The sequence below is a fragment of the Myxine glutinosa genome, chromosome 9 (genome assembly GCF_964187855.1).
Source record: "Myxine glutinosa chromosome 9, kmMyxGlut1.1, whole genome shotgun sequence".
In the NCBI taxonomy this organism is placed as follows: Eukaryota; Metazoa; Chordata; class Myxini; order Myxiniformes; family Myxinidae; genus Myxine; species Myxine glutinosa.
In genome coordinates this window covers 30,646,440-30,783,939 of record NC_136269.1, presented here as the reverse complement: position 1 = coordinate 30,783,939, position 137,500 = coordinate 30,646,440, and the positions used below count along the sequence as shown (strand labels likewise).

Sequence of the window (137,500 nt, the reverse complement as noted above, 5' to 3'; positions counted from 1 at the left end):
CACGGAGGGCCAAGGTTTAATCCAGTAAATGGGAGTTTTATGTTGTGGCAAGTGTGCGAGGGGGCACATTGGAGCACGCGAGTGGGGGTATTTGCGGGAGTGCACACCCGTGGTGAGTGTTATGGGGAAAGACATATGGGAACTTTTTATTTTCAATAAACAGACTAGGTTATTTTCTTGTTTATTTGTTTATTTACGAAAAATAAATAAATAACAGGGGGAGGTAGGTTAATGGTGGTTTGTTGGTGGTAAAATTGGTTGAAAGTCGAGTTGAAACAATTTATATTGGGATATTGGGATTCATAATAGCTATTGGGCAGGTGGGATTGAATTTAACATTGGCTATTGGATAAATATTGAAATCCATGCCGGGAATGTCGATTTTAACGTCCATCCGAAGGATGTAGCACATTGTGAAGCTGCACATTGCTTGACAGGACATGGGAGCTAATGAGCTGTGTAATGAGAAGGATTAAAATTATGTCATGGTGTGAAATGCTGTAGAGGTGTGAAATACACACCTTTGGCCTGGAGGGGAGTTCTTTTGGTAACTTACTTCCATGATTTACGTTCCATTGGAAGGGGAATAGGAAAATATGGGAATAATATGGAACAAATTGACAAGACAAATTGGGGTTACAAACTCACCATGGAAGGAGAATGGAGGTTATAGTTTCATTGTTGTGTCTGTCTGGCTGTCTAGCAGGCCATGGAGTTATATTTCTGAAACATGGATTTCGACAGTAAAGACAGGTGTGTACCCTGAGAAAATTGTGGGTTGTGGAGTGGGCACTTTTGATGGGCAATGGGGGACAGATGTTGTGTGCAACAAAGGTAAATAGATTGGATTTTGGCAAGGTTGAGTGAGATATGTGGTTGGTGGGGGTGTGAAGGTCACGGCGTGCTGGGATATCTTTGTGTGCAGTTGCTGGCTTGGACTGGCTTGCGTGCGGGGAAAAAGAAAACAATTGGAGCTGTATCAGAGAAACGGTGGCTGGGTTGGAGGTTGGAATCCAGTATTATGTTAGGAGCACGCAACCCTGAGCAGAATGGATTGCCATTGGACATGTTAATAATTTTAACAGAATGGTGGCTCCTGAGCAGGGGAATGAGTTCTGGGGAAATGAATTCACTTATTGGATGTTGTTGAATCTGTTGTTTAAGAGCATTGGGAAGCTGGCCAATGCCAAAAGGGGTTCGGGAGGAAGTTGGAAGTGCAAAGTGATAAAGGGCTCGTGTGGTTGAAGGTTACAGTTCCATAGAAGGAGAGCAAACAAGGATGGTGGCTGGGCTGTTGATAAAACCGCTGGGTTTTACGTTGATTTAAGTTGTTGTGGATTTATGTTCAATTTTAATTTTAATTCCTATAGTCTAGTGCATATGGGACGGGGAAAATGGGAGATGACGTCAGTGTGCTCCGAGTTGAAGTTGAGGTTGATGTTGTTGTGTAAATATGTGTTGTAGATGGAGCGAGTATCAATGTCGGAGTGTCAGTGTCGCTTCCAGTGGCCATGGGTGGCTGTGGGGCTGAGTGGTGGCATGATGCCTGTGGTGGGGCACGTTGGTGGATTGTAGTGATGGGGGAGCGCAATAATATAAGGGGCGACTGCAAAGCGCAAGTTTCAGAAGGGAGTAGTTAGATCAAATGATGCTGTGTGTGTGTGTAGAAGAGTATTGTCTATTGAGCAGAGTATTGTGAGTGTGGGTGAGTGCATTGTATTGAATGAAGAAGCCTGGAGTCAGTGTGTGGGCACAGGTGTGCAAACCCAGGTGTATGGAGAATGGATGTTTTATAACTTGTATGGAATGGATGGCTCGCTCGCTGACAGCTACAATCCATGTGGATTGTGACCGACGCTAACATTTCTATGAATGTATAAATGGAAAATAGTTATTTAAATAGGAACGTGCGATTCCAGGAATGAGCAAGTATTTTGATATAAGCTGATGTTTCAAGTGACGATTTGAAATGTTGGAAGCTTAGATCAATCTTAAAGATACAAGCTTTTCATCTGTGAGCCGCTAGTCGACCATTTGTTTAATTTTAGATACTATACCTAATATTTACATGTAAATGCATGACTGGTCTGGATTTGGACTGCTCTGTGAGTTTTTGGGAAAACGGTATGTGCAGCTGGATTAAGTTTGAGTGGTTGTTACATATACTCTGGGTATATGTTGTGGCTTGATGGATGAATTGGACTTGCTGTGAACAGTGTAGATGCAAGAAGAGATAGACAGGGACACAATGAGCTGCTAGGTGAGCCATTGAGGTGGATTGGATGTTTTGTTGTTGTTGTTTTGGGAGTTTGGTTGTTGCATTGCCAAGGGTTTCTGTGTAGTGTGGTATCTGTTGAAAGTGGATCACCTGTCATCTTGTGTGGCGTGAGCAGGGATGTATGTAACTGCCTGGGTTCAGGAAAGCAACTTCAGTTGCAATTTGGTTTAAATTAAAGGTTAACGTTAGCTGGAAATTGGACAAAGTCAAAAGTTTGACCAAAACCAAAAGTGGTGGTTGGACCAAAAGTCCAAAGTGGAAATTGTCAAAAGTGCTTTAAAAAGCTACGTCCAATTTCATTTTGCCATTTTTAGAAGAAAATTCACTGCATTTAAAATGCGTTTCCTTTAATCTAATAAACAGGCTTGTTCGGGCCAGCAGACATTTCAGCCAAAGTCTTATCTGGTTCACTCCCACACCAGGCCCGACTCGTGCTGCGACCTTGGGTTGAACTGTCGGTTTAATTTGCACAGGGAATGAAATAAGGGGATTGTAATGGGAGAAAGTGAACATTTGTGGATCTGGGGACAAGCTGGTTTGAATGTGTACCTGGGGTTTTCGGTGTGTTACAGTGTCTGTGTCTGTCTGTCTGTCACACTGGACTCTTGGATGGGTTTTCATGAGACGAATTTCAGACAAAACCCTCTTTGTTATTTCAGAATTGATCTGCACCCCACCTCACTGTGAAATGGACAGGTTGTGTGTGTGTCTCAGAGGTTTATGGACAACGTGGAGTGGCTGGTGCGAAGGGAGTGGTTGGGAAAGATGGACCCCCTTCACGAATACCCGTGGATAGTAGTTTAAAATAGGTAGAGGGTACAGGTAAATTGTGGTGGATATGGACTGTGGTGCGCATGGTAGGAGTGGAAGGGCTACTCCAAAGCATTTTGCTTCCCCGCGCTATTGCGGTGATCAAATGTCGCGGCCATCAAAGGGCGGACACTGACGTTGCTCGGGGCAATGCAAGGGCGGACGAGGCAGCAGAAAAAGCCGCCAACCAAAGGATAGGACACAACATGCCGATGGTAACACGGACCAGGGGGGCCCTTTGCTTAGAAGGAAAGGGCCAAATAATGGTAGGCAAATCCGTGTGTAGAGATACCCTCCTCGCGGACCCTAGGGAAGGGAAACACAGGCTGTTAGTGAATGTTACAAGTTCGCCCCTACATAACCTCACACACCTCCAGTTGGCATGGGAAGGGGAAAACGGAACAAACACTACCCCAGGCCTTCTCACTTGCATGACCACCCATTTAGTGGCTCCGCACGGGACCATGTTTGTATGCGGGAATAAAGCTTACCCGTATTTACCTGATAATTGGGGAGGAATTTGCTATTTAGGATCAGTTTTCCCAGAGATGGAAATGCGACAACACTTGCATAATACCACTGCACTCATAAGGACACAACGAAGCACCTATTGGCACGACGACGACACCACCACCTTACACGGCGCTGATTGGGAGAAAGCCGTTAGTTTCTTCTTCCCATGGGCTGGGACGGTCATGAGCAGTTACCGCATTGACAAAATTGCGTTAATCTTAGAAAGTGTGGCCAACGCCACCGCTACAGCACATGACGAAATGTTGAACACGGTTGTCCACCTGCGTACAATGGTTATGCAAAATAGGGTTGCGTTAGATATGCTACTGGCAGAACGAGGAGGGGTATGTGGGATAATTGAGGGTAGATGTTGTACTTTTATTCCTGATCCTTCACAGGGGGTCAGTGCTGCTATTATAAGGTTAAGGGAAAGTGCTCATATATTGACAAGGGATCGAATGGATCGGGAAGCCTCCCACCAGTGGCTTACTGACTGGTTCAAAGGATGGACAGGTACGATAGTAAAGTGGGTATTGACCGCCTTGGCAATAGTCCTTGGAATCGTGGTTTGTTGTGTACTAATCAAGGCTTTAGTCCTTGCGTGTGTGAGAAAGTTTACCACAGGATGGACACTGAAGACGACACCAGAAAAGGCCATGGTGATGACCGACAAGCTGACCATGGGTCCAGATGACACTCCGGCCGTCGACGTGACTGCAGATCGCGGATCCTGGAACGACGACCCGAACGAGGCACTGGGCCGCGACAATGAGATCTCCGCTTCCGAAGATTGTTCTTCCATTGTTGATATTACCGATAATGATTTTGATTACACAGTTGCGGACCTCAGAGCATTTCAGGCTGCCAGGAGGCCGATTACTCTGGACCCCAACATGTCGCATGCAGACGCCAACGAGTTCCTAAGGGATTCCTCGCATTTTTTCTCGATGTGTAAGGCTATGACTGTTGCTGGCCGCCGACGCCGCAGGCCTACGCCACCTGAGAATAATGTTGATGATGTTACCAATGATGATGTGGGCCACTTGCAAGGGTCCCTGACTGATGTTTATGTCTCAATGCAGGCCTTGCCTCTTTATGTTTCACGAGCTCACCTTTATGTCTCACAAGCTCACAGTGAGTCAAACGTCACTGAGCCAGTCCGGGATTTGGATCCAACTGCAAACCCAAGCCCGGATGGAGAGGAACTCAATCGTGGAGATACTCTGAGTTCCGAATCTGATTGTTTTACGGATTCGTCCATGGATAACAGCAGTGGAAGCAGCATCGCCTCGGACGATCTTGACTTTGACCCAAAGGAAGTTGCTCTCCCTCCTTTGGATCGTTATGCTTTGTTTTATGGCCATAGGTTTATGCCACCTGATACTGATGATGTTGTGTCTTCCCCAGATCACCAGCATGTAAGAGACCTCATGAACATGAATATCGATTGAGCGCCGAAGATCTACAAGGATTTCACCTGGGGAAGCTTGGGCGAGCTCCCGTCGGGGAGGAGTCCTGGCCGCACCTCTGTGCTCCAAGGGTGGGTCGGGAGATCTTCCTGGGTGTGGACCCCGGCGGAACCAGAGGTCTTCGTTGTGGATCTGACACGCTATTCGATCTTCATGCCTCTACGGTCTCACCTCATACACCCATTTACACCTGACTTACATCATACACCCACTTACACCCCCATACCCGCGGATCATCCTGCTGAGTGCGATGTGTGGTACTTTGGGTGCGGGACATGCTCACTGGGCTGTATTCGCGTGGTATGTTTAGTGACACTGCCTATTTCAATACTCTCGGAGGATTTTACATGCCATTTTATCACCCTGTCTTTACGGACTTACATTGCTACTCACATACAGACGCGAATCATCCTGCTGGGTGCGATGTGGAGTGCTTTGGGCACTACATGCTCACGGGGCTGCCTTCCCGTGATATGTTGAATGACTTTCCTGATTTGTTTTGTTTCTGCTTTGTTTGAAATAAAGGCCTTTGATTGGCGTAGATAACGTTGTATCTTAGATCCAAAAGGGCGGTATGTAGGGAGCTGTTATGCCCCTCCCCCTTTGTTAATTCTTGCTGCTCTACCAATTATCAAGTATAACCAATTATATGTTTTGTTTTGACTGATTGCTGTATTCTTTTATAATACTTAGTCCTTTCTTGTGCATTGAGGATGTGTAATACCCTAATAAGGAGTTCTGTGCTTGTGAGCTCTTGCCCCGTGTTGGCATAATCTCTTAGTTCCCCTTCCTGGCCTTGGTTGCAGCTGTTATCTCTCAGCCTCCCTCATGACTTTGCCAATATCCTGTAGGCTGACACATTTATGAGTGCCCACTCCCTTTGTACTTTCCCAACCAAGGTCTCTATACAGAAAGTTGTAAACATGTTGCCACATATTGCTGACCATCTCCTTATCTGAGCTAACCCATGAGTGGCCTTGGATGAGCTTCCTCTAACTAACTGAACAACAGGATGGGACTATGGTGGGAGGACCAATGAGCCCATTCTGTCTCTGTATCTTGTGAGCTAAAACCACACCCGATATTCCTTATATAAAGCAAGTTTTAATCGCATTATTTCAGAGCATCTTGTTGTAGTGTTGGTCATTTCATGTGAGCTTCCTGCGACTTCCTGCTTCTCCGCAAGCTTGTGTATCGAGTTCTAATAAATATATCCGTTGCTCCTTTCTCTGAGTCTTCTGAGTCCCAAGTTCTAAGTCCCAAATTCCAACATATATATATATATATATATATATATATATATATATACATATATATATTGTTACGGACCGCGGATTAGATGTTATATTTGCAGAGCGGAGGCTCCGCGACCGAACAGTTATTCCCCGACTAAAACCCGATTCAACCCAAACGTTGGCCGTATCGCACCGCAGCTGCTCAATCTGGAAAACTCTAAAGCGACCGAATGCAAAGAGGAAGAAGACGTACAGAAGAGTAACTGGGTTTATTATTATTTACACATATAAGCAAAAAGAAAGCAGTCACGTTTATTTACAGGGACATGAGACGCAGGTGACACAGTGAAATCTTTAGCTTATCTAACAGGCTTAACTTATTCCCAGGGACAAGACAAAAGACAGACTACGAACACACTTACATGGGGAATGATGATAGGGATGGCAGGTGGATGGCTGGCGGGATAGGGAGGTCCAACTGGTCCTGCAGCACGATCGGCTCGTTGGGCAGCCGCCGTTCCTTCGCGGCCCTGCTCCAAACTGCCATCCAGGCCCACGCTGCTGTGGCTGCAGTTTCGGTGGCTCGAGCTGCTGTAGAGGCAGTTTCTGTGGCTCAAGCTGCTGTAGATGCAGTTTCGGTGGCTCGAGCTGCTGTAGATGCAGTTTCGGTGGCTCAAGCACGCAGTTCAGCTCTGACGACCCAGCTCTTGTCTCCTCCCTCCTTGTCTCAACTCTGTCAAAGCTCATCTCTTGGACTCAACTGCTTGGGGAACGCCCCGCCGGCGGGTTATATAGGCCCCGCCCCTCAACCTTTGCGAACCTCCCCCAAACGTTCTCTCTCCGCCCTCTCAAGCCAAACCCCTTGTTCATGGTTGGTCGAGTGGGGCTGGCTCACTCCTCCCCTCTATGATGAGGTGGAGACACGCCTTTCTTCCCCAACCCTGCCTCGTGGCCAATGGTGGTTGAAGAGAAAACCGCCCAAAATGCAGTTGGCCATCGAAATGAAATGAAAGGGGACCTATTCTTATTTCACTTGGTACAATGGAGTATTTAAGTTAATGGGAGACACAGCCTTACCCTAAGACACATAATAAGATATAAGCTATCGAACAGGGGTATTCTATGATTGGCTGACGTGGATGCTTTATGGACTAATTACCGAGACGCCCTTTTTACCTTTACACAACTCCGGAGGCAGGAGGCGCAGAATAAACAATAATAATAATAAAGCACACAATAAAAAAAACACAATCCTCATATCTGCAACACTGCACCCTCCTCCTCTTAGGCACGACCCGGGCCTACAACTTTAATTTAGTGTGACACGTAGGTGTAGTTCCCTCTACTTTTAACCTGACCCTGAGTGCGACAGTTTTAAAACATAAATAAATGTGTCCCGCTGCTCCATTGCACCCTGCCTAACAGACTTACGCCCACAGTTAACCGAATTGCGGAATGGTCTTCAAACTATACATTGACGGTGGGGAGCATTATTTACAATTGACGCTACTTTTATTTACAAAACTAACCCAGGACCTGTAATTGTTCTTTCTGGGGGGGGGGGAGACAGTCTGCTCTGCATCAATGCACCATGAAAGCACCCATAAAACGCACCAAAGCACCCTCAAGCACCAATCGGTGCAGTCACCACAGTTCATCAGTGTTCAATAAAAATAACATCAACAACCCCTAACCCTGCAGGTGGTCTCTTGCTCTTCGGCTCCCTCTGCTGGCTATTATTATCTCTTCCAGTTGTCATTTTCTTTGCTTTTCTTACTGGCGGCCTATTTGAACTGAAAAATGCACCCAAGGTGTCCTTTTTATTTATTTATGGCCCACCAGGCCGACTACGTGTGGTTCACCTGTGGGGCATCGGTGCCCTGTGGCCAAGGTCTGCCAGCAAGATTTCGGGCCCTCATGGCCGGTTCCAGCAGAGGGGCCATGCCCCAACCCATGGGGTCCATAAGTGGCGCTCGGCCACAGACATGTGGTCCATAATGTGGTGCATCGATGCAGACAGCTGGTTCTGAGAGTTCCGGGCGCACAATGGCCGACTCACGCACGCTCCCCTCGGCGCCCAATGGCGCACAGGTCATGTGGGAGACAAAAGGGGGAAGACAAATGAGCGAGGGGTAAGGTCACAAGGGTACACATCAATAAGGCAATGCAAGGCGAAATGCGTACGGAGGGCGAAGTGAGAAAGCTCATCCCTACAGTACGTCACCCCCCCCTGTCACCTACACTACCCTTGCCCTGACCCCATTTTTACAAAATCTACACATTTACAAATTCGTCGCTACTGTCACGTCTCCCCATATTTCCATTATACCAAATTCGTCTCCACAATCCCTCTACTTCAAAATTTGCCATCACCCAATTCGTCATCAATCCTCAAAAGGAGGAAGAGGTGGAACAACAAAGCACAATGTCACACCCACGTCATGATGCGTCTCACATTCCAAACATCTGCACAATAAAAAATAATCAAAACATGGCATGGTGTGGAGTTCCTGTCACCTCAGGTGAGTGGATGCAGATGGTGCGAGGAGACTCCAATCCTAACTATCCTCTAAATGACATTAACACACTTTACACTACCCGGGGTCTTGCCCTGCCAATTCATTGGCCACTTACACTATGGGTTCTAAAAACCAATTCCCATTGACCAAACTGTGGTGCTGCTCAATTTGGGGTCACACTCCCCCGATTCATCTCCCGGTGCCCTTGCACAATTTCTGGGCTGTGACGTGTAGCTCTCCCAGCAGGTCTACCCACCTGCACACCTCCACCACTGCAGTTGCCACCCGAGCTTACCTAGCTCCTCACCCTAACCTATCTAACTGGGGAAGGCCCGTCCTGGCTCTGTCACCCCCTGGTGCCCTCTGGCACTGGGCTACCCGGGTCCGTCCTCCGGATCCTCGGGCCCCATCCACAACTACCGGCTCCCAGAACCCACCTGCGGCCTCACCTGGCCGACATCCTCACAGTGGTGGAGTGCCCAAACCAACTACACACACTAACAGGCTACACGCCCAGCCATTTCCACAACGCTAATGCACCCATCCAAACATCATTCTTCCACCCGCACCACAGATGCCAATATCCAACCACAATTTACCTGTACCCTCTACATAACACTTACACTACCCGCCCCGGGTATTCGTGATGGGGGTCCATTCTTCCCCCATTCACACCTTCGCACCATCCACTCCACTCCACAATTTCCATCATACTCACTCCACGACCATCCATTCCAATACTCCATATACTCCACACTCCATGGATTCCACACAACCATTCTCCATTCACCTATTGTTGCACACCTGTGCAATCACACCTGGTGCCACCTGCACCCTCCTTCTCTTCCTGGACCATTTGGTCAGCACAATACCCATTACTATCACTCACTCATACACTGCTCCATTCACCTGTTCAGTTGCACACCTGTGCAATCACACCTGTTCAATCTCACCTGTTCAATCCTCAAACACACGGCATCATCTCATCTAACTACTCCCCTCTGAAACTTGCGCTTCCCAGTCGCCCCTTTAAACTATTGCGCTCCCACGTCATTATCATCCACACTAATCTACCTGCGTCCCCACTACAGGTATCATTGTCACTACCTAACCTTAACGTCACCTAAGGTCATCTTCTAGGTCCCTACACACAATATCCTAACCCACCCGGGCTAGTTTTCACTGCCATCAACCCCATAAACTAGTGCTCCTTTGCCCCCCATTGTGAGGGATGGGAGAGTTGCCATCCCACCACATCGGGGATCTCTCACTATAAATTTTGCTCGTCCAAATCCAACAAATCAAAAATTTGCCAATCACTGTACCAATCCTCTGCCAATCATCACTCTGCCAATCATCAAATTTTGCTTTTTTTTCTAATTTTGGGTCCAAAACACTAACCTCATCACCCGTCTACTTATTAGATCCTCTCGGTGCGCCAATTCACGTCTACAGCCCGGCTTCGTACAGCCGAGCAATGAATGCGGGTTGTTTGGTGCCGGCGGCTGGATGCGTCCGGCACTCGGTGCAGGGAAGGACGCTTACCCGGGCCGAGATCCCACGCACCACCTCGGCGTGGAGCCATCCAATTGCCCGATCTCGACCTGCCGGAACGCCTTAACAAAAAGGGGTCGCCATGACGACCCTTCCTATCGGGCTGCCCGTTCCGCCTAACGGAGCACGGACGCGGCCGTTCCAAGCGCGGCCCAGCGTGGATCACGTACGGTGGTCCTTTCGAATGCGCCGTGGTTCGGATCCCCGCTGGTTCTCGCGGCACGCGAAGCCCGGCACGCACCGAGGGCCCGATTCGGCTATGTCGCTCTAACCGCTAACCCGGTTACCGTCGATGCCTCACCTGCATGCTTACACGCATACGCTACCCCTTTCTTGCTCATACATCCAGCTATTCCCATGCTCCTCGTCATTGCACCTTCTCTTCCACACCCAGGTACACTCATTCCGCTCACAGACTTGGTCACACACCTGACCACCGAACACCTTTGCACACACTCGTCGCTCGCACACCTCACCAACACACCTCTTCACGCCCCCTCCTCGGTCACCTCCTCTGTGACAATCACAGGTGTGCTCTCACTCGCACACACAACCACGTGCCTCACGACCAACTCAACTGTGCATGCCCACACACGCTCTACCATTCCAAGTGTGCATCCTTCCATTCCAGGTGTACATCCTCGCTCACCTGTCACAACCAACTCACGCTCCGTGTCACTCTCACTACTTTCACCTCCATTCTTGACAGCGCACTCTTTCCTCATGCACCCGTCCGTTACACACCTTTCTCGCGCACACTCTTTCGTTACTTCCTCCGTAACACTCACCACAGGCGTGCATGCTTCCGTTACATCCTCTGTAACACTCCTCACTACGCGCTTCCATGTGCTCCCTCGCACACGCGCTACAACAGACTCACTCTCGACAGCACACTCACTCCTCGGCGCGCACTTTTTCCTCACACACCCCATGGTCGGACATTCTCGCACACCTCTTTTTTTGCACACCAGACCTGTCGCACACTTCACCAACGGCCTCTCACGAACACCCGGGTCCACAACAACCCCCAAGCCGACTGAAGCTCCCCTCACATCATGTACATTTCCGATTATATCGCCACTCACCTTGGCACCTCGTCTTCGCACCTCCTTCGCCACCTGCAAACTCTTTATTTGGTTAGTGAGCACACAATTATGAGTCGAGCACCGACCTTGTACTAATTCCATCACCTCCTCCTGTATTTCTCTCTTAGTTTCTGTCCGTCTCTTCTTAATTTCACTCACCTCTTCTTCCACTTACTCTAATTTTTGCTTCACCTCTTTTATTTCCCGGTGCGTCTCCTCAAGTTCGTCCTCTGAGGCTACCTTGACCGTCTCTATGTGCGTCCTCACCTCTCGGTCCTTCGTTTCCATTACTTCTGTCACCTCTTCCAACCTCGTCATCAACCCCTCATGTACCATCTGACATTCCTTTTGTGTCGCTATTAATTCGTTCTTAATGTCTTTTTGTGTCGCTTTTAACCCCCCGATTATTGCCGTGTTCTTTTCCACTTGGTCCACTAGTTCCTTTTGTCCCACTGTCAGCTGTTCTACTCCCTTCGTCAGACCCTCTATGCCCCCCTGTAACCTAGCCGTATTATTCCTCACCTCTTTCTCTATACGCTTTTCGCCTCGCTTTACCTCCTCGCGTACCCCCGAGACCTCCTCACTCACACCTCGTCGTATCTCCTCTTTCATCTCCTCCATCTCTTTTGTAGATGCCACCCTCATCTGTCCCAATTCATCCCTCTGAGCATCCAATTTACTTTCTAACCCGATTTTCACCTCCTCTATCTGGTTCCCCATCTGTTCGATTTCCCGGGCGGATTGCTCCCCTATTTCCCGCAATTTGTCTACCATCCTATTTTCTAACCCCATTAACCCATTTTTCACCCCCTCTAACTGATTCTCCAGGGCAGCCATTCTATTTTCCACCCCCGTTAACCCATGTTTCACCCCTTCGATCCCATTGTCTAACCCCTCAAATTTCTTGTCTAATCCCTCAAATTTAGCTTCTAGCCGTTCCCCCATTTCTCCCATTTTGCCCCCCATTTCTCCCATTTTGCCCCCCATTTCTCCCATTTTGCCCCCCATTTCTCCCCCCAATCGCTCACTATCTGCCCTCGCTTCGTCCCTTATCCGCTCACCCTGAGCATCCATCCGGTTCCCCAAGTCCTTCCTCAGGTCTTCACTTGTCTGGACCATGAGCGCCCTTATTTGTATCCTAAAGAGGTCCCAATTCACCGGTGCTGCTACGGTCACGGGCGCCACCAGATTTGGTGCCGCTGTAACCGCGTGCGCCAAGGCGCCATTTTGCGCGCCCGTAACCTCGTGCGCGAGAGCGCCATTTTGCGCGTCTGAAACCTCCGCAACCACATTGCCATTTTTCTCCTCCTCTCCTTCCTCCACATACATTTCCCTGAGGTCCTGGGTCGATTCCACCCCGTCTATCTCTCCCACCGGCATCCCGTCGCCTTGACCAGCCATGGCGCGATTTCAAAATTCGGGTTTTGCTTTAAAACACAAATTTCCAACAGCTTGTAATTTTGAGCGCGTTAAGCGTGCTTCGGGCCTCGTATCTCACTCCCCGACACCAATTTGTTACGGACCGCGGATTAGATGTTATATTTGCTGAGCGGAGGCTCGGCGACCGAACAGTTATTCCCCGACTAAAACCCGATTCAACCCAAACGTTGGCCGTATCGCACCGCAGCTGCTCAATCTGGAAAACTCTAAAGCGACCGAATGCAAAGAGGAAGAAGACGTACAGAAGAGTAACTGGGTTTATTATTATTTACACATATAAGCAAAAAGAAAGCAGTCACGTTTATTTACAGGGACATGAGACGCAGGTGACACAGTGAAATCTTTAGCTTATCTAACAGGCTTAACTTATTCCCAGGGACAAGACAAAAGACAGACTACGAACACACTTACACGGGGAATGATGATAGGGATGGCAGGTGGATGGCTGGCGGGATAGGGAGGTCCAACTGGTCCTGCAGCACGATCGGCTCGTTGGGCAGCCGCCGTTCCTTCGCGGCCCTGCTCCAAACTGCCGTCCAGGCCCACGCTGCTGTGGCTGCAGCTTCGTTGGCTCGAGCTGCTGTAGAGGCCGTTTCTGTGGCTCAAGCTGCTGTAGATGCAGTTTCGGTGGCTCGAGCTGCTGTAGATGCAGTTTCGGTGGCTCAAGCACGCAGCTCAGCTTTGACGACCCAGCTCTTGTCTCCTCCCTCCTTGTCTCAACTCCGTCAAAGCTCATCTCTTGGACTCAACTGCTTGGGGAATGCCCCGCCGGCGGGTTATATAGGCCCCGCCCCTCAACCTTTGCGAACCTCCCCCAAACGTTCTCTCTCCGCCCTCTCAAGCCAAACCCCTTGTTCATGGTTGGTCGAGTGGGGCTGGCTCACTCCTCCCCTCTATGACGAGGTGGAGACATGCCTTTCTTCCCCAACCCTGCCTCGTGGCCAATGGTGGTTGAAGAGAAAACCGCCCAAAATGCAGTTGGCCATCGAAATGAAATGAAAGGGGACCTATTCTTATTTCACTTGGTACAATGGAGTATTTAAGTTAATGGGAGACACAGCCTTACCCTAAGACACATAATAAGATATAAGCTATCGAACAGGGGTATTCTATGATTGGCTGACGTGGATGCTTTATGGACTAATTACCGAGACGCCCTTTTTACCTTTACACAACTCCGGAGGCAGGAGGCGCAGAATAAACAATAATAATAATAAAGCACACAATAAAAAAAACACAATCCTCATATCCGCAACAATATATATATATATATATATATATATATATATATATATATATATATATATATATATATATATATATATATACATACATACATATACTGTATATAATTATATATATATAAATATATATATATATATATATATATATATATATATATATATATATATATAGATAGATATATATATATATATATATATATATATATATATATATATATATATATATATATATATATATATATATATATGTATATACAGACTTGGCATTTAATATGGAATATTTTTTTTGTGGGGGTGAACTTACTTTTCAAGATGTCTTAGAACCAAAAGTTCATTGGAATTATGTTGAAATTATTCTCGATTTTATTAATGTGACCTTTAAAAGAAACAAAAACCACATTTGACATTTCGAAAAAATAAATTCATCCTTGAAAGTGATGTAAACTGATATCGAACTCAATTCATGGACAGTACTGTGTTAAACTTCTGTACGTTTTCCAGAAGTATCTCTTTATTTTGCACATTAGCCAAAAATTTTTTTTACAAAAACAAAAGTGAAATTACGACTGGGATTACGGACAGTAAAATTACAGTTCAGTACTTCATGTAACCCCCACGAGCATTCAGGAGAGCACGTACACGTTGAGGCAAGCTGTTCACGAGATTTGCCAAGGTTTGGACAGGAATCGCTTGCCATGCAGTGACAATAGCCTGCTGCAATTCACGCACAGAGGTCGGCTGCTGGTCCAAGTTGTCGATTTGACGCGTTAATTCTGCCCACAATTTCTCTATCGGATTCATATCCGGGGACATGGCAGGCCACTCCATATGCTCCACACCACGGTCAGCAAGAAAGTGTTGGATCATGCGAGCACGATGAGGCCGTGCATTGTCATCTTGGAAGACAAAGTTTCCACGAAAGGCTGCATGAGCAAATGGAAGCAATGTTTCTTCCAGAATGGCCCTGTACTTGAACTGGTTCAGGTTTCCATTCAGAACAACCAGGTCAGTTTTGCCCCCTGCATGAAAAGCAGCCCAAACGGTCACCCCACCACCTCCAGCTTGGACTCTTGGCACTATACAATCTTTTTTGTAGGCTTCATGCACTTGTCTGCGCACTCGGACGCGGCCATCTTGATGATAGACCAGAAATCTAGACTCGTCACTGAAGATCACGTGATTCCAGTGTCCTGGCTGCCATTGACGGTGCTCTCTGGCCCACTGCAATCGGCGCTGGCGGTGTTGTCTGGTCAGGCGTGGCTTTCTCAGGGGATGCCTGGCATGATAGCCTGCTTGAACCAGTCGTTGGTTGACTAGCCTTCTGGATACAGGCACATTTGTCAGTTGCTGCCATTCAGCCCTAAGCTGATTAGCTGACTTGGTACGGCCATTGCGGACTCACCGGTGCAGCTGGCGATCATCCATCCTTGTGGTTCTGCGGGGACGTCCTGGCCTCGGTATTGAAGTAGGGACACCCCTCTGAGCATTTCGTTTCAGGATCTTTGACACCTGACCTTGAGTGATGCCATACTGCCGAGCAATAGCATGCTCTTTCATGCCGTAATTTCGTAGAGCCACCACTCCATGACAAACAGCATTGTCGAGTTGACGGACCATCTCCAGAGGAAGCGGCAATAACTTTTGTAGATGTGCAGCAGTTGTTTTCCACTAATACAGAACGCAACAACTCTTGTATACTCGACTGCGAAGCCAATCGTCAAATGCACCTGTCCGTACATTTTGCCACGCCACGTGTGATATAATCCTGTTGTTGACTTCTTGCTGCGACAGACAATCAGTGACATGGTTCTTTTAACAAATAAATCACCAAAGTGTAAAAGAAACTCACCAGATTGATATCCTGAGTTAAGAAAGTAAACCCAAGTCAAGAAAAAAAAAATTCCATATTAAATGCCAAGTCTGTATATATATTGTTATGAATTTGCGTAGAGCAATATCTAGAGCCAGATAGATCTGTATAGGTAGGTATCCAACTGTCGTGATAGGGAATCTGCCTGGAATAAGTTCTATGTTTAGTCCGGTTTGTCGGTATAAGCTGTATTGATGTCCCCGCTACAGGGGAGCAGGGCATGCTAAATAGTACAGGGATTATGGATAAGTTCCCTCGTTCATCGTTTCCCCCCTGTCGCGAAACCTTTGTCCCTTATGGCAACGCATTCTCATATAAACACTTAGATAGGTCCTTAGTGCACAACAGTCATTAAATTCCCCTCCCTTACAATAAGACTGTGGAAGACAAGCAGGCAGCGGCCGCGTACAACACCGGCGTGAGCAACGAGCCTCGAGCAAGGCTGGGAGCCACGCCCAGGAGGACTGTTTATTGGCCAGGGGGAGGGGCGAGCAACACCACAGTGCGGGAGGCACCCGGCCAATGACAGGGCACCAGCGAAACAGAACATTCGAGAGGTCGAAGTACGAGGCTCCGATTGGGAATGCGCGAGATTGACGTCACACGCGAGGTGACAAAAGGACGCGCTGCACGACATTTTGTCTCTTGGCGCTCTTGGCTTCTTCTTGTCTCTGCCATTTCCCTCTCGGTGCGTTCCTGGCGTTATTCGTGCTCGCTCGTGCTTGATGCTCGTTCTTTTCGCTTCTGCACTGGTGGTCGTTGGTTCGCCATCTTCGTAGTGCTTGGAGCGGTGCTCGGTCCGTCGTGATGCTTTTGGTGCAGGAGCAAGGTTCGGTGCTGTGAGCGGGCGGGACCTCATGTGCGGTCGACGAGGAGCCTGGAGTGGGGCGGGTCGCTCGGGGCCTAGGGGAGCGCGTGGGCAAAGCGGACGGAGGGTTTCTTAGCGCCGTAGCTTGGAGCCGCGTTGGACGGCGGACACAACTACAGACAAAGAGAAGACACACCACATTTCACAAGTACACGACGAGACCGTTATTTTATTAATTCATTTTCCTTTGTCTCGTATCCTAAGTGTGAGTGGGGACGTCCCGATCTAGGAACATTATTTACTTACCGTTGCGTTCCCTTGCTGCGGGTTCCGTCAAATAAATCATTATTTTTGTACATTTTAACCTGGATTTTCGGTTGAGTTCATTCTGCATTACAGATATGTGCTTCCGCTTCTTCTTCTTCTTCCCTTCTTTCTCCCGTGCTTTTGTAGCAAAATCCGTATTTGGTCGTTGCCTCCATTAAAGCTGTTTGAGCCATCCGCGAGCCCTGGTATTAACCGGAGGGTATTCGCACGACAATATATATATATATATATATATATATTATATATATATATATATATATATATATATATATATATATATATATATATATATATATATATATATATATATATATATTGTTGCGGTTTTGCAATAAAGGCAAACCCCGTATAGTTAATCGCATGACAGACAACATGTAGCCTGCAGTAGTTAGTTATTTCTTATTAAATGTAAAGATTAGCTCCCCTTCCAATGTTTAGTAATCCACACCAATATGCGTTGAGTTAGGCAGGATTCCAACCCCCTCGTGCTGGTGAACAAAGACGTTGGTTCGTGTGCAGGGAGGCGTGGCTAAACATACAGTCCACGTGATCAACCACGGCTGTGGTGGGCGTGGCTAACAGAAAAGCCCACGTCACCAGCAGGCGAGCAATCAAGTCGAGCTCACGTCACCAGCGAGCGACAAATGAGGGGTCGTGGACACGTCACCGGCAGGCGACCAATGGTGGGTTGTAAAACCTCACCGAATGAAAGAGGGAAGAAAGAATGAAACCTTCCTAGAGGGAGGCAGGGCTGAATGACCGCACGTGACCTACCTCGGCCAATGGGAGGCCGTGGAAGCTCCTAGAAGAACATTCCACCCGATAAAGGTCCGTGCCCATTGTCATTCTCGCTCTCTCTTGGCGTTCATCTCTCTCAGCGTTCATCTCTCTCAGCGTTCATCTCTCTCAGCGTTCATCTCTCTCAGCGTTCATCTCTCTCGGCGTTCATCTCTCTCGGCGTTCATCTTGAAGCTGGCTGTTCGACGTGCTGGTTCGTCCTTCCTGCGCTGAAATACATCCTGGATCATCGTTCGCGCAGACCTTCAAGCTGCGTGTCCTGAACGGCCATGAGCTGCGCACGGGAACTGCCAGACCAGGTCATCGTCTACACGTTTCCTGGTACAAAAATAACAGGTGTACTTCATTCCGTGTGTGTGTGTGTGTGTGTGTGTGTGTGCAAGGCACCTATCGGGATCTAGTCTAGGTAAGAATTGATAAGCCTGCCTCCCGTCTCTTTTTCTGTGCCTTGTAAATAAAAGGCTGTACATTTTGTTCTTTTCAAACCTGTTCGTATCGTCTTTTCCTTCATTGGCCTAGCATCGTCCGAAACCGAATTCAACTAGTCAATCAGGCCCATCAATCATGGAAGATAACACACCGTGCAATCCGCTTGGCACACCATAAGGTGTGGGAACGCGAGGATTCAACACCCAGACTTTCTGGCCGCGTGTCTCAAAGCAACCCTTCGGCGTGTGGCTGGGAGACTGGCGTTTGAAGTTGCTTCGCAACCCGTCGACCACGAGTTAAGTCGCGGCCGGCGGCCTGTGGACTCAGGGTCTGAGGGGAAACGGGGTCATAAACCCCCCCTTAGTAAGTCAACAGACCCGGGATCCACAACAATATATATGGGCCAATATATATATGTCGATTTTTTTTATTTTTTAAATAAATTTATTTCCTCAGTTTTATTTTAGAACCCTTGGGATATCTCTGTGCCATGTTGTTCTCATCCACACTCCTCCCCTCATTCCCCCAATGAAATTGCGTAGTTTTGACAGATGTATTTGGTCTGGTGTTGGTGTGGTGCAGGCCTGATGGGCTAAATGGCCTCCTCCTGCATCTAGTTCCCTTGTTATTCCTTGTTGCAATGTATAAACTATCTTTATCCCGTCCCCTGCACAGCAGGAGACTGGGTTTTGCAATCACTTCTGTATGTCTGTCTCTCTGTCTGTGTGTGTATCTCTCCAGGCTGTAACATTTTTTACCATTTGAGTTTTGTCATCAAATTTTCAACAAAGCTTTATTATGATAATATGGAGAAGACAAATTAATAATTTTGTCGAAAGGTCAAAGGTCAGTGTCACATAAAATCATTAATATTCATCCAATTGACCTGAAATTTCAATTTACCTTTGAGTTTTATCATCACATTTTCAACAAAGCTTTATTATGTGAACATGGAGAAGAAATTAATAATTTGGTCAAAAGGTCAAAGGTCAGCATCACACAAAATTGTCAATTTTCAACCGAATGACCTGAAATTTTAAGAATTTGCATATTGGGTCAATGAATTGGTTCACCAATCAAAAACGAGAAGCTGATTGTTTTTAGATCAAAAGATCAAGGTTGCATAAAAGTGCCAATTTCCAGCAAATTGACCTGAAATTAAAAATAAAATTGCATATCCGGACACATAAATAGTTCCCCAATCAAAAGCTGGAAGGCCGACTAACGTGATTATTAGCCCCCATTGGACCTAGTCCAAAACAAGGGCTTATGTATTGGGTATCGTCTGTCTGTGCATCCACAACCATATCTCGAAGATGTATGGACCGGTTTTGCTCAAACTTGGCAGACAGATAAAGAATGAAGGCTTGCATATGCACTCCATTTTGTTTCGAGATGAGATCCAACATGGCCGACTAGTGGTGATTTTTTTTTACTTAAAAATGTCCCCAATCATTCCTCTGACATGCATGGACCAATTTTGTTCAAACTTGGCACAAAGACAATACATGAGAGTAAACAAATGCAGAAGAAGTTGTTTTGTAATCCGACCAAAGATGGCCGACTGGCGGCTTTTAACTCCGGACAGCAAAATTATTAAAACCATGGGGGCTATGACATTTTATGCCTTTTTCTCCTTGTTTATTTTAGATCAAAAGCTCAAAGGTCAAGGCTGCATAAAATCGTAGGTTTTCATTTTGAAATTTTTAAAAACTGTTTTCGTGATCAATGTTTAGCTTATGGAAGAAGAAAACAGCTGAATACAAACGGATGCGGACGGCCTTCACATTTTCAGATGCTTTGTCGTTGCTTTTGTTTTTAATAGCCTGAAAAGGAAAATCATAGTCACTCATGATCGATATGGTGCCCAAATACTTGGGAAGAGTAAAACAGCGAATACCTCAACTGATTACTCAAAATAATGAAAAGCATTGATTTTCTGTTTTTATCGTTTAAAAAAATCAATCACTTCTGATCACAATCTTGAACATTCAGTTGCAGATTAGGCAAGAGAGAAATGTAGTCATAATCACATTCAAAATCTGAACAAGTTCGCTTATTTGAGAATGCAAGGCTTAATGATGGAAGGGGGAAAACAGTAAAACAAATTTGCTTGCATTAAAAAGTTTTTAAAAATCTAATTCCTATTTTCTTCAACAACTTGTGTATTCCAGGTTGTTGCGAATGGTCACAGTGATCTTCCCCAGATTGTTGCCATAATGTGCTCGACCAGTCCTCCTTTTGCAACGAATTCCTGCGATTGCATTTGTCCTCTTTGTTGCCGAACATCAATACATTAACCAACATCAGAAGCTCAAACTTGGATGATCAGGCCTTTTATATTTCAAATTGATGATCATTCACCAATCGATAGTGATCAATGTATGTTACGGCTTCTTTTCTACCACCACCCAGGATGTGGTTTCCTCCAAGAAACAGGAAGGACAATGTTTAGCATCCTAGAGTTTGATTGGAAGAAAGTTCACAGGACATTCAGACAGCCCAATCAGTCCATCTTGTTATACTATAAGAGAGCCGTTTGTCTCTGTGTGTCTCCATTTTTCTCGGAGATGGCAGAACAGATCTTCGTAAAACTCTCAGAGGTTCATCAGTAAGTGCCGGGGAGTGTTTTGGGGGGAAAAAAAAAAAAATTCAATCGCTCCATGGTGCCTGAGCCTTTGTCGCGATGTGAAAGATAATATTAAATTATCCCCGATGAGTGTGTGTGTTTGTATGTGTTGTTTTAATATTATATATGAGTTTTCCATAGTGGGAGGGTAGGGATGTGTTTTAGGCACCCACAAAAAAATTTTTAAAAACCAAATTGATTTCTTCAAAATGCCAACAGGATTAGAACATCACCGGGTAATGCCGGATACTCCTGCTAGTACAATATAAATGGTTGGGTGGGAAGGGGGAAAAGAGGGGGAAGGGATACATGGTATATTACGAACATCCGAAACATCCAAGAAATTGCCTCTTTGGGTTCAATAGCAGAAGAGATGCATGAAAGTGCTGAAGAATCCACGTCTACTCCTCAAAACGGCGAATGATGCGTGAGCACCATGGTGTGCACTGCAAATCAAACTTGCTTTCGTAGATGGTGGGACAAAGCCCCCATTGGTTCCTACGGTATATTCCGAGGTACGTGTACACATCAGGTTTGTACAACATGGGGCACTTGATGCCAGCAGCCCGAATGGCACCATCCACTGCAAAAACGTCCTCTTCGTTGGTGAAGTCCTGGCTATAAATGCACATTACGTGCTTCTGGTCGGATCCTTTGACAGATGGACTAACTTTGGCGGAGCGCAGGCGTCCGTCCACCACTGCACGTGATATACATGCCCATGCGTGGTCCACCTGCACCCAGGATTAACACACAGGTATACACAAAAAGAAGATGTTTAAATAACTTTCCTTCATATTGATTAGAAAGTCAATACGTGGAAGACACACTCAGTCCTGCTTGTAAAAGCATAATGTTACAAAATGTGGTTAGAAAAAAATCCTTCAAACCCCTATTGTTTTTTTGTTTTGTTTTTATGGGATTTTGCCCGCCACAAAGCCTACAAGGCCACTCGAGGCGGGGGCTACACAAAGGAAAGAAAAAAGTAGAACAACCAGCCCCTTGCGCTGAAGCAAGACAAATGTAGAAAGTTGTCTCTTCACATTTAAAAGCATCTCTTTACATTAATCCCTTTGCGCTCAGTGTTTTTTTTTGTATACAAGATAGAGGCTCGTGAAAGAGCTAACATTAATCACACAAAAAAATCAAACAGACACATAAAACATATTGTTACAGTTTCGAGAACGCACACTAGTAAAAAATAACATCATTTAATAAAGGTTAAAGGTAACACCCCATAGTTGGGTCACAAGCAACACGTAGGTCCATATAGAACATTAGTTATGTCTAAGTATGTGTTTGGGATAAGGCCATTTCCCCGAGCAAAATCATCTGCGTTGTGTAAATCAAATAAGAATTAGGTCCCTATCATTTTCCAGCCTCCACCCCCAAATTCCACCTCGGCGGAGAGTTCTCCTTTCATCCTCTGTTTTGGCTACTACACCATCCATCTTGGGCCTAGCATTTTCGGCTGCCACTAGTCAAGGAAAACGAGGTAGGCCTGAAAGGGGGGGGGGGGGTGGAGAGGCGTTGAGGTCGAGGATCACAGCATTGGGGGACGGTAAGGGCCACCAGCCAATCAGGGCTGAGATGGGATCGCCTGACAGGGCGTGGCTGGAGGTTCCAGAGGGTTCGCCGGGTGTGGCAATAAAACCCTTTGCGTGAGGCCCCCACCTCAGTTATGAGAAGGGAGAGGCAGGCGTTCGAGTCTTGGAGAGAGTTATGAGAAGGGAGAGGCAGGCGCTCGAGTCTTGGACAGAGTTATGAGAAGGGAGAGGCACGCGCTGAGTTATGAGAAGGGAGAGGCAAGCGTTCGAGTCTTGGAGAGAGTTATGAGAAGGGAGAGGCAGGACGTGAGTTATGAGCAGAGGTTTGAAGAACTGCGTTGAAAGGACTGCCTCTAAGGACTTGGTTGGAGAGAGCGCATTGTGAGGACTCGGGGAGAAAGGCGCCCGGTAAAGAAGGACTTGTTGGGGATCGCGGGTTGGGAATTTGGCTTGGGCTTGCGGCGAGTGAACATCAAGCGCCAGCATTCCTATCACGCACGCGGCCGTGAACCAACGTAACCGCTTACCGATCCCCCGATATATAATTGTCCGTTCGCGCCTACGCCACGCAGAGAGCTTGCCTGCCATCTTCCATCGCCTGCACGGTACGAGTCGGGGACCGGACGAGCTGTGGACGCCATCTTCGGACCCTCGACCCGACCATCTACATCCCCGTGTGAGTGAGTCTGAGAGTGTGACTGAGAGTGAACGGGCCCGTGTCCAGGGAATAAGAATAAGACTGTGTAAGGCTGCCCTGTGTATCTGCTTCTTCCTCTTCACTGTACATTGCTTTTCTTCCTCTTCCTCTTACTTGTACAAATAGTGATAAATTTCCTTGTTATTCCTTTTCCTCTTGGTCCGACCGTTTTAGTCATTTCCTCCATTGGGTAACCGTGGCACGATCCCAACCGCTATAATCGGGTCTAGTTATTGTTAACAGCTCGGATCGTGGATCGCTATCCGCTCGGCATATTCCATCAATATCCATGATTCGGGCGGGAGTTATTTCCTCGTTTCCGGTCAGCGTTAGTACTTAGGTAATAGCGAATCCCTAGTCCTAAAAACCCTACCTAACGCTGCCCGGGAAGGACGTCATAGCCCCCGGATCCCGTCGGTCAGTAAAAGACAAGTGGATTAACCCCCTCTTGGTAAAGGGGAAGGCCGACGAGGAGATCCGCAACAATATAATAAGGGGAGCGGTAGACAAGATGGGGAGGGAGGGGGAAGCACACAAACACAACATTTGAGAGCAGGGACATCGGGAGATCTGTGGGAGGGAGAGGGCTTAGGGGGAGGAGGCGTGTGAAGGGGGGCGGGTGGGAGGGAGAAGTATAAAACACAAGGACACTGCAAGGACTTAAGGACTTCCAGGAAAGAAGTTGGTATTTCAAAAAAGTGGATCTGGGGTGAATTAACGGGGGTAGGAGAGATCAAGGTTTAGGATGGGGGAAGATAAAAGATGGTGGTGAACAGCTGTTTTAAAGACCTGGAGGGAGGAGTGCGATTGAATAGAGTGAGGGAGTTTGTTCCAGAGGCGGGAGATGTTCCAGAGTGGTATCAACCAAACTATATAATTCACACCCTCCCGACCCACGCTACCCCTCCAAATGTTCAATAGAACTTTGAATTCTCATAAGATGGTGCAGAGAGGATGAAGCTGAACACCCACTCCATCATTTTTCCCCCACACATGAAGTGCAAAGCAGGGTTAAGCAATTGGTTGGCTCTGTCCGACATACGTCAGTCTATGATCGAGGAACGACTTAATTTCAATTGAATTGTCACTTTTGAACACCGTAGAACATGAATCGGAACAAAAGCCTGCAGTTTAGCAGTACTTTGGTTCTGAATTTCACAAATTGTACGGAATATCGTCCGGATCGCACATGCGCACAGAGGAGTAAGGTATTTCTTTTCAGTATGTCTGCCTTTCAGGTAGTCAAACATAATTGAAAATCATTCCAAATAGGAAACCTACTGTTTTTAAGGATGTCATAATGGACACAAACAATAGGCACAAATAAATTAAGTGTGCCAGTGAATTAAGCATGGCAGATGGGGAATCGTGCATGCACCAGCACGGTGGTTAATTATTTGTCGAGCAAACCAATGCCACGTGCCGCATTATGTGGGCTACCATTGCCATCGTGAACTCGGACCAATTGCCCACCAGGAACGCTATCTCGGACCAACCACAAACAGGATGAATGAAGACAAGTATCAACACTGTTATGAATTTATTACAGACATGGACAATGAGGCGAAAGAGCAGAGAATGATGAGAGGAATGACATAGGGATGATAAGAGGAGAGAAAATGTTGGGGAACTTCAAATACAAAAATGCAGCAAAAACGAATAGCACAATTGACATGTATATCAGCACATTTGAAACACAAACATTCGCCCTCGCCCCTATGTGGACATACCCGACCCCGAAGCACTTCTGAAACATTACTTGGCACAGAGTACACTACTGGATCCACGAAGAATGACACTGAGAGATTGGGTTGAGGGGGAAAGAAAACGTAGAGGTTGAAGGCAGAGGAAAGAGTGGGACTTTTGACGTGCCCTGATCGACCCTGGGGTCGCTCTGATTGGAGCGACCTCACCACATCCTGAACTCATGTCGCGCACCCCCTTTTGTGGCAGAGCTCCGATAGTCTGGAGTCTGCACCGCGAACTGGGTTTGGGGAGTTTGCGTTCGGAAGCAGCACTGTCTCAGCTATGGTGCTGAAATGGCACTCCTAGTGGGGTCTGGTTGAAGCCACCACAGAGAAAAACGAACAGAAGCCAAAGTATGAAGAGAAGGAAAAAGAAAATGTTTGTACAAAATGTGTGAAAAGCGGGAGGTTAAACTATAGTGTGAACTCCAAGTTGTGACAACGAGCTGCAAGGGAGAAAATCTTTGGAAGGGACGAATAACTCTCTCGTGTTTGTATCATGTCCTTACTGTGAGAGAGAGAGAGAGCGATATACCTCAGGTCTGGTTCTTTTATACTCTTTTTGCTCTGGGTAAACCTGACCTTCCTCCCAGCTATAGTCCTCCTGTGGCGTCTCGTGATTGGCCCAACTGTGTCAGGCTGTGCTCGTGAAGGGGTAGCTGGGGGCAGGGGGTGGAAGTAGCCAGTGCCTTCTAGAAATTTCGCTCCCTGCAGCCCCAGGGTCACCACCTTCCACTCTGCGGCAGCTAGTACCAGCCTGAATCATGCTGTGTGTACTCTGGTGCAGGGAATTCCTTTAAATGAGGCGATGTTTGTGAATGTGTGTGGATGGCATTGAATGGTGCGAGGTGCGGGAGAATGTTAGAAGAGAAAGAGATAGAGAAATGACATGCACAATACTTAAAGATCACATGAATACAATTTACCTAACCTCTAAAGAGAATACTAAAGGAATAACTGACTAATATTTACGCGTCTGTGTTTTGACCTGCAAGTGGGGTGCATGAAGTCCACCCCGTGCTCACAACCATCACAAGATCACGTGAATTGGTTGAAAATTGAGATGTGACCTTGAACTTTTGACCTATTGCCATCAAAACCGATAGGCTTCGGTTTAAAAGGATGGGACCGAGTGAAGACCCTCGACCGACCCTGTGCCCTCCTAACGAAGGTTTTCGCGCCAATTCCCAACGGCCAAGACTGTACTCAAGCCGTGACTTCCTGTTCCCAATTCCAGGCCACAAACCAAATCAACACCTCAATGGTGAAAAGGATGGTTTATTAAAGAGGGGCAAGGGAGGACAAAAAAGCAACACAACTATAAATGGAGAATTACGTTCAGACTATATCTGCCGTGCCTACAAATAATCCTGTCAACTTATCCAATAATGTAAGGTCCTCGCACTCACAAATAGGAGACAGAAATAGGGGTGCAAGACCGAAAATTAAAAAAAACCTCACCACATGCTAATGCTCGCACATGGTGGAAGTAGTCACAATGAGAGGGTTGGGCTCATTGCATACGAGACGCAGCACGTCTTGGTCCGGACCCCTGATCTGCGTTTTCTGGGTCATGCTGCATTCTCCCCTGCGCTAGTCCAGCGACAAGAATGTGACCCGATACTCTACGCCTCGCTCCAGTCTGTTTCCGCCCAACAGCGCTAATGCTTCCTCTTTGGCACTGCCAAACCCACCAACATGCCCTCCAAGTACTTCTCCAACTCAATACACCATCACTGGTTCGATATTATTATTGAATATGGAAAAGACTAATTCATAATTGGGTCAAAATGTCAAAGTGTAAAGTCACTAAGTACAAATAGGCCTCATTAGCTCATCTGCCGCTATGCAGTGCGAGAGAGCCGGGTTTTGTAATCACTTCCGCATTTCCTTATTAATTTCCCATTGAGCTTCAGTGTATGTCCAGGCCATAACCTTTTTACCATTTGAGCTTTTGGAATGCTAATTAGTCTAATCGGACATGCGACACCGATTAGCGTATTGCCTGATTGGCTCGGGTGTTCCAGTGGAGCAAGGTATCATAGCAAACAGGTCTGTAATCCGGCCCAGAGCACCCGAATCAGTTGGCCGACACGACCGCTTTGACGTGATGCATCTGATTTGAACCAGACAACTGGGATGAACCCAGCCAAACAATATCGAAGGGACTACCATGTCCCAGAAAAGAGCATGAATTTGTCCTACATTTCCAGACAAATCCTTATTGCACACATCCACACCCATGTTACAAGTTAAGTTCAGAAAAAAGTCAGAGGTTACAATTTCATAGAAAGAAAATTTTCAAGTGAAAAGGTGGGTTTAATACTGAAAAATGATTAAAAGTGGATAATAAAAAGTGCATTCCAAAAATTGCACATCGATCTCACCTTGAAACCTGAATCAAGGAAAATCAACCAGCTGCCAGTGAGATATTCATAGTCTAGTGCGAGCCTCTTGATAACAGAGAAGGTTAGAGGCACTCCAGCCTGCTGCAGTTTCTCCCACGAATCCTGCAGCCCATCAACGTCTGCAGAATCGCCCGGCTCTTGATCATCGGTTTTGCTACCATACACCACGATCGAACCAACAGGTTCCAGGCCCTGGTCGGGATCGCCGTACCTGAACACCGATGAAGGCCTGTGAGCTTCAAGCCATGGCTGGAGCTCGGAGTGTGGTGTATCACGGCTGTCAAACTCCAACCAGGGGGGATCCATGAGAGCAGCCATGAGAGCAGCACACTTTTCTGCAGTCATCTTGTCAATTTTTTTCACTGCTCTTTCACAGTCCATGGTGAAAGATTTAGCTCTGGGGGGAATGGAAGAATGGTAGGGGGGAAAAAGACACCCATGCATCAACTCATCTCCAAAGGATGACTAATAGGGTGTACCACTGACCCAATGGTTTTCATGCATTTTAAAAATTAAAGGGTGGGAGAAACAAAGACCTTTGGAGAAAAAATAATAAATTTATACTATTAAAGACTTGATGATCAATATAACAAAACATTGTTCAACCTATTGTTACGGATCTCTGAACGTCGGCCTTCCCCTTACCAAGAGGGGGTTAATCCCCTTGTCTTTTTACTAGCCGACGCGATCCTGGGGGGTTATGACATCCTTCCCGGGCAGCGTTAGTTAGGATTTTAGGACTAGAGATTCGCTATTACCTAAGTACTAACGCTGACCGGAAACGACGAAATAACTCCCGCTTGAACCACGGATTTGATGGAATATGCCGAGCGGATAGCAAGCCGCGATCCGAGCTGTTAACCAATGACTAGACCCGATTATAGTGGTTCCTAATCGTGCCACGTGTACCCAATGGAGAAATGACTACGACGGTCGGATTAAGAGGAAACTGGAAGAACAAAGGATTTATTCACAATTTGTACAAGAAGAGGAAAAGAAAGAATGTACAAGGAAAGAGGAAGAAAAAGGACACAGGACAGCCTTATTACAATCTTAACTTATCCCTTGGACTCGGGCCCGTTCGCTCTCAGACTCGGTCTCAGACTGACTCACACGGGGATGCAGATGGTCAGGTTGAGGGTCTGGCGATGGCGTTCACAGCTCGTCCGGTCCCCGACTCGTACCGAGCAGATGGTAGGAAAACGGCAGCAGCCCTCCGCGTGGCGTTGGCGCGAGCGGACAATTATACAAGGGAAGGTCGGTAAGTTGGCGGTTATACGAAGCGCTTTTCACACCAGTCCTTTTGCACAGGGCGCTCTCCCAACGAGTCTTCGAGTCCGCTCTCTCTCCCCGACAAGTTCTTTCAACAACACGCTCGCCCCCTCAAGTCCTCTCAAGGCAACCCGCTCCCAACAAGTCCTTTCACAACGCGCCTTCTGGTTCATAACTCCGGTTCATAACTGAACTGAGGGCTTTGCGTGCGTGCTTTTATCAGACAAGCCAGCTAACGCTCTGGAAGCCCAAACTACGCCCTGCCAGGCAATCTCAACTTAGCCCTGATTGGCTGGTGTGGGCTTACCGGCTCCGCCTTGATGGCTGCTTGACATGGCCACACCCCCACCTCGCGCTCCTCCCTCTCTCTCAGGCCTACCTTGTGTCATCTTGGCTAGTTCCAAACAACCAAGGAACAGCGGCGCTGCTGGTGGCCAAAGTGCAACTGCGGCTAAACAAACCATTAGGAGCAGCAGTGCTGCTGGTGGCCAAAGTGCAACTCCGGCTAAAGAAACCAAGCACGGAGCAGCAAACGCTGCTGGTAGCCAAATGTAACAAAGAGAGGGATGCCAAATGGGGCACGGGATGGATTCCCCCATTGAAATGGATTTGAGGGATTGAAAGGGGCCCTACTCTTATTTGTTTGACACAACGCAGATGATAACTAGGGAAATGGCCTTATCCTAAACACATACTAATGAGATAACTAATGTTCTATATGGGCCTACGTGTTTGCTTGTGGCCTAACTATGGGGTGTTACCTTTACCTTTATTAAATGATGTTATTTACAAGTGTGGGTTCTCAAAACCACAACAATATACTGTTACGGCCCACGGATAAGATGTTGTGTTTGCCGAGCGGATGGCCCCGCGGTCGTACAGTTACCCCGACTAACCCGATTCCCGAACGTTGGCTGGATCGCGCCAGATATTCAATAGGGAAAAGACTAAGGCGACATGGATGTGAAGAAGAAGCAGACAAAAAGGTTGGAAATACGAATATAATTTATTTGCTATTTACAGGCTCAAAATAAACCAAGGAGAAGGAAAGATAAGAAAATAATATACAGAAGATATTAGAGACACAGTGAAAATCGCTAGCTTATCTAAACAGGCTTAATTAATACCCAGGACAGAACAAACAAAACAAACTCACGTACACAAGAGGATGGAAAGGCAGGAATCGTTTGGATGGCTGGAGGGAGAGGAAGGTCCAATGGTACTGCAGCACGATCGGCGCGTTTGACAGCCGCCGTTCCTTCGCGGCCTCGCTCAAAACTGCCGTCGAGGCCCCATGCTGCTGTCGTTGCTGCTGTGGCTGCGGCTGCTCTGGGGACGTCGCGTGCTTTGCCAGGACTCGTCTGGTCCCACCACACAACGTGCTTGCTTCTTGCCCAACTCTCTTGCTTGGTCCAACTTTGGCGAGCAAGGCGACGAATAGCAGGCTTTGTGCTTCCCTGGACGATCTCCTCTTTTATTGTTCTCTATGTTCTCTTTCTTGGTCCAACCACTCTTTCTCTCTCTTGGTCCAATCACTCCTCACCACCGACAACTCAACGCAACCCTGCTTCTTGCGCACGCGCCTTTATAGCGCCTCCGGCGATCAAGCCGCCGGCCTTCAGGCCACGCCCATCGGTGTGCTCACCTCGGCCCTGGTTGGTCGCGCGACCCTCTGGCTCCGCCCTTGATGACGACGGGCGGGCACGCCTTTCTTCCCCGACCCGAGCACATGTTCAATGGTGGTTTTGGAGGGGATGTAATTGGCAATCAAGGCTTGGCAATGATGAAAGGGGGAAAGTGAAAGGAATCTACTCTATTTCACTTGGTGCAATGGAGTGTCATCTTAATGGAAGACAAGGCCTTACCCTAATACACATAATAAAGATATAACTATCAACCAGGGGGAAATCTATGATTGGCTGACGTGTATGCTTTATGGACTAATTATGGGACGCCCTTTGACCTTTACACAACACTGGAGGCAGGAGGGTCCAGAACCAAGCAATATTAATAAAACACACAATAAAAAAAATATAATCCTCATATCCGCAACACTGCACCCTCCTCCTCTTAGGCACATCCCGGGCCTATAACTTTAACTTAGTGTGACACGTAGGTGTAGTTCCCTCTACTTTTAACCTGACTCTGAGTGCAACAGTTTTAAAACATAAATAAATATGTCCCGCTGCTCCATTGCACCCTACCTAACAGACTCACGCCCACAGCTAACCGAATTGCAATATGGTCTTCAAACTATACACTGACGGTGGGGAGCATTATTTACAATGACTCTGCTTTTATTTACAAAACTAACCCAGGACCTGTGATTGTTCTTTTGGGGGGGAGAGTCAGTCTGCTCTGCATCAATGCACCATGAAAGCACCCAAAACGCACCAACACACCCTCAAGCACCAATCGGTGCCCAGTCATCATAGTTCATAAATAAAAATAAAAACAACAACCCCTAACCCTGCAGGTGGTCTCTTGCTCTTCGGCTCCCTCTGCTGGCTATTATTATTTTCCAGTTGTTGTCATCTTCCTTTGCTGGCGGCCTATTTGCAATAAAATGCACCTAACGTGTCCGTTTTTATTTTCTTTATTTATGGCCCACAGGGCCGACTATGTGTGGTTCACCTGTGGGGCATCGGTGCCCTGTGGCCAAGGTCCGCCATCAAGATTTCGGGCCTTCATGGCCGGTTCCAGCAGAGGGGCCATGCCCCAACCCATGGGGTCCATCAGTGGTGCTCAGCCACAGACATGTGGTCCATAATGTGGTGCATCGAGCAGACAGCTGGTTCTGGGAGTTCCGGGCGCACAATGGCGGACTCACGCACGCTCCCCTCGGCGCCCAGTGGCGCACAGGTCCTCATGTGGGAGACAAAAGGGGGGACAGACAGATGAGCGAGGGGTAAGGTCACAAGGGTACACATCAATAAGGCAATGCAAGGTGAAGTGCGTACGGAGAGCGAAGTGAGAAAGCTCGTCCCTACCGTACGTCACCCCCCCCTGTCACCTACACTACCCTTGCCCTTACCCCATATGTACAAAATCTACACATTACAAATTCGTTGCTACTGTCACGTCTTCCCCATATTTCTTCTATTCCAAATTCGTTCCCACAATCCCTCTAACCAAAATTTGCCATCACCCAATTCATCATCAATCCTCATAAGGAGGAAGAGATGGAACAACAAGCACAATGTCACACCCACGTCATGATGCATCTCACATTCCAAACATTTGCATCAAAAATAATAAAACAACCTGGCATGGTGTGGAGGTACGTCATCTCAGGTGAGTGGATGTAGATGGTGCAAGGAGATTTTCATCCTAACTACTTTCTAAATGACATTAACACACTTTACACTACCCGGGGTCTTTCCCTGCCAATCCATTGGCCAACTTACACTATGGGTTCTAAAAACCAATTCCCATTGACCAAACTGTGGTGCCTCCTCAATTTGGGGTCTCACTCCCCCGATTCATCTTCCTGTGCCCTTGCACAATTTCTGGGCTGGGTCATGTAGCTCTCCCAGCAGGTCTACCCACCTGCACACCTCCACCACTGCAGTTGCCACCCGAGCTTACCTAGCTCCTCACCCTAACCTATCTAACTGGGGAAGGCCCCTCCTGGCTCTGTCACCCCTCGGTGCCCTCTGGCACTGGGCTACCCGGGTCCGTCCTCCGGATCCTCGGGCCCCATCCACAACAACTCTACCGGCTCCCAGAGCCCACCTGCGGCCTCACCTGGCCGACATCCTCACAGTGGTGGAGTGCCCAAACCAACTACGCACACTAACAGGCTACACGCCCAGCCATTTCCACAACACTAATGCACCCATCCAAACACCATTCTTTCACCTGCACCACAGATGCCAATATCCAACCACAATTTACCTATACCCTCTACCTAACACTTACACTACCCTCCCCGGGTATTCGTGATGGGGGTCCATCCTTCCCCCATTCACACCTTCGCACCATCCACTCCACTCCATAGTTCCCACCATACTCACTCCATGACCATCCATTCCAATACTCCATATATTCCACACTCCATGTATTCCACACAACCATTCTCCATACACCTGTTGTTGCATACCTGTGCAATCTTACCTGGTGCCACCTGCACCCTCCTTCCTTCCTGGACCATTTGGTCAGCACAATACTCATCACCATCACTCACTCAAACACTGCTCCATACACCTGTTCAGTTGCACACCTGTGCCTCACACACTTTTCACAATACACTTCTAAATACACCTCCAACACTCACACGGCATCATCTAAACTACCTGTTGCCCTGCTAACTTAGTGCTCCCCGTCTTCCCTTTATACTAAGCACATACCACGTCATTATCATCCACACTAATCTACCTGCATCCCCACTACAGGTATCATTGTCACTAACTAATCTTACCGTTACCTATTGTCAATCTCCTTTAGATCCCTATCATTATATTCTAACCCTCCCGGGCTAGTTTTCACTGCCATAAACCCCATAAGTCTAGTGCTCCTTTGCCCCCTCGTGAGAGATGGCAGAGTTGCCATCCCACCACATCGGGGCATTTCCCACTACCAATTTTGCTCGTCCAAATGCAACAAATCAAAAATTTGCCAATCATCTGCCAATCGTCTGCCAATCCTCACTCTGCCAATCATAAAATTTTGTTTTTCTAATTTCGGGGCCAAAACACTATCCTCATCATCATCATCACAGTCCGCTTTATCTGAGCCTCGGTGCGTCGTCACATCATTAAAACCCGGCTTCGCAAAGCCGAGCAATGAATTCGGGTGGTTTGGTCGCCTTGGTTGGATCCGTCCGGCATTCACGACTCTGGGGAGGAGGCATGCTCGGGCCGAGGTTCCGCGCATCATCGCGGCTCGGTACCTTGCGGTCCCGGGCCCGATGGCTGAGGCTCGCCCGGTCGGAACCCCGTCCCCGCCAGGGGGCACCGTTCCGCTTCCTCCCACTCGCGCTTAAACCGGACCAGTCGCCTCGCCCGACAAGGCCCGGACTCGACCGTGCGGGGCGGGGCCAAGCCCGAATCGGCAACGACGCTTCGAAGAGAAGCGACGCAGTATCGATCCGCGCCGGGCCTGGTATCCGACAAAGCACACCGCGCCCCGAGTGCTCGCATCGGCTATCCGTCGCCCTAAACGCTAACCCGTTCAATGTCGATGCTTCACTTGCATGCCCACACGCACACGCGACCCGTTTCACACTCACAAAACCTGGCGTTCCAACGCCGTCCGTACATTCCACCAACGCACTCCCTGTTACACACCACACCTCTCGCGCACACTCTTGCGCACACTCGCCGTTCGCACACTTCGGTCCACACCTCTCCTCCGTTACGTCCTCTGTAACACTCACCATGGGCGTGCACTCTTGCATCCACCCACTACCGCACTCCGATGTGCTCCCTCGCACTCGCGCTACTACCAACTCAGGTGTGCTTCCTCGCACACGTTCCACCACCACCTTACTCTCCGTGTCACACTCACCCTCGCACGTATACTCCGTATTGCTCTCACTCGCTGTGTCACACTCCGTACACCCCGACGTGCATTCTCGCTCGCACTCGGTATCACTCTCACGCTTCGTAACACGCTCACCCCTTGACACACACTTTTTTTTCACACGCGTGCCATTTCCACTCACACGGGACCCTTCACCAACGCCCGGGTGCCATATTGACCCCAATCGCGTGACAATTCTTTTGTCGCCAAACATCCTTCTACAAAATCTACCCGCACAATATACAGCACGACTCACCTGGGGGATCCTTTTCTCCAAGCGCACCTGCAAACTTCCATTTGGATTAGCAAGTACATCATCATGATTTGAGCAGGGACTTTGTACATATTCCATCTTTTCCTCCCGCCGCGAGTGGTTTTCTAAGTCCCCGGTCTCTTCAATTTCAATGCCCACTACCACTTTTTCTTTACTCACCTCGACGACCGTTGGCTTTAATAAAATTCCCTCTACCTCATCGGTCGCCGGCTTTTCCAAACCCCGTGTCGCGATTTCTACCCCCGTCATTGTACCCGCGCTTTTCTCCGCTTCGCTCAACCAGCGCTTTTCGACCCGCGTTACCTCCTCGTGCACCCGTGGGACCCTCTCGCCCACCATGCGATCCATGGTCTCCCCACATTTTTGCATGCGGTCACCCATTCTGTCCCCAATTTTGCCGATTCGCTCCATTTTGCTTCCTAGCCTCTCAAATTTATTTCCCATATCGTTTAACCCGGCTCTTAATTGCTCACTAGTACCCCTTGCTTCGTCCCTCATTTGGCCCCTCAATTGCTCACCCTGAGCATCCATCTGGTTCCCCAATTGCTGACTATTAGCCCTCATCTCGTCCTTCTGCAGGTTGAGGGACGCCTGCATTTGTGCCATAAATTGCTCCATGAGGGCCTGCATTTGGGCCATCCCTCCCACTTGTACAGCGGGCGCGGCCGCCGTAGCCATGTGCGAGGCGCCATTTTGCGCGCCCGTAACCTCGTGCGCGAGAGCGCCATCTTGCGCGCCTGAAACCTCCTCAACCACCTCCTCATTGTCCTCCTCCACATACATTTCCCCCAGGTCCTGGGTCGATTCTACCCCGTCTATCTCTCCCACCGACATCCCGTCGCCTTGACCAGCCATGGCGCGATTTCAAAATTCGGGTTTTGTAAAACAAAACAAATTTCAGTAGCTCGTAATTTTGAGCGCGTTAAGCGCGCTTCGGGTCCGTTCCCGCTCCCGACACCAATTGTTACTGCCAATAGTACAATTGGTGTTCCAAAATTAGGGCTAAATAAATTTAGTCCCAGGTCCGAATCCGACACTCCTGACACCAATTGTTACGCCAATAGTACAATTGGTGTTCCAAAATTTGGGCTAAATAAATTTAGTCCCAGGTCCGAATCCGACACTCCTGACACCAATTGTTACGCCAATAGTACAATTGGTGTTCCAGAATTTGGGCTAAATAAATTTAGTCCCAGGTCCGAATCCGACACTCCTGACACCAATTGTTACGGCCCGCGGATAAGATGTTGTGTTTGCCGAGCGGATGGCCCCGCGGTCATACAGTTACCCCGACTAACCCGATTCCCGAACGTTGGCCGGATCGCGCCAGATATTCAATAGGGAAAAGACTAAGGCGACACGGATGTGAAGAAGAAGCAGACAAAGGTTGAAAATACGAATATAATTTATTTGCTATTTACAGGCTCAAAAAAAACCAAGGAGAAGGAAAGATAAGAAAATAATATACAGAAGATATTAGAGACACAGTGAAAATCGCTAGCTTATCTAAACAGGCTTAATTAATACCCAGGACAGAACAAACAAAACAAACTCACGTACACAAGAGGATGGAAAGGCAGGAATCATTTGGATGGCTGGAGGGAGAGGAAGGTCCAATGGTACTGCAGCATGATCGGCGCATTTGACAGCCGCCGTTCCTTCGCGGCCTCACTCAAAACTGCCGTCCAGGCCCCACGCTGCTGTCGTTGCTGCTGTGGCTGCGGCTGCTCTGGGGACGTCGCGTGCTTTGCCAGGACTTGTCTGGTCCCACCACACAACATGCTTGCTTCTTGCCCAACTCTCTTGCTTGGTCCAACTTTGGCGAGCAAGGCGACGAATAGCAGGCTTTGTGCTTCCCTGGACGATCTCCCCTTTTATTGTTCTCTATGTTCTCTTTCTTGGTCCAACCACTCTTTCTCTCTCTTGGTCCAATCACTCCTCACCACCGACAACTCAACGCAACCCTGCTTCTTGCGCGCGCGCCTTTATAGCGCCTCCGGCGATCAAGCCACCGGCCTTCAGGCCACGCCCATCGGTGTGCTCACCTCGGCCCTGGTTGGTCGCGCGACCCTCTGGCTCCGCCCTTGATGACGACGGGCGGGCACGCCTTTCTTCCCCGACCCGAGCACATGTTCAATGGTGGTTTTGGAGGGGATGTAATTGGCAATCGAGGCTTGGCAATGATGAAAGGGGGAAAGTGAAAGGAATCTACTCTGTTTCACTTGGTGCAATGGAGTGTCATCTTAATGGAAGACAAGGCCTTACCCTAATACACATAATAAAGATATAACTATCAACCAGGGGGAAATCTATGATTGGCTGACGTGTATGCTTTATGGACTAATTATGGGACGCCCTTTGACCTTTACACGACACTGGAGGCAGGAGGGTCCAGAACCAAGCAATCTATCTATAATTCCAGTAATCTCTGTATGTGTGTCTGTGTGTTTGTCTGTGTGTTTGTCTGTGACCGCTGTTTCTCGACAACCACGGGTCCGATATACTTGAAACTTGCCAGGTATATTGCTGGGGACCCGAGGATGTGCCTTTTCAAGGTTTGAAATTAATCGGACAAGTGGTTCCCAAGGTATGGTCACCGTACTCGCAAGCCGTTCGCTTTGGCTTTGCGAATGGACCAAACCATTTCATGTAAATAGAGGGGGGGGTTCTACCGTACTCGCAAGCCGTTCGCTTTGGCTTTGCGAATGGACCAAACCATTTCATGTAAATAGAGGGGGGGGTTCTGTGGTCGTTACTGCCACGTGGTTTCAAAGTTTTTTTTTGTTGTTGTTGTTTGCACGCATGTTTTTTTGCACCCACGTACGGGCACGCCCTAGTATTAATAAAACACACAATAAAAAAAAATACAATCCTCATATCCGCAACAATACATATGTAGCAGGTATGTTTGTAGGTGCATACATATACCCACACATTACACGCAGACCATGTGCACACACGCATGTGTGACTCAAAAGACAAACGCAAACAACTTAAAAAACGCACCAAGTACGCTCACAAGACACACAATGTAGAAAGAAATAATAATATTTGCATAACTGTAATTGTTACCCTCGCCTGAGGAGAGGATATTGCATTTGAGTCCGTTTGTCTGTTTGTTTGATTGTCTGCACAGAATCTATATAATAATAGCGTAAGGACTCGACTTTGTTATCCCTTTTACGCCACACCCAGTGACCCGATGCCCACGGCACTAATGGATTTACAATCTACGAACCGCGCTCTTTGTTTATCACGTACAGGCATACTCGAACAATCTGAATTAGCCGACGTTGGGGCCAAAAAGCATCCGATTAACTGCCGATACGACGCCATCTTACGACGCCATCGTATGGCGTCTGCTGGGCAAAGGCGAAGCAAGCCGTCCACTGATTGGACAGGCGAAGGCGAAAGCAAGCCGTCCACTGAGTGGACAATCCAGAGCATGCATTTGTGCCGGTGTCGGTGATCGTTGTTCATATACGCACTCTTCATTCTCATCTTTCTTCCTAACTCTTACTCGGACAAGCAAATCCCCTATGCCATCCATAATGGTACACTCTATCCATACACCACATCCTCCCTTCCGTGGATGTTCCACGGGTTTCAGCTAGTAAATATGATTTTCTCTGCAACCGTTGGTCCGATTGACAGGAAATTTTCACCACAGGTGCAACTCCACCTTTTGCAAAAAAAATTATGATAATTATGACGTCATAGGTCACGTGGTTCGGCCGCCATCTTGGAAAAATCGAAAAACTTTGCACCTCTATATCTCTGAAAGTGCTGAATACAAAAAATTGAGACATGCTCATTGTAAAGAACTCTCCATGGGGAATAAAATATGTTAATGATGATGTCATAGGTACCTCCATTATGACGTCATAATTCGACAAGTACAAAACTTCATCCTATCAAGATGAAATTTATTGAGCGCCATGTCGGCATAAACTTGAGGAGAAAAAAAATAATGACGTCATCGGTCACATGGTTCGGCCGCCATCTTGGAAAAACCGAAAAACTTTGCACCTCTATATCTTCAAAAGCGCTGAATAGAAAAATTGAGACATGGCTCATTGTAAAGAACTCTCCATGGGTAATAAAATATGTTAATGATGATGTCATAGGTGCCTCCATTATGACGTCATAATTCGACGAGTACAAAACTTCATCCGATCAAGATGAAATTTCTTGAGCATAATCTAGGAATAAATTCGTTTAAAACAAGTAATGATGACGTCATCGGTCAGGTGGTTCGGCCGCCATATTTGTTTTAATGCAAAAGACTGAAACCATTGAAAATACATCCTGGCGAGGGCTTTTTTGTTGTTTTTTTGTATGCAAGATCGAGGCTTGTGAAAGAGCTAATATTAATCGCACAAAAAGTCAAACCGACACATAAAACATATAATAAGGGGAGCAGTAGACGAGATGGGGAGAGAGGGGGAAGGACACAAACACAACATTTGAGAGCAGGGACATCGAGAGATCTGTGGGAGGGAGAGGGCTTGGTGGGAGGTGGGAGAAGTATAAAACATATGGACACCGCAAGGACTTCCAGGAAAGAAGTTGGAATTTCAAAAAAGTGGATCTGGGGTGAATTTGCGGGGGTAGAAAAGATCAAGGTTTTGGATGGGGGAAGATAAGAGATGGTGGTGAACAGCTGTTTTAAAGACCTGGAGGGAGGAGTGGGATTGAAGGGAGTGGGGGAGTTTGTTCCAGAGGTAGGAGAAAAGAGGAATTAAAGAGTGAAGGTGAGCAGAGAGCCTAGATTTTGGCAGTTCAACCATAAGAGGGTTGCTGGCAGATCTTGTGCGACCTGTAGGAATATTTGGAGGACAGAGCACAGAGAGAGCTGGGGGAGCAAGGCCGGAGAGGAGTCGGTAGGCCCTCGGAGTTAGCTTCATCGCGGGAGATTCCAATGATTCTGAATGCTTTGGTTTCAACAGCGTGAAGCTGAGCTAGGTGTGAGGCAGGAGCACCGGCCCAGAGGCAAGAACAGTATTCCACTGAGCTGCAGATGAAAGCCTTGTATTTGGTGAGGAGCTCAGGTGTGTCATGGAAGGACTTCGCACGACGAAGGATGCCTAGTCGGCGACTGGCTTTGGAGGCCGGCTTGGAAATGTGGTTTTCCCATGAAAGATCATGGCAGATAGTGAGACCCAAAAGCTTGAGCGATGGAACTTCTTGGAGAGGATTGTTGAGAAAGTAGATGGGAGGGTTGTCCAGTCGGTCTTTTCGGAGAGACATAGTAAGATTTGTGTGAGATTTGTCAGGATTGAAAGACATGTTCCACTTGTTTGACCAGTCTGTGATTTTGTCCAGGTCTGCAGAGAGTGAGGAGGCTGCAGACTGCCGATCTGAGGGATGAGGAATGGAGCGGCAGTGAGTGGAGTCATCAGCAAAAAGATAGAGAGGATTTTCCAGAGAATCGAAGAGATCTTTGATGAAGACCAGAAAAAGCTCAGGACCCAGAACACTGCCTTGGGGAACTCCAGCCTGTACAGGAAGGGGAGATGAGAGAATTCCATTCAGGGCCACAAGTTGACTACGACCAGAGAGGAAGTCTGCAAGCCATGCGTGGAGATTTCCATGGATGCCATAGGAGGAGAGTTTGGTGAGCAGAGCTGGGTGCCAGACCGTATCGAAGGCACGTGATATATCAAGGGAGACAGCTCTGATTTCCTGTTTGGCATTAAGGACCTCCATCCATTGTTGAGACAGCAGAAGCAGAATGTCCAGAGTAGAGTGACCTGGTCTGAATCCAAATTGATGATCGGAGATCAAGCCATTGGAGAAGAGGAAGGATGTGATATCCGAAGCAATGATAGATTCCATGACTTTGCTGATAATTGGGAGCAGGCTGATTGGTCTGTCTTTAAAAGGATCTGTTTTTGCACCTTTTTGTGTAAAGCGGTAATGTTTGCTGATTTACAAGATGCTGGCAGATGACCTTGAGCAAAAGAGAGGGTGAAAAGAACAGAGAGAGGGTGAGATAGAGCGGCAGAGCAGGATTTTTGGACCTGTGGGCTGATGCCGTCTGGTCCAGTTGCAGAATCAGAGTCGAGGTTTGACAAAAACTTCTCCACCTTGTCAGGAGAGAAGGACAAGTAGTGTATATATGTTGCTTCTGGGACACTCTCATTTTCCCATTGACTTACATGTTAATTTTCCTCTAAACCTCATTGCCCATTAACACCTCTATTTCTCCCACCCTAATCTTTATGAACCTTTTGTCTATAGTACCTATCCTTAATGTTGTTCATTAGACCACTCAAACACTACAAATATTTGTTTTCCCTTATAGACCTATAATCCTTCTTCTACATATCATCTGGACATCATCTCGGGATATGCTCCGCAGGTTGGTCGAAGCGATGAAGAGAAGGACAAGTTCTGGTGTGCGATAGAGAAGCTGATGGAAAACGTGAAAGATGAGGAAGTTGTTGTGGTGGGAGGAGACCTGAATGGACATGTGGGAAGGAGTATGGATGGTTTTGAGGGAGTTCATGGGGGTTACGGATATGGTGTGAGAAATGGAGAAGGTGAAAGGATTTTGGAGTTTGCTGATGGAGCTGATTTGTTGATTTGTAATACTCAGTTCCAGAAAGAGGACAATAAGCTTGTTACAAACACGTCAGGTGGGTCGACGACAACCGTTGACTACCTGATGGTGCGTCGGCGAGATAGGGGGCACCTCCGGGACACAAAGTAGTCTAGTAGGAAGACTAGGTCCCACTGCACCCCCCGGAGATATACTTCTAATCAGTGTTTCTAGATTGGAAAAAATGTGTAGAAAATGACTAGCTATGGCCCCAAGCTGAAAAAATGTCCCACATACCATTTTTATGCAAATTACTGCTGCAAATTTTATGCAAAATTATGCAAATTTTATGCAAATTTTTGATGAGGAGTAGAGTTGAGGGGTCTTTGAGGGCTTCATCGAGGTGCTCTCGGTTGCAAGACTGGGTCATTCTGAGAAGCACAGCAGGGTCAGAGATCATGATGTTCTCCTCCTCAGTGAATCTCTCCATCAACAGCCTCTCCATTGCCTCACACACTGTTTTGAGGCAAAAGAGGGACTTTGCGTAGGCCTTTCCACTGAGAACACCTTTGAGAGATCCACTTGTTACTAGTTGTGCCTCAAAGAGAATCTCTGCATATCCAGAACCACACATCTTGTGTCCAGTGAGCATCCCGATGTAGTTCATGGATGTGTGGAAGGGTCCAATCGTTACTACATGACTAGCAAATTCATTTGGCCAGCGCCAGATGATGGGAAGGGCTTTCATGCAGACACCCAGATCAAATGTATTCAGGACCCATCTCTGACCCACCTCAGCAGTTGCTGCCTCGGAACGCTTCAGTAGCTCACGAACAACTGCGTTGTCTGTGATCGGTTGGTGGATAGGTGTGCAGTAGTCGACTGTTGATTTGCTGGGTGGGGGAGAACCAGTTGCAGAGGTGAAACCCCCTAGCCCAGGCACAGGCTGCAGGCCATTGCCATGCCATGCAGGCACCAGGCACAGACCGATCACAGACAACGCAGTTGTTCGTGAGCTACTGAAGCGTTCCGAGGCAGCAACTGCTGAGGTGGGTCAGAGATGGGTCCTGAATACATTTGATCTGGGTGTCTGCATGAAAGCCCTTCCCATCATCTGGCGCTGGCCAAATGAATTTGCTAGTCATGTAGTAACGATTGGACCCTTCCACACATCCATGAACTACATCGGGATGCTCACTGGACACAAGATGCGTGGTTCTGGATATGCAGAGATTCTCTTTGAGGCACAACTAGTAACAAGTGGATCTCTCAAAGGTGTTCTCAGTGGAAAGGCCTACGCAAAGTCCCTCTTTTGCCTCAAAACAGTGTGTGAGGCAATGGAGAGGCTGTTGATGGAGAGATTCACTGAGGAGGAGAACATCATGATCTCTGACCCTGCTGTGCTTCTCAGAATGACCCAGTCTTGCAACCGAGAGCACCTCGATGAAGCCCTCAAAGACCCCTCAACTCTACTCCTCATCAAAAATTTGCATAAAATTTGCATAATTTTGCATAAAATTTGCAGCAGTAATTTGCATAAAAATGGTATGTGGGACATTTTTTCAGCTTGGGGCCATAGCTAGTCATTTTCTACACATTTTTTCCAATCTAGAAACACTGATTAGAAGTATATCTCCGGGGGGTGCAGGGGGACCTAGTCTTCCTACTAGACTAAAGGTGATCCCGGGGGAGGAGGCTGTTTCACAGCACCACTTGGTTGTCTGCGACATAAGGGTGAAAGGTGCGAGGAGAGCTCGGCGGGTGAAGTACCAACCGAGAATGAAGGTGTGGAGGTTGAAAGAGGTGACAGTAAGGGAGGCATTAAAAGAGAGGCTGAGTAGGGTAGAGGATGATGTGGTTGAGCTTGAAAGTGGTTGGATGTCAATGAAAGCTAGTCTGTTGGGAGCCGTTGGTGAGGTATGTGGATGGACAAAAGGACCACCGAGGCACTCGGAAACATGGTGGTGGGATGTTGAGGTTGGAAAGAGGATTGACGAGAAGAGGAAGAAGTTCAAAGAGTGGCAGAAGGCGAAGGGTACGGGAGCAGAAACAGCAGAGCATGAAAGTTATAAGGCAGCCAGGAAGGCTGCAAAGAAAGAGGTAGCAAAGGCGCAGGAGGCATGTAGGAAAATGTTCGGAGAACGCTTGGATTCGGAAGAGGGTCAGAAAGCAGTATTCAGGATTGCAAAGCAGATAGCGAAAGAGAGGTGTGATGTGATGGGGGTGAGTTGCTTGAAGGATGAAGTGGGACAAATCGTTGTCGACCCAGATGGAATTAAAGGAAGATGGAAAAGACATATGGAAATGCTGTTGAATACAGAGAATGAATGGAATGGCAACATAGAGAGTAACCCAGTTTTAGGACCAGCAGAGAAGATAACTGAGAAGGAAGTTGAGGAAGCGATAAAAGCAATGAAGAGTGGAAAAGCGGGAGGGCCGACGGGAGTTGTGGGAGATATGTTGAAGGCAGCAGGAAGTTGGGGTGTGAAGAGAATGACAGAGATCTGTAATCTGGTGGTGAAAGAAGGCCGCATTCCAGTGGATTGGGAACTGAGTACCCTCGTCCCTCTATACAAGGGGAAAGGTGACCCTCTGGAGTGTGGCTCGTACCGAGCGATAAAGTTATTGGAGCATGGAATGAAGATATTGAAAAGGGTGTTGGAGAGGAGGATAAGGAAGAAAGTGAAGATCGACGAAATGCAGTTTGGATTTATGCCAGGAAGAGGAACGACAGATGCGCTTTTCATTGTGAGGCAGTTGCAGGAGAAGTACATGGATAAGAGGAAGAAGTTGTTTTTTGGGTTTGTTGATCTGGAGAAAGCATTCGATAGGGTTCCACACAAAGTATTGACATGGGCATTGAGGAAGTTAGGAGTGGAGGAATGGTTGATCAGAGTAGTGATGGCAATGTACAAAAGAGCACGCACAGCTGTAAGGACGAAGGACGGGAACAGTGGTGAGTTTGAGGTGAAGGTGGGAGTGCATCAGGGGTCGGTACTAAGTCCACTACTATTTGTAGCTGTGATGGAGGTGCTGGCCCAGACCGTAAAGGAGGGTTTACCGTGGGAATTGTTGTATGCAGATGATCTGGTGTTGATTGCGGAAAGTATGGATGGACTGAAGGAAAAGATGAACAAGTGGAAGGAATGTATGGAGACAAAAGGTCTGAAGGTGAATATCGGAAAGACAAAGGTGATGGCAAGTGGTAAAGCATGTGGTGAGATGGAAAGAACTGGGAAGTGGCCGTGTGCTGTGTGCAGGAAGGGTGTCGGAGTGAACTCCATTCAATGTACAATGTGTGCTGAGTGGGTTCATCAAAAATGTAGTGGTCTGAGAGGGTCATTAACCAGTGTGGCAGCTACATTCAAATGTAAGGTGTGCACAGAGGGAACTGCAGATGGAGGAAATGTTGAGTTGGATCTTGGAGACGGCGTGAAGCTGGAAGGTGTGAAAACATTTTGCTACCTCGGAGACATGCTGAATGGAGAAGGTGGATCAGACTCGGCAACGGTTGCTCGAGTGAGATGTGCATGGAAGAAGTTTCGGGAACTGAGTGGCGTGCTGATGAGGAGGAGAGTGTCGCTGAAGCTGAAGGGAAAGGTGTATGCTGCATGTGTGAGAAGTGTTATGATTTATGGGAGCGAGACATGGGTAATGAACGTAGAGCAGCAACGAAGGCTGGAAAGGGTGGAAATGCGAATGGTTCGATGGATGTGCGGAGTATCGTTGAGAGAGAGGAAGACAAATGATGAATTGCGAAAGATGATGGGAATATTGCCTGTGATTGATGCTGTGAAGAGGAACAGATTGAGATGGTTTGGTCATGTATTGAGGAAGGATGAAAGTGACTGGTTGAGAAGAGTGATGGAAGTTAATGTAGAAGGAAGTAGAGGACGGGGAAGACCGAGAAAGACTTGGCTAAAGATGGTGGAAGAAGAAATGCGGGCAAGGGGGTTAACAAGGAGAGATGCAGAAAATAGGGCAAAATGGAGAAGATTGTCATGGGGACCGCAAGGCTAACCCCTGCTCTAGCAGGGAACATGGCCTTAAAATGCATGTTGTGTTGTTGTTGTACATATCATCTGGCAGATTATCTTTGACCCACTCAAACATCGACCCATTCACTTACTGTTAATTTTCTTCTCACCTCTTTATGAACCTTTTAGTCTGGTTGGTACTTGGTTCTATCATTTATATAATAGTAAAAAGGCGGCGGTAGCCCGTTAAAATCCCTAACCCCCCTTTTTAACTTATCACTTATATACTTATATAACCATAAGGGAGACTATCAATTCCATTTTCTAAAATAAACCTCTTATCATCAAAAGCCCCCAATGCTTTCTTATTCACCTCTTCTGAATATAATTTATGTTTATAACTTCTTATTCCATTAATCTTTCTAAACTCTTCTTTCTTTGTTGTTAAACAGTTATAATAATCCTTAAAGTTTATTGTTTCTTTAATAACATTTTTCTTTACACCTTTTAACTTCTTATCAGTCTTTTCGACGTTATTCACAATGTATTTATAAGCATAAGCCTTAGACCTCAATCCCACAAATTCACTCATGACATTTCCTCCTAATTCATCCTTAAACTTTCCAATCACCTTTTTATTTTTAGAAGAGAACAACTCACTCTCTGGACTGTAATTACTCGTGTCATAGATATTAACGTCCTTTTTCATGTCTGAATAAACATCATCAGTATTAATTTGCAAAATAAAACTATCTGTATCCATATAAAGTAGATTAACATCATTTTGATATTTCTTCCTCAAGTTATTATAAAAGTAATCATACATTAATGACTTTGATAAATCAAGAATTGATGTTCCAATATAAATAGGTTTGTCCATTTCAATACTCTCTTTAATCAAATGGATCGCACAAAAGTTCTCAGTAAAGACCTCAGCTCTAGTAAAACTCGGTCTATTAATTAATTTTGATGCTTGTTTCCAAGATGTTGATAGTCTGATATTTTGTCTTTTCCTCACATTTTTCATGGTCTTACCAAAGACCGCATTATTCATCAATTTATAAAAGTCTTTCTCAAAATCAGTTTTTGACTCTGTTCTTCTTTGTGTATTAAAATCAATGTACCCCTTTAACCAATGACTTTGATTGAACTTTAGAACCCTATGGATCTTCTCTACTCTTAGACCTTTTGATAAATATTGTCGCAAATTTCTTTGGTGTAGAACATAATTTTTCTTGTTATATAATGTAGTAAGTAATTTTTCTGTTGATTCACCTATATTAAATGATTGTTGATAATCACTTAACCACTCCTTCTTTGGACTTTCCTTTTCACAAGCAAATGGGAGATCTTTGTGTAGGTTATGAAGTTCCTCTGGATATTTCAAATCAACTTCAAAATAATAACCAACTTTTTCTTTACCCAATTCTTTTTGTGTAGAGATACATACATCTTGTAAAACCTTTTTGTAGTCTTTTTCCTTTACCCATCTAAGTTTTCCATAAGGAAGAGCCTGAGACATTGCCCAGCCATACAGGTTGTTCGTGTCATAGTACATCAAGTAAGAACTCTCTTTCGTTGAATCATAATTTGGAAGATATTTGTTATTTGCTTTTGCGTATATACTCGAGCAGACTTGTGAAATTCCACCTCTTTTTGCCTTTTCAATCATCAAAAGCATATCAACATCGGTTATCAAATCCAAATCTTGTTTTGTCATTTTCAACATCGCACTCCAAGCCAATCCAGGTGCTGTGTAGTAGTGAGCAGGATCCAATCCATATCCAGTGCGACAAACAGATCTAAAGGCTTCAAATACATTGGCCAATAAAAGCACATCCGTTTTGAGATACAAATCGTGATACTCACCAAGATTCTTGATGTTATATTTTTCCCAAACATTTTGTGCCTGTACATAATCTTTATCAGATATATGACTGTTGTTTAATTTGTTATAGAAATTTTCTTTTAAAGGAAGTTGTGTTTCATTGAATCTCTCAAATGAGTCCATATAGTCATAGGGGTAAATTCCCTTTTGTGTTAGTAAATCTTTATCTGAAAAATACTCTGAAAGACATGGAAACTCTTTTAGATTTTGAACCAAGTTAGCCAATGGACTTGCCATGAATTTAAATGTATCAAGAAATCTGATATGAGTTATAGGAGATGTGTGAATTGTTTTTGTGAATGAAATGTATTTCTGATCCGTGTTAGGAATTGCTGAAATGTGTCCAGATGTCTTTGAAAGTTCATTAATAAATAGATGTGTATCATAATGAGCGTTGTTATGAAGAAAGACAGGAATGAAAGAGGGGAGTTTGTAATTAATATTACAACTTTGATGAGCCGGACCTCTATATTTACCAGTGAGATGACAATGATCTCTAACCTTTAGACCTTCACCAATTTTTTCCTCACAAATATGACAGGCAACCTTTGGCTGTCTAAATTCTCTTTTTTCTTTACTTGTTAAGGACATTGGTTTATTGGTTTCTCTCATTATCTTGGTTAATCGAACACAGTCTTTTTCTAGTCGTTTCACAAACTCCTCTGGGGTATTTGAGCCTCTTATACTCCTCTAACTTGTTATATTTATCACCAACGGATGATTTGATATAATAACAAAAACCGCAAGGAGTATGTTTTTGATATTTATTTGTGTATGATTCTTTTGAATCTGGAGAAGCAGTATCTATTTTTTCTAGAATACTTTCAAAATCAGCATATATAACAAATGGATGTTTGATCTTTTTATTTTCATCTTTGAATGTGATCTTTGAGCCTTCTTTAGGCATATTGATTACCGTTGATTTATGTTCGCCACAATAATTTGAATGTTTATCTAATCTTTCTTGTGAATTGAAGAAGTTAAGACAACGCAAACAAATATATATTTTATTTGTTCTCTTACAGACTTGTGGTTTTATTAATTTAGCAATATCTTTGATGTATGTATAATGTGAATTTTCGTCTGAATTAAAATATAGAAGATTAATATGAGTTTGTTTACAATTGTCAGAAAGCTTTAAAACCTGAATGTTGTTTGTTTCTGTTAGACCATAAACATTAACTGATAAATTATTCATCTTTTCAAATTTAGGAATATCATTTAAAGTCATCGGAAACTTTAGATCTTTCGTATTTAATGTATTCTCATATTTTTTATAATGAGATACTCTTTCATCATGAAAATGTGGAGGATGTAAGTGTGCTAAAATAGACCAGAGAAAACATTTATTGTCTTTATTTTTGATATTGATAACTGCTTTTCTATTTTTGATAACACTGGGTAAATCAATGTAAGAAGAAGCTTTTAGAGGATCTGATTTAAGAATATGAATGTCTATGTAAATAATTTTTCCTATATTGAATCCACTTCCTACGATTGAATTATCCACATCTTGCTCTTGTTTAATAAGTTCATCATAGACTCCTGATGTTTTAAAATCTTGATATGAAGATATAAAGTGTGGCTCAGTTCTCATGTATGGTGTATCTATAACTCCTTTATCCTTTGTCATTTCTAATTTTACTCCCATATAAAATTTAAGTGGTTTCATTTCTTTTAGTGTTTTTTCAATCAATGTTTGAACAGCAGGTTTGACTATTTCTACAGCATCAACTATAGACTTTGGTTTGGGAGGTTTGAAGTTAAAGATTCGAATCCTGATATGTCTTTTGAAAGCACCATCAGTATTTTTAATAGTAAACAATTTTGACAAGTGTTTGTTAGTTTTAAGATGGGCTTTAAATCCCTTCTTGAGGATGGTTGTTTTACAGACCTTACAATGTTTTGTTTTAGGTGGAAGAGGGGAAAGTTTGTTAAGAATGTTATATGTATGTTTTGCGGTGAGAATATGTTGTTTATAATATTTTACTTCCTTCTCGCAAGTATCACAATAAACCATATTTATAGCGTGAGAAAACGTGGTGTTTTATATATATCACTGTGCTTAAAATAAAACACTTTTGAGCTTTACAGCTCCGTTTTATATATATCGCTGTGCTTAAAATAAAACACTTTTGAGCTTTACAGCTCCGTTTTATATATACCACTGTGCTTAAACTAAAACACTTTTTTACTCATAATCATCTAAGTCATAACTATCACATGAATACTCAGAATCATACTCAGAGTCATCAATAAAGCTACTCTCATAACTATCATTTGAGCACAAACTATTAGTATCATAACTATCATCTGTGTTCAATGAAATACTATCATCACCATCGTCCGAGTTCAATGAAATACTATCATCACTATCGTCCGAGTTCAATAAAATAGTAAAATCTTCACTGCTGTAATGACTCATATTTAATTAGCAGGAAAAATATTCCCATCAATATCTATATACTTTCTTTCATTAACAGATTTAATCTTTACATTTTTAATATCAAAAGTTATCTTTAAATAATCTCTAACGATCATAGAACAAAATGACATTTCACCAGAAATATTAACATCATTCATTTTACTTAGATCTACACCCTTTGGATTATTAAAGTAAATACAAATTTCTCCACGAGTATTGTTGATGGTCTTATCATTCTTTTTCAAAGTATCGCGATCGATCACTTTTTCAAGCTTTGAATAAATTGCCAGGAGTAGAGGAGAAACTTTTGTTAGATTTACTTTAATAGAGTTATTAATTAACATAGCTTGTCCCGTAAATTTAATAAAAGGACACATGTTATTCTCTATTATGGGTTTAATCCAAAAATTTCCATATTTATCTTTGTTCAATTTAACATCTTTGACATATTTTTCTATATCTTCCACCGAAGTAGAGATTGATTGAAATTTGTCTTTTGTGCTTTGAAACATTGTATTTATTAATGAATAAACTTGCGTTTAGTTTAAGTAAAAATTTACTATATAAATATGATAAGTTCTGAAGGATATTTAGAATTTACAGACTCTCCATATGATAAATTAGAGAATTGTCCGGCTTGTGATAGAATAGGGCTTAATAATGAGGGTTCATATAAACAATGTATTTTCTGTGATTTAATTTTAATTAATGATAATAAAAAAAAAAATATATATATAACTCTTTTAAATTAGAACCAAAAATGAATTACTTTACAAGATTAATAAGAGAGATGAATGTTAAGTATTGTGATGATAATACACCATTTCTTTCAAGGGAAGAGACTATTTGTATTGAGGAAATGTATAAGGGTTTAATGATATTTATTATTCAAAATAATTTTAATGGAAATGTTAATACAAGATACTATATAAATAAAATAATGAATTATTTTGAAATTAAACCCGAACTCAGGATAAAATATAGAGTTTCTAAAATAGCTCAAAAAAAGTTAGATGACTTGTTTTCCAAATATATAAATGAATGATTTTTTACCCGTTTGGGAAAATAAGATAAAATTTAATAACCATAAAAACATTCCAAATTCATTGAGATGTCTAATAGTTGGTTCAAGCGGATGTGGAAAAACCTGTTTACTTTTAAAGATGCTCCTTGGTCCTAATTTTTTAGATTATGATAATTTAATAATTTTTACGAAGTCAAGTTTTCAACCCGAGTATCAACTACTATCACAAGGTTTTAATGCGGGTCTTAAAAAGGAAGACATTATCGGTTTATTTAAACTTCAAAACAAACTAAATGATTATAATATTGAAGATATAATACAATTATTTTGTGATACACAGAAATCAAAATCGAAACCAAAACCCATAACTTGTATTCTCAGTGATAATATGGATGATATACCTTCACCTCAAGATTTAGATAAATCAAAAAAGAACCTCCTCATCTTTGATGATTGTGTTAATGAGAGAAACCAAACAGTAATGGACAGCTACTATACAAAAGGGAGACATTCTTCTTGTAATTGTATTTATCTTAGTCAGTCATATTTTCAACTCCCTCGACGCTCAATAAGAAACAATGCCAATACTTTTATTTTATTTAAGTTAAATTCAATAGATGTAAATAATTTTTGGAGAGATAATTGCTCTACGTTATGTAGTAAAAAAGAATTTGAAAATTATATGAAACACACGATTGGAAAATATAAATATATTGTTGTGAAACAAGATGAGATATTAAAGGATGTATTTTTATTTTAAACATAATTACATATATAAATGATAACTATTATTATTAATCTTGTGGGTAAATCTGCTTCAGGAAAGAACTTTCATAAATCTAAACTCTTGAATAGTAAAAATGAAAAGATTGTAAGTTTTTTTTAAAAACACCCTATGATTCGTTTTGTGAGTACTACAACCAGAGCAAAGCGACCAGGAGAAGTAGAAGGGAAAGATTATTACTACATTTCAATGGAGGAACATATGCGTTTGAGGAACGAAGGTCAAATATTTGAGGAGGTCTCTCTTGGTTCTACAAAATATTCACATTGTAAGAGTGAGTTAAATAAAGTAAAATCTAATGGTCTTGGGATTTTAGAAACTAATCCTGAAGGAATGAGACAAATTATTTAACAATTGTGTGGTGATGGAGTTAAGATTTTATCATTCGGTTTTGATATTGATGAGGAGACTCAACGCAAACGTATGAAAAGCAGAGATACAAGTATTAGTGAAGAAGAAATAACAACTCGTATTAATACCAATAAAGAATTTGATGAAATATTTAAAGAAAAGGATTTATTTCAACACATTTACTATAATGATGAAGAAAAGGAAAATTTTCCCATTGACCTTTACAATTCATTAAATGATATTTTTCAATACTAAATGAATGCCGAAGAAAGAGCAAGAAAGTTTAAGGAACATCAACAATTAGTTTCAAAAGTTGTTAAACAACAGGAAGGGATAAAGAAGAAACGGAGACAAAAACTGACTGGCGAAGAAGTCTTTGAAAGAAAACAAGAGAAATTCTTTAAACCACTTTTGAAAACTCAACACTCACCTACAGTTCCCACAGTAGAATTTACTCCAAAAAAACTTCAAATGATCAAAGATTTTAGTCAAATGACAGAGCAAGAACTTGGAGAATTACAATATGATGATGAAGGATTATTTCGGAAACTTGAGGAGGTAAATCAACCACCTAATTATGTTGTGGAAGCTCTTCAAAACAATGAATATTCGGCGGGTTCAAAAACCAGAGCAGGTCTCATTCCAACAGAAGAACCAGCACAGTTCCATCTTGTGAAAGAAAAGTTATTGATATTTAATGATAAATTGGTGTTCTTAAGTTCTGCTCAACCAAATGTTGAATTAACTCCAAGATTAATGTTTCTTCTAACAAACTCCGGATTCAGCGGTTCAAAATATTTTGAGGAACCACTTGATATGGAAAGAGAGGAAGATAGGGTATATATTGATTTACTAAATGCACTTGATTATAGAGTTTCTGTTGCTGGTAAAAGTAAGAAGAATGAGAAGGAGAAACATATTATTGATGCTTTAAGTAAGCTTGGTTCGGGTGTTAGCTTTCTTCCAAATGACCCATCACAATTAGTTAATAGGCTATTATTGTTGTTAGGTAGTAAGAAGGCTGGAAACAACAATTGTTTTAATGAAACATCCGCCATTTTAGACCAGTTGATGAATATGAAAATAATTAATAAATGTCAATACAAAGATATTTTATTAGATATTAAATAAGATGAGAAGCACAATTCTTAGTTTTAATTTTACAACGAGTGATTACACAGCATCATTCCCTTACCCACTACAACTTGACCCCCTTACCTCATATGAGGCATCTTTATTGTCGATGGAAACTTATAATACCTTGTTTAATATCACAGAGAAAAACAACAAGTTTAGTTATAATCCAGGAAGTGGATATAAAACTATAACCGTTTCACCCGGAGCTTACGAGATTTCTCAAATATCTTCAGAAGTCTCTCGCCTTATGAAAGAAAAAGGTGATGAACCAAAAAATATGGTAATAGATATTCAAAAACACACTTCAAAATCAACGATTAAACTTAAAAATAATTATAAAGTTGATTTCACGATTGAAAATTCGTTCAGAGAGCTATTGGGTTTCTCTTCAAAAAAGATTGAAACTAACGGGACGTCTTACAGTGATAATGTCATTCAAATATCCTCCGGTATAAATTCAGTATTAATTCATTGTGATTTGATTGATGGTGCTTATAACGATGGAATAAGAACAAATACAATATTTTCATTCAGCGCATACTCAACACCGATTGGTTATAAATTCAATATGGAACCAAAAAATCTTGTCTATTTACCTGTGTCAGGAAAAACCATATACAGAGTAAATTTTAGGATAACCGATCAAGATAATTGTATGATCTCCTTTAATGAAGAAATTATATCCATCAGAATTCACCTTCGTGAAGTTTTTTTGATAAATAAATAATGGTTATTGTGAGAAAACACGAGTTGGGAAAATATAAAATAATTACAGGGGATGGGATGTTCCTTTCACCATACTATAAGGGTGAAGGTATGTTTCTTGGTAGAGGATACTATAAACCAAAGAGACAACGGGGTGTGGGACATCAATTTCGAAATAAAGGAGATGGGATAATTGATACTCTAATGGGTATTGGTTCAACCATCCTTAAACATAAAGACCTAATTGGTTCAACTGCTTCTGCCATGGGCTCCGTTGCAGGTGCTATAAAGAGTATAAAAGATGCTCAAAAGGAGTCTCATAAATTACAAGCAATCAAAGAAATAAAAAAAGGTAAAACTCAACTATCTTCACAAGAACGACAAAAAATCAGTAAAATACTTGGGTCAGGGTTTCAACGATTTTAATACTATATAAATACAAGTATGGAAGCGATTGATAGTATCTATGATTTGGATGATACAATTATCATTTCAAACTCCACGAAAAAGGAAGACTATTTTAAGGTAAATGCTATAACAGGAACAGACTGGAATTCAAACGGAACAAAAAGTTTTGAAATAAATAATCAACAAACTTACTTGAATATAGCTGATAGTTTCTTGCTGTGTAAATTTAAATTCACTAAGGCTGCGAATAATACTAATGCTACACTCGTAAATGATTTCTTCTGGAAAATGTTTGATAGTGTTCGCCTGTATATTGGAACACAAGAGGTTGAAGCGGTTGATTATGTCTCTGCTACATCTGAAATGATGAAATTTACACTATATTCGTTTGGTGATAGAATGGGTAAGGGAGCTGTTGAAGGTTTTATTCCTGATATGTCAACGGGTACAAACACAGACCCTGGTTATAGTCAAAGGAAGGCAATGTATCATGATGACACAAAACCAGAGAATAGTTTTACCGTAGCAGTACCTCTGAAAGGTATATTTGGATTTTGTGATTATGACAAAGTTTTGTATGGTCTTAAAATTAGATTTCAACTACAAAGGAATGATAATGTAAATAGGTTGCTTTTTGGGGTTGAAAATGCTTTTGGAGACAACAATAAATTTGTTATTAATGATTTGTGTTGGTATATCAGTGAATATACTCCTAATCTTAAAACAGAAGAGATGTTAAATAGAAGACTTAACTCAAAGAAACCGCTAAATGTATCATACCTTAAAAGAAGATGTCAACACGTTAAACTGGAACACACTACCTACACTTGGAATTTGGGTGTTCTTCAAGGAAAGCCACGATACCTCTGGCTCATTTTTTAAAAACCAGATGGAGAGGACGGTACTAATAAGAATAATGCGCTGAGTGATAATGCTAAGGTAAAACAACTTCGGGTTTCTCTTGATGGCACATTTTATCCGCGAGATAGATTGGAAATTGATTGGGAAAAAAATGATTATGCGGAAGCCTACAAGTCCTACCAAAAGGTGTGTGAAAGTAATGGTAATAATGATCCTATTTTGGATATGGTTGCGTTTCAAAAACTTTATACAATCTACGCAATTGACCTGAGTTCTCAAAAGGAAACTATAAAGTCTAATCGAGTGGATACTTCTCTATACATTGAAAGAGGGGAGAGTGAAGAGGTTAATGCATATTGTTTGCTTTTGGAGGAAACAGAATTACAGATTAATACAGATAATGGTGTTATGATTAATATCACATAGGTTTTTTCTCATAAATAAATGGTTGGGGTATATGTTAATCAAATCAATCTTAATAAATTAACATCTTGTATTCAAAATCAAAAGCCTTGTATTATTAATGTTAATACAATTCAAAGAAAAGGAGCAGTAAGAATTGATGTTTTACTCACAAGAGAGCAGGTAAAAACACTAAATGATGTTGGATCACTTAAAATTTAAATGACGAAACCTATGTTAAAGAAATATTCAATAGACGAGTCAAGAGGAGGATTTCTCCCGTTTCTAATTCCTTTATTTGCTGGTTTAAGTGCGGCGGGAGCATTGACTGGTGGTATTTCAGCAGCGGTAAAAACTGCTAACGAAAGGAAGGCACAACTAAAAGCTCAAAAAGAATTGGAAAGACATAACAAGGAGTTGGAGAAACAAATTAGTGGAAGTGGTGTAATTGTAGATTTTGCTCAAAAACTTGAAAGTCTACCTGATAAAGCTAGATTGTTGGTTGGAGATATGCTTTCCTCTATCGCTCAAGCGGGTGTTAAACTAACTAAACGGGGTAATGGATTGTATCTTTCTCATAAATAAATGGATAAATGGTTTAAACAATTTGGAAAGAATACAACGTCAAATATAGAACTAGCTAAGTATTGTAAAACACAAAAAATTGATAATGTGGTTATTTGTATGAGAGATAAATTAATACATATAAATAAGAATACAAAGAACATTATTATGAATTTAGACACACAGAATGGTTCTCATTGGGTTTGTATTCATAATAGTCAGGATAAATATTATTTTGATAGTTATGGTATGCCACCACCTGTTGAAGTAATACAATTCTTACAGAATGGTGTTTATCAAACATTTCAAGTTCAAGAAATTAATTCTAAATGTTGTGGTCAATTATGTTTATATGTATTATTTCAACTCAACAATAATGAAAATTTTTATGATATCATTTTAAATCTAATATAAATGACTTATGTTGGAAAAGATGGTTCTATCTTTGGAAAATCTTCTCAGGATATTGATTTATCAAATTATTATAGAAAGGCACAGGCTGAACGACAAAAATATAGTGTAAGTAAAAATATTAATATGAAGAATACTTATAAACTAATCAATTATCCAAACCCTACTGATGCAAATGACTTAATTAGATTGAGTGATTTATCACAATATATATATTTAAAGAAAACAGCATGTTTTGTTAAACAAGTAAAAGTTACAACCACAACACCACAATACTGACCATACACCTTTCCTCATTGAATTTAACTACCTGCTTACAATTGAATTTTATAAAGGACATATAGTTAATATGCGAATTAATAAATGGGGGTATGATATGCCTGATTTAGGGTATAATTGGTCTTTTTCAATAAACATAGAAGACCTACATGATTTAAATCAGTCTCGTAAAGAAGAATATTATCCACTTGGTGAGGATAAGGATTTATGTGGAAGTACAATTAATAAACAACAAATACATGGTTTTAAGAAAAGAAAAATATATGATAGTATAGCGATGGTTAGCATGACAAAGAAGGAAGGTCATGAGATAAGGATAGAAAGCCGAGGAATACAAACCGATTTGGTAGTGGGAAGATGGGGTGGTATTACCTGTCATAATATTAATCTCACATATATTTCTGATACATAAATGGCAGGAAGAAGACTACAAGAGAATTATAATTTTTGTATTCAGGGATACCTACAAGAAAAGGGTGCTCGGTATTACATACCTTATGATTTGGAGCATATACATGGGAATTTTGTCATTAAAAACTGGCCTTATACTGATATTGTTAAACCCACAAATAGAGACTTGTTTAAAATATTAAATAAAAATGAACTTCTCAAAGTTATGAAATATAAAACTATTTTAGAAATCGTCAACAAATCTTATTGGTATCCTATTATGAGAAAAATAATTATAGATACAAGAATATCTCAAAATCCAGATGAGTATATGTATAATATTCTTTGGGGCTCAAGCTCAAGGGTAGCAAGGGATGAGGAAGGAGTTGAAGAAGAGAAGGAGGAAAGAGAGAAGGAGGAGAAGGAGGAAAGGGAGAAAAAGAAGAAGGAGGAAAGGGAGAAAAAGGAGAAGGAGGAAAGGGAGAAAAAGGAGAGGGAGGAGAGGGAGAAAAAGGAGAAGGAGGAGAGGGAGAAAAAGGAGAGGGAGGAAAGGGAGAAAAGAGAGAAGGAAGAGAGGGAGAAAAAGGAGAAGGAGGAGAGGGAGAAAAAGGAGAGGGAGGAAAAATATAAAAAGATGGAAATCAGTGAGATTAATAAAAGATTGAAGGTATTACAGCAAATAAATCAAACTCAACGCACTGAGGAGGAAAATAAAGAAATGAGAAGTCTAATGAAAATATTATTTTCAAGAATAACGACGTCAATGTCTTCACTTTCAGGGAGGAGATTTAAACGAGAAAGTGTGGATAAAGAAGAAGAAGAAGGAAAAGATTATGTGGTTGATGATGTTGGTGTTATTGACTTTAGTTAGTTTTATTTGTAAATAAATGGAGGAGAGAGTGAAGGCATTCCTTAGGATTCTTTATGTTTTAAAAATAAAGATTGAAATGTATATGTTAAAAACCAAAAAGGTTTTGATACTCTGTCGGAATTTTTCTGATAAATAAATATGAGTTATTGTCTCAAATGTAAAAAGAAAACTAAATCTAAAAATATCTCTTATGTTAAAGCTAAAAATAATAGAGTTTATCAAAAAGGAATATGTCAAGTGTGTGGCTCTAAAAAGTGCCAATTCATCTCTCCTAAAAGTGGAGGAGACATACAAAAGTTTCTCTCAGGAAGTAAATTTACAACAACTGGAATTCCAGGGGAATTACACCTTCCAGGGTATTCTTTCTGTGGTCCAGGAACAAACCTGGATAAAAGATTAGATGAGGCTGACAATCCTAAACCTTGGTCTAAACCTACAAATAGGGTTGACGAAGTGTGTATGAAGCATGATATTGCTTATGGGAAAACCACTACGTTGACTGAAAAACATAAAGCCGACAGAGAAATGTTGTATAATTTGTCTTTGATACAAAATCCAACGTTGAGAGAAAGTTGATAGGTTTATTGTGAGAAATTTGATAAATGCTAAATTGAAAGTTGGTCTTGGTTATTCACCCTCAAAAAACTATTAGGCTCTAATGATGTCATCAAGACTGAGGAGCTTTTGGCTAATGAATTACACAAACCTATAATCACCAAGTTTAAAAGAAGGAAGGTTTATTCCAAAGACACTGTCCACATATGGTCTGCTGATTTAATCGAACTAAATAATGATAAGGGATACAGGTATGCTTTAACCGTTATTGATTTGAGGAGTAGATTTGCTTGGGTTGTTCCCTTAAAAAATAAAAAGGGTGATACTTTAATCTCAGCCTTCCAACAAATATTTAATAAAAGTCATAGAAAACCAAAGAAGTTATGGACTGAAGAGGGAACAGAGTTCTATAACAAAATATTTATGAAATTTCTTAAGGGGGAGGATATTAAATTATACAGCACCTTTAATGAAGGAAAGGCAGTTGTTGTTGAGCGTTTTAATCGTACTTTAAAAGAAAAATTATATTAAAAATTCACACAACTCGGTTCTCAACAATGGGTGTATTTAATCCAGAATATTGTTGATAATTACAATAATACAGTTCATTCATCAACAAAATCAAAACCATCAGAAACATTTACAAAATTAGAATATGAAAAGCAGATTAATTTGAGAAAGCCCAAGTTCAAAGTTGGTGATATGGTAAGAATATACAAATGGAAAAGCCATTTTGAAAAAGGTTATACACAAAAATGGACTCGTGAATTATTTAAAATCATTGATGTAATGGATACAGTTCCTTGGACTTACAAATTAAATGTACAAATTAAATGATATGAATGGGGAAGAAATATTAGGGGCATTTTATTCACAAGAATTACAAAAAACAAAGCTAATAATTCATTAAACAACATTTCTATTCACCCCACCCAGATTAGCTAATTTAATTAGTGGCAATAAAATAAAATAAAATAAAATAAATAAAAAATCATAAGCCACGCCCACACAGACCCCGCCCACACAGACCCCGCCCACACAGACCACACCCATCATCCCCCACCCTCCGTGCACCCCCACCCTTGACCCTTCACCCCCCTCATCCCACCCCCACCTTCCCCACACACAAGGGGAGGGGAGGGGTGGGATGAGGGGGGTGAAGGGTCTTTGGCAGGGGTGCACCTCCCCATTCCCTCCTCCTTTATTCTCTTTTTGTAATTAATAATTAAATAATTGTAAACAAAACAAATATATATAAATAATAGTGAAAACATTAAAATCTTCATATTATTAAAACATTTTCCTTGAGGTATTACACATTCAACTTCTTCCCAGTAGTGTAGCAGCATAGCAAACCTGTTGTGCATTTTGTGATACAAGCACCAAATTTGGCACAAATGTACATTAATATGTTGCGAACATTTTCAGATATTGGGCCACTTGAAATTCTCTCTTTATGTCCGCCATATTGGATTTCAAAATGGCCACCACTTGAAATCTACATTTGCTATTATCTCTGGACGTAATGCATCTATTGACTTGATTCTGGTATCTAAATGTATGTTTTTGGGGGCAAGGAATCCAATGGTACCAATTTCAACTTAATATTATCTATCACAGTCTGTTATATAATTTTATTTGGAAATTATCTAGGCAAATATTGGATTCAACACAATACTTTGAAAAGAATGTCTTAGTTCTGTAAATGTCTTAGGTATAATACTGACATGCTACATGGTCTAGTATTTGAGGCTAGGTGTACTGGTATCTGAGGCTAGGTATATACCGGTACTGAAGATACGTGTACATAAACAGTGTCATGTTAACAAGTTCAGCATTGCCACAAGTACATGTATGTTGTTGACTCATCGTCATGTGCAGTCCCCTTCACACACACAGAGGGCTGTGCACTGAAGGGCAGCCTTTTTGCACTTGCAGCGCCTCACACACCCTTTCTTGCACTTGCAAGAAACCAGCTCAATGCAGCTGTGAGCTGCCTCAGTTAGCCTGGTCCAGTAAGGTGTGTACTGTCCTTCTCCAGTCCTTGACCAACCCCAGTTGGTTGGTGGAGGAAGCTCTGGTGCTGGCAGCAGTATCTGACCCCACACATGTCCACCTTGATACACTGCCCTCTTGACATGTTCCTCCAGAGCTGCCTTCGTTGGAGGGATGAGCTGCACAAATGCAGCCCAAGATGTGTTGTCATTGTCCACTGTACCAGTGTTGTCTTCCAGGACTCGCTTTGCATTGCCTAGCCATTGGTATTCTTCATCAGTCTGCTGTTTGAAGTCTCCTCTGGTCAATGACGCCACTTTAGCAGCTGGGACAGGCGACTTCTTGATGCTGCTAGTGACAGGGGGTACATCAGTGTAGTAGTGCGGCAAGGGGGCGACTGTCTTGGACCGTGCATCCCCAGATCCTCCAACAATGACGATACTCCGATCCACTCCTTCACCAGTGTAAGAAGGATGTTGTATGAGGGAGATAGCGGTACCATGGAAGGAGTCCTTTGATGTTGTTGCACTGGGGTTGTGATCTATGTTGTCTACAGCGGCAGTTGTAAACACTTTGCCACGCATCTTCGGAGGGCAGACCACTCGTTCTCTGTGAAACTGTTGGCAGACACTGTTGCCCATCTGTGCTGAGAGCTGGAGCACTCTATCATAGGAGATGCTCAGGCCAAGGTGTGACAGTCTGTCGACCAATTCCTTCTTGCGTGTATGAGCATGCAGCATCATCCCTATGTATATTGGAAGTGGGGTCTCCTGTGCAACACTGTGCCTGACACTGGTGGATGATGTGGTGCCACGTGTTCGCTTGTGTTTGATGCTGTTGAACTTCAGTATCTGAGCTGTGGCAATTGCTGCAGGGTTAGTGTCTGCCATCTGTTCCTTGATGCCGGGTCCCTCTAGGATCATACTGACTAGGGCAAGCAGCAACGGTGGCACAGATTCTTCTTGACATACTTCAGGGAATCCTGTGAAGGGCTTGGCTTCTCCAAACATGTGACGGCGAACAATCTGTGCAGCATGGGCAAGATGGACTGCATCACTATCACTGTCCAGCTCGCAGGCTTTGGCAAGAGCAGCACCGACATCTTCTTCAAATGCCATCAGGATGTCTCTCCCCTTGGTGTGTGCCCGCATGTCAGGAAACTGAGCCAACAGTCTCTGTTTCAGTCGTGTGGAGTGGACTCTCATGTCGAGCTGGACTCCTAGCTGTTCCATTCTGGACTGATAGAGCTGGACAAGGTCAGCCAATCTGAATACTGGTGCCGTCTCCTCATCTTGTCTGGTTTCTTCAATGTAGAGGACGAGTTCAGCGAAGACAACTGCCGACATTGCTCGCTCTTGTTTTGTGTCCTGTGATCCTGTTGACTGGGCCTTTCTTGTGCGATTGTAAAGTCCTATCAAGCACCGTGGGTGATACTGGGCGTCCAACGCTATCATGTCCCCACCACTGAGACGGCCCAGCAGTTCTGTATCACCAAGAAGGGTTGCACAGGCACGCACTCGTTTGTCCATTTGGAATGTTGCAGCTTTCCAAAGACTGTCAGCCCCAGCAGGTTGTTCACAGAAGAAACAATTTTCTGGGACCTTCTTCTCTGTACTCGATGAGCGTGAATGTAACCTGGTGCGTTTGCATGCAGCTTGTTCCTCATCGCTCTCACATTCTTTCTTGAGTGCTCTCTTTTGTGCTCTCTGCAGTTTGGTGTTGTTGTACTGGAGCCTGCATGTCTGATGATATTTTGCACCGTGTGCAACCATCGCAGCTTCAATGCCATGACCATCATCGAGTCTTTCCAGGTGAAATGATCCTGGAAGCTCTCCAAGTTCACTGAATTTGACCAAGTTCTCTGCAAGTGAACTGTACCCACTCCCAATGTCTTTTCTCTTTGATTGGTCAGGTTTGGTCAGTGTCTCCGTCTTGTCCTCTTGACATATAAGGCATAACTTCCAGTCAGTTGTGGTGAGGTGCTGTGATGTTTATGGTGAAGTTCGCTCAACATCAGCTCGTCTGAAGCTCTTGGACATGGTGGAACTGTCTTCTGAATCTGCAACGATACAATGATATAATGTTAACATTTTGTTATATATATAATAGAGGGGTTTCCTCCACCATACTAATGGAGAGGAGGATAATTCCTCTATATCGTAGAGCATTTAGCTTGGCACACTTAGGGAATTAGTTTTGTGAGATTATGCCGGAATTAAATTTTCACCCATACCGGAGGCAAGAAGAGAAATAAAATCACATGAGATTCTTTAGTTAAAAAATATTCCCAGATTTATTGAATATTTACAAAACATTTGAATTCATAAATTCTTACAATATTTACACAGCCAAGATTTAAATATAAATCAGTCTAAACTCTTATTAGGTTGGACAGTACATTTTCCAGACATACCCCGTTCTGTTAATTACAGCCTTCGTGTTAAATTCAGAACATGTCAAAACTGTCAGTGTGGAATACACACTTCACTCAAAATACTACTTTATATAAAACATTTCTAATTTAAAGCCTTATAGTAAGAATTTCAGATAAACCCCAAAAAAGTAAGACCAGGTTGGCTATTAGACAACCTGCCTCTGTCGTGCCCACCAGACAAGTGGTTTTAGCCAGCACACATGTGTATCAGGTAAGCTTGTGCTGAGTACATCATACCTGAACAACTCAGTGAGGCAGAACACAGCAGTGCACACCAGGGTGACCCCTTCAGTGCATAAACCAATTAACCTGTCCACTGCAGGGCATATAGAAATGAAGTTATTTTCTGCATATAATAATAATATAAGTTCAGTTCTATATAACAATTTCTGTTATCACCACTACCACTACAACTACCACTACTACAAGCTTTGTCTGGAATTTTGTGGACTAACAGACAAACAGACATACAGACAAGCTGGGATCAAAACATTACCTCCTTCCACCATTGAGTGTAGAGGTAAACATCATGGAAATTATATCATGCCCTAGATTTAATTCATGCTTACCCGTGTATTTGCTTCACTGGTTCACAAGGTCTTTTGCATACATGTAATTCAGACTCTCGTCTTCATTGCTGACCACACAATGTTGTCTAGCTGAGCCCAGATTGTATGTAATTAACTCATTTATGTGGAGTCACAAGGTGATTTAAACACAGCCACACACAAAGAACACAGTTGATGTGGGTCAACACACATGCAGCCTCTCTACTCTTTTATTTGGGTCAGGGCTGTGATTAAAGACATGTAGTGGAGTCATGTTTGCAAACATTGTTAAAGACATGCTACAGTGCATTGTTAAGGAAACAAGACAGATGGAAGCCTATACAAGAAATTTCTGTACTCTAGAAACACAAAAGATGGCTTAAAGGGTCTAGGAAAAGGGGATTATGCATGTTTGGTATTTATTGACAATATGAATGTAATGTTACATAAAATATGCATATGAAAAACACAAATGAATGGGTCACTTTGTTTCCTAATGGGATATGAATTTATATTTTAGACTGCCAGTATATATGAGCTTGTCTGAGTTGTTACTAGTGATTTAGTATAGTTTTTTATTTTATTTATATTTACAGAACTAAGACATTCTTTTCAAAGTATTGTGTTGAATCCAATATTTGCCTAGATAATTTCCAAATAAAATTATATAACAGACTGTGATAGATAATATTAAGTTGAAATTGGTACCATTGGATTCCTTGCCCCCAAAAACATACATTTAGATACCAGAATCAAGTCAATAGCTGCATTACGTCCAGAGATAATAGCAAATGTTGATTTCAAGTGGCGGCCATTTTGAAATCCAATATGGCGGACATAAAGAGAGAATTTCAAGTGGCCCAATATCTGAAAATGTTCGCAACATATTAATGTACATTTGTGCCAAATTTGGTGCTTGTATCACAAAATGCACAATTCTTTTGAATATTTGGGCTAAGCCGCCCCACTACAGCACAATTCATCAATTTCTCCCTCACTCAATTCAAAGGTAATTTTTCCAGATGTCTTCTTTAGGTCTTGTATTTCTTTCTGTTTGAGACAAGGGGGGAGAGAAAAATATGAATGATATATTTATGGTGTACTCATTCTAAATGGTGTACCCCACACACATACACATACATACACACACACATACATACATACACACACACATACATACATACATACATACACACATACACACATACACATACATACACACATACACACCCATACATACATACACACATACACACATACACACATACACACACATACACACATACACACATATATACATACATACACACACACACACATACATACATACATACATACACACATACACACACATACACACATACACATACATACACACATACATACATACACACACATACATACATACACACATACATACACACACACATACATACATACATACACACATACACATACATACACATACATACATACACACATACACACATACATACATACACACACATACATACACACATACACACATACACACATACATACATACACACATACACACATACATACACACACACACATACACACATACACACATACACACATACACATACCTCTAAAAAGTTGAGTTTGGAGTCAATCCTGTCGAGATGATACTAGATGCTCATGTTCTTCGGTTTGTAATGATAAAAACAGCACGGCAACACGACTTTTATAATGTCCAAAATGTATTTTCGGGAACAGAACTCAGCTTTAACATTTCGAGGAAACAGGAAATAAGACAATGAGAAATTCCCAACGCGTCATTTCTTGTAAAGTTAAGCAACATGTCATTTCTTTCATTAATTAAAAAAAGGTTCGAGGTTTAAGAATTACAAAGTTTGTGAATGGGTCGATGTTTGAGTGGGTCAAAGATAATCTGCCAGATGATATGTAGAAGAAGGATTATAGGTCTATAAGGGAAAACAAATATTTGTAGTGTTTGAGTGGTCTAATGAACAACATTAAGGATAGGTACTATAGACAAAAGGTTCATAAAGATTAGGGTGGGAGAAATAGAGGTGTTAATGGGCAATGAGGTTTAGAGGAAAATTAACATGTAAGTCAATGGGAAAATGAGTGTCCCAGAAGCAACATATATACACTACTAGGACACAGAGTCCAGGAGCAGATGGGTTTGACTGGGTAAGGTGGGAACAGAGAGAGATGGGTTCGAGCCACAAGACTTTGAGGCAAACACAGAGTTGAGGCATTCGGCTTTGTCACATGCGGTGTCAACTGTGTCGCCATTTGAGGTAAGGGAGGGGATGGAGGGGGAACAAACACCAGAAACGGATTTGACCAGACGCAACCAGGATTTGGAGGAAGGAGACAGGTTTGAGAGTTCATTCTGGAGTGTGGAGAGATAGTGCTTCCTGGCACTCCTGAGGGTAGACACACACTTGTTCAGAGCTTGGTGGAAGGAACTGAGATTTCCTTCAGTTGGATTAGCCTTCCAAGAGGCAAAGGCAAGATGTTTCAGAGCAACTGCCTCACGACAAGATTCAGTGTACCATGGATGGGAGGAAGGGTAAGACAACTGAAGATGAGATGGGATAAATCTGTGCATGACAGAGAACAGTTTGCTTTGGAAGAATTCCCAGAAATAATTGATGTCAGAGGCAGTGGAGATGGGAGACCAGTCCAGATGATTGATGGCTGCCTGAAGACCGTGCCAGTCAGCCTGAGTGAAATGCCAGACTCGTCGACGCTGAGGAGGCTCTCTGAGAATGGCCAAAGAGATGTCCACTTTAACAAGCACATGATCAGAAGAACCGATTGGAGCAGAAGAAGAGCAGCAGACATTTGGAGAGAGGGCAATGCAAGGAGAGTGACGAAGAGAGTTTTTGATAAAGATAGCCGTCTGGTGCTTCTTTGGGCTTTTTGAAAAGCGCTATATAAAATAAATGTATTATTATTATTATTATTATTATTATAGCAACCCCACCACCAGGACGAGGCTCAGGTCTATCATTCCGGAGGAGGGAGTAACCAGGAAGAGATATTAAGGAATCAGAGACATCTTGAAGGAGGAAAGTTTCTGTTAAGCAGATCAAGTCTGAAATGTCAGAAGCAACCTGAATGAAGAGATCAATCAGGTTTGAGCGTAGGCCCCGGATGTTTGAGGTCCATACCATTAATGAAGAGAGAGGAGGGCATCGGGTGCAGGACAGGACAGGGGAGGGTTGGGTCAGAAGAAGGATGAGAGAGGGAGGTAGGGAGCAAGGGGAGAGAATTGAAAGGGAGGGGGGAGGAGGGAGTTTAGGAGGGGAGGTGTGAGGGCCGAGGGGGAGTTTAGAAAGTGGATGATTAATGAGAGACGAACATTTATAACAAATTGGGTTTATTGTGATTTTCAAGTTAGAGATCCGTTTAAGAATGATAGAGGAGGGGTGGAATGAAGGTGTGTTTAGAGCATGTAGTGAGGAAGAATTGTAAGAGATTGATTTTTTTTTTGAAGTGGAATGAGTTGAAGAGGAAATTTAAACAAGCGTTACGCCTAGGTCCCCTGTCGGTGAAGTGATGCGAGTGGAGAAAGTGGCAGATGCAAGGCGGCCATCTTGGATTTTGACGTGGCGACCCAATTTCCAAAAGCGTTCTCCCTTATGCATAGGTACACCCACACACCAGATTAAAAGTTAGTAGTTCGTTTATTTTTCAAGATATTTCGCTCACAAGGTTCAGACATATATCTGGTGGCGGCCATCTCGGATTTTGATGTGGGGACCCAATTTTCAATAGCTTTCTTCCTTATGCCTAGATACACCCACACACCAGATTAGAAGTTGGTACTTCGCTTATTTTTCAAGATATTCCGCTCACAAGGTTCAGACATACATGGCGGCGCCCATCTTAGATTTTGACGTGGCGACCCAATTTTCAAGAGCGTTCTTCCTTATGCGTAGATACACCCACACACCAGATCAGACGTTAGTAGTTCGTTTATTTTTCAAGATATTTTGCTCACAAGGTTCAGACATATACGTATATGGTGGCGGCCATCTTGTATTTTGACGTGGCGACCCAATTTTCAATAGTGTTCTTCCTTATGCGTAGATACACCCACACACCAGATTAGACATTAGTCGTTCGTTTATTTTTCAAGATATTTCGCTCACAAGGTTCAGACATATATATGGTGGCGGCCATCTTGGATTTTGACGTGGCGACCCAATTTTCAATAGCGTTCTTCCTTATGCCTAGATACACCCACACACCAGATTAGACGTTGGTACTTTGCTTATTTTTCAAGTAATTCAGCTCACATGGTTCAGACATACATGGCGGGGCCATCTTGGATTTTGACGTGGGGACCCAATTTTCAATAGGGTTCTTCCTTATGCCTAGGTACACCCAAACACCAGATTAGAAGTTGGTACTTGGCTTATTTTTCAAGATATTCCTCTCACAAGGTTCAGACATATATATGGTGGTGGCCATCTTGGATTTTGAAGTGGCGACCCAATTTTCAATAGCGTTCTTCCTTATGCCTAGATACACCCTCACATCAGATTACAAGTTGGTACTTCGCTTATTTTTCAAGATTTTCAGCACACAAGGTTCAGACATACATGGCGGCGGCCATCTTGGATTTTGAAGTGGTGACCCAATTTTCAATAGGGTTCTTCCTTATGCCTAGATACACCCACACACCAGATTAGAAGTTGGTACTTCGCTTATTTTTCAAGATATTCCTCTCACAAGGTTCAGACATACATGGCGTCAGACATACATGGTGTCAGACATACATGGCGGCGGCCATCTTGGATTTTGACGTGGGTTGCACCCACACACCAAATTCGAATGCCGTCCTTCGCTTATGCACGCACGCACGCTCGCTCGCACGCATGCACGGACGGACACACGGGCGGAGGGGAAACCAAAACCTTTCGCTCCGCGGTGCGACGGGGGACAAAAAGCCTTTTAAATAGGAAGAAAAACAGCGTGTTGTGACATACCACTGAATAAAACACTGCAGGGGAAAGTTTAAACATATTTAAATAATATTTAAACAGAACCGTGAAAAACCATCTTATATTCACAAAATACCGACGGGGAGAGGGCCTAGACCTAGAGGGACAACCACGAGTCACGTGAACAGGGCAAAAGGTGGAGGTCAAGGAGATAATGGGGGCAGGGCGAGACAGCGCACGTGGACAGAAGCACACGATGAGACACAGCACACGTGGAGAAAAGGAAATAAATGTTTTTTTGTTTGTTTTTTGGGGTGGGGGGGGGGGGGGGGATTAAAACGTTAGACAAAGAGTGGATGTTCAGGGAAGTTCGGGGGAGAAGGGAAAATCTAAGAACCAAGCAATACAGCGAAGTAAGGAACTTAAGTTAACAAACACCGACGGGGGAAGCCTCAGGTTGCAAGGCCGCGCACACGGAGCAAACAGAAAACGATTAATTAATTACGAGTTACAGGAAATTCAAACCAAAACGAACTAGAAACAAACAATAACGCATAGACGATAAAATAACGAGTGGAAATTTGACAAACACACGAATGGAAAAATAACAACTTTTGATGCCCAGAGAGAACAAAAGTCGCCACCTCGATCGAGAAAACCAGAAGCGAAAGTTTTCAATCTCTGATTGCTCTTTCTTGTTATTGTTGTTGTTGAAATATGTGTACAGCATGCCCTGGGGTGTGTACTATTACCAAGCAGCTTACTATCGCTTGCCAAGCCTGCCGTTCCTTATCAACCGTTTCTTTGGAGTGCTTTCTTGGAATTTGTAATGACAGAAACCCTTGACGCCTGAAGAAGTATTGATGTCAGAATGTTCCTGATATGGGACAGCGGATAACAGAGCAACAGATGGAAACGCAGGAGATGGGGGCACAGAGACTGATGTGGAAGCTGAACTACCCACCAGAATTCCCACAGGTGGATACGGCAGGTAAACCTCGAGATCCAGAGGTATCGCCAGATCAACAAACAAGGCAAAATCAGAAGGATGATAATCAAGAACCTCGGAAATAGCTTCAGCACCTCAGAAAACCATGTTATAGACACCAAGATCATCAAAATGGGCTCATTAGTTATTGACATGACACAGCGTTTTAATGGGTGCGGATGGCAGCCATCTTGGAAATATGCTAATTAGGACCCCGTGGGACATTTTTTCCCGCTGGCAACATTAAAATTATTTAAGTAGATGTCCTCGGGGTGCTAAAAAATCATTTGGGAATTTAGTTTTAGGTGGGGTGCATGGGAACCTATATCTCCTGCCAAACTATTTGTACAAAGGAGTCCTCCATTCACAATTGTTTGTCAGATTAATGAGGAATAACTTCCATAATGATGTAAATTCGTTGCTACATTTTCCTCCAAACAACGTGTTATGGAATGCGGAATATTTAAACAGTTGTGGTACCGACACAACCTCACGATTGTTACATAAAGTTGTTACATTTTAATAGTTTAAGTAATATTTATGAGCTAGCGGGGTCACCCGTGGGAATCCCACGGGCATGGATGTGTGTGACATTTCGACATATTGAGTTAGATGCTGCACATTCATTTTTACAAAATGGTTACTGGCAAGTCATCAGATCCAGAAATGGTGTGATGAACACAATTTATTTATTTCACATAATATGTGACCCCTCACTCCTCTCCACCTGACACTCTCCTGTCTCCACATGACACTCACCTCTCTCCACCTAGCACTCCTCTCCTCTCCAATCCCTCACATTCCTCTCCTCTCCAATCCCTCACACGCCTCTCCAATCGCGCCTCACACTCCTCTCCAATCGCGCCTCACACTCCTCTCCAATCGCACCTCACACTCCTCTCCAATCACGCCTCACCCTCCTCGCCAATCGCGCCTCACACTCCCCTCCAATCACTCCTCTCCAATCGCGCCTCACACTCCTCTCCAATCGCGCCTCACACTCCTCTCCAATCGCGCCTCACACTCCTCTCCAATCGCGCCTCACACTCCTCTCCAATCGCGCCTCACACTCCTCTCCAATCGTGCCTCACACACCTCTCCAATCGCGCCTCACACTCCTCTCCAATCGTCCCTCACACTCCTCTCCAATCGCGCCTCACACTCCTCTCCAATCGCGCCTCACACTCCCCTCCAATCACTCCTCACTCCCCTCTCCAATCGCTCCTCACTCGCCTCTCCAATCGCTCCTCACTCGCCTCTCCAATCGGCTTTCCCCGTCTCGTTTCTCTCGTTTTTCTCCCGTCTCGTTCTTTTTCTTGCTCCAAATCGGCCCGTCTCGCCCGTCGGAATCGGAAATCGGCCCGTCTTGCTTTCTTGCTTGCGCGTAAATAAATTGTGTTCATTACACCATTTCTGGATCTGATGACTTGCCAGTAACCATTTTGTAAAAATGAATGTGCAGCATCTAACTCAATATGTCGAAATGTCACACACGTCCATGCCCGTGGGATTCCCACGGGTGACCCCGCAAGGTTGCATTGATGTTCGTCGATGGACTCGTTCGCCCGTCTCATTCGTTTTCTTGCTGCATCCTGTTCAAGTCTGCGTTCTTCATCGAGCGTCTCATTCATTTTGGAAATAGAAGTTTCCACGCAGCGCATGAATTGTCACGATCCTCAAGAGGAATTTGTCTCGTAATCATCAAATGATAAATGGCAAGTAAATTATATTGTGGAAAATTAAAGATTTCAAATAAACCTATTTAAAGTGTATGCGCACATAACTAATTTTAAAAAACGAAGAAATATCTCTCGGTAATTTCCTGAAACATATTTTACTTCCGGCTAATAATGTTGAATGAAATAAAAACGAAGAAATATATGTCGGCATCATTGTTGACGTTTTTGTGACGACTGTCATCAAACGAAAAAGTAATATATCTTAACGGAAAAGCAAAAGCGAATTTTTAATATATATCGACACGTTGCCGTCGGTGTCATGTTGGGCGGTGTATGATACACCATCACACGATTTTTAAAAATATATCTCTGCATTTTCCCACGTGTGTGGAATGTTCTCAATTATTGCTGACACCGAGTCCAAAACCATCGATAAAAATGAAATCATATGGTGAGTTAGATTGGAGATAAAGGCGTGAGAGAGACTCAATGGCCTTGAAGTTACAGGCCTTTGAGAATTCATTTCGTTCTATAAACGGCAACTTTCATCAGATTTTCTTCCCGTTTTTTTTCAACCGAGTCGAAAACTATGTTAGTGACTGTGAAAAATGAAATGATATATCGAATTTTTAATATGTATCGACACGTTGCCGTCGGTGTCATGTTGGGCGGTGTATGATACACCATGACGAGATTTTTAAAAATATATCTCTGCATTTTCCCGCGTGTGTGGAATGTTCTCAATTATTGCTGACACCGAGTCTAAAACCATCGATAAAAATGAAATCATATGGTGAGTTAGATTGGAGATAAAGGCGTGAGAGAGACTCAATGGCCTTGAAGTTACAGGCGTTTGAGAATTCATTTCGTTCTATAAACGGCAACTTTCATTGGATTTTCTTCCCGTTTTTTTTCAACCGAGTCTAAAACTATGTTAGCGACTATGAAAAATGAAATGATATATCGAATTTGATTTGAAATAAAACTGGGAGAGAGCGCAAGACACCACGGGCCTACAAAACAGGCCTCAAAGCTATGCGAGTTAATAAAATGGTGGATATTTTTTGTTTATAATTATATGAAGCCACTCCCAGAATGGGTGGAGCTATGAGTGGAGCTACTCTACAAACCGAGTAAGCCACACCCCGGACAGACGCCCAACAGACAGACAGACAGACAGACAGAATCATCTACGGCTATTATAATATAGATTGCTGTTGCATTTTATAATTACACACAAATGCACCAGAATTTATCTCCCCCAAAATGCCTGATTAATGCCCCATTTGCCCCCACCAAACCTTTATTTATTTTCTCTGTGATTTATTTATTTATTTTCTCTGTGATTTACTTATAGGTGAGGGCGAGACTACCGGAAGTAAGCTGTAACACGTGCCCTTTTGTGGTTTGTTTTCAACGTATCCAATCACGTGACTGTTGTCGCGAAGGGTTCACTAACCGGAAGTTACGTAGTTCCGCGGGCGCCTATTGATTTATTTTCTCTGTGATTTACTTATTTATTTATGTTCTCTGTGATTTATTTATTTATTTTCTCTGCGTTTTATTCATTTATTTATTTTCTCTGTGATTTATTTATTTATTTATTTTCTCTGTGATTTATTCGTTCCTCTCTCAATGGTGAAGATCAAATACTTTTTTTTTTTAATTATCGTATCCGGATTCGGATCTTCACCAAAAGCGAATCGATTCGTCCTTGTCACACCCAATCTGTCGACCAGTCCGAATCCTTCCATAACTTTTTGAGATATCCTGCTCACAGACAAACAGGTGAAAACAACCTCCATCCACCTTCGGTGGCAGAAGTAACAAAATAATACAGGTAGCCTACACAAGGTGAAGGTACAGCGACACTACGTCCCTTCCTCGTGCGTTAATCAAACAAAATACAATATGGAGCTGGAGAACAGATGTAAACTGTCCATGTAAATAAATAAAAGTCACAGCAAATGGAAATGGTTGAACAAGCAAAACGTACTCATACATTTTGTGCTGGGAAGTGTACAGGATGCCCAGGGGGACTCGTGTCCGACGGTAACGGTGTTGTTGTAGTCGGTGTTGACCCGTTGTTCAGTGGGAGGGTCGGCTCTGGTGCTGCGTCAAAAAAAATCTGGCTTCAAACGATCTATGAAGACCGTCTGACGACCATCATTAATATCGAGGGACGTTGTCGTTGTGAAGCGTGGCTCGTGAACGCCTGTTGTGAATTGTGAAGTGGGCGTGGTTCATAAAGTAGGCGTGGCTCGTGAAGTGGGCATGGTTCGTAAAGTCGATGTTGTTCACGATGAGCGTTATTCTTGAAGTGGGTGTGGTTCAAGAAGTGGGCGTGGTTCAAGAAGTGGGCGTGGTTCGTGAAATGCACGTCGATGGTGAAAATGCGACTATCCTGAAGTCAAATCCCCACCCTAACCCATCTAAAAACCCTTCCTTCAGTTCATGCATACATAATAAATACATGATACAAATACTCAAATGGATTTGTCAACGTTGGCTTTTCCTTTGCCGTTTTCCTGCTGCGTGACCATTGCATAATTATAATGCCGTTTGAGCAATGACCCACGGTCTGACTGATAAGATGGTCAAGAATCCCTTTACTTGGCCAATGAGGTATTACTTTCCCGAGGTTTTGTCACGTTGAAAAGCAAAATGAGGCACAAAATGAGGGACCACCATAACTCGTATTTACACATCACACGCCTCGCCCTCCCCCTCCCCGCCATTGTTTTTAGGATGGTATTGCTCTTTGTCCCTGGGGCAGTGTGTTGGCCTCCAGGGCATCACAAAACATAAAAACTAGGGAGGTGGGATGAAAGGTACACCGAAATCATGTGAAACATGACCTAAGCTACTCAATTATAACCATTCATTACATTTGATGTTTTTGCACAACTTAAAACTTGGGGATACTTCGAACGGCACTTGTAGTGATTAGTCTCGCGAGATTCTGAACAAAACATCGTTTACTGAACAGAACACTACGATTATGGTCCATATACCCGTATGCCGTATCATCCACGCACCCTATCATGTCGCAATTTCTTGGCATGGGTGATGAACGTCATAAACTTTTATTATTCACTCACGTCGGGTCATAGATAAGATATATAGTGCTTCAGAAAGTATTCACACCTCTTGACTTTTTCACATTTTGTTGTGTTAAAGCCTGGACGGTGGGAGGGATTTTCGAAGCTCCACACGGTCTCCACGTTTTTCGAAGTTAAGTCTGTTCACAATTGTATTTTGTCGAAACTGTATTTATCTTTCGGTGTGTGAAGTTATTGTGTGCAACTTTGGTTGTTTCTCGGTGTTTATCTTTCATAAATTGATCGTCTGTTTGCCGTGTCGTGTCTTGAGGCCTTGTACAGTGTGCACTGTACAACCTTGAGGCTTTGTTTTTCTCTCAGCGGTCCGTCGTTTGTGATCCAATAACTTTCGTTCTCTGTATTCCCAGGCTTTTCACCCATAGCCTACTTCCTTGTGTAAATCTCAACTCAAAAAAAAAAAAAAAAAAAAAAAAAAAAACAATTTCCTTCTCTGTTCTCATTCGTTTATTCATTCTTATTCGTTCGTTCGTTCTTCGACCACGTGTTTCTCCCCCATTTCCCCAGATAGTTTTCACTCATTAACCTTCAATGTTTACACTTTCCCCTCAAGTTATGTATTCCGTCATATTTTATAACACCTTTTTCTTCTTCTTCTTTAAAAGGCTGCTTTCGACTTGCTCACCAAATCAATTCATCCCAAAAAAAATATCCATCTCCTATAGTGCCTTTTTTCTACATTCCCTAAACTCTCCTGCACTCTATCCTCCATCCAGCGTCCTTAAACGTATTTTTAACTCGAAGGTCACAAGAAACTCATTTTGCAATAAATGTTCGTTTCCCATAAATCGTACACTTTCAAAAATCCAATCTCACCCCTCCCCTCCAAATCTTCCCCATAACCCCTCCCCTCCAAATCTTCCCCATCACCCCTCCCCTCCAAATCTTCCCCATCACCCATCCCTTTCAAAACTCCCCCCTTGCCCCCTCCCTCCTAAACTACCCCCTCACCCCTCCCCGCCAAGACGCCCCCTCGCCCCTCCCCTCCTAGACTCCTGCCTCACCCCTCCCCTCCAAATCTCCCCCATATCCCATCCCTTTCAAATCCCTCCCCTTGTCCCTTCCCTCCCAAACTCCCCCCTCACCCCTCCCCTTCAAATCTCCCCACCCTCATTGCTTCTCAATTTCCCCCCTCTCACTCCCCCTCCTCAAAGCGTCCTCCCCGCTTCTTCCCCCTTCAAACTCTCACCTCCATCTCCCCCAACCTTCTGCCTCGCTCTTCCCCCTCCTCAAATAACACCTCATTGTGGCTCACCCAATCACCATCAAACCTTTTGTCCGCCCCATCCTTCCCTTTCTCCGAGCTATTCTGAAATCTCTGACACACCTTCAACAGCTCTCCCTATCTCTTCCACCTCTTCCACATCTTACCCTACCCCTCCTCCCCCCTGTTCTGTATCTGATGCTCCCCCTTCCTCTTCATTAACGGTATGGACCTCAAACATCCGGGGCCTTCGTTCAAACTTAACTGATCTCTCCATACAGGTTGCTTCTGTCAAACCAGACGTGATCTGCTTAACAGAAACTTTCCTCCTTTATGATGTCTCTGATTCCATAGTATCTCTCCCGGGCTACTCCCTCCTCCGGTATGATAGACCTGAGCCTCGTCCTGGAGGCGGGGTTGCTATCTTTATCAAAAACTCTCTTCCTCACTCGCCCTGCACTGCACTCTCTCCACCTCACCCCCAGGAATACCTCTGGCTACGGCTTCCCCTTCGCTCCCACCTCTTGTTCATATGTGTGTTGTACCGTCCACCAAACAGTGATGACTCCATCTACATCTCGCTGTCTGATGATATGGACCAACTTCTATCTACTCATCCCAACTCTCTCTTCCTCATATGTGGTGATTTCAATTGTCACCATGCCAGTTGGCTGGGTGTGTGCCTGAATTTAAAATGGATTAAATTGAGATAAATTTTTTTTTTTGTCATGTATCTACACATAATATTCCATAATGACAAAGTGGGGGAAAAAAAAAGAGAATTTTTTACAAAATAATTGAAAATGAAAGCTCAAATGACGAGTCAATAAGTATTCAACCCCTTTGCTCTGACATTCCAAATTGAGTTCAAGTGCATCCAATTTCCTTTGATCATTGTTGAGATGTCTCCACAACTTGATTGGAGTCCACTTGTGGCCAATTCAATTGATTGGACATGATTTAGAAAGAAACACACCTCTCTCGATAAGGTCCCACAGTTGACAGTGCAAGTAAGAGCAGAAACTCGAACATGAAGTCCAAGGAACCGTCCGTAGAACTCCGAGATAGAAATGTGAGGAGGCATAGATCTGGGAAAGGGTATAAAATAATTTCTAGTGTTGAAAGTTCCCAAGAGCACAGTGAGCTCTGCCATGAGGAAATGGAAAGAATATGAAACTACCCAGACTCTTTCTAGAACTTGTCGTGTGAACAAACTGAGTAACCGGGCAAGAAGGACCTTGGTCAAGGGAGGTGACCAAGAACCCAACGACCAGTCAAACAGAACTACAGAGTTCCTTGGCTGAGATGGAAGAACCTGACGGAAGGACAACAGTTGCTGCAGCACTTCCCAAATTGAGGCTTTATGGGAGAATGGCCAGACAGAAGCCATTCCTGAGAAAAAGGCACATGACAACACACCTGGAGTTTGCAAAACAGCACATGAAAGACTCTGGGAGCATGAGGCAAAATATTCTGTGGTCTGTTGAGACAAAAATTGAACTCTTTGACCTGAAGGTAAAGCACCACGTCTAGTAGAAACCGAGCCCAGCTCTTCACCCATCTGACACTATCCCTACCATGAAGCATGCTGGTGGCAGAATCATGCTATGGTGATACTTTTCAGTGGCAGTGACTGAAAGACTTGTAAGGATAGAGGGAACAATGAATGGAGCCAAATACAGGCAAATCCTTGAGGAGAACCTGGTTCCGAGTGCAAAAGACCTTCGACTGTGGCGAAGATTTACATTTCAACAGGTCAATGACCCAAAGCATACAGCATACAGCAACACTGGAATGGCTTCAGAACAAGAACGTGAAAGTCCTTGAGTGGCCCAACTAACGGCCAGACTTGAATCCCATTGAGAATCTCTGGAAATACTTGAAGATTGCTGTTCACCGATGCTCCCCATCCAACTTGACAGAGCTTGTGCAAATCTGCAAGGAAGAATGGGAGAAACTCCCCAAATCCAGATGTACAAATCTGATACAGACACATACAAGAAGACTCGAAGCTGTAATCGTTGCCAAAGGCACTTCTACGAAGTATTTACTCAAGAGGTTGAATACTTATTTAAATTAGATATTTCTGCATTTCATTTTTAATAAATTTCTATTTTAAAAAATCCAATTTGTCATTATGGGGTATTATGTGTAGATGAGGGGGGAGGGGAAAACTTAATTTAACCCACTTTAAATTTAGGCCGTAACACAACAAAATGTGAAAAATTCATGGGGTGTGAATACTATCTGAAGGCACTGTATGAAGTTTCAGATTTTTGGGATGACGATTTCAATTCAACCAATTATGGCTGGAATACCACTTCACCAATGACGTCATCATTATCACTCTCTCTACATACCCCATCGAGAGTTGAAGACAAATGCCAAGTTAAAAAAAAAATTGTTCAGCAGTTTTGAAGATGATGTCCAAATATTTCCCTTAAATCCAATATGGCTCTCAGTTAGCAATATCATATTGTCCATGAGGAGTCATTCCTATGTTTTCCTATGTTTAAAGTTTCCCATCGATCGGACGAGTGGTTGCAGAGAAAATCATTTTTTAAAGCGAAAATATACAGACACGGACACACACAGACAAACACACACATGCACACACACACAGAGGGGGAATTGCAATAGTTTCACATCCTCTTCGGGCAGTCAGTAAAGAAATGAGCCGAACTGCACACCTTAAGAGAAATAGGAGGATACTTGAATGGATCAATCTTCGCAGTAAGCTGGTACTCATTTTGCTGACATCAGAAGGACAACAGGCTGAGTGAACCTACCTGGTGTTCATTCAATGACATGATAGGGGCTTGAACTCAAGACTTAGATCTCAAGCCAGCCCTTAAAGAATCATGCTTTATGCAATAGCTTATGTAATTTTATCTAGCTTATCTAAATAGCTTACCTTAAAAAATCATGCAATAGCTTATCGTCAGTTAAACATTAATGTTTCTTGGTTTTTTAAAATAGCTCGAAAAACAAAATTAAAGAAAAGGTGCTCAAACAATTGGGAAGAGTAAAACAGTGAATGTCTCAACTGATTACTCAAAATAATGAAAGAGAGCATTGATTTCCTCCTTTCACAGTTTAAAAAAATCAATCACTTCTGATAACAATCTTGAACATTTAGTTGCAGATTTGGCAAGAAAGAAATGTAGTCAAAATCAAATCTGAACAAGTTCGCTCATCGGAGAATGCAAGGCTTAATGATAGAAGGGGGGGGGGGGGGGGGGGGGAAACAGTAAAAAGAAATTTGCTTGCATTAAAAAAGTTTTTAAAAATCAAATTGCTATATTCTTCAACAACATGTGTATTCCAGGTTGTTGCGAATGGTCACAGTGATCTTCCCCAGATTGTTGCCATAAAGTGCTCGACCAGTCCTCCTTTTGCAACGAATTCCTGCGATTGCATTTGTCCTCTTTGTTGCCGAACATCAATACATTAACCAACATCAGAAGCTCAAACTTGGATGTTCAGGCCTTTTATATTTGAATTTGATTGGTTTCCTCCAATTAACAGGAAGAAGAGTGTTTAGCAACCTATAGTTTGATTGGAAGAATGTTCATAGTGCACTCAGACAGCCAAATCAGTCCATACAATATAAATGGTTGTGTTGGAAGGGGGTAAAGATGGGGAAGGGGTGCATTAAATATTATGAACACTGAAATATCCAAGCAATTGCCTGTTTGGGTTCAATAGAAAAAGAGATGCATGAAAGTGCTGAAGAATCCACGTCTACTCCTCAAAACGGCGAATGATGCGTGAGCACCATGGTGTGCACTGCAAATCAAACTTGCTTTCATAGATGGTGGGACAAAGCCCCCATTGGTTCCTACGGTATATTCCGAGGTACGTGTACACATCAGGTTTGTACAACATGGGGCACTTGATGCCAGCAGCCCGAATGGCACCATCCACTGCAAAAACGTCCTCTTCGTTGGTGAAGTCCTGGCTATAAATGCACATTACGTGCTTCTGGTCGGATCCTTTGACAGATGGACTAACTTTGGCGGAGCGCAGGCGTCCGTCCACCACTGCACGTGATATACATGCCCATGCGTGGTCCACCTGCACCCAGGATTAACACAGAGGTATACACATAAAGAAGATGTTTAAGGAACTTTGCTTCATATTGATTAAAAAGTCCTGAACCATGATCTTTTCTACACTAATTAAACCACCTCCTCCAACCCCCAATTTTACTCAAGTTTCCATCTAGTCCACCACTGCCCCTCACCTTATCCACCTCCGTTGTTTGTCCCTCTCCCTATATTTTCTCCCTCGGCCTGCTTTTGGCATTTCCCTATTATCTTTCCGCTGTTGCTTTTCTTATGTTGCATCCTGAAACATTCTGTGTTCGAGCTCTTCCAAGAGCCTCGATTCTGTATGCAAAGAAAAAAAGAAAAGTTCATACGTGGAAGGTGCATGCGTACGCACGCACGCACGCACACACACACGCACACACACACACACACACACACACACACACACACACACACACACACACAGAAATGAGAATAAGAAAACTTCACAAACTGTTCCATGAATCATGATCCCTTACTGAAACAGAGGTGTATATTTTGAGACCTGGGAGGCCTCCATTCCACCTTCTGAAACCCACATTTGGAGATAACAACCAACGACATACAATATTTGTTGTGACAACGACACACAATCTCAATCAATCCGCCCCTCTCGATGTTGTCTTGGCCAAGGGTGTCGACTCGACTATGAGGCAGATCCTCGGTTCCCCTCAGATTTACTGGGCTTGAGGCCACCGATCACAAATAACTTGGTGTTACTGCTGCGGGTTGCAAGGTAAACGCGAACACCAATTAGTCTACCAAGTTACCCTAGGGTTATCCGTCTGACAACCATTTACCTGATTCAAGTGGCTTTCCAATCAGAGGACACACCCTCGTTTATGCACTTAATTCGATCTTAGTTAAAGCGACCGAGCTTACCGCAGGTGCGTACCGGATTTGGATACAAGCCAATGAAGTAGGGGATTATAACCTCCCAGTGTAACCTAGATGCAAACAGTGCTGGACCAATGGGGAAAAGACGAACACGGATTGGAAATGAAGTACAACAGGAGGGGATTTATTATGTACAGGAACCAATGGTGTAAAATGTGGAATGCAGCATCATGCGGGGAGGGGGACTCAAGGATGTTAATGTTCAAACAGACAATCAAACAAACGTAAAAAGGTGGAATGAAATAAAAATGTACAAAGCAATCGCAAGCAATATAGAGTAGAGCGATATGTACAGCAAAGAAAATGGACAAGAGCAGAACTTAACCAATGTCTTACTTACTGGCTATACACAACATGGGTACCCAATCGGACCATCCACGGAGGGAGATAAGAACAGAAGAAAGAGAAAGTATGAGGGTTACCGGCCTCTTAGCTCACCGGGCGGAAGATTTTGTGGTCCAACAACCTAAATGCTAAAAGGAGGGATCAAAGGGGGAGGAGTACTGTGGTATCTAGGGTATGTGGTTTGTAAAGGTGCAGGGTGGGTGTGTGTAATACATGTAGTGCATTAGGTGTGATAGGAACCCATGAAGGTGCATTTCTATAGGGTTGCCCTCAAAAGGAGTGTTCCTTGTTGAGGTCGTGAGTTCAGTATAACCACCTTTAGAGGCCATTTTTCTTCTTCGTGAGTTCAGTATAACGATAATAATAATAATAATAATAATAATAATAATAATAATAATAATAAAGCCAAGAAAAGAATGTGCGAGAGAAATAGCATACTGTGTGATAATATAAAGGGAGTGTGTATGCGTGCCTTGGCTTCGGCCCTAATCCGTGTGCTCGCTCAGTCCACCCCAAAGCTTTGGCTCCCAAGTTAGGCTTGTACCAGACGTAATGCTTTGAATTTAGACCAAACAGTTCAATTTTTCTCCACATGCCTGGAGTATCATTAAGATGCTCTTTCAAAAACTCCATATGAGCTTTAAGATGCATCTTTTGCAGTAATGGCTTCTTTCTTGTGTTGTGGAAGAAAATCAATTGCGTACGTAATTTGTGCAATTAAATGGATTTTCTTGAGTCTCCGCCTGTTGTGACAGACACTAAAGTTTAATTGCTTACTTAAGCTTCATATATACATATATTAATGCATGTAGTGATCAGCTTTAATTGTGTTCTATAGAACTTACTAGCCTAGCAACTATTTACTCAGTGCTTTTCATTGACAGGTCATAAATTAGGCTAAAGGCAAACTGGAGGAACCTGCCTGCTCGGAAAAGCTTCCGCCGTTTGTAACTCTTGAAAACTTTATTATCTTGGAGAAGTGAAGGCCAAATCCATGTTGCATGACGTGCTCCACACCTGGTGAGCCGATAATTAAAATTACAAAGCATACTTTGTTTTCCAAAAGGACTGTCGATGAGTTCGTAAAACTTTAACTGTATACTCAAAAGGTTTAAACTATAGAGTAAAACACTTTTATTGTTTGTACGTTTGTACAAATATATAGTGTAGTTCTGAAGTTACATTAAAAGTGTTAACATTTGTATGAGATTAAGCAGTCGTCCTCCCACTGGAGAAGAGATAGTTGCCTAGCAACTGGGCTGGGGAATCAAATGAATTGCACACTTTCTTTCAAGCCAACACAACTGTGGGTTATGGGAATGTTCTGAGACAAAATGGGAAATGTATTATGTTATAACTGTATGCTTCACAATAACTGAGAATTGTACTTTCTATAACCCAAAATCTCTCCCAAGATGAAAGGAATGGACAAATCCAGTTTGCCTTCATCACGCTTGAATCTCTTGCAACTTTTCTTATCTCGTTCCCCCATTCCCCCCGATCTCAGTTCCTCCCTCTCTCTCTCTCCTCCCCACAGCCCCCACCCTATTGTCCTTGTTCTTCACAAAAGTATAAAGAAAACTGTGCTGCACCAATGTTTTAGGATTTTGCTTAGGAATTGGTGTGTGTGTGTGTGTGTGTGTGTGTGTGTGTGTGTGTGTGTGTGTGTGTGTGTGTGTGTGTGTGTGTGTGTGTGTGTGTTCTTTTTGGATTTGGATTCGTGCCAAGTGGTTTTCTGTATTCCTTTGATGTATATCTTCCTTGTAACATAAGCAAAGTCCTCCACGTTTCATTAAAAATCAGTCGATCGTCTTCTGAACAAGTTTGGACATTAATTTTTGAGTTTGTCTATCATTCAAGGCTAAATTAATTAGTTCCACATCAAATGGCGACCGTGACAGGATGCTGACGCTGGAGCGATCTGGAGTGACAGGGGAGCAGGGAAGTGGGCGAAGGTGAATGCAAAGAGATTGAGCCTAAATTTGAAGGTAAGGGACAAATTTTGTACCCTGTTAAAGCTGTCTTCACCTCACGTACTACAATCTCTCTCTTCTCGCTCCACGTCGTCTGGTAACGTATCAAATAACCAATTGCTGATTTTTCATGACCGTGTATCATGTTCATTGGATGTGTCATCTGTCTGCTTGTTCTTGCATTTGTTTTTGTTATGTATAAGTGTAAAACCCTCCCGCAGGTTGAAATCTCGGTTGGATGTGTAAATGCTCAGTGAATTGTGATAGATATCTGATTCGGTTATGGGGCACCGGACTCTGAACGAGTGGGAAACCCTGGTTTGTGTTATCTGGTGTGTGTTATCTGGTTCTGGCCATTAAAGATTCGGTTTGGGGCACCGGACGTTGATCACATGAAAACCATAGAGTGTGTTTGATAGTTAGGACAGTATCTGATCTGATCTGGTTTTGGCTGTTAAGCACAAATCTACTCTTACTGCAGAAGAGGGGTTGTGAAAACAGTGATTTGTTGTGTGGTTTGTTTATTTGTCACAGTTGGTGACAGTTGTGTGCTTACAAGTTTGGTTACTGATATCCAGCCAGATCTGGTATCAGTGTCGAGTGAATTGCTTACAGTATTCAAGTGTGTTGTGCGTGGTGGGAAGGTTGTGTGCGTGGTGAATTGCATTTTTCCTGATTTGATTTTGACCTGGGTTGATTTGATCTGTTGTAGGTACACTAGTGTTGAATTGTTGCTTTGATTGACTGTTGTTGATTGATTGTTGTTGGTTGTTCCTTCCTCTGATTGTTTTCGATTTCTGATTTGATCTGATTGATTGTGGTTGTCTGTTGTCTTGATTTTACTCTTTCTTTGAGGGTGATTTAATGATTTGGATGTCTTTGATGTTGATTCTTTCCTTTTTGCTTGTGCTCACTTTTGATTTGTTGGAGTTGAATTCTGATTTGATTTCCTTGATTTGATTTGATTTGATTTGTGCTGGTTGGAAAAGTGATTTGTGATTGCTGATTTGATCTGTTTGATTTTGAATTGTTTGATTTAATTTGTGATTTCAATTTGATTGATTGCTAATAGGGATCTGTGTTGATTGTCCCTCTTGATGATTTGGGTTGATCTGGATATGTACAAATTCTGGTTGGTTTTATAGTTGGCGTTTTGGTTATTCAATTTACTGGTTCTGGTATGTGTATTATTGGTCACAGATCTGTGATTCGTGGAATTGTGTGTACGGCATTGGTTGCATTGTTGAAAGTAATTGTGTGCGTATGTTGAATTGTCATAGGAAGAGTGGTTTCAAGAGTGAAATGGTGTGCTTTGAAAATGGTGTGTTAGAGTTATGGGTGAATGAGAATGTGTCGTGTGATAGATAGATTTAAATATTTTTGGTTTGAAAAGGCTGCTTGCCTGTTTAAATTCAGCCAGGCATGAGGTGACAGGTGACGACTCGTAAACATTTGTGCTTGATCGGTTTATGAGAATTGCGAGTCCTCTTGTGAGATGTACATGTTGGCCTCTTGTTGGTTTTATATATTATACCTTATATGTACATGTACATGCATGACTTGTATGAGATTGGGACTGCCCTGTGAGCTTTTGGGAAATCGAATAAGTAACATCTGGATGTATCTAGTTTGATTAAGTAGTTGTTACATATACTCTGGGTATATGTTGTGGCTTGATGGATGAATTGGAATTGTGGTGAACAGTGTAGCTGCAAGAAGAGATTTGGATGTATTATTGTTGTCCTAGAAGGAGTTTTGGTTGTTGCCAAAAGTTTCTGTGTAGTGTGGTGTCTGTTGATAGTGGATCACCTGTCATCTTGTGTGGCATGAGCAGGGATGTATGTAACTGTACGTAACTGCCTGGGTTCAGGAAAACAACTTCAGTTGCAATTTGGTTTAAATTAAAGGTTAACATTAGCTGGAAATTGTCAAAAGTGCTTTAAAAAGCTATGTCCAATTTCAATTTTGGCATTTTTAGAAGAAAATTCACTGCATTTAAAATGCGCTTCCTTTAATCTGATAAACAGGCTTGGTCGGGCCAGCAGAAAAATAATACATTTCAGCCAAAGTCTTATCTGGTCCACTCCCACACCAGGCCCGACTCGTGCTGCGACCTTGGGTTGAACTGTCAGTTTAATTTGCACAGGGAATGAAATAAGGGGATTGTAATGGGAGAAAGTGGACATTTGTGGATCTGGGAACCAGCTGGTTTGAATGTGTACCTGGGGTTTTCTGTGTGTCTATGTGTCTGTGTTACGGGGTCCTCCCCTATCCCCTGGTCTCGGTAAACCTCCGAACCCCGAGAGGTTCCCCGGCAGAAAGATATGTTATCCTTGGTTGAAATCAATCAAATCAAGAATGAAACCACACCAAGGGTTATGAACAAACAATAATATATTATAAATCACACCGGAATCACGACACAAATAATAATAACAATTCGCCCTACAATCACTATTTTTAAGATGGTACCACCTTTTCTCGTCCTTTAACCCAAACTCACAATACTCCCCCAATGTCTCTGTACCCCTCCAAGGCGAGGTCGATTCGCTCCAGCGATGGTTGGATCAATGTCCGATCACAATCAATTGAGGCGTGGACGATCGAAGCAACCCACAGGTCACGTGATCCACACCCAGCACAATAGCGGTGGAATGGGAAACCTCCCAAAGACGCGCTCCGACGTACACATTTGCTGTTCAATCAACGAGTCTCCGTATAATCCTCAAAAGCCCCTTTCTTGCACAGCCGTCCCCGGCAACCCACCAGCGAATAAGGCCTGGCCGACGCGACAGAAACCTGTTCGCTGCAGGTTGCGCGCGTGGCGAAGATGGCGGACAGCTTTCACTCGAACCCGGGCTTTCAGGCAAGGATACTCCGGAACCTCAATGAGGATACCCGACTACACAGGCTCCACAGCACTCCGGCGATATCTCCTATCGCCCGAACTTCCTTTCAAGGACGCAGGGTCCACTCGCCCTGTACGCTCCACCAATCGGTCCGGAGCTTCAACCAAAACGTCTTTTCACGATCTCTTCCCGCCTCTTCTTCCTCGCTCCACCTCTTCCGGTCACGATCCGGATTTCCGGCCACATTTTACCAAGAGCGCTTTTAAACCTTTTAACCACAATAACCCTGTCCCTTAAGCCACAATAAGCATAATATCTAGAACCAATAATGATAACAATAACAACCATAATTAGGGCCGAATCCGTAACAGTCTGTCTGTCTGTCACACTGGTCTCTTGGATGGGTTTTAATGAGACAAATTCCAGACAAAACCCTCTGTTTTCCTTCTGTATTTCAGAATTGATTTGCACCCCACCTCACATCACTGTGAAATTTGGTAGACAGGTTGTGTGTGTCTCAGAGATTTATGGATGGATTTGGATTCAGTGTCCCAATTCTGGTAAATTTGGAGTTGGTGGTCGTACAAATATTGGTGCATTTTGTAGGACACTCCGATGTAAAGTGTCAGAGGATGTGACTTGTTAAGGGTCATTTTGGGCAAGTTAAACATTGAACATTTTGATATTGGAGAAATAAATTCTTGAAATATTGAGTTACTAGTTTTAATTGGTGACCAAATTCTGTTACCGCATTGTAAATAATATGAAGATTGTAACAAGATTGTAAATTCTATGAGACAAAGTGTAGACAAATTTTTATTTCACTTCTAAATTTGTTGTGGACGTGGTCCTTAGGGTGGTCCAAAAAACATCGATCTCTCCGATTTTGATGCTCTACTGGATTATTGTTAGAAATGGTCTAAAACATTCACCCACCAAATATTTTCGCTCAATTCCATCTAGAAACGCATACACACTTCAATTGAAATATGGCGTTTTTCACCAAATTTGGCTAAATGAATCCAATAGCAACCTAGGTGGAAAACGTACATGCACTATTGTACTAAGCCATTTTGTGGTTCATGACTTTTTGCATGCGCTTGCGCCTGTGAGTGTGAAATCATCATGGTCGAAACATGTTTGACAATGCTTGAAACATGTTTGAAACATGTTCATACATGTCTGACTCATGTTTCGACCATGAGGACTTCACAGGGGTATGTACCATCAATGACATTATTTAGGAAAAAAATATTTCTAAAGTCTTTGTAAGTCATTAAAATTGACCAAAATGACAAATTTATATGTTGAGTGTGTATGAGTTTATAGATGACTCAGATGCAAAATATTTTTTGGGTGAATGATTTAGACCATTTCTAACAATAATCCAATAGAGCATCAAAATCCAGATAAAAAAGTGATTTTTTTTTGCATTTTTGGACCACCCTAGTGGTCCTATGTGTCTTAAGGTTGTGGACAAGATTAGATAAAATTGTTGTGGACAAACGGAGTGTGTGAGACAAGTTGATTTAATTTTAGTAAGAATAGTAATGCTAAATTGGGATATGTGTTTATTATTAAATATTAAATATTGAGTGATATTCAACATGGGGAGGGTGACAAGTGCCATGGGATTGTAAAGGGTTGAGTGGACGTCTGGACGAGTAATTGGGAAACGGTGCTTAAATCCATGTTTTCCCCACCACAATGCAATTCACACATACACAAGATGGACGAGTTAATTTGTGAGCGCACCAGTGTTGCAGGAGGCGTTGGTAAATGAGACCAGCTGCATACCTATCCTCTCTGCACCCTTTCATTTCCTGCTCACTTTCCACGATGAACTTGATCTGAATTAATAGTTAACCGAGTATCACATCAAGTCTGTATGCAACTTTACTTACGAAGCCCAGAGATTTTGTGGACATTCAACTTTGAAAGAAGAAAGTGCTTACAAAATGGATCCGTGCAAATGCTAATAACATGTGCTGCCAAAGGCAGGACTGATTGCGTGAACTCTAAAGTTCATTCCAAGGAATGGTGTTGAATTTGAGTTACGAGTCTGACGGATGAACAGTGAGCTGAGCCGATGGCAGCGCTGACGAGAAATGATCTGGTTTTCTGCTAATTTTCTATGCTGATTGATTTATGTGAATTGAAAATGGTTGATGATTGATCTGCCTTTGATTTCCCCTTACTTCTGAGTTCCCTGTCTTTCAGACACTGCATGTCTTTCAACACGTAGTGTGCTTGACACCTATTGGCTAGAAACAGCAATATTGATTTTCCTCCATGGAGCACACATCCATGCACTCCTTTCTCCAATACCTACATTTACACCACTAGGGCGTGCCCGTACGTGGGTGCAAAAAAACATGCGTGCAAACAACAACAACAAAAAAAAACTTTGAAACCACGTGGCAGTAACGACCACAGAACCCCCCCCCCCTCTATTTACATGAAATGGTTTGGTCCATTCGCAAAGCCAAAGCGAACGGCTTGCGAGTACGGTAGAACCCCCCCCTCTATTTACATGAAATGGTTTGGTCCATTCGCAAAGCCAAAGCGAACGGCTTGCGAGTACGGGTAAATAAATCGCCATAGCTCGGTAACTACTTCTCCGATTAATATGAAACCTTGAAAAGGCACATCCTCAGGTCCCCAGCAATATACCTGGCAAGTTTCAAGTATATCGGACCCGTGGTTGTCGAGAAACAGCGGTCACAGACAAACAAACAAACACACAGACACACACACAGAGATTACTGGAATTATAGATAGATGTTAAGATGTTGCCGTGGGCCAAGTTTCTACCTTTGCATTAGAGAAATTAAAACGATAAGAACATTGCTTTCTACAGGAAAAAGGGGTTTTAAATAATTTCTGTTGGATTACCCCCAAGGGAATAACAATTAATCGAGGATTTGTGGAATTTTGAAACTTGAACAAGGTTGTTGATGGAAACTCACATTGTTTTAATTAAAATTGAGAGGAATAAAATAAAATACAGATCTTGGAGAAAGACTCTTGCTCCCAACTTAAATAATGGAAAATTAAGTAAGGGAATGGAAAATTCTGTGAGAAAAATGTTAAGATTGGTAAATATGACTTTTCTATTTTGTAAATAAATATTCTAGTTGATTAATGGACTACGGTTTTATATAAAGTATAAAATTGTGGGAGGAGAAGTATCTCTAGGGAAAAAGTTTCTTTAAGGATGAGTTGAAATGATAAAACTGAAGTAAATATGGGGGTGGAGTTAATATACTGTACAGGCAGTTTTATTTTGGGAAAAATGATTATTATGAGGAAAATTTTGTTGGAAATATTGTGAAACCTACATAGATATATGGAGGGAAGATAAGGGATAATGTGGTATATGAACTTTTGTCAAATACCCACCAACAATATTTATTTTGTATGCAGTTACAGGGCATACGCTTCGCTAATACCTGAGATTGAATGGGACACTAAATATGATATTACAGTAACAGAGGATGTAAAATAAACTGACTTTTCTAATAAATACAGTCCCGTTGCGAGTGCCATGTGAGTTCACCATATTTACCATTAACAACCCCCCAGAAGGATTATTCTGTTTAAGATAGGACTGGGGGGGGGGGGGTGCGTTGCGACTTGGCATGTGATATTCCATACTTACGTCTAATAAATGGTTCCCAGTTGAGTGACACCCACTCTGATATGGTAAATAATGGTACAGACACAAACAAGTGTATATAAAGCATGGGTTTGTGTATTTTTCAAGAGATTGCTGAAAATGGCAGTATAGCTGTCTCACAATAAGATAATATGTTTAATAAACAAAGACAGATGTGATAATGGGCAAGAACTCACTAAGATGAGCCAGATGACTTGTGAAAGGAGATTTTATAAATACTCCCTGAATATGAAATGAATGAATGATCGTTTTAAGGCCATTTTCCCCGCTAGAGCGGGGGTTAGCCTTGCGAGCCCCATGACAATCATGGTTCCCTGTTTGAGGCAATGTTTTTATTGCCGGATGCCCTTCCTGACGCCATCCCTTGGTCACGCTCTTACAATGCGCAGGGATACGGTGTACCTATTCTAAATCGGGGTAAACACCGTGATCATTCATCCCAGCAAGCTGGTACTCAATTTGCCGACCTCGGAAGGATAACAGGCTGAGTCAACCCCCCTGGCGTTAATTCATTGATCGACCGGGATTCGAACCGAGGATCCTAGGATCCCAAGCCGGCACCCTAACCGCTAAGCCAACACCAGGCTTATAAAATACTCCCTGATAATATTTTGATAAGTACCAGGGAGTGGGTTCTGGGTAAAGATTTGTTGAATTAATAACACAAGAAATGATAATGGTAGACTTGAAGGTATCTTGATTTATGGAAGTAGAATGATATGATGATTGAATAATTTTAGGATGCTGGTTAAATTTAGTGAGATATTTTGAAACCAATATTACAGTTATGACTCTTCCTTATGGAAGTTGGAAGACAGCTCCAAAACAAGGAATCTATAATCGACTAAAGTAGGGATGACATCTTTTGTTTGTGCTACGAAAAATTAATAATAATTATAATAGAACTAGCAGAAGTACCCGGCATTGCCGGGCGGGGGAGGGGAGGGGGAGGGGGATGGGGAGGGGAACGGGGGGAGAGCGAGCCCCTTGGTAAAGCGAGCGATTTTTTTTTTTCATAGCGTCATAGCGTCATAGCGTTCATTGCGTCATAGCGTTCATAGCGTTTCATAGCGTCATAGCTATTTTTTTTTTCATAGCGTCATATCGTTCATAGCGTTCATAGCGTCATAGCGTTTCATAGCATCATAGCGTCCATAGCGTTTCATAGCGTCATAGCGATTTTTTTTTTTTCAAAGCGTCATAGCGTTCATAGCGTCATAGCGTCATCACGTGATCGCTCTGAGCGAATCAGCGCCCACCTGCCCTGATTCCGTGCGCTGAAATGCGCTGAGGTAAATATGAATAAAAAATATGGATCGTCAAATATTTTGAGTTCGGCCATGTTCGTCCCACGCTCAATGGCCATGTCTATGCCAAATATCAAGCACGTAAGCCTCTCCGTTTAGGAGTCTATTGGTAACATTACACACACACACACACACACACACACACACACACACACACACACACACACACACACACACAGTGTTTTATATATATAGATACATCAATATGATTCGAAATCCCAGGTTTTATATCTGGTGGAGGTCTCATGTGGAAGTATAATTGCTTGGTAGATAAAAGGTACTGCATGTAAACAAACTTCTACGGCCATAAAGGCCAAACAAATTGGGAAAAAACTGTGATTGCATACGTAATTTGCAGATGGGTAATTTGGTAAACCAATTTTGGTAAACAAACTTTATTTGGAAAATATTTCCGAAAGATCTATTAAAATGTTACAGTATGACAGTTGTCAGGGAAAAAAAACCCATTGGATGAATGTAAGATCTGTATATAGACAGGGTGAGTCAAAAGTAGCGCCCGATTTGTGTTTATATATATTGTTACAGACGCGGTTGTGGATGTTAGTTTACCGAGCGGTTTGGTATGACCACGTCTGCACAGTTTACCCGATTATGCTCGAACGTTGACGAGTCGCGCTACGCTAGGTCAATGAAGGAAAAAGACACAACGGCTGGGATTCAAATGACACGACACCAAGGGTTCAGTTCTCAAGACCTCCGGAGGAGGTTATATTATGGCGGAAGGTTAGATTACAACTACAAGAGGGACAGCATAGAAAGACAAGCACTTAGACACACTCTTATATTAACCCCAACAGACGACAGATAAACGGGACAAAAACTGACTCACACGGGGATTGATGGCAAGGAAAGGCAGGATCGATGGCTCCAGGTGCACCTGGGCTCAGGGCAGAATCGACCCGGTTCGGTCCGGTCCAAAGATGCGGGGAGGTATCGTCGCGCTGGGGGTGGCGGTGGCTTCCTCTGCTCTCCGTAGTTCAGGCGCATCTCACCTCACATCCGGTAAGTCGCCGCGTATATCCGGCGGGGAGTGACACGCCCTCGGCTCGTTAGCTCCGCCCCAGATGGAATCGGCTCGTTGCTTCTCATTGGGTGCGTGCGGGGGGGTTACCGGCTCCGCCCTTGACGAGGGGCTGACAGGGAGCCCCTTCGTGGTAACCCCGTGGAGCGCATGGTCATGGCGGCTAACCGAGCCGGTGTGAGGACGCACACTCCCCCCGCGCGCCGTTGTTGTAGTTGTTGTTGTAGCTGTAGTTGTTGTTGTTGTTGTTGTTTGGGGAAGAAGATGGGAGGAGGTATGGGAAGGTCCTAAACTCACTACTGGTGCCATATAATCACATTCTGGTGCAACGAAGAGTCAGAATTAATGGAAACGAGTCCTTAACTGACATAGACTAAGAATAACTAGCAAGATGTCCGAAAGTTGTCTACGTGAGATGCGGTGGACCTGGGCACGACATTTAATGGGGGAAAAAGGGGAAGGTCGGTTCTACAGAGTGTTATTTACAGGCAATGGGACTAGGGAATGGGGGATTGGGGATAGTTGGGGAGTATTGGGGAAATAGGGGAATATTTACAAGCGGATATGGAGGCCAAATGCCATATTCGCAACATTGCACCCTTCTCTACCCTCGGGGCGTCCCGACCCGATAAATTTTTACCTACTTTAGTGTGGCACGCAGATGTAGTTCCCTCTACTATTAACTCTACCCTGAGTGCGACAGTTTTACAGATATTCACAAATGAGTAAATATGTCCCCCTGCGACGTTGCACCCTTCTCCTCACAGAAACACACCCACAGGATAACCGAATAAGGAAAGAATTCGCAAACTAAACATACAGCCGGTAGGGAGCATTATTTACACGACTACGCTGCTATTTACACTACGATCCAGGACCTGTTTCTGGAGGAACACATGCAGATGTTATGCATAGAGAGAGCACGCATGCCAGCATTGATACACCAACCCACGAGTGCTCTGTGGCCTACGGCCTTTAATAATGTGCAGAGCACCCCTTCCAAGCATCAAAAGCACCACCCCATCACACAGTCAGCACCATCCGGTGCACCAATAAAGTGTCTATAAATCATTGTGTGGTGTCGCAGCCGGCCGATGTTCTGCCGCTGGTCTTGCCTTCGTGTGGTGCACTTGGCCTTCTTACTTCTTTAAAAAATCAAGAAAGGCGCCAACCGCGTCCATTTCTGTATTGTGGCCGTCAGGGCCAACTAAGAGTGGTTCACCTGTTTGGCATAGGTGCCACGTTGACCCATAGGTCCTTCCACGGGTGGTGCTTGGCCGCAAAAGAACTGCGGTCCATTGTGGGTGGCCACAAACATTGCGGTCCATATGGTGTATCGATCCAAGCAGCAAGCAGCGAAAGTGCAGGCCCACAACTGCGGAGCCAGCACCTCTCTCTCCTCTCTCTCTGCCCCAAAGCCAGATCCTCGGAGGTGGGAGACAAAAGAAGCAGACAAGTGAGTAAGGTGGTAAGGGCGCAAAAGTGCACGCAATACAAGATGATGCACACTGGGGGCACATGGGAACCAGGTGAGACAGGTACGTTCCTATCGTACGCCCCCCCCCCCCCCCCACCAGGTAACCTACATGGCCCCTCCCTTACCCCTTACTGCATCCACAAAACACAACACTACCCATAAACATCTACTTTACAAATCAACAAACGTCCCTACTGTCTTCCCCGTTCCTCCCATAAACCAAATTTGTCTTCTCTCCCTCCTAACCAATCAAATTTGCCATTTTCAACTCTCATCAAAATTTGCCATCTCCAACTCAACATCATAATTTGCTATCACCAATTCATCATCAGTCCCTCCGAGGGAGGGAGAGATGGAATCACCCCAATGTCTCATCCACGTCGTGATGCGTCTCACAAATCCGACAGCAATTCTCCTTCCTGCAACACAAACAAAGAAAACACAGGTGTGGAGTCATCATCATCACCACTGGTAAGTGGCTGCGTATGGTGCGACAGGTTCATCAATCCTAACTATCTCCTAAATGACTTTAACAACTTTACACTACCCGGGGTCTTTCTCCGGCCAAACCATTGGCCCTCTTACACTATGGGTTCTAAAAACCAATTCCCATTGGCCAAACTGTGGTGCTTTTCAATTTGGGGTCTCACTCCCCCGATTCATCTCTCGGTGCCCTCGCACAATTTCAGGGCTGCGACGTGTACCTCTCCCAGCGGGTCTACCCACCTGCACACCTCCACCACTGCAGTTGCCTCCGAGCTTACCTGCTCCTTACCCTAACCTAACTACCTGGGGAAGGCCCTCTGGCGCTCTCCCCACTCGGTGCCCTCCCTGGCACTGGGCTACCCGATCCACACCCGGGATCCTCAGGCACCCACTCACAACTCTACCGGCTCCCAGAGCCCACCTGCGGCCTCACCTGGCCGACATCCTCACAGTGGTGGAGTGCCCAACCAACTACACACACTAACAGGCTACACGCCCAGCCATTTCCACGACACTAATGCACCCATCCACAACACCATTCTGCAACCGCACCACAGATGCCAATATCCCACCACAATTTACCTGTACCCTCTACCTAGCACTTACACTACCCGCCCCGGGTACTCGTGAAAGGGGTCCACTCTTCCCCCCATCCACACCTTCGCACCATGCACACCACTCCGTACCACTTACTCCACTCTCTCCACACACCTGTACCTGCACACCTGTGCTCACACCTGGTGCCACCTGCACCCTTCTCTCCCCAAGCGCATTCGCGCTGATCCACAACACTCACTACTCACACACTGCTCCACACACCTGTCCAGTTGCACACCTGTGCAATCACACCTGTTCAATTCTCACACACACGGCATCATCTCAGCTAACTACTCCCTTCTGAAACATGCGCTTCCCAGTCGTCCCTTTAAACTATTGCGCTCCCACGTCATTATCATCCACACTAATCTACCTGCGTCCCCACTACAGGTAGCAGTCACTAACTAACCTTAACGTCACCTAATGTCATCTTCTAGGGCCCTATCAATATAACCTAACCCACCCGGGCTAGTTTTCACTGCCATACACCCCATAAGCTATTGCTCCTTTGCCCCCACCTTCTGTGAGGGATGGTGGATTTGCCATCCCACCACATCGGGGGTCTCTCACTACCAATTTTGCACATCAAATTTCAACAAATCAAAAATTTGCCAATCACTACCCATCATCTGCCAATCATTACTGCCAATCCTTTGCCAATCATCAAATTTTGTTTTTCTCTAATTTTGGGTCCAAAACACTAACCTCATCACCCAGTCTACTCACTAATACCTCTCGGTGCGCCAATTCCTGTCCAAAGCCCGGCTTCGTAAAGCCAAGCCATGAATGCGGGTTGTTCTGTGCCAGCGGCTGGATGCGTCCGGCACTCGGTGCAGGGACGGGGGCTTACCCGGGCCGAGATCCCACGCACCATCTCGGCGTGGAGCCATCCAATGTCCCGATCTCGACCTGCCGGACTGCCTCAACAAAAAGTGGTCGCCATGACGACCCTTTCTATCGGGCTGCCCGCTCCGCCTAGTGGAGCACGGACGCGGCCGTTCAAAGCGAGGCCCAGCACGCACCGAGGGCCCGATTCGGCTATAAGTCGTTCTAAACTCTACCCCGTCTAACGTCGATGCTTCACCTGGACGCTTACACCCCGCAGCCCGTTCCTTGCTCACACATCCAGCCGTGCCCATGCTCCTCGTACCTTTCCTTACACACCCAGGTACACCCATTCCACTCACAGCCTTGGTCACACACCTGACCACCGAACACTTTGGCACACATTCGTTGCTCGCACACCTCACCAATACACCGCTTCGCGCCCCCTCCTCGGTCACCTCCTCTGTGACAATCACAGGTGTGCTCTCATTCGCACACCCAACCAAGTGCCTCACCACCAACTCCAGCGTGCATTCCCACTCACGCTCTACCATTCCAGGTGTGCATCCTCGCTCACCTGTCACAACCCACTCACGCTCCTTGTCACTCTCACTACTCTCACCACCACTCTTGACCACGCACTCACCCTTACTCTTGACAGCACACTCTTTCCCCATGCACTTGTCCGTCACACACCTTTCTCGCGCACACTCTCCCGTTACACCCTCTAACACTCACCACAGGTGGACACTCTTCCTTACTTCTGACAGCGCACTCTTTCCTCATGCACCTGTCCGTCACACACCTTTCTCGCGCACACTCCTGCGCACACTCTCCCGTCACACCCTCTGTAACACTTACCACACCGCGCTTCCATGTGCTCCCTCGCACACGCGCTACGACCGACTCATTCTCGCCAGCACCCTCACTCCTTGGCACGCACTTTTTCCTCACACACCCCAGAGTCGGACTTTCTTGCACACCTCCTTTTTCGCACACCAGACCTGTCGCACACTTCACCCACGGCCTCTCACGAACACCCGGGTCCATCTCGACCCCCAAGCTTCTTAAATCCCCTGGCGCATCATACGCACGACCATATTGGTCACCACTTACACCGGGTCCTCTTCCTCTTCGCTTCTCCTCCATCACCTGCGAATCCCTCATCCGGTTAATGAGCACATCATCACGATCCAAACACAGACTTTGGACCAATTCTTTTATCTCCTCTTTTATCTCTTTCTTATCCCCTCTCCGTCGCTTCTTAATTTCGCTCATCCCTTCTTCCACTTCTTCTAATTTGTGCTTCACCTCTTTTATTCCCCGGTACGTCTCCTCAAGCTCGTCCTCCAAGGCTACCTTGACCGTTTCCATGTGCGTCCTCACCTGCCGGTCCTTCGTCTCCATTACCTCTATCACCTCGTCCAACCTCGTTGTCAGTCCCTCACGTACCATCTGACATTGCCTCTTTGTCGCTATCAAGTCGTTTTTTATGTCGATTTGTGTCGCTTTTAACCCTCCTAATACCGCAGTGTTCCTTTGAACCTGCTCCACTAACTCCGTCTGTCCCACCGTCAGCTGCTCCACCTCCTGCGTCAGGTCCTCTATGCCCCCTTGCAATTTTACAGTCCCCTTTCTCACCTCCTTCTCCATGTGCTCCTTACAGTGCCTCACCTCCTCGCGCACTCCTCCGACCTCCTCACTCACTCCTCTTCTGATCTCCTCTCCCATCACTTGCATCTCCTGCCCAGATGCCACCCTCATCTGCTCCATTTCCTCCCTGTGAGCATCCAGTTTGGTTTCTACCCCCATTCTGACCCCCTCTATCTGCTGCCCCATTTGTTTAACTTCCCTTTCCGCTTGGTCCCTCATGTCCCTCAATTTGCCTTCCATACTGTTTTCTAACCCTATTAACCCATTCCTCACCTCTTTTATCCCGTTGTCTAACCCCTCAAAATTATTGTCTAACTTCCCAAATTTCTTGTCTAACTCCTCAAAATTATTGTCTAACTTCCCAAATTTCTTGTCTAACTCCTCAAAATTATTGTCTAACTTCCCAAATTTCTTGTCTAATCCCTTAAAATTATTGTCTAACCCCTCACTGGTACCCCTCGCTTCGTCCCTCATTACCCCCATTTGGTTTCCCATTACCCCCAATTGGCCCTCCAATCGCTCACTCTGAGCATCCATCCGGTTCCCCATTACCCCCATTTGGCCCTCCAATCGCTCACTCTGAGCATCCATCCGGTTCCCCATTACCCCCATTTGGTTTCCCATTTCTTCGCTATTCTTGTCCATAAGGGCCTTCATTTGTAGAAAAAAAAGGTTCAAATCCACCAGGGGCGCTGCCACGGTCGCGGGCGCGGTGACCAGCGAGGCACCATTTTGCACTCCCGCAATGTCGGGCACAACGACGCTATTTTGTGCGTCTGCTACCCTCGCTGCTTCGCTCTCCTCGCGTCCCTCAATTTGGTCCTGGACCGACCCTGCCTCACTCTCCACTACCGGACCCCAGCCGACTTGGTCTGCCATAGCGCGACTTTCAAAATTCGGGTTTTTATTTCCGTATAACAAAATCAAATTTCGCCGTTATAATTTCGTCGAGCGCGGGAAACGCGCTCCGGGTCGATTCTACCTCCTCAAAGTTTGGGCCTAACAAATTTAGTCCCGGGTCCGAATTCCACTCCTCGACACCAATTGTTACAGACGCGGTTGTGGATGTTAGTTTACCGAGCGGTTTGGTATGACCACGTCTGCACAGTTTACCCGATTATGCTCGAACGTTGACGAGTCGCGCTACGCTAGGTCAATGAAGGAAAAAGACACAACGGCTGGGATTCAAATGACACGACACCAAGGGTTCAGTTCTCAAGACCTCCGGAGGAGGTTATATTATGGCGGAAGGTTAGATTACAACTACAAGAGGGACAGCATAGAAAGACAAGCACTTAGACACACTCTTATATTAACCCCAACAGACGACAGATAAACGGGACAAAAACTGACTCACACGGGGATTGATGGCAAGGAAAGGCAGGATCGATGGCTCCAGGTGCACCTGGGCTCAGGGCAGAATCGACCCGGTTCGGTCCGGTCCAAAGATGCGGGGAGGTATCGTCGCGCTGGGGGTGGCGGTGGCTTCCTCTGCTCTCCGTAGTTCAGGCGCATCTCACCTCACATCCGGTAAGTCGCCGCGTATATCCGGCGGGGAGTGACACGCCCTCGGCTCGTTAGCTCCGCCCCAGATGGAATCGGCTCGTTGCTTCTCATTGGGTGCGTGCGGGGGGGTTACCGGCTCCGCCCTTGACGAGGGGCTGACAGGGAGCCCCTTCGTGGTAACCCCGTGGAGCGCATGGTCATGGCGGCTAACCGAGCCGGTGTGAGGACGCACACTCCCCCCGCGCGCCGTTGTTGTAGTTGTTGTTGTAGCTGTAGTTGTTGTTGTTGTTGTTTGGGGAAGAAGATGGGAGGAGGTATGGGAAGGTCCTAAACTCACTACTGGTGCCATATAATCACATTCTGGTGCAACGAAGAGTCAGAATTAATGGAAACGAGTCCTTAACTGACATAGACTAAGAATAACTAGCAAGATGTCTGAAAGTTGTCTACGTGAGATGCGGTGGACCTGGGCACGACATTTAATGGGGGAAAAAGGGGAAGGTCGGTTCTACAGAGTGTTATTTACAGGCAATGGGACTAGGGAATGGGGGATTGGGGATAGTTGGGGAGTATTGGGGAAATAGGGGAATATTTACAAGCGGATATGGAGGCCAAATGCCATATTCGCAACAATATATATACTAGCTGAGGTACCCGGCTTCGCCCGGGTTGAATAAGAATAATACAAATATATGATGAAAAGAACATGTATATTTTCGAGCAATATCACAGTACATTTCCTACATGACGTTTTGTCAATTTTCAATTTCTCAAAACCTCTTGGTATACAACATTTCTGGTTTTCTTACTTGGTGCCAAGACATATAGATTGCTTGGTTTTCCAACCCTCGAGCAGCCCACGTACAGCTGGCCATGGGAAGTACCCGGCATTGCCGGGCGGGGGAAGGGAAGGGAGGGGAGGAGGAAGGGGAGGGGAGGGGAATGGGGGGGAAGGGGAGGGGAGGGGAACGGGGGGGGAGGGGAGGAGAGGGTGGGGAGGGGAGAAGAGGGGGGGAGGGGAGAAGAGTAGGGAGGGGAGAAGAGGAGGGAGGGGGAGGAGAGGGGAGAAGAGGAGAAGAGGAGGGAGGGGGAGGAGAGGGGAGAAGAGGAGGGAGGGGGAGGGAGGAGGGGAGGGGGAGTGGAGGGGGATGGGGGAGGGGGAAGGGGGGGAGGGGGAGGGGGAGGGTAGGGGGAGGGGGAGGGGGAGTGGAGGGGGAGTGGAGGGGGAGGGGAGGGGGAGGGGGGGAGTGGAGTGGGAGGGGGGAGGGGAGAGAGAGGGGGGTAGGGGGAGGGAAGGGGGGAGGGGAGGGGGAAGGGGGGAGGGGAGGGGGGAGGGGAGGGGGAGGGGGGAACGGCTAGCTTGGCAAGCGATAGCAGGCTTTTTACTTTTATTTTTACCTCAATGAGGGCTATATATATAGTCCGTGCTTGGAGCCTTCAAGTTCAACATAAAGTTTTTTTATGAAAAATAATGCAGATGTATAACAATCCACCAATGCAAGTTCAGAAATGAATGCAGATCCTTTACTTTGCGATACAAACGCAATTCCCGCCATTTCCACTCACGATCGAGGCCTCCACAGTGACCGCGCCTCTTCTTCCTCCTACAACTTCGTCTCACTTCTTTCACTCAAAATGCACGAAATTCTGCCGCATGAAATTATGTAGAGGCCTCGTCGGGGGGATATAAGGTAGATAAGGAAGGCGTTGTAACAGAAGAATCAAAATAAAAGTGGAAGAACATAAGGAAATGGGAGCTATTCTGGACCCACAGCCAAACCCGACAAACCATTGCAATACACCCCGAACGTCTAGCGCCGCCACAAACTACACCATGGAATTGCAGCTGGTGCGGTTTTTTTAAACCATTGATATCAAAATAAAACGTAGCCTACAACCACCGGGATTTTATGCTGATTCCGAATCTGTGTCTAAAACTTTTCTCCGATGTGTAGTTCTTGAGTTATAAGCGGACATCCAGACAGACACACACACACACACACACACACACACACACACACACACACACACACACACACACACACACACACACACACACACACACACACACACACACACACACACACACACACACACACACACACACACACACACACACACACACACACACACACACACACTCCTCCTTTATATATAGAGATTTCTGACAGTTGATTGTTTGTTTGCCATTTGTATTAGTGTACAAGAAGGTAGAAATAAATGAGTAACATGTTTATCTAAGCATTTATTCAGGGGAAAATTATTACGGAAGTGTACCAAGCTGTTTTACTTGCAATTTTCAAAGTGCCCTCCCTCGTGATCGATGCACAATTGCAGCCGAGCAGGCACAGAGTGGCACACACGCTTGCAGAGTTCGATATCAATTTCCTCAAACTTTGCATTGATTTGAGCCTTCAATTCCTGAATTGTACGAGGCTTTTCACAATAAACAAGGTCTTTCATGATCCCCCAAAGAAAGAAATCTGGAGGTGTAAGGTCTGGGGAGCGTGCCGGCCACTCGATCGGACCGCGGCGGCCGATCCACTTTCTGGGAAAGTTTTCATCAAGCCACTGACGAACATGATGTCCAATAAATAAATGAAGAAAATTAATAATCTGCAAGACAATTATTAACAACATGACATCCCAGAAAGAATCTGACAGCCGAAAAAACAGAAATCGGGCGCGGGCGCTACTTTTGATTCACCCTATATGTATATAATATTTTTTGCAAATCATAAGAAATTGTAGAAGAAAAAAATAATAATAATAGGAACGGATGTATACAAGGGGTAGTTGACATGTTTTACAGATGATCAGGTGGTCGGACATAAGGAAAAGAGAAGTTTGATGGGAAGTGGGGAAACACCTTTAAAACCTGATGGATTACACGGAATTAATACTTTTCTGCATTTAGCCCACATAAGAGCTCATTCATATAGCAAATGAGAGTAATTATTTATTGGATATGTACACAGACGCCACATTCTAGTGAGAATGGAATACCATGTTATCATGTGGAAGAACAGGAATTTAACCTAAGGACCGAACAAAAAGAACAGGAATTATTTAACCTAAGGAATTTAACCTAAGGAACGATTGTTCCTCGAAATGGAGTCAACCTGTGACTCAAACAATTAATTTGGACACTTCTATATTATGGTCATGGATAATGACCAAAAGGGAGGACTTGCTGTGGAAGGAAATTAATTGCGTACGTAATTTGTGCAAGTTAAGTGGATTTCTTTGAGCCTCCACCTGATGTGGCAAACACTTAAGTTTTAATTGCGTACTTAAGCTTCATAAATTCATATATTAATCAGCGTTAAGTGTATTCTATTTTATTTGTCTGAGAGCTTTGGACAAGTTTGAAATCTGTGCAACTGATGAATTCTCGCAGGGCAGGCCCATGTGCAAATGGTTGCTGCAGCAACCTGCCTGCTCGGAAAAGCTTCCCGCCGTTTGTAACTCTTATTTTGGGGAAATGAAGGCCAAATCCCTGTTGCATGACGTTCTCCACACCTGGTGCGCAATAATTAAAATTACAAAGCATACTTTGTAATTTTCCAAAAGGACTGTCTATGAGTTCGTAAAACTTTAACCGTATACTCAAATGGTTTGGACTATGGAACAAACATTTTATTATTAGTAATATTTTGTATAAGCCGAGAGAAACTTTCTAAAACTATTTTTTAATAAGTGTTGAGCTCCATGCAAGGTTACACCGGCACATCCCACTAAAAAGATTAGATTGTGACTTGGTAACGACAGGAGTGCCGTTCTCTGGAGAATCAAAATTGCACACTTTCTTTCAAGTCAACACAACTGTGGGTTATGGGAATGTTCTGAGACAATATGGGAAATGTATTATGTTATAACTGTGTTATAATTATGTTATACTAGTGCGTGCCCGTACGTTTGTTCTCATCCGTTCATCCGTTTGTTCTGCACGACGCCTTGTGACGCGCGTAGCGTCACGTGTCAAGCGAGCAGCTCGTTCTTCATCCGTTTCTTCTGCACAACGCCTTGCCTCACGTTCAGTGTTGTCTGCCAAGCGAGCAGCTCGTTCTTCATCCGTTTCGTCTGCACGACGCCTTGTCACGCGTCCAGTGTTGTCTGCAAAGCGAGCAGCTCGTTCTTCATCCATTTCAGCTGCACGACGCCTTGTCACGCGCGTAGCGTCGCAGGTCAGGCGAGCAGCTCGTGCTTCGTAGATTCCATTGCGCATGCACGACGCGCAGTTTCGTTCCTTCGCTGTCGTAAACGACGAATGGATTGGGGCATTGTGTTTAACTACAATCAATCTATAATATAGACTAAGTATATAGACAGTAAGTATAAGATAGATAAGATAGTATAGATATATAAGATAGTAAGATAGTAGTAAGATACAATCGAGACAGTAAGTCGTCACTATCCCTAAGTCCGGAAGTTAAGTCCTCACTGTCCGGAAGTTCGCATATCGCAGTTACGATTAATCGCAAATTAGTTTTAATGGCCAATTCTTCAATTTTTCAAACCGCGAGGCAGAAACAACAAACACACGCGGTTCCTTCGCTGTAGCTTGACTGTACGTGCAAAGAAAAATTAAAAGTTTCATCGTTCCTACGGTCTTCGCTCTCGTCCTTCGCCGTTCCTTCGCTGTTCCTTCGTTCACGTACAAAACGTATGTGTTTGCTAAATAAATGGCCATAACTTGGTAACCACTTGTCCGATTAATAGCAAACCTTGAAAAGGCACATCCTCAGGTCCGCAGCAATATACCTGGCAAGTTTCACTTAGATCGGACCAGTGGTTGTCGGGAAACAGCGGTCACAGACATACACACAGACAGACACACAGAGATTGCTTGCATTATAGAGAGATGTTATGTTGTGTTATAATAATGTTGTGTTGTGTTGTGTTGTGTTGTAATTATGTTGTCTTATAATTATGTTATGCTTCACAATAACTGAGAATTGTAATTTTCTGTAACCCAAAATCTCTCCCAAGATGAAAGGAATGGACAAAACCAGATTGCCTTCGTCATGCTTGAATCTCTTGCAACTTTTCTTATCTCGTTCCCCCCTTCCTGTCTCTCCTCCCCTCAGCCCAGCCCCATTCTCTTTTTCTTCACAAGTATAAGAAAGGCTGTGCTGCACAAATCCTTCAGGATTTTGCTTCGGAATTGTTGTGTTTGTGTGTGTGTGAGTGTGTGTGTATGTTCTTTTTGGATTTGGATTCGTGCCAAGTGGTTTTCTGTATTCCTTTGATGTATATCTTCCTTGTAACTTAAACAAAGTCTTCCACGTTTCATTAAAAAATCAGTCAATTATCTTAAACAGTTGGGACATTAATTATTTTGAGTCTTCTGTCGATCATTCAAGGCTAAATTAATTAGTTCCACAACACCTGATTGGCTGAGGTATTTGAGTGGAGAAAAGTATCATGGCAAACAGGCCTGTAATCCATCTCCAAGCACCCGAATCAGTTGGTCGGCATGACTGCTTTGACAAGTTTCATCGGATTCGGACAAAACCGAGATGAACCCGTCACTACAACAACATTAAAGGGTCTACCAAGTCTCAGAACAGAGAAAGCATTCGTCCTAGACGTCCAGACAAACACTTGTTGCACACATCCCCATCCATGTTAAAAATTTAGTTCAGAAAAAGGTCATACATTACAATTTCACGGAATTTTATTCTCAAGTGAAAAGGTAGGTCTAATACTGAAAAAATTATAAAGTGAACAATAAAAAGTGCATTCCAAAAATGGCACATCGATCTTACCTTGAAGCCCGAATCAACATAAAGTATCCATTTGCCACAGAGACATTCATAGTCTAGTGCGAGCCTCTTGGCAGCAGAGAATGTTATGGGCACTCCAGCCTGCTGCAATTTCTCCCACGAATGCTCCAGCCCATAAATGTCGACAGACTCAATAATGGTTTTGCAACCATATACTGCGATCCAACCAACGGGTTCCAGGCCCTGGTTGGGATCGCCGTACCTAAGCACCGATGAAGGCCTGTGAGCTGCAAGCCACGGCTGGAGTTCGGAGTGTGGTGTATCACGACCGTCAAATATCACCCAAGGATCCATGTCAGAATCCAAGGCCTCTGCCGCGTACTCTTCTGAAGTACTCTTATGCTGGTTTTGCACGACTGTTTCACAGTCCATCATAAAAGACTTGGCTCTGGGGGGAATGGAAGAATGGTAGGGGAAAAAAGACATCCCCACATCAACTCATCTCCAAGGATGGCTCATAGCGTGTGCTACTGACCCAATGGTTTTCATGCATGTTTTCAAGGGTGATGGAACAGGCCTTTTGGGGGAGATTTTTAAAAATACTTTCAAGGACTTGATGATAATTAAAACCAAACATTTATTGCCATATACATATGGAGCAGGTATGTTTATAGGTGCATACATACCCACATATTACGCTGTGCAGCACACACGTGTCACACATCACGGAAGAAAAAGAAAAACGCGCGCACATCATGCACTCACGCATTCCCCACTCAAAAATGCACCAAGTACACTCACAAGACACACAATGTACAATGCAAATTTCAATTCCTCATCAATACGTGACTTTCGAAAATGCAATCCACCCGAGATTGCTCAGCGAGCATGTGCAGAAACCCCTGGTAACGAAGTAAATTGGGGCAGCTTGGACATGTTTCATGCCTGCCAGATTAAGATTGTAGAATGACATGACTTTAAAAAAATAAAAAATAAAAAATAATAATAATAATAAAATATCCTGAAAGTACTTATAAGTGCACCTGAGAACAAGCGTTACGCCTAGGTCCCCCGTCGGGGAAGTGATGTGAGTTGACAAAGTGGCACACTCAGAAAACATGCTATGATATGATATTTCGCTCACAAGGGTCAGACATACATGGAGGCGGCCATCTTGGATTTTGACGTGGCGACCCAATTTTCAATAGCGTTCTTCCTTATGCCTAGATACACCCACACACCAGAAGGTACTTCGCTTATTTTTCAAGATATTTCGCTCACAAGGTTCAGACATATATATGGTGGCGGCCGTCCTGGATTTTGATGTGGCGACCCACTTTACAATAGCGGTCTTCCTTATGCCGAGACACACCCACACACCAAATTAGAAGTTGGTACTTCGCTTATCTTTCAAGATATTCATCTCACAAGATTCAGACATACATGGCGGCGGCCATCTTGGATTTTGACGTGGCGACCCAATTTTAAACAGTGTTCTTCCGTGTGCCTAGATACACCCACACACCAGATTAGAAGTTGGTACTTCGCTTATTTTTCGAGATATTTCGCTCACAAGGTTCAGACATATATATGGTGGCGGCCATCTTGGATTTTGACGTGGCGACCCAATTTTCAATAGCGTTCTTCCTTATGGCGAGATACACCGACACACCAAATTAGAAGTTGGTACTTCGCTTATTTTTCAAGATATTCATCTCAAGGTTCGGACATACATGGCGGCGGCCATCTTGGATTTTGACGTGGCGACCCAATTTTCAATAGCGTTCTTCCTTGTGCCTAGATACACCCACACACCAGATTAGAAGTTGGTAGTTCGCTTATTTTTCGAGATATTTCGCTCACAAGGTTCAGACATATATATGGTGGTGGCCATCTTGGATTTTGACGTGGCGACCCAATTTTCAATAGCGTTCTTCCTTATGGCGAGACACACCCACACACCATATTAGAAGTTGGTTCTTCGCTTATTTTTAAGATATTCATCTCATAAGGTTCGGACATACATCGCGGCGGCCATCTTGGATTTTGACGTGGCGACCCAATAGATACACCCACACACCAGATTAGACGTTGGTACTTCACTTATTGTTCGAGATATTTCGCTCACAAGTTTCAGACATATATATGGTGGCGGCCATCTTGGATTTTGACGTGGCGACCCAATTTTCAATAGCGTTCGTCCTTATGCCGAGATACACCCACACACTGGATTAGAAGTTGGTACTTCGCTTATTTTTCAAGTTATGCAGGTTACAAGGTTCAGACATGCAGGTTACAAGGTTCAAGGTTCAAGGTTCAAGATTCAGGTTATTCAGGTTATTCAGGTTATTCAGGTTCAAGATTCAGGTTATTCATTCAGTTTTCCAAGATATGCAGGTTACAAGGTTACATTTGTTAGCTCTTTCACGAGCCTCGATTCAGTATACAAAAAAAATAAAAAAAAAATAAAAAAAAGACATACATGGCGGCGGCCATCTTGGATTTTGACGTGGCGACCCAATTTTAAACAGCGTTCTTGCCTTGTGCCTAGATACACCCACACACCAGATTAGAAGTTGGTACTTCGCTTATTTTTCAAGATATTTCGCTCACAAGGTTCAGACATATATATGGTGGCGGCCATCTTGGATTTTGACGTGGCGACCCAATTTTCAATGGCATTCTTCCTTATCCCGAGATACACCCACACACCAAATTAGAAGTTTGTACTTCGCTTATTTTTCAAGATATGCAGGTTACAATGTTCAGACATACATGGCATCAGACATACATGGTGGCGGCCATCTTGAATTTTGACGTGGGTTGCACCCACACACCAAATTCGAATGCGGTCCTTCGCTTACGCACGCACGCACGCACGCCCGCACGCCCGCACGCACGGACGGACACACGGATGGAGGGGAAAGCCATAGTCCCCCTTTCGCTCCGCTGAGCGACGGGGGGACAAAAAGGGGTGTTCCTCTGAACAACAACATATTTGGAGAACTTCCTGATCAATTCGTCAAAAATGTTGATATGTTGCCAGTCCATATGAAAGGCCAAAGGTTCGTAGATGTGTGCATTTGAATTAAACCATCGTGCTCTTTAACACTGATGGGAAGGTCATATCTAGAGCTAGTCGATGCCCAGGGTGTTTAAATTGATAACATTTACTATTAATCATGTTTCGGAGGATGGGAGGGAGTGAGAATGGGAGTTGTGTTGGATGTGAGGGCAGTTACATGCACTGTATATGTTATTTGGTTCCGGGGCCACAAGATAAATTTTACTACATTTTTGCATTTATTGGTAAAAGGTGTGTGTGTGTGTGTGTTTGTTTGTTTGTTTGTTAACTCCATTTGCGGGTTTCAGGAGGTGGAACGGAGTCCTCCCGGACCCAAAGTATCCACCTTCGCTTCGGTAAGGGATCACAGTTCATGGGCCAAGATGTTCTACTTTTTCAGAGTTTTGTTCCAAGTTTTCTTTTCAGGATCGTCACCGAACCCCGGATTGCCTCCAGTTGTAGTTCATTTGTGGTTCCCAGGGATGGTTTTTTAAAATCTCAGTGAGGTTCTTCTTCATCATTCCTGTTACTCCAATTATCACTGGTACAATTTTGATGCTCTTCTGCTTCCAAGATCTCTTGACCTTATTTTTGAGGACCTCATATTTGGTCATTTTCTTGATTTCTGCGTTGTTTAGGCCAAAATCGCTGGAAGATCGCTAGCAAATAATTGGAAGGCAATATTGCCCTGTTGCAAAACAGCTTTGTTTGGGTTGAGTGTTACTCACAATGAGAGACCCCTAAAAATGTAATCAATATCGAATAAAAATTATTAGTAAGGTTTAATCCAGCTCATCAGTAGGCGCCGCTCTAAAAAATAGCGTTACGTAATTTTTGAACAGCCCTATATTGCGGTTAAACAATCCGTGACCATGTAACGAATCAGCTTATTCTGATATAACCTGGCGGAACGTGAAATGGATGAGAGGTGTCGAGTTAATCTTTTGAGAGTGCATTATATGTGTTTCCTAATTGGCCCGTTACCAGATGTTGTTGCAGGTTGCGACTACAGTGCGGTCATTCTTGGTTTTGTTAAACTAATATCAAGCAACTGAATATGAATCCAACCAAATTCAGATTTTGACCCAATGTAGAATGTACACGCTGACAGTTAGCTGGGTAGAGAGTCGTGGTTTGCATTGCCTTTATGGAAGAGACAGTTTCAAGGAATAAATACACCAGCCTGGCTGGGAATGGCGTACATCCTTACCTGTCCCTGTTGTTACGGATTTATGTGGATTTATGTGAATTACTATTCAGGTCTTTGCTTATCAATGTGTAGTCGATTAAAGGTTGTTGTGATTAAAGGGTCAGGAGCCCTTCTGGGAAAATGGAGACCGGAAACGGAAGAAGAAAAAAGACACGAGGTCCTGGAGAAGCGACGATCTTCTTCCTCCCCCTCGCCGAGCTCCGACGAGAGTTGGTATCGATATTGAGCAGCGTGGAGGACGCTGCGTTTGAAAGCCCATCTGACAAAAGGAGTTACCTGCGCGGGGTAATTACCCCTTGACACGTCTTGCCGTGGGTTCGTGCACGGAACCCAGCGTCCGGCACAGTTCGCCTCACCGTCTACAAGGACGCGTACGGGTCGCACCTTGGGCCTCGCGCGCGTTGCAAGCCGCGCTTGGTTTTGCCCCGTTGCTTGGCAAGGAGGTGTGCGCTGCAGCAGCTGTCCCCGGTACGAGACGTGCACGTTTGGAGCACGTCCGCCCGGGGTTCGTTCCACCGCCCGTGTGCGGAGAAGAGAGACATTGTGAGGGACAGTGGCCCAAGTGGTCGTGAGTGGGGACAGGGGGGGGACACACATGTAAGATGGCCATCTTAGTGATTGATTGTTGATTGTTGATGGTTGTTGATTCCTGGGGGGAATATATTATTGATTACTCCGGATCCTTGGTGTGGGGTTTCTTATTGACTGGAATTCATATTGATTGCGTTACGAAAGCGTATAAATCATATATCTTTCTGGCGGGGTGCCTCCCACGGTCCGGGGGTCACCGAGACCAGGTAGTTACCGGGAGGACCACGTAACACTGTGTACACCTCACATACTGACTATGATGAGCTGCTGTAACAGCAACGGGGCAATATTGCCTTCCAATTATTTGTGAAGTCCCACAGCCAAGCCTTGCAGTTGGACATGAAGAAACCGATGACGTACCCATTGACCGCTGTTCCATACGGCATCGGGACAGCTGATGGATTTCTGGCAAAGACAGACAAATTTGCCACACATTTTTCCGGCAAAGACAGACTAGTAAGCTCTTGGGAAGAAAAGTCATTCTGATCTGTGATCGGGCTGTGTACTAGTATATGTCTGAAAATGGGATGCTCAGAAGAAGATGGAAATTGGAACTCTGCATTCGACCCAAGAGGAAACTGAATGTATAGGAAAGACAAGGGATACAAGTACATCCGGATCAAAGGCCCGGGCAGCGATGTGTTCTTCATCCTGCTGCGCTACGCTATAAGGTTTGCTGTCACATTTCTCCCAAGTTGGGAGAAATGTGGGATGTGGCAGAAGACCTAATTTGTGAAACAGGTGTTCACTTGTGTCATCTATGGTCGCACTCGAGTGCATAAGGTCAATGAATTGACACGTCCGTATAAAGGAGCTATGTGCCAAGGAAGACCAACTCAACCTTTCAAAGAATGTGGATCTGGGAACACTACCACAATGTAGAAGAGCAGCACATACGTGGGTGAACTATCAGATTGGAAACTGGAAGAGGGCCCATAATCACAAAACCAGATATTCCAGATGTAATTGTTGGCCATGCTGGAACCACTATGGTACATCTGAAATGTTCTGTCACAACAGCTCATCAATGTCATAGACGAACCATGAGATTCTGAGGATGTGGATTCAGATGACTCGGATGCAGAACTGCCAGATATCCCAAATCAGTTTGGTGGAGACAGCACTGACAGTGATCAAGATTGACAATCTTCACAGACATCCCATATCAGTTTGGTGGAGATGTTGCACTATAACAGTATTCCAGTGTGATGGTGCAGGGTGATGAGGTAGATGGATCAGAGCAGAGTCGCCATTCCAATTCCAAATTCTTTTACTGGACTAACAATCAAAGATGCACAACAGGAGATGCCGGCCTGGTGCATTCAAACACAATATTCGCTGCAACCGGATGTCCTGTAAGAACAGTCGTGTTGTTCACTGTTCAATTAATCATGCACAGAATGCTTGCATTAATCCTAATATCCCAACAAATAACATCGCTAACCAAACAACGTAATCAATCACGGTATCACTGCACCATCATTGTCCCCAGAACACATTTGGTATGATGGATTGACAGAGATGGTTTGACTAAATGCTTCCATTGTTCCCCGAGTTTGTAGGCCTTAACTAATAACAACCCAATAACGCACTATGCGAATTTACTTGCAACATTGATAATAAACTCAACAACATCGTGCCTCAATATTCACTATTTTGAGAGAAATCGATCCATACCTGGAATAATAATCAAAGATGCACAACATGAGATGCCGGCCTGGCGCATTCAAACACAATATTCGCGGCAACCGGATGTGCTGTAAGAACAGTGGTGTTGTTCCCAGCAGATGGTCCGAGGCTGCGTCTCCACTCATTATTATTATTCGGACTGGTTTCTGAGTTTTAATATTAATCTCGTCATTATTCTGAATTGTATAATAATCGCAGATATAAAACAGGAGATGCAGGCTTGGTGCCTTCCGATACGCCGTTCGCGGCAACCTGAGGCGCTGTAAAAGCAACTGTGTAACTGTGTTGTTAACACCCGGTGGTCAGCGGTTGCATCTCCACTCTTTGTTATCATTCAGGCTGCCCTTCTGCGTTTTAATATTAATCTCATCATTATTTTGAGTTTTTTATGGGGTGGTAGTAATGAAAATGGGGGTAGTAGTTTTTCTCGTAACAGAGACAGCTCTGAGTGATCAAGATTGACAATGTTCACAGATGAGATATCCTATATCAGTTTGGTGGAGTCAGCACTGACACTGATCAAGATTTACAATGTTCACAGATATCCCATAGCAGTTTGGTGGAGACAGCACTGACACTGATCAAGATTGACAATGTTCACAGATATCCCATAGCAGTTTGGTGGAGACAGCACTGACACTGATCAAGATTGACAATGTTCACAGATGAGATATCCCATAGCAGTTTGGTGGAGACAGCACTGACACTGATCAAGATTGACAATGTTCACAGATATCCCATGTCAGTTTGGTGGAGACAGCACTGACACTGATCAAGATTGACAATGTTCACAGATGAGATATCCCATAGCAGTTTGGTGGAGACAGCACCGACACTGATCAAGATTGACAATGTTCACAGATGAGATATCCTATATCAGTTTGGTGGAGACAGCACTGACACTGATCAAGATTGACAATGTTCACAGATATCCCATGTCAGTTTGGTGGAGACAGCACTGACAGTGATCAAGATTTACAATGTTCACCAATATCCCATATTAGTTTGGTGTAGACAGCACTGGCAGTGATCAAGATTGACAATGTTCACAGATATCCTATATCGGTTTGGTGGAGACAGCACTGACAGTGATCAAGATTGACAATGTTCACAGATATCCTATATCAGTTTGGTGGAGACAGCACTGATAGTGATCAAAATTGACAATGTTCATAGATATCCTATATCAGTTTGGTGGAGACAGCACTGACAGTGATCAAGATTGACAATGTTCACAGATATCCCATATCAGTTTGGTGGAGACAGCACTGATAGTGATCAAGATTGACAATGTTCACAGATATCCCATATCAGTTTGGTGGAGACAGCACTGACACTGATCAAGATTGACAATGTTCACAGATATCCCATATCAGTTTGGTGGAGACAGCACTGACAGTGATCAAGATTGACAATGTTCACAGATATTCTATATCGGTTTGGTGGAGACAGCACTGACAGTGATCAAGATTGACAATGTTCACAGATATCCCATATCAGTTTGGTGGAGACAGCACTGACACTGATCAAGATTGACAATGTTCACAGATATCCCATATCAGTTTGGTGGAGACAGCACTGACAGTGATCAAGATTGACAATGTTCACAGATATCCTATATCGGTTTGGTGGAGACAGCACTGACAGTGATCAAGATTGACAATGTTCACAGATATCCCATATCAGTTTGGTGGAGACAGCACTGACACTGATCAAGATTGACAATGTTCACAGATATCCCATATCAGTTTGGTGGAGACAGCACTGACACTGATCAAGATTGACAATGTTCACAGATATCCCATGTCAGTTTGGTGGAGACAGCACTGACAGTGATCAAGATTTACAATGTTCACAGATATCCCATATCAGTTTGGTGGAGACAGCACTGACACTGATCAAGATTGACAATGTTCACAGATATTCCATATCAGTTTGGTGGAGACAGCACTGACACTGATCAAGATTTACAATGTTCACAGATATCCCATATCAGTTTGGTGGAGACAGCACTGACAGTGATCAAGATTGACAATGTTCACAGATATCCCATGTCAGTTTGGTGGAGACAGCACTGACAGTGATCAAGATTTACAATGTTCACAGATATCCCATATCAGTTTGGTGGAGACAGCACTGAGTGATCAAAATTGACAATGTTCACAGATATCCCATATCAGTTTGGTGGAGACAGCACTGATAGTGATCAAGATTGACAATGTTCACAGATATCCCATATCAGTTTGGTGGAGACAGCACTGATAGTGATCAAGATTGACAATGTTCACAGATATCCTATATCAGTTTGGTGGAGACAGCACTGACAGTGATCAAGATTGACAATGTTCACAGATATCCCATATCAGTTTGGTGGAGACAGCACTGAGTGATAAAGATTGACAATGTTCACAGATATCCCATATCAGTTTGGTGGAGATAGCACTGATGGTGATCAAGATTGACAATGTTCATCAGTGAATGAACTCTGTGCTCGTTCATTATATTGAATACATCACCCAGTATATCTTTGCTGGTGGTAGCTTGTTCATTTGTTAACAATGGGCATACATTGTCAGGCTATATTCACCCTTCATCATATCCGTAATCTTTTTGACCATATGTTACATCATAGAAACATAAAATATAGAATTAGGATATGAGTAGTTGATGTATTGAATTCCATGAATGTATGCTCGCTGTTTTGCTTTCTTCTATTAACGAGTGCCATTTTTGAATTTTCCATAATTCTGTCAGTTTACATCATAGAATCATACTTGTGGCATCCAATGTTAGCTATATGGACACCGTTTATTTTAATATACTAGGGCATGCCCGTACTATATCTATATCTAAAATTATATCCCCCCCCTCTATTTACATGAAATGGTTTGGTCCAAAGCGAACGGCTTGCGAGTGGTGACAATCCCCCCCCTCTATTTACATGCAATGGTTTGGTCCAAAGCGAACGGCTTCCGGAGTTTGGTAAAGAAATCGCCATCGCGTGCACAAACGCGCAGGAAAGCGAATGAATCGCAAATTCGTTTTTATTAGTTGTAAAACATAGTTTAACGCCAACATAGTTTGCAAACGTGAAATAAATGAATACGCTCTCAAATGTGCCATCCGAGGCAGAGTGTGCCCGCCACGTTCGGCACACGCGATCGTTCGCTGCTCTCTGATTGGTTGAATCGTTTTTTGGACATAGCTCGGTAAGTAATTGTCCGATTAATATGAAACCTTGAAAAGGCACATCCTCGGGTCCCCAGCAATATACCTGGCAAGTTAAAAGTATATCGGACCCGTGGTTGTCGAGAAACAGCGGTCACAGACAAACAAACGTACAGACGTACAGACAGACGTACAGAGATTACTGGAATTATAGATAGATGAATTGGATGAATTAAGTCTCACATTTGCACTTCCAACAAAATAAATGTTGAAATTTGATCATTTTTGTGATGCAACGGATATTGTCACGTGACTCCCCCTTGGTTAATACCGGGGAAATCACGGATAGCCAAAGCCAGCTTTAACTCCAAAGGCGTTCAGTTCAAATACGGATTTCACTAGACACTCATGGGAGGCAAAGAGAGAAGAAGAAGAAGCGGGAAGCTTTTACCTGTCGGTCCCACTCGGCAGCCTTCAATCCTGCAGGAAAGTATCTCAACCGAAGACGGAATTAGAATGTACAAAAATAATAGGTTTCTTAACGGAACCCGAGAACAATGAAACGCGCCGGTTAAATAGCTACGATTCTAAAATGGAGCACTCCCACACCAGACGTCTAAAACAAACAAGGGAGAATATATAAAAATAAAGGGGTCGTGCGTGTGTGTGTGGGCTTATCTCAACTCGGCTGAGGTGTGTCAGGGATCGCCAGGCTCGAGCATGCAGTCCGGACACGGCTCCGGTGTTGGCGGAAGGAAGTCCGTTCGGTCGTTGGCGTGAACTAGGCCTCAACAGATATTGTTTCTTGTTCACAACAACAGATATTCCTCAACAACAACCTCAATCAGCACCTTGTTCACGTGCTGCGAGGCCAGCGTACGCTGCAGTGGCAAGCCTCGCTTGTACGCTCGTTGCTCGCTCGTCAACACAGGGGAGGAGAATCGTCAGCGCTCCACCGTCTCTCCACCGTCCGTCGTCGCCCAACAAGCAAGGGTCCAGGGTTAAGAAGGAGATCCAAACGAGAAAGCAGTCCAAATGAGCGGGAACCAGATCAAGAAGTCCTCCCTTCCAATCAGTCCGTCACCTCTCGACCTCTAGAATGTTCTTTTGGCGTTAGTCCCTCACCATTGGCCGAGCGCTGAGCGTTCTCCTCCTCACGTCATCGGTCGGTGGCCAATCACAAGTCCTTCGTTATTCTGCCAATCTGCGGCCTTCTTCCTGCCTCGTGTCTTCCTTCCACCAATCAGTGGCCAGCTTCTTGCCCCTGCCTTGACCAATCACGAGTCCCCCCTTACTCTGGCCTTCCCATTGGTCGACACCTGACACCGACACCCAATGGTGTGATCTCCCCATCAACCTCTCGACCAATCCATTGCGAGGTGGCATGGCCTCAGCCGGCCTGAGCAATGTTTCATCACCATACTGGCGCAATGCGTGGGCACTTCCTGCCTGTTCTTCCGGTGAGTTTTATTGTAGGGGGGAATTTAATTTGTGTGTGTGTGTGCTATTGGGCCTAACTCGTGTCTATGGTGTCGTGCCATACGGGACAATGGATAAATCACCAGGTCTCACACACAGGGGAATTAACATAATATAATCCCTATTCTATTTAACCTGGTGTAGGCTTAGCAGTTAGGGTGCCGGCTTGGGATCCTAGGATCCTGGGTTCGAATCCCGGTCGATTGCTGAATTAAAACCAGGGGGGTTGACTCAGCCTGTCATCCTTCCGAGGTCAGCAAATTGAGTACCAGTTCACTGGTAATTCCCTGTGTGTCGCAAGAGCTGACTAACAGGGTTGGTGGCAGGAAGGACATCCAGCCATAAAACATTGCTTCAAAAAGGAGACCACGGTGCCCGAAAAAGGCCAACCCCTGCTCTGCAGGGAAAAATGGCCTCTAAAGGCGGTTCCTATTCTATTTAACACAAGGCCATCCTTGTATGACCACAAATATACATTTACGCGAACAAAGCGCCTATGTGGGGTTCCCTATCACGATAAATCGGAGCATCGAAGTAATTCTCATATCCGAATCCATATTCAGATCTTCACCAAAATCGAATCGATTCTTCCTTGTCAGACACCCAACCTGTCCAACAAGTGTCGTCCAAATCCATCCATAACATTTTGAGATATCTTGCTATACATCGTTTTTGGCCCTATCTCCCAATGGTGAAGATCACTTAAAAAATTCTAGTAGCCGGATCCCAATCCGGAACTTCACCAAAATCTAATAATTTCTTCCTTGTCACATACGCTACATCTCTGCCTAATTTCGTCCGAATCCGTCCACAACTTTTTGAGATATTTTGTTCACAGCAGACAGACAAGGGGTGAAAACATAACTTCCATGCATCTTTGGTGGCGTATGTAATAAAAATTGGTACTTTCTGGACGTCTCCTCTAGTTTGAAGGTTGCGTGTGGGAGAATTATCACCTAAATCGGATTTGTTATCGAGAAAATCGTGGAATTCTCTAAGATTGACAGATGCCATATTGCCGGCAGAAGGTGTCACACCTCACCTTCCACACGTCATACAACTGTGATCAGGGAGGAGAGGGAGGAGAGAGAGACAGAGACAGAGAGACAGAGAAAGGGAGACAAAGACAGAGATAGAGACAGAGAGAGACAAAGATAGAGACAGAGAGAGACAAAGATAGAGACAGGGAGACAGAGAGAGAGACAGAGAGAGACAACGACAAAGACAAAGACAGAGAGAGAGAGAGAGAGAGAGAGAGAGAGAGAGAGAGAGAGAGAGAGAGAGAGAGAGAGAGAGAGAGAGACACAAAGATAGAGATATAGACAAGAGAGAGACAAAGATAGAGACAGAGAGAGACAGAGAGAGAGACAGACAGAGACAGAGACAGGGAGAGACAAAGATAGAGACAGAGAGACAGAGACAGGGAGACACAAAGATAGAGATAGAGACAGAGAGACAGAGAGACAGGGAGAGACAAAGATAGAGATAGAGACAGAGAGACAGGGAGAGACAAAGATAGAGATAGAGACAGAGAGAGAGAGAGACAGAGAGAGAGAGAGAGACAGAGACAGGGAGACACAAAGATAGAGATAGAGACAGAGAGACAGGGAGAGACAAAGATAGAGATAGAGACAGAGAGACAGGGAGAGACAAAGATAGAGATAGAGACAGAGAGACAGAGAGAGAGAGAGAGAGAGAGAGAGAGAGAGAGAGAGAGAGAGAGAGACAGAGAGAGAGAGACAGAGACAGAGACAGAGACAGAGAGAGAGACAGAGAGAGAGACAGAGAGACAGAGACAGAGAGAGACAGAGAGAGACAGAGACAGAGACAGAGACAGAGACAGAGACAGAGACAGAGACAGAGAGAGAGAGAGAGAGAGATAGAGAGAGAGAGAGAGACAGAGACAGGGAGACACAAAGATAGAGATAGAGAGACAGGGAGAGACAAAGATAGAGATAGAGACAGAGAGACAGAGAGAGAGGGAGAGAGACAGAGAGAGAGACAGGGAGAGACAAAGACAGAGACAGAGAGACAGGGAGAGACAGACAAAGATAGAGACAGAGAGACAGACGGGTCTCAGTATGTTTATACTTTATGATCTCTAGTCAGGCCTGTATTTTATATTTTGTCGAGTATGAATCAAACCTTTATCAATATACATTTGTCACTGAGTCGGCTCTTCGTATTGCAGGACCTTCCACTGGACATTTCAAAAAACATTTTAAAAAGCATGCAACGACGTGTCCTGAAAAGAAAGCCATTTACCCTGAAACTGAAAGGGGTAACTTTACCATTTACACATCCATTGCTCCGTATTTGAAGATAAAGACATAAAGTAATTAATTTTTACAAATTGTGGGAAAATTGTTAACAAAGCCGCCAATCTAATGACAAGTACCCGAACTGCGAGTGAAGGCGGCTCTCTTCCTCTCTGTTTATATTTAATACGGGCCCTTTAAAGCTGACAACTGCACGCGGATTGGCTAATTCAATCTTCAATATTCCGCTATATTTTATGAGGAAAAGGTTTTTTTCGGCTATTCTTTAAGTTACAAAATCATGAATAATTTAGAATGTGAATATAGTATTGTAATCATTTAATATACACTACTAATAGAACCGCTGGCCATTACACCGCAACAATGCCCCTCTTGAGCGCTGGCAGGGTATACACGAAAACGGAATAATTATGTGAATAAAAACCTAATCAGATGATATGTATACAATGAGTAGGAATTAAAGTAAAGGGATTTCACGATGGGGAAGGGGAGGAGGCAGGGGCGGACCACTGAAGTCTATACTAACTGCTTTTGAGGCTCAACGCTGAAACGCGTATCTATTTTGACACCGCCGGAAGTGTATTGGCGGCCATATTGGGTCCCCCAAAACGCACGCCGAACGTGTGAACGCAAGTGGAACGTTGTCGTTAGTCTTCTGATTTCATTGGTTTTACAATTTTCTGATTTAAATCTGATTGAATTGCTGACAATACTGCACTCTGAAGCAAAATGCCGTCGTGTGCCGCCTACGGTTGTACAAATCGTGACGAACGCGGACCAAGAGTCGAGAGAAGGGGTGTCTTTCCATCTTTAAGGCTGCAAACACTGTTAGTGTGTGTGACAGTGTTTGGTTGTTATCTCCATAATTTGGTTTTAGAAGGTGGAACGGAGTCCTTCCGGGACTGGAAGTATCCACCCCTCACTTCGGTGAAGGATTGTGATTCATGGTCTAAGACTCTAAGTTGTGAAGTTTTGTTGTTCTCAGAGTTTTGTTCCAAGGGATCCTTCCAGGATCGTCACTGAGCCCTGTACATACCCAACTGCAGTTTGTTTGTGGAAATGTTCCCAGGGATGGTTTTTAAGATCTAGCTATCTAAGGTTCTTTATCATTCTCGTTGTCTCAATTATCACAGGTACAATTCCCGAGCTCTTCAGCTTCCAGGATCTTTTCACTTCATTCTGGTGATCCTGGTATTTGGTCATTTTCTTGATTTCTGTGTTATTTCGGCCAAAATCGCTGGGTACTGATATCTCATATGTGTGTGTGTGTGTGTGTGTGTGTGTGTGTGTGTGTGTGTGTGTGTGTGTGTGTGTGTGTTACTGTGTATGTATGTGTGTTACTGTGTATGTATGTATGTATGTGTGTGTGTGTGTTACTGTGTATGTATGTATGTGTGTGTGTTACTGTGTATGTATGTGTGTGTGTGTGTTACTGTGTATGTATGTATGTATGTATGTGTGTGTGTGTGTGTGTGTGTGTGTGTGTGTGTGTGTGCTACTGTGTGTGTGCGCTACTGTGTGTGTGCGTGTGTTACTGTGTGTGTGCGTGTGTTACTGTGTGTGTGCGTGTGTTACTGTGTGTGTGTGCGTGTGTTACTGTGTATGTGTGTGTGTCTTTGTGCGTTACTGTGCATGTGTGTTACTGTGCATGTATGTTATTGTGTATGTGCGTGTGTCTCTGTGTGTGACTGTGCATGTATGTTACTGTGTCTGTGTGTGTTACTGTGTATTGCGTGTTACTGTGTGTGCATGTTACTGTGTGTGTTACTGTGTATGTGCGTGTGTGGGTTACTGTGTTACTGCGTTTGTTACTGTGCATGTATGTCACTGTCTCTGTGTGTTACTGTGCGTGTGTGTTACTGTGCATGTATGTTACTGTGTATGTGCATGTGTGTTACTGTGCGTGCATGTGCGTCTATATATTCTAGATTTAACCATGTTTTTCTCTGTAACCGCTTGTCTGCTTGATGTGAAGCTTTCATATAGGAGAGACTCTCCATGGATAATATTTTATTGATAACTCTGACATCATAGGTCACATGGTAATTGGATCACAAAGAAATTGGACGTCATTTTCTCTGAAACTGCTCAACGAAAATAATTACAACTTGGCATATAAACTCCCCATGGGGTATATAGGGTGATAATGATGGGTGATAATGATAATGGTGTAATGATGGTGGGTGATAATGGTGACGTAGTCAGTGAAGCAGTATTCCAGCCATAATTGAGACCACCTTTAGAGGCCATTTTTCCCCGCAGAGCATGGGTTGGCCTTTTTCGGGCACCGTGGTCCCCTTTTTGAAGCAATGTTTTATGGCCGGATGCCCTTCCTGCCACCAACCCTGTTAGTCGCCTTTTGCAACACACAGGGAATTACCAGTGAACTGGTCCTCAATTTGCCGACCTCGGAAAGATGACAGGCTGAGTCAACCCCCCTGGCGTTAATTCAGCGATCGACCGGGATTCAAACCCTGAGATCCTAGGATCCCAAGTCGGCACCCTAACCGCTAAGCCAACACCAGGCTTAATTAATTCCAACCATAATTGGTTGAATCAAAATCTTTATCCAAAAAAAAAAAAAATTTAAACATCATATATCTGATCTGCGACCCAATGTTTGTGAAGAAATACATTTATGCCATCATCAGTCACGTGTGTTGACTTGAAAATAAAAACGTCAAAAATATTTTCCTGTCCACAGCTGGTTATGGCGAGCTGAGCTGTGGACAGATGAACTCCTGGGTTATGGCGCAAGTGGGACCGAAGAGCCACGAAGCGTTTATTCTCACGAACACACCAGTTTATTCCGAACCGACCAATAACAACACAACAAAAATGTAACAATAATGATTTACAACCAAACAAGGCACGGAATGAGAATAAATAAAAGAAGTGCTGAGGTAGAAATGCTATGGCGAGGATCCTCCAACAGACACAAAAACACACACAAGGTGAAATAAGAAAATAAAAGACATGCTCCGGCACTCAGCTGGCCCAAATGGATCCTGTGGTAAGTCAGCAGCCGTAGAAGCCTGAAGCCACACAGGCGGGAAGCCCGGAAAATGGCGGCAACGTCGAACGCCGAGGGCGCCCGGGTTTGAGGCGAGTGATGCAGACGGCCCTCTTTCTCTCCAGTCTCAAGGTTCTACAATCTGTGTATGTATGTGTGTGCGCGTATTGTGTGTGTGTCGGTTAGTTCGTGTCGCATATTCTGAGGCCTAGTGTAGTACTAGTAGGTTACCGTGTCCGACCTTGGCTTGAGGCTTTGTTTTTGTCTCAGCGGTTCTTCGATTGCGCTGCAATTACTTTTGGTCTCTGTTTTTCACGGTCTTTTCACCCCATACTTCCTTGTTTTAAAATCTCAACTCAAAAAAAAAAAAAAAAATCCTTCTCTGTTCTTATCCGTTTGTTCGTTCTTATTTGTTCGTTCATTCTTCGACCACGTTGTTCATGATCACGTTGTTAAAAAAAATGTTTAAACTGTCCTCTGAAGAACTGTATTCTGTCGTATACTATAACACCTTTTTCTTCTTCTTCTATAAAAGGATGCGTTCGACTTGTTCACCAAATCTATTCATTCCAAAAAAAATTCCATCTCTTACAGTGCCTCTTTCATACATTCCCTAAACTCTCCAGCACTCCACCCATACTTCAGCGTCCTCAAACGTATTTTTGACTCGAAGGTCTCAAGAAACTCATTTTGCAATCAATGTTCGTTTCCCATTAATCGTACACTTTTCAAAATCCAATCTCACCCCTCCCCTCCAAATCTTCCCCATCACCCCTTCCCTCCAAAACTTCCCCATCACCCCTTCCCTCCAAAACTTCCCCATCACCCCTCCCCTTCAAAACTTCCCCATCACCCCTCCCCTCCAAATCTACCCCCTTGCCCCTCCCCTCCAAATCTTCCCCATCACCCATCTCTTTCAAATATTCCCCCTTGCCCCTCCCCTCCAAATCTTCCCCATCACACATCCCTTTCAAATCTTCCCCCTTGCCCCTCCCCTCCAAATCTTCCCCATCACCCCTTCCCCCCAAAATTTTCCCCATCACCCCTCCCCTCCAAAACTTCCCCATCACCCCTCCCCTCTAAATCTACCCCCTTGCCCCTCCCCTCCAAATCATCCCCATCACCCATCTCTTTCAAATCTTCCCCTTGCCCCTCCCCTCCAAATCTTCCCCATCACCCATCCCTTTCAAATCTCCCCCCTTGCCCCTTCCCTCCTAAACTCCCCCCACACCCCTCCCCTCCGAGACTCTCCCTCACTCCTCCCCTCCGAGACTCCCCTCTCACCCCTCCTCCTCAAAGCGTCCTCCCCGCTTCTTCCCCCTTCCAACTTTCACCTTCATCTCCCTCAACCTTCTGCCTCACTCTTCCCCCTCCTCAAATAACACCTCACTGTGCCTCACCCAATCACCATCAAACCTTTTGTCCGCCCCATTCTTCCCTTTCTCCAAGCTATTCTGAAATCTCTGACACACCTTCAACAGCTCTCCCTACCTCTTCCTCCTCTTCCACATCTTACCCTCCCGCTCCCCCCCCCCCCCCCTGTTCTGTATCCGATGCTCCCCCTTCCTCTTCTTTAACAGTATGGACCTCAAACATCCGGGGCCTTCGCTCAAACTTGACTGATCTCTCCATACAGGTTGCTTCTGACAAACCAGACGTGATCTGCTTAACAGAAACTTTCCTCCTTCATGATGTCTCTGATTCCTTGGTATCTCTCCCAGGTTACTCCGTCCTCCGGTATGATAGACCTGAGCCTCGTCCTGGAGGTGGGGTTGCTATCTTTATAAAAAAAACTCTTCCTCACTCGCCCTGCACTGCCCTCTCTCCACCTCACCCCCAGGAATACCTTTGGCTACGGCTTCCCCTTCGCTCCCACCTTTTGTTCATATGTGTGTTGTACTGTCCACCAAACAGTGATGACTCAATCTACATCTCGCTGTCTGATAATATGGACAAACTTCTATCTACCCATCCCAACTCTCTCTTCCTCATATGTGGTGATTTCAATTGTCACCATGCCAGTTGGCTGGGTGTGGGTACCTCTCTCACCAGCCATGGCTCTTCAGCAAAGGACTTATGTGACTCACTGGGACTGACACAATCTGTCAATTTCCCGACCCGGATCTCACTCAACGGAGCATCTTCTCTTCTGGACTTGGTTACGACTAACTTCCCTGAAAATGTCTGCTGCTCTTCTTCTGCTCCAATCGGCTCATCTGTTCATGTGTTTGTTAAAGTGGACATCTCTCTGACCATTCTCAGAGAGCCTCCTCAGCGTTGACGAGTCTGGCATTTCACTCAGGCCAACTGGCACGGTCTTCAAGCAGCCATCAATCATCTGGACTGGTGTCCCATCTCCACCGCCTCTGACATCAACTCATCCTGGGAATTCTTCCAAAGTAAATTGCTCTCTCTCATGCACAGATTTATCCCATCTCGTCTTCAGTTGTCATACCCTTCCTCCTGTCCATGGTACACGGAATCTTGTGGTGAGGCTATTGCCCAGAAACAACTTGCTTTCGTCTCCTGGAAAGCAAATCCAACGTAAGGAAATCTCATTTCCTTTCACAAAGCCCAAAACAAGTGTGTGTCCACCCTCAGGAGAGCCAGGAAACAATATCTCTCCGTTCTCAGGACCGAACTCTCTTATCTGTCTCCCTCTTCCAAATCCTGATGGCATCTGGTCAAATCTGTTTCTGGTGTTTGTTCCCCCTCCATCCCCTCCCTCACCTCAAACGGCCACACGGCTGACTCCCCACGTGAAAAAGCTGAATGCCTCAACTCTGTGTTTGCCTCGAAATCTTGTGTCCCAAACCCATCCCTCTCTGTACCCACCGTACCCAGTCGTACCCAGCTGCTCCTGGACTCTGTGTCCTTTCCTCCTGACAAGGTGGAAAAGTTTCTGTCAACCCTCGACTCTGTTTCTGCAACTGGACCTGACGGCATCAGCCCACGGGTCCAAAAATCATGTTCTTCCGCTCTTTCACTCCCTCTCTCTGTTCTCTTCACCCTCTCTTTTGCTCAACGTCATCTGCCATCTGCTTGGAAATCTGCCAACATCACCGCTTTGCACAAAAAATGTGCAAAAACAGATCCCAGCAACTACAGACCAATCAGCCTTCTCCCAATTATCAGCAAAGTCATGGAATCCATCATTGCTTCAGATATGAAATTTTTCCTCTTCTCCAATGGCTTGATCTCTGATCATCAATTTGGTTTCAGACCTGGTCACTCTACTCTGGACATGCTGCTTCTGCTTTCTCAACAATGGATGGAGGTCCTCAATGCCAAACAGGAAATTAGAGATGTCTCCCTTGACATATCATGTGCCTTCGATACGGTCTGGCACCCCGCTCTGCTCACAAAACTCTCCTCTTTTGGTATCCATGGAAATCTCCACGCATGGCTGGCGGACTTCATCTCTAGTTGTAGTCAACGTGTGGCCCTGAATGGGTTTCTCTCATCTCTTCCTGTTCAGGCTGGAGTTCCCCAAGGCAGTGTTCTGGGCCCTGTGCTTTTTCTGGTCTTCATCAATGATCTCTCTGACTCTCTTGAAAATCCTCTCTATCTCTTTGCTGATGACTCTACTCTCTGTCGCTCCATTCCTCATCCCTCAGATCGGCAGTCTGCAGCCTCCTCACTCTCTGCAGACCTGGACAAAATCACAGACTGGGCAAACAAGTGGAACATGTCTTTCAATCCTGACAAATCTCACACTCTTACGATGTCTCTCCGAAAAGACCGACTGGACAACCCTCCCATCCACTTTCTGAATAATCCTCTCCAAGAAGTTCTGTCACTCAAGCTTTTAGGTCTCACTATCTGCCATGATCTTTCCTGGGAAAACCACATTTCAAATCTGGCCTCCAAAGCCAGTCGCCGACTGGGCATCCTCCATCGTGCGAAGTCCTTCCTTGGCACACCTGAGCTCCTCACCACATACAAGGCTTTCATCCGCAGCTCAATGGAATACTGCTCTCCCCTCTGGGCTGGTGGTCCTGCCTCACACCTAGCTCGTCTTCACGCTGTTGAAACCAAAGCATTCAGAATCATTGGAATCTCCCGCGATGAAGCTAACTCCAAGGGCCTCTCACTCACTCACTCACCGCAGGCAGGTTGGTGGTCTTTCTGTCTTCTACCGACTCCTCTCTGGCCTTGCCCCCCTCTCCTCCCCCCCCCCCCCCCCAGCTCTGTCTGGGCTCTGTCCCCACAAATATTCCTACAGGTCGCACAAGATCTGCCTGCAACCTTCTTATGGTTAAACTGCCAAAATCAAGACTCTCTGCTCACCTTCACTCCTTCATTCCTCTTTTCTCCCGCCTATGGAACAAACTCCCTCACTCTCTTCAATCCCACTCCACCCTCCAGGTCTTTAAAACAGCTGTTCACCACCATCTCTTATCTTCCCCCATCCAAAACCTTGATCTTTGCTACCCCCGCTAATTTCACCCCAATTCCACTTTTTTGAAATACCAACTTCTGTCCTGGAAGTCCTTGGTGTCCTTGTGTTTTATACTTCTCCCACCCCCCCCCCCCCCCCTTCCCATGCCTCCTCCCCCCAAGCCCTCTCCCTCCCACACATCTCCCTGCTCTCAAATGTTGTGTTTGTGTGTTTCCCCTTCTCTCCCCATCTTGTCTTCCGCTCCCTCTTTTTATATATATATATTTTTTGGTTGATTTGTTTGTGAAGTAAATGTTAGCTCTTTCACGAGCCTCGATTCAGGAAACAAAACAAAAAAATCCTTTTTTTGTGATAACCAGAACAATATTCCTCCTCTTGGGGAAAGGACAATACATTCTGCAGCACACCCGGGACAGCAGAAAAAGCCTCCATACGGGCACACCACCAAAATCCTCTCTGAGACTCTCGAGTTGTTAGCCAAATTTCCAAACAAGAGTATCTTTAAAAGGGTACAGTTCTCGAAATATGCCACTTTTGAGTGCTGATTTGTATCACACGAAGGACACTGTGGGATCTTTAACGTCCACCTACCTGGGAACAGTACACATTGATGAATCGCACTGCCAGCGAAACACCAGGATGACAGTTTATAGCTGGGTCGGAATCAAACCCAGGCTAGACAGCTTAGAGGAGAGTGTGCATACCTCTAGGGTCTACAGGCCATTCTGTCACCCCAGTTGTGGTGCTGACACACACTCACTATAATTGTCATACAGTAGTTATTACCCCACGCGCGAAGCGAAATTTGGGATTGAGCTTCAGCAACTTTGGCTGTTTGTTCACACACTTCAGTTTATGATCAGGCTCGCAGACCACGCCCATGGTCTTTTTTATCAACAATGGGCGGGACAAGAGAAGACCTCAGGGCAAAAGTGACGGGTCCGGAAACTCAACAGCAGGTCTTACTACTTTCTTAACTTCTAGAGTTCTAAAATATTATTATTCTGCAAACTATGTAACCTTAAGCAATCATGACTAAATTTTAGAGAAAGAACAGACGTTCCAACAGTGTGTGTATATGTATAGAGTGTGTGGTAGGCCTAATTAGATTTAAACTATTTAAAACAACGAACGAGTGCAACATGCAGGACTGCAGGAGGTACTTGTGACCACGGAGGTATATAATATGGAGAGCCAATTGGCCACCTCGCAGCATTAGCCGCCGTGAAGCCACCGGAAATAGTCTGGCGGCCATATTGGGAAGCCGATCGTAAGCCTGTCAAAGCAAAGGCGTGGCGCACTGATGATGCAGCTGGAGCGAATTTTAGGACCGCCGACTATTTAATTAATATAGAATACTAATATTTGAACTGATATTCGGGCTCAGAATCCCGTTCTTTAAGGAAATGGTGTTCATTAAGTTTGAAGTTGGTTCTAGACGCATTTTTCCTGGGGAATCCAATGGTTTAGAGCTTGTTTGAAAAAAAAGTGCCCAAAATTACCGCTCGGTGTTCTTTATCGTTCTTCTCATGACCCAATCACCCACTAGTAGGAATAAGAATCCTGACATGTTACACCCCTGTTTAACTCCTGTCTTCACCTTGAACCATTCTGTTGTTTCACCTTGGTCGACGACCAGTTTGCAATATTTTTTCCTGATGCGCTCTTCCTTCATGTCATCATCGAGTGTTCTCACAACATGATGGAAACGTATCTTGCTGTATGATTGTGATACAGAATGTATTAAAGCAAACACATGGTTGCTGTCTGCCTCACAGTCAAACATGTGCCGATCCAAGGAAGCAAATGTAGACCGACCGACCTCAGAAAGGACAGAAGTGGAAATTGCCACTCTTATCCCACTTTCACGAGGCATTTTGCCATTGCTTACAGCCAGGAGCCTCTTGACACAGCGTTCAGTCGCCTCACAGACACGAACAACACTGTGCGAGGGAACTATGAGGCCACCCCTGTTCTTGGTAACAATCAGGCCGTACATTGGTGTGGTTTGCCATTCTTCGTTGTTACTGGTCAATGCAGAAAGACATTGGCTACACTTCAGAGTCTTCCTCACCATCCTCACCACATAGCCGGCAATATAGCCAACACATGACTCTGTAAAGATGGAAAGTTGCTCAAAATTTGGAATATCCGCATAGTCGTGGTCCTCTTTTGCCGGCGATCTCAACTCCAGGTCGTATCGTCTGGCCACCAACATGTCGTGACTCTCGTCAGGCACAGCCTGCTTTGCAACGCACTTGAAGGAAGCCGCATTCAGGATTCTGGTTGAGTCCTGTGCAGAACAGTTCCCACTTGCAGACTTGATGTCATGTCGCATCAAGAGGCGCTTATATGCGGCAACAAACTGCCGGGCCGTTGGGTTATTCCCACTTCCACATGCAATGCGGACCGCTCCAAAGAAAAGTTCAATGTGGTCTTGGCTCATTTTGTACGTGAGCAGGTATCGCAGGGGAGATGAGGCAGGTTTGACATATGTGAAATACAAAATTTTGACACTCTCTATGCAGATCATGAAACCAATGAAGGGGGTTTTCAAACGCGTATTGGTCATAACTTGACCATTCATGTTTTTGATGTTGGACAAGTAACTGTAGGCAGTATCCAGGAATGGCAGGAAAAGTCCTTCTCGTGATGTCATGAGTGGTGCCTTGTAGTTTCGTGCCAATGGATTGCGAGAATTTAGAATGTCAAACAGTTTGTCCAATGTTTCAATGTATTGGCAGGTAGCCTCACTGCCCTGAAATTCTGATAGTTGCAAAGTGTCCCTGCAAAACCGAATTGCATCTGCCACACTAGTGCTCAATGTCTGAGCAGCTGTGTCCACCTTCATGACATTGCTCTTCCACTCGATGTGTTTCCGGGAGAGCTTATTTCCCAGACGCAAGCCTTCCCTCTTCTGCAGATCAAAGAGTGCCTGGATGTATTGCCACGCGATGACTTTTTTGTTGCCATCCTCCATCATTTTCATGGATCCAAGACAGTTTCTTGCAAGTTTAAGCATGTGACATGCATCGAGTACAACACAAATTTTCTTTTCGGGATTTGCTGGGTGGGGAAATGTTGGTTTCACATTCTGCGGCGTGATGTCGGCACCTAGCTCACGTAACATTGTCAAATGAGCGGACGGTCCATCGCAAGTTAAGGAAACCACCTCTGCACCGATATCATGCAATTTTAGTAGACATTGTGTCACCAAATTCGCCTGTTCCTTCCCCGACAATCCATTTATCATAAAGTATGCTACAGGCACTTTCCAACTGTCATTCAGCTTCCATTCCCCGATTCCGATTCCCCGATCGACGTGGGAGCCCCAGCTCCTTCACTAGCAGACAAGACAGCCGGCTTAACGTTCGCCAGGATGATCAGTCGCCCTGCCCGTGAAATACCAGGATCGGGATTCGTACCAGGACCCTGAACAACTTCCTGCCCTACCTACTGCTACTGCGAAGTGGGAAGGCAATGGCAAACCACCTAGTACTGTAATTTATACAACCCTCATTTGCAGTTATTGGCATCAGATAGCTAAGGAAAAATAACAACTATTGAACAATAAACTTCCAATTTAGTTGCATGTTCGAGTCCGGTGTATTGTATTACTTGCCCTGATGGATGTGGACGAATGTCACAATCGGCTTCCCAATATGGCCGCCAAGCAACTTCCGCTAGCTTCAGCCGACAGCCGTCATTGGCTCTCCAGTTTATTATATACCTCCGTGCTTGTGACCTCTTCTAGGCGCCCGCGGAACGACGTAACTTCCGGTTAGTGCACCCTTCGCAACGACAGTCACGTGATTGGATACGTTCAAAACAAACCACAAAAGGGCACGTGTTACAGCATACTTCCGGTAGTCTCGCCCTCGACTCGCCATTTGGAATGAATCCAAACATGCACTTATTGAAAGGTAATAGGAACACAAAACGTACCTCGCCATGGCCAGAAACTCTTCACCTGCACTCAGCGAGCGATTAGTGCGATCGGACCGGATGTTGATCCAGCTCTCTTCCCAATGACGTCAAATGCGGGAACCCGACAACGAACCGACAGAGGGCGCCGCGCGCCGGGTCTCCCTCGGGTCGTTCATAAGTTACCAATGTTTGTGAAGTGAAGGCATTTCACAAGTTATAATCTGCATGATTATGTATCTGCGCAACGACAGACAAACTGGGACTTGGACACAAAGGGACAAAAAGACTTTCATGCCAATCCCTCGGGAGTTACAAAAACGGCGACAATTTTCCGCACCTGAAGAATGCTAAATATGGGCTTCATCTGAATAACACCTCATCATCTACTACGGCTATGAATATGACGATGAATACGGCTATGGCTATGACTATGGTTATGACAATGGCTATTGGCTATAACTATGGTTATGACTATGGTTATGACAATGGCTATTGGCTATAACTATGGTTATGACTATGGTTATGACTATGGCTATGACTATGGCTATGGCTATGACTGTGGCTATGACTATGACTATGGCTATGGCTATGGCTATGACTATGACTATGGCTATGGCTATGGCTATGACTATGGCTATGGCTATGACTATGACTATGGTTAAGACTATGGCTATGACTATGGCTATGGCTATGACTATGGCTATGGCTATGACTGGCTATGACTATGACTATGGCTATGGCTATGACTATGACTATGGCTATGACTATGGCTATGACTATGACTATGGTTATGGCTGTGGCTATAGTTATGTGGCCATATGGCTGTGGCCATAGTTATGGCTGTGGCTATGACTATGGCTATGACTATGGCTATGATTATGACTATGGCTATGACTATGGCTATGGCTATGACTATGGCTATGACTATGACTATGGTTATGACTATGGCTATGACTATGGCTATGACTATGACTATGGTTATGACTATGGCTATGACTATGACTGGTTATGACTATGGCTATGACTATGGCTATGACTATGACTATGGTTATGACTATGGCTATGACTATGGCTATGACTATGACTATGGTTATGACTATGGCTATGACTATGGCTATGACTATGGCTATGGTTATGACTATGGCTATGACTATGGCTATGACTATGGCTATGGCTATGACTATGGCTATGAATATGGCTATGACTATGGTTATGACGATGGCTATGACTATGGCTATGACTATGACTATGGCTATGGCTATGACTATGGTTATGACTATGGCTATGACTATGGCTATGACTATGACTATGGCTATGACTGTGGCTATGACTGTGGCTATGACTATGACTATGGCTATGACTATGGCTATGACTATGACTATGACTATGACTATGGTTATGACTATGGCTGTGGCTATGACTATGGCTATGACTATGGCTATGACTATGACTATGGTTATGACTATGGCTATGGCTATGACTATGGCTATGACTATGGCTATGACTATGACTATGGTTATGACTATGGCTATGACTATGGCTATGACTATGGCTATGACTATGGCTATGACTATGACTATGGCTATGACTGTGGCTATGACTATGGCTATCACTATGGCTATGACTATGGCTATGACTATGGCTATGGCTATGACTATGACTATGGCTATGACTGTGGCTATGACTATGACTATGGCTATGACTATGACTATGGTTATGACTATGGCTATGACTATGACTATGACTGTGACTATGTCTATGACTATGGCTATGACTATGGCTGTGGCTATGACGATGGCTATGACTATGACTATGGCTATGGCTATGACTATGGCTATGACTTTCGCTATGGCTATGACTATGACTATGGCTTTGACTATGGCTATGACTGTGGCTATGTCTATGACTGTGACTATGTCTATGACTATGGTTATGACAATGGCTATTGGCTATAACTATGGTTATGACTATGGCTATGGCTATGACTATGACTATGACTATGGCTATGACTATCGCTATGGCTATGACTATGGCTTTGACTATGGCTATGACTGTGGCTATGACTATGACTGTGACTATGTCTATGACTATGGTTATGACAATGGCTATTGGCTATAACTATGGTTATGACTATGGCTATGACTATGGCTATGACTATGGCTATGGCTATGGCTATGGCTATGACTATGGCTATGGCTATGACTATGGCTATGACTATGACTATGGCTGTGGCTATGACTATGGCTATGACTATGACTATGGCTATGACTATGACTATGGTTATGACTATGGCTATGACTATGGCTATGACTATGGCTATGACTATGACTATGGTTATGACTATGGCTGTGACTATGGCTATGGCTATGACTATGGCTATGGCTATGACTATGGCTATGGCTATGACTATGGCTATGACTATGGCTATGACTATGACTATGGCTATGACTGTGGCTATGACTATGACTGTGACTATGTCTATGACTATGGCTATGACTATGGCTGTGGCTATGACTATGGCTATGACTATGGCTATGATTGTGGCTATGACTATGACTATGGCTATGGCTATGGCTATGACTATGGCTATGACTATGGCTATGGCTATGACTATGGCTATGACTATGGCTATGATTGTGGCTATGACTATGACTATGGCTATGGCTATGGCTATGACTATGGCTGTGGCTATGACTATGACTATGACTATGACTATGACTATGGCTATGACTGTGGCTACGACTGTGGCTATGACTTTTGCTGTGACTATGACTGTGACTATTGCTATGACTATGGCTATGACTATGGCTATGGTTATGGCTATAACTCTGGCTATCACTATGGCTATGACTATGGCTATAACTATGGCTATGACTATGGCTATAACTATGGCTATCACTATGGCTATGACTATGGCTATGACTATGACTATGACTATGACTATGGCTATGACTGTGGCTACGACTGTGGCCATGACTTTTGCTGTGACTATGACTGTGACTATTGCTATGACTATGGCTATGACTATGGCTATGGTTATGGCTATAACTCTGGCTATCACTATGGCTATGACTATGGCTATAACTATGGCTATGACTATGGCTATAACTATGGCTATCACTATGGCTATGACTATGGCTATCACTATGGCTATCACTATGGCTATGACTATGGCTATAACTATGGCTATGACTATGGCTATAACTATGGCTATGACTATGGCTATGGCTATGACTATGACTATGATTATGGCTATGACTATGGCTATGACTGTGGCTCCGACTATGGCTATGACTATGACTATGACTATGGCTATGAATATGGCTATGATGACTATGGCTATGAATATGTAAAAATCAGTATTTTCCCCCCTTGTCCTGCCCCCCTTGCCCCCAGACAGATGCCCCAATTTTCCCCCCTTGTCCTACCATCCCCTGTCTCGGTTCTCCCCAATCTCTCCTACTGACCTCTCTGAACTCCTCATAGGAATGAAAACTGCCACCTGCACTCTTGACCCCATCCCCTCCAGCTTTGTCAAAGCCTCCCTCCCTGCTCTCTCTCCACTTATCATTGCAACAATAAACTCCTCCCTGTCTACAGGCATCGTCCCACCTTCCCTCAAAATTGCTGCTGTTACCCCCATTCTAAAAAAACCTGGTCTAAACCCTGACACCCTAAACAACTTCAGACCCATCTCCAACCTACCCTTTCTGTCAAAAGTTTTGGAACGCGCTGTAGCCACTCAACTCAAACATCATCTCTCTGCCAATAACTTGTATGAAACATTCCAATCCGGATTCCGCTCCAACCACAGTACTGAAACTGCTCTCCTCAAAATCACCAACGACCTTCTCCTCTCCTCTGACGCTGGCAACCTCAACATTCTCGTCCTCCTCGACCTCAGCGCTGCCTTTGACACCATCGATCACACTATCCTCCTCACCCGACTTGAATCCACCTTTAACGTCACCGGCACTGCCCTCTCTTGGATTAAATCATACCTCTCTGACAGATGCCAGTTCATCTCCATCAATAACTGCAAATCCCCCACTGCTCCCCTCCCCCAAGGTGTCCCCCAAGGTTCAGTTCTTGGCCCCCTCCTCTTCATCCTTTACCTGTCCCCGCTCGGTCACTTAATCCGCCGTCATGGTCTCCAATTCCACTGCTTCGCCGATGACATCCAGCTTTTCATCTCCACCAAGTCCGTCTCCACCGACACCCACTCTATCCTGACAAACTGCATCACTGAAATAAAATCCTGGCTTCAAATCAACTTCCTCAAGCTTAACTGTGACAAATCTGAAATAATCATCATTGGCCCAAAAACGCTCACAAAATCCACCCATAACTTTGCCCTCAACATCGACGGTATCCCAGTATCCACCTCCCCTCACATCCGGAATCTTGGCGTCATCTTTGACCAAACCCTTTCCTTCGACAAATACACTAAACAGATCACAAAGTCAGCCTTCTTTCACCTGAAAAACATTGCCCGTCTCCGCTCATCCCTCTCCTCCACGGCTGCAGAAACCCTCATCCACGCCTTCATCACCTCCCGTCTGGACTACTGCAATAGCCTCCTCTATGGTTCACCCTCAAAAATCACCAATAAACTCCAATACATTCAGAACTCCGCTGCCCGTCTACTCACTCATTCCCGGACCCGTGACCACATCACCCCCGTCCTTTACAAGCTTCACTGGCTCCCCATCCCCCAGAGAATCCAGTACAAAATCCTCCTCTTGACATACAAAGCCCTCCATAACCTGGCCCCATCCTACCTGGCTGACCTCCTCTCCAGACACACTCCCACCCGCAACCTCCGCTCTGCTGGTACCAACCTCCTGACCCCCTCCATCCGGACCAAATTCAGATCATGGGGGGACAGGGCCTTCTCCATCGCTGCTCCCACCCTCTGGAACTCACTACCTCACACCATCAGAGACTCCTCCTCACTCACCACATTCAAAACATCACTAAAGACCCACCTGTTCAACGCTGCATTCAACATTCAACCCACAGCATTTAACCCCTGACTATCCCTTCTCCTTCTCCCTCCTTTTGCTTTAAATATTTCCCTATTGATTCTTGTCTTGTCTTTTTGATTCTTGTCTTATATATATGCCGTATATCGCTGCTGTTTGTTTTCTTGATTCTTGTCTTTTTGCAATTGTTGTTTTCATGTATTGTTATGCATTATGTTTTCCACTCTGTCAAAGCGCCTTTGGGCTTCTGGAAAAGCGCTATACAAAATAAATGAATTATTATTATTATTATTATGACTGTGGCTCCGACTATGGCTATGACTATGACTATGACTATGGCTATGAATATGGCTATGATGACTATGGCTATGAATATGTAAAAATCAGTATTTTCCACCATGTGGTGCAGTTTGGTGTTGGCTTTAAATGGTGCAGGTTGCTTTGCTCAGAGCTTCGGGTCCTGAGTTTCAGCCCCTGTCGTGCTGTTAAATAACACCGGATGGGTTGACTTATCCTTCTGATGTTGGCAAAATGAATACAAGCTTATTGGAAACAGGGGTCATGCATCAGCGACACAGCCACGCTCCCGCAATAATGCAACCAGGAGCCAAAGTCTGCATGCTAAATAATAATAAAACCCTACGACGCATCCAAAGCGCAAAGCGGATTTAAGCAATTCGTTCATTGTCTTTGTCTAAAGACGTCATTTTATGCTGAAGGAATGACTTCATTTCAATCAAATTTTATATTTTGAACACTGAAGAACATGAATGCACCTGAGGTTTAACAGTACCGTACTTTGGCTCGGAATTTGGCAAATTTGTGCCGAATGTCATCCTGAGCGCGCATGCGCAGATAGGAGTAAGGTGATTTGTTTTAGTCTGCCTGTCTACAAGTCAAAATTGAAAATCATTCCAAACAGGAAACTTACTGTGCTTATGGACTTCATAAAGGACACAAACAACAGGTACGACAAACTGATTTAACGTATTAAACAAGGTGGTGTAAAAGACGGTGCATCAATAGCGGTACACCTCCGAAAAACGTTTTTTTCCCCCTACAGCCTTTAAAGCCTTTACTTTATTTCAAGTGAATTGTATACTTCAACTCTATACACAAATCGCCTTCTTGGCACTTTCAAAAACCTTCCGTTTAGCTGTATAAAACGTAAACTGGGCACTTCTGAGCTACTCACCACATACAAATCTATCTATCTATAATTCCAGTAATCTCTGTCTGTCTGTCTGTACGTCTGTACGTTTGTTTGTTTGTCTGTGACCGCTGTTTCTCGACAACTACCGGTCCGATATACTTGAAACTTGCCAGGTATATTGCTGGGGACCCGAGGATGTGCCTTTTCAAGGTTTCATATTAATCGGACAATTACTTACCGAGCTATGTCCAAAAAACGATTCAACCAATCAGAGAGCAGCGAACGATCGCGTGTGCCGAACGTGGCGGACACACTCTGCCTCGGATGGCACATTTGAGAGCGTATTCATTTATTTCACGTTTGCAAACTATGTTGGCGTTAAACTATGTTTTACAACTAATAAAAACGAATTTGCGATTCATTCGCTTTCCTGCGCGTTTGTGCACGCGATGGCGATTTCTTTACCAAACTCCGGAAGCCGTTCGCTTTGGACCGAACCATTGCATGTAAATAGAGGGGGGGATTGTCACCACTCGCAAGCCGTTCGCTTTGGACCAAACCATTTCATGTAAATAGAGGGGGGGATATAATTTTAGATATATAGATATAGTACGGGCATGCCCTAGTAATAATAATAATAATAATTCATTTATTTTGTAGAGCGCTTTTCCAGAAGCCCAAAGGCGCTTTGACAGAGTGGAAAACATAATGCATAACAATACATGAAAACAACAATTGCAAAAAGACAAGAATCAATAGGGAAATATTTAAAGCAAAAGGAGGGAGAAGGAGAAGAGATAGTCAGGGGTTAAATGCTGTGGGTTGAATGTTGAATGCAGTGTTGAACAGGTGGGTCTTTAGTGATGTTTTGAATGTGGTGAGTGAGTAGGAGTCTCTGATGGTGTGAGGTAGTGAGTTCCAGAGGGTGGGAGCAGCGATGGAGAAGGCCCTGTCCCCCCAGGATCTGAATTTGGTCCGGATGGAGGGGGTCAGGAGGTTGATACCAGCAGAGCGGAGGTTGCAGGTGGGAGTGTGTCTGGAGAGGAGGTCAGCCAGGTAGGATGGGGCCAGGTTATGGAGGGCTTTGTAGGTCAAGAGGAGGATTTTGTACTGGATTCTCTGGGGGATGGGGAGCTTTCACAAAGCTTTCATCTGCAGCTCAATAGAATACTGCTCTCCCCTCTGGGCAGGTGCTTCTGCCTCACACCCAGCTTGGCTTCACGTCGTTGGAAACCAAAGCTTTCAGAATCATTGGAATCTCCCGCGATGAAGCTGATTGTGAGGGCCTTTCTCTCTCTCTCTCTCACCGCAGGCAGGTTGGTGGTCTTAGTCTTACTGTCTTCTACCGACTCCTCTCCGACCTTGCTCCCCCTGCTCTGTCTGTGCTCTGTCCACAAATATTCCTACAGGTCGCACAAGATCTGATAGCAACCCTCTAGTGGTGAAACTGCCAAAATCAAGACCATCTCCTCATGTGTGCGATAGCCATATGTTTGACTAATTCGGGCGGGCGTTTGGAATTTGGCCATGGTGCCGGCGATAGCTCGCCTACTTTTTCTGAATGTTACTGTGGGATCTTTAACGTCTATCAACGAATGCTGGCAGACAGCACGCCCGTTTAATGTCAATCCGGTACGACACACACTTAGATTAATAATCTCCCTGCCTGTGGAGCACCGCCAAGATGACATCTTTATCCCGACTCCATCCTCCCCCCCCCCAACCCTCCCCCTCCCTAACCCTCCCTCCCCCTCCCTAACCCTCCCTCCCCCTCCCCAACCCTCCCTCCCTCCCACCCCAACCCTCCCCCTCCCCCACCCCCAACCCTCCATCCCCCCACCCCCAACCCTCCCCCACCCCCAACCCTCCATCCCCCCACCCCCAACCCTCCATCCTCCCCCCCATCCCCAACCCTCCAACCTCCCCCCCCAACCCTCCATCCTCCTCCCCCCCACCCCAACCCTCCCCCTCCTCACCCCCAATCCTCCCTCCCCCCTCCTCCTCACCCCCAATCCTCCCTCCCCCCTCCTCCTCACCCCCAATCCTCCCTCCTCTCCCCCCCCACCCTAACCCTCCATCCCCCCCTCCCCCACCCCGAACCCTCCATCCTCCCCCCCCAACCCTCCATCCTCCTCCCCCCCCACCCCAACCCTCCCTCCCCCTCCTCCTCACCCCCAATCCTCCCTCCCCCCTCCTCCTCACCCCCAATCCTCCCTCCTCTCCCCCCCACCCCAACCCTCCATCCTCCCTTCCCCACACCCCAACCCTCCATCCTCTCCCCCCCCCCCCACCCCCAACCCTCCATCCTCTCCCCCCCCCCCCCCACCCCCAACCCCCAACCCTCCATCCTCCCACCCCCACCCCCAACCCTCCCTCGCCCCTCACCCCTCCATCCTCCCTTCCCCACACCCCCAACCCTCCATCCTCTCCCCCCCACCCCCAACCCTCCATCCTCCCCCCCCACCCCAACCCTCCATCCTCCCCCACCCCCAACCCTCCATCCTCCCCCCCCTCCACCCCCAACCCCCAAGCTCCCCCCCAACCCTCCATCCTCCCTTCCCCACACCCCCAACCCTCCATCCTCTCCCCCACACCCCCAACCCTCCATCCTCTCCCCCCCACCCCCAACCCTCCATCCTCCCCCCCCCACCCCCAACCCTGCATCCTCCCCCACCCCTCCATCCTCCCCCCTCCCCCCAAGCTCCCCCCCAACCCCCAAGCTCCCCCCCAACCCTCCATCCTCCCTTCCCCACACCCCCAACCCTCCATCCTCTCCCCCCCCCCACCCCCAAGCTCCCCCCCAACCCTCCATCCTCCCACCCCCACCCCCAACCCTCCCTCCCCCCTCACCCCCAACCCTCCATCCTCCCTCCCCCCTCACCCCCAACCCTCCATCCTCCCTTCCCCACACCCCCAACCCTCCATCCTCTCCCCCCCACCCCCAACCCTCCATCCTCTCCCCCCCCACCCCCAACCCTCCATCCTCCCCCACCCCCAACCCTCCATCCTCCCCCCCCCCCTCCACCCCCAACCCCCAAGCTCCCCCCCAACCCTCCATCCTCCCACCCCCACCCCTCCCCCCCCCCTCCCCCACCACCACTCCTCACTTCACAAACTC

The 137,500-nt window shown here is 44.4% G+C and overlaps 2 protein-coding genes across 5 annotated transcripts; both read right to left on the bottom strand.

The window, feature by feature from the left end:
- Nucleotides 1–19,232: 19,232 nt before the first annotated feature.
- On the bottom strand, nt 19,233–72,909 carry LOC137435500 (UPF0696 protein C11orf68 homolog). Of its 3 annotated transcripts, XM_078784228.1 has the most exons (4): nt 72,646–72,909; nt 64,026–64,077; nt 27,385–27,802; nt 19,233–21,742 (listed from the first exon to the last, which is right to left on the bottom strand). In XM_078784228.1, exons 3-4 carry the CDS (start codon nt 27,784–27,786, stop codon nt 21,410–21,412), a joined length of 735 nt encoding a protein of 244 aa, XP_078640354.1. In that variant the 5' UTR covers nt 27,787–27,802; nt 64,026–64,077; nt 72,646–72,909; the 3' UTR covers nt 19,233–21,409. The 3 variants fall into 3 exon arrangements, with proteins under 3 accessions (XP_078640354.1, XP_067985444.2, XP_067985442.2); XM_068129343.2 differs by lacking the exon at nt 64,026–64,077; XM_068129341.2 differs by lacking the exons at nt 64,026–64,077; nt 72,646–72,909 and having other exon boundaries at nt 27,385–29,953.
- A 4,598-nt stretch (nt 72,910–77,507) lies between these two features.
- On the bottom strand, nt 77,508–117,089 carry C9H11orf68 (chromosome 9 C11orf68 homolog). 2 transcript variants are annotated; one of them, XM_068129345.2, is made up of 3 exons: nt 117,022–117,089; nt 103,465–103,870; nt 77,508–79,043 (listed from the first exon to the last, which is right to left on the bottom strand). In XM_068129345.2, the coding sequence occupies exons 2-3, from the start codon at nt 103,855–103,857 to the stop codon at nt 78,711–78,713; spliced, it is 726 nt and encodes a 241-aa protein (XP_067985446.2). In that variant the 5' UTR covers nt 103,858–103,870; nt 117,022–117,089; the 3' UTR covers nt 77,508–78,710. The 2 variants fall into 2 exon arrangements, with proteins under 2 accessions (XP_067985446.2, XP_067985447.2); XM_068129346.2 differs by lacking the exon at nt 117,022–117,089 and adding an exon at nt 116,915–116,962.
- Nucleotides 117,090–137,500: the final 20,411 nt, after the last annotated feature.

Excerpts from the sequence above, each read along its gene's own strand:
- LOC137435500 (XM_068129341.2), bottom strand. The coding sequence starts at position 27,849 with ATGCATGGGTGTCTTTTTCCCCCCTACCATTCTTCCATTCCCCCCAGA. Across the intron at positions 21,743-27,384 it reads TCCTTGATTCAGGTTTCAAG|GTGGACCACGCATGGGCATG; the intron begins GTGAGATCGATG and ends TCCTGGGTGCAG.
- C9H11orf68 (XM_068129345.2), bottom strand. The coding sequence starts at position 103,857 with ATGATGGACTGTGAAACAGTCGTGCAAAACCAGCATAAGAGTACTTCA. Across the intron at positions 79,044-103,464 it reads ATGTTGATTCGGGCTTCAAG|GTGGACCACGCATGGGCATG; the intron begins GTAAGATCGATG and ends TCCTGGGTGCAG.